The 144,179-nt window shown below is 45.0% G+C and overlaps 2 protein-coding genes across 7 annotated transcripts in view; one reads left to right on the top strand and one right to left on the bottom strand.

Moving 5' to 3' along the window:
* The window catches only part of SIDT1 (SID1 transmembrane family member 1), a 315,540-nt gene extending 314,322 nt beyond the window's left edge, over positions 1-1,218 (bottom strand). For both annotated transcript variants that reach the window (XM_084835330.1, XM_084835331.1), the window contains exon 1: positions 710-1,218. In XM_084835330.1, coding sequence (XP_084691456.1) covers positions 710-919 — 210 coding nt within the window. In that variant the 5' untranslated portion in view covers positions 920-1,218. The remainder of the gene's footprint in view (positions 1-709) is intronic.
* A 29,466-nt stretch (positions 1,219-30,684) lies between these two features.
* On the top strand, positions 30,685-129,420 carry SPICE1 (spindle and centriole associated protein 1). Of its 5 annotated transcripts, none has more exons than XM_084835312.1 (18): positions 30,685-30,894; positions 39,789-39,836; positions 40,560-40,706; positions 42,336-42,438; positions 43,910-44,031; positions 45,183-45,277; positions 65,184-65,326; positions 65,857-65,991; positions 75,359-75,612; positions 77,187-77,318; positions 77,644-77,794; positions 92,310-92,510; positions 93,406-93,803; positions 106,197-106,389; positions 106,609-106,711; positions 109,715-109,781; positions 120,323-120,410; positions 128,712-129,420. In XM_084835312.1, exons 1-17 carry the CDS (start codon positions 30,799-30,801, stop codon positions 120,392-120,394), a joined length of 2,460 nt encoding a protein of 819 aa, XP_084691438.1. In that variant the 5' UTR covers positions 30,685-30,798; the 3' UTR covers positions 120,395-120,410; positions 128,712-129,420. The 5 variants fall into 5 exon arrangements, with proteins under 5 accessions (XP_084691438.1, XP_084691436.1, XP_084691439.1 ...); XM_084835310.1 differs by having other exon boundaries at positions 109,715-109,795; XM_084835313.1 differs by having other exon boundaries at positions 40,560-40,748; positions 109,715-109,795.
* The last annotated feature ends 14,759 nt before the right edge of the window (positions 129,421-144,179 follow it).

The following is a 144,179-nucleotide window of genomic DNA, read 5'->3' as shown; positions in this document are numbered from 1 at the left end:
AAACTCCTAAATCATCAATAATCAGCCACAGAAAATGGTTTAGTAAGAATGAGGGCAAGTTAAGGAAAAATAATGGATGCATTTCCTGGGAAACTGGCAAAAAACAGTGGGCCCTGGATGGGAAAGCTAACTGCATCAGACAACTGGACTTTGTTTTAGTTTAGACTGCTGCAAAACTAATGCAAGGGAGGAAGAGTAGCTGCTTGCCAGCTCCAAGCCCAGTCCACTGGAAACCCCTCCAAGGAAAGGTACAGATATAAAAATTCCCCCACCAAATCACATCAAGGTTCATTCGGCTCATCATCACGTGTCCACCAGAAGCCAGCCAGATGCCGGCAGCGGGCCAGGACTCAAATTACGGGGGCGTGGGGGGGGGAGGGTTTCCTCACCTCGTGCACATTTCATTCGGAGGCCTCTTCCCCCTTCCCCCATAATTAGGAAACTGCAATAAACCTCTCTGTGTTGATCCTCAGTGTACTGCTTCTGAACATGAACGTTTTATCTACCTGTCGCGGTTACCACCCATAATACCTAGACCTCTATCCTCTGAGCGGTGGGCTAGGAATTCGTGTGGTCCCAGGTTCCCGGACCTTGTACATGGATCCAGTCCACTGGTCTAGCGGAGGGGCAAATCTAGCACACCTGAAGCCGCTGCCGGTGCTAGAGCACGGCTGGTCCATAAGCAAGAGGCGCCCTCCTCCAGCCTTACCTGGCCCGGCTTGCTGGTGTAGCTGAAAGAGTAGAGCTGCTCCGTGACTCGACTGACGGTGCCCGCGTAGATTCGACCGAACTCCGCTGTCTGCTTGGCGGCAGCGCTGGCCTGGCTCCTTTGCGCCCTCGGAGGCTGCAGCAGCGGCAACTGCTCCTGGGCCCCGGCAACAGCCAGGAGGAGCCCGGCAAGCCGAGCCCAGCCGCTCATGGTCCCCCAGGTGGAGGAGAGGCAGACACCACCAAAGCAGCCACTAGCCCGGGGCCTGGCGTCGCGTTCCAGCCGCGGCCAGCTGTTACCCACGCCGGGCTCTCCCGGCGCCTTCCCCTGCCACTCGGCTCATATCGAAGGCTAGGGGGGAATAACCGGGGCCTCCCTTTTCGTTTTCAGCGCTACGCGTCACGCCGATCTCCTTTGGCGGAGCTGAAGAAGAAAAACACCTGCTCCTAACCGCAGGTTCTCTGACCAAAATCCCAAGCGTCTGCAGCTGCGCACTCAATTCGCAGAGCGCGCCTCGGGCAAAATCTAGAGACCGTGCTCTCGAAACGGCCTGGATGATCCAGCCCGGGAACGAGGAGCTGCCTGGGCAGAGAACTGACTGCCTTCTCTTTGGCGGTCAGAATGTGTCTTGCACAAGGGCTCGCAAAGAGGCAACTCTCTTGTATTGTACTCAGTTGTTTTATTGTACGCAGGGCTCAGCAGCAGAACGCCTGCAAGGGGGGCGGGGGTCCAGTTGCAAGCATCGTCCACGAGCAACCTCTCCGCAAGCCCCCCCCCCCCCATTTGCCTTGCTTGGGAGAAATCGGCTCTATAAAAATGCCCGCACAATCCTCCATGCTTTTAAAGCAAAGTTCACGCTGAAGTGCCTGGGTTATTTGCCCCAGCCTGTGCCACGTGTCCATTTGCACACATAGTCATGTTCTCTCTCTCTCTCTCAGGAGCAGCACTTTGGAGATGGTTGATAGCATTTTATATTAGAAATGTAAAACTACATTTTATAGCAACCAGATTCATTTACAGTACACTCCAGTGTGTTTACTGTGTTCCATAAGTCTTGCTCACAAGTAAGTGTGCACAGGATTGCAACCTAAGCTAATATATAAAAGGTATAATAAGTAGGACTCTAATAAGGAGAAAGATCCAAAATATAATATGTTATTATGTTCTTAATCTATTTTTTCAGTTAATTGTATTTTGTTCCAAGCAGAAACGATTGAGAAGGAGTGCATCTCATTCAAGTCATGTTATAATATGAAAGAAAACTTTCACCCAGAAAACCATTGCTCAAGTATATGAACAACTCAGGACTTATTTCTGAGTAAACGTGCAGAACATCAGGGTGCAATCCTCCCTGTAAAAGTAACTTGTGCTGGAATCCTATGCACATTTTCCTGAGGGTAAGCCTCATTAAACACAATGGGAAGTCTCAGTAGGCATACATAGGCTTGTATAAATGAGCAGTCTTTATCTCCCCTCCACTTAAAAAAGAAACCAAAAACTACTATTTTTATTAAAGCTTTCTGTTCATAGGAAGCTGCCTTGTATGGAGTCAGACCCTGGGTCCATCTAGCGCAGAATTGTCGACACTGACTGGCAGCAGCGGCTCTCCAGAGTTTCAGGCAGGATTCTTTCCTAGGCCTCCCTGGAGATGCTGGGGACTGAACCTGGGACCTTCTGCAAGCCAAGCATGTGCTCTACCACTGAGCTACAGCCCTTCCTGTTGCTGGATAATGGCAACTGACAAACAAAACAGCCCCAGATTTGTTTCTCTGCGACCATGTGAACCCACTTTGAGGGAGGAGGAGGAGGAGGAGAAAAACCAACCCTCTTGTCTGTATAAAGTCAAACACAGTTCAGAACTTCTTTTGCTCACTGAAGAGAATTATCTTTAAGAATTCCTCAAGGCATGCTCTAGGTGGAATAAAGAAGAGAAAGAAAGAACAGGATAGAGGAGGAAAGAAGAAAAGAATGGTGATTGGAAATGTATGGGGGGGGAGGTGTAGAGAGAATTCCCCAAGCCAATTGGCTCCTTTCAGAGAGGTAGTACTTCAGAGGAATTTAGGAGGCTGTCGAGGGTTTGTAGGGATTGCACGTTAGCACGTACTTAAATTAACTTTATGAAGTGAGGTGGCTGAAGGCTTTTTCTAGCTTTTTTTAAACTGTAGAACATATTTAAAGGCCCCAGCCTTTAAATCTCAGTCATGAGGACACATAGTTCTAACCCTCCTTTTGGAATAATTTGAGTCCTACAGCTACTTAGGAGAAATTAAAGTGGAGGGGGAGAAAGAAGTTTCTGGAGGCTGATTGGATCCTTTGCTGTACTGAAGCTACTAAACTTCTGCAGAAGCCAAAGGTTCCAGTTTGGGGCAGTAAAATCAGATGCTGTGTGAAATACTAGTATTTCACATGGAGCTCTTTCTTCCCTCCCTTCTCCCTCTTCAAAATTCCATTGTAGGCAAGCTCTCAACAGCGGGCGTGTAAGAGCAGAAAAGTGGGGGGGGGGACGACAATGAGCAGACTGTGGAAGGAAAGGTGGCAGTCTCCCCTCTAGTTTAAAAGGCTGGTGCAGTCACACTGGAGTCCCTATTGGTCTGCAAAGGGAGTGAGTCCTAAGGCCTCCTAGTAACAACAAGGCTACTGAGATCATAGGGAAGAAGCAGGCTTGTATTAAGTAGGGCTGTGCACTGCTCCACAGCCAAATTCCAAACAGAAGCAGGGTGATTCGGACCAAATTGGTCCAGATCTGAAGCGGGTCTGGAGCCGTCCAAAGTGGGTCTGGATCATTCCAAACCGATTCAGATCACTTCAGACAATTCTGAAGCCCAGACAGTCTGTCTGGGAAATGAAACAATTTCCTTAAGATTAGTAGGGGGAGAAGAGGAGTTGGGAGGGGGGAACTGAGCCTTGGCAAGTGACATCTAACTGCCAGTAGGGCTGAACTTTTAACACAGCAGCCTCCAGTCACAGTGGGGTGATTGAAAGTGGCTGCAATCACTATTAGGAAAGGCTTCAGTGTTTGGGCTATTTAATTTAGAAGAAAGGCAAATAAGGGGGAGGTTTATGCAATTATATGGAGTAATGAAAGTGGAGCTGTGCAATAAATAAGCTGAGTTCAGTGTGACTTTTTCCCAGGTAATATGTATTGCAGCCAAATAGATGTTTAACTTTTTTCTTCCTTTAATGAGGAGCCTCAGATCATCCAGTGAAATTGAATAGTGGCAGATTCAGGACAGACAAAAGGAAAGTATTATTTGCACTTAAAAAAAAAACAACACCAGAGATTAGGGATAGTGCCCTCCTAATGGTCACCTTAAACACCTTCTGATTAGGATATCTAATCCCCTGCATGGCTTGACAGTTTTACTTTTTGTTTTAGTCTTTGAGAAAAGGAAACTTTATGCATGGCTAGCACAAAAGCCACTGGACCTAACAGTCTGAAATTTGGCAGGTTCAGTCAGCTTTATAGGGGCTGCCACGTCCCCAAATTCCATGCATTTATGTGAAGCACACAAAATTATAGCTCTTTACGTTGACAGATTTTCTTGAAAATTGCAAATTTTACCTGTGGCTAGCACAAAAGCCACTGGACCTAAATGTCTGAACTTTGGCAGGCTCAGTCAGCTCCATAGGGGCTTCCAGGTCCCAAATTCCATGCACTTATGTGGAAGAACAAAAAAAATATAGCTCTTTGTTTTGACAGATTTTCTTGAAAAAAGCAAATTGTAACTGTAACTAGCACAAAAGTCACTGGACCTAACTGCCTGAAATCTGGCAAGTTCAATCACCTCTGGGAGCTACCAGGCCTCCAGATTTCATGTATGTATCATACAAACTAAAAATGTTATGGCCATTTCTGTTTTCCAATGCAAGTTAATGGGAAAATGTAAAAAAAAAAATCAATTAGGACAGCACAAAAGATCCAGGGCACAGCTCAGAAGATCCAGGACCCATGCCCAGGCGTGCCGCTCCTAACAACACCCCTGATTAACATTATAAAATATATGTGATGTTATCCCCAGCCCATATCCTGTTCATAGCTCTAGCCAGCCTGGAACAGTCTTGAAGAGCTTGCAGAGGGAGGGGACATTTCAAAAGGCAGGGGGAGATGGGTCATAGAATCATAGAATAGTAGGGTTGGAAAGGGCCTATAAGACCATCAAGTCTAACCCTCTGCTCAGTGCAGGAATCCAAGTGAAAGCATCCCTGACAGATGGCTGTCCAGCTTCATCTTGAATGCCTCCAGTGTGGGAAAGCCCACCACCTCCCCAGGCAATTGGTTCCATTGTCATATTCCTCTAACAGTCAGGATGTTTTTCCTGATGTTCAGCCGGAATCTGGCTTCCTGTAACTTAAGCCCATTATTCCATGTCCTGTATTCTGGGATGATCGAGAAGAGGTCCTGGCCTTCCTCTCTGGGACACCTTTCAAGTACTTGAAGAGCACTATCCTATCTCCCCTCAGTCTTCTCTTCTCAAGGCTAAACATGCCCAGTTCTTTCCATCTCTCCTCATAGGGCTTTGTTTCCAGTCCCCTGATCATCTTTGTTGCCTCTCCAGTTTGTCTGCATCATTCTTAAAGTATGGTGGCCAGAACTGGACACAGTACTCCAGATGAGGCCTAACCAGTGCTGAGGAGAGGGGAACTAGTACTTCACATGATTTGGAAGCTATACTTCTATTAATGCAGCACAAAATAGCATTTGCCTTGTTTGCAGCCACATCACATTGTTGGCTCATATTCAGCTTCTGATCAACAACAATTCCAAGATCCTTCTCGCTTGTAGTATTGTTGAGCCAAGTATCGCCCATCTTATAACTGTGCATTTGGTTTCTTTTTCCTAGGTGCAGAACTTGGCATTTATCCCTATTAAATGTCATCCTGTTGTTTTCTACCCAGTGCTCCAACCTATCAAGATCGCTTTGAATTTTGTTTCTGTCTTCCAGGGTATTAGCTATCTCACCCAATTTTGTGTCATCTGCAGATCTGATAATCATTCCCTGCACCTCCTCCTCCAAGTCATTAATAAAAATGTTGAAGAGCACTGGGCCCAGGACTGAGTCTTGTGGTACCCTGCTCGTTACCTCTCCCCAGTTTGAAAAGATCCCATTGGTAAGCACTCTTTGAGTCTGGTTGTGTAGCCAACTGTGGATCCACCTGAGAGTTGTTTCATCTAGCCCACTTTTAGCTAGTTTGCTCATCAGGATACCATGGGGCACTTTGTCGAAAGCTTTGCTGGTGTCGAGATAAATTATGTCCACAGCATTCCCACAGTCCACAAGGGAGGTTACCTGATCAACAAATGAGATCAGATTCGTCTGGCACGATTTGTTCTTGACAAATCCATGTTGGCTTTGAGTAATCACTGCATTGTTTTCAAGGTGCTTCCAGATGGATTACTTTATAATCTGCTCCAGAATTTTCCCAGGGATTGATGTCAGACTGACTGGCCTGTAGTTCCCAGTTTCCTCCTTTTTGCCCTTTTTGAAGATAGGGACAACATTAGTCTTCCTCCAGCCACTCCCCTCTTTCCCATCCTCCTGAAAGTTGTCCTTGCTGCACCAGTCACCACCTGCAGGATACATACTATAAGCTGCTAGGGGCCTCAGACAAAAATATAGGTGCAATCCATTGGCTGCTTGGAGGTTTTCTTTATGGTCCTTCATAATAACAATTTATATTTGGAGTGCAGTCCTAAAGGATTGCCATTCTTTAGATGGAGGACTCTGAGATCAAAGCCCTGTGTGCATCTGATGCCCTAATAGTCCTGTCCCTGTAATGCAGTCCCATAAAAATTTCAGGTCTGATTTGTGTAACCCACAGAACCACCTAGTTCTGTGGGTTACACAGAGAACTAGAACCAGAAAAAATTGGGTAGACATCACCATAGTCTAGAACAGTTTTTCTAGATGCAATCTTTCTACTGCACTTATTTCGGCTCCTAGAACACTTACAGACGTCATTTTGGTGTCCAAATATATATTTTGGCGGTTAAGGAATTAATTTATAAGGTTCTTAAATTCATATGGATGGTAGATTTTACAGTAAATAAGTTCCATGTTATTTATTAAATAAAATTTGTCATAAATATTAAACATAATACTGCAAAATATTTATTATTACAATGAGATAGTAAAGTGCACAACATGAAGAATTTTGTCAGTATTATTCAAACAAAGGCATAGATTTGATATATGTAAACACTCATTGTAACATTTTTACACAAAAATTATCAAGATGGAGCGAATAGAAGTGTGATAATGGTTCCTGCTTTTTATCTCTTCAATGACAATCTTTTACATTGTTCTCCACATTTACAATACTTGTGCAAGCCACATATTTTAAAGGACATTTGCATCTACTAGTCACACAAGTTGTGCATGTGCACAGTACAAGTACTTCAGAAGGCATCATGTTAAGACAGAGTTCAGGCTTTAGAATACCACTTGATGTTTTGTACTATCCAAAGTCTGTTGGTTGTACAGCTTCATAAGTAAAGCATCCACCAGAGAGAGTTAAGTATGCCTGGTAAAAAAAGCATCTTCTCAAATGTCCATTTCTAACTGAGAAAGATGAAGGTGGAAGATCTGATATGTGTTGGTGCATCTGCAGTGAATATTGAGGGTCATCAAATGTCTTACACTTCATTGATGGATGTAAAACTTTAACATGATATTCCTCCACTTTGCTGAGTGTTTTCTGAGACAGAGTATTTTCTTTTGCAAAAAAAAAAAAAAGAAGAAGCCTTACAGAAGGCCTATCAAAAGTATAAATTTAGTTCTGATCTGAAGGTGGCTCAAGAACTTCTTGAACAGAAAAAATCCTACAAACAGCTACTGACACAAAAGAAAAAAAAAGGCTTGGAAGGAGAACTCTGTGAAACTGATTCAAGCAGACACATTTAAGGATCCGACCATGTTCTGGCGGTTGATAAAGATCTCGCCAATTTGTGGACCAACATTGCCAGACCATTATATTCATGCAAAGGCTTGGGAGAAGCATTTCCATCAATTATACAAGGATTCTGACGCTGCCCATGTGGCCTGGAATATTGCGCTTGAAGATGCTTCACCTTGGCCCCCGGTCTTGGCTTCAGAAATTTATGATCTAGCTGCCCAGATGAAAACGGGCAAAGCACTGGGCGAAGATCTGATCCCTTCAGTGGTGGCCAAAAATAACTTAGAATGGTGGGCCCCGGCTCTAGCGTCGCTATTCTCCTACATTGACATGACTGGGCAGATACCAGAAGGTTGGGGTTCTGCCATTATTGTTCCTATATTCAAGAAGGGAAAGAGAGACGACCCTGCAAATTACAGGCCCATCAGTTTATTAAGTACTATTGGTAAATTATACGCCAGGCACTTATATAGGAAGCTTAAAGACTGGCTGGAACAGGATATGATATTGGCGGAGGAGCAGGCAGGCTTCAGGGAGGGTCGCTCTACCATAGATTGATGCTTGGTGCTACAGCATCTCATCGAGAAATACATCTCAAACAAGGTCACCTCGCTCTATGTAGCCTTTATAGACCTTAAGGCAGCTTTCGACTCTATCTCAAGGGTCAAACTATGGAAGAAATTAGAGGCCTCTAACATTGATAGGCGCCTGCTCCTACTCATTCAGACTCTATATAGGGACACCACCCTTAAGGTCAGATGTAGTGCTCACGGCCACCTTACAAAGGCTGCTCCAACATAAAAAGGGGTCAAGCAAGGCTGCATTCTCACCCCACTTTTGTTCAACTTCTACATCAATTCAATGGTAGACCAGCTAAACCATACCGATTTTCATCCCCCCAAAATTGCAGGGAGGCATATAACTACTTTACTATATGCAGATGATGCAGCTATTATCTCAAGGACTCCAATTGGGCTTACAAGAGCATTGCGGAAGTTGACTGAATACTGCGAGGAAGAAGATCTGATGATCAATTATCAAAAACAAAAATCGTGACTTTTGCAAAGAGACCAAAAATCAGATCATGGATGATAAACCAGCATAAGATTGAGCAGGTCTCCCAATTCAAATATTTAGGGGTAGTCCTTCAAGCAAATGGTTCCAGGAAGGCTCACGGCGAATATGTGGCGTTAAACGCACAGAGAAGCTCGTCAGCAATAGCACAATTTATGAGAACGAAAGGCGACCACTATATCCTTTTAGCCCTCCAATTATACTGAGCAAAGGTACTAGGGCAATTATTGTACGGCTCTCAATTGGGGCCTTTCCCGAACACCCAAATATTAGAACGTGTACAGTCAAAATTTTTGAGGGCAATATTGGGTGTTCCTAGGGATGCCTCCAATGCAAAGATAAGATTAGAGACTGGCCAGATCAAAATTGAAGCTAGGGTTTGGGTGGCTATTCTTGTGTACCGGCTTAGACTGTCATATTTTCCTACTGGCCTTGCCCCACTAATTTTGCAAGACGATTTTAAATCCAGTTGGATTCAGTCAACTGAACAGAAAATAGCTTTCTTTTGTCTTCCCTTGCGGACTTTATTAAATATGGGTTTTGAACAGGCAATGGAGACTATCAAGCAGCGCATTGCAGATATTGAGAGACAAAGTGACATCAATAGTGCCCCAGAGTTCTATCTTAGGGAAGACTACAGATACATCGTAATAGCTGCACCCTATCTTGAACAGCTGGAACTGCATAAACATAGAAGGGCATTTACCTTGGCCCATCTAAATGGACTCCCCTCGGCAGTTTTGGAGGAATGGTACAAAAAGATCCCCTGGTCAGACCGCCTTTGCCTCTGTGGCATGGAACAGATAGAAACTACAGAGCACGTTTTGCTGTGGTGTATATTTTATAGAAATATTTGTGCCACACTCATCTCCCCACTGATGAATCGCTTTCCGGGACGTACAGGACAACAATATACCTACATATTGTTGTCTAACACTAATTCAACATTTACATATAGTGTCGCCAAATTTTTTGCAACTGCGATAGGTGTTCAAAGAAGGATGCTGAGGGAGCTCAGATTTACCTAGCTGGATGAAGTCTGGAGAGTAATGCCATTCACCCAATATGGGTGATATGCATTACATTAGTATTACACTGTGTTGAAGTGTCTATTAATTTGATTGGGGATATATGGCAGATAATTTTAATGTAGTTCCTTTTTTGAGCTGGTCTTTGACCGTAATAAAGTTTTATTCTATTATTTTGCAAAACCAAGTAGAAACTTTTCTGGTACTGCTTTCAAGGCCTATGACTTTGTTCCTACTTACTTGTGACATCACAGTCTGTAATGATATGTGCCTTAATTAGAATACTGCACAGCGTAGCTCCAAGATGCTTTGCAAGTTTGTGAAGAGGTATGTAGCGCACTTTGTCTCTCACTCCTACTTTTATTCACATTTCTTCCAAACTGTTTGTGAATAGTTCAAATATATAACCAAGGAGGAGTACAACTACATCAGTGCCATTTGATAATACTATGAGGCATTTCATTCTTGACTGAACGGAGTGAAACGGATGGATCATCATTCTAGCATCTGCTTCTTCAACAGAGATCTGAAGTTCAGAGCAGGTCTCAATCTCCTGCTTTCTAACTAGGGGCATTTCTACACCAGCCTAAAATCCTGCATTTAAAACAGAGCTTTCTGCTTCCATTTTAAATGCAGGATCACAACGGACTCCCTTTACACGCACTCCCTTTCCCCTCTCCCCTTCCCCCTCCTTCTCCCCATATCTGAGTCTTCCATTATCTTTCACTGATCTCGCTCCTCTTCTTCCCACTTTAATTCTTTTGACGGAGGAAGCTGAAGCAGAACACAACGGGGTAATTTGATTGCTCATTATCTGCGATCTATTTAAAAATGGGAAAAAAGGGCATTTAGTACAGGAGGGTCACAGCATCATGTAAACAGCCTGCAAACTTCTGTGAAGGAGCAATCTCAATTGTAGGATAAAAGCCTGGTGTGAAGGAGCCCTATAAGTGCATCTCTGTTATCATTGTCTCCTGTCATGGTTCCACTTAACACTGTAATCATGGTCATCACTTTTGCATTGTTGATGAAACAATTACTGGCAGCCAATTGGAGCATCTCTTTGTTTTTGTTGGAAGACCAGAACCTGTCCATCTGAATGGGAATAGGAGTATCACATTCTATCTTCATCAGTTCGATTGGATCAGCCATCTTTCGTCATTCTCTTTCTCCCTCTTTAAGGGACTGCTCAATGTAGCTATCAAACACAAAGTCTACTCTGTCTATTCTTTGGTACTGCATTGCATTTGCCCAAAGTTTGTCAAAATTATTTTTAAATACTTGTCAGGTTTCCTGATTCCCCCGACACACATGCCAACCCATCAGGCAATCAGGGGATAACTTCTTGAAAGGCCTAAACAAACCACACCCATAGAGAGACTAACTTTGAATCTTTTGTTGATAACTCCAGGCTACATGGTCAAGGCCCATCAAGATCAAGGGAAGGGCATACCCACACATGCAAGGAGTTTGTTTGTTTGTTTATTTCATTTCTATACCGCCCAATAGCCGAAGCTCTCTGGGCGGTTCACAAAAAGTTCCAGGCCACCACTTTCGCATTGGCAACTCCACACTGCATGAGTTCTGGCAGAGGGAAGTCGAAAAGTTGTAGATCAAACCCAGCCTGCCGTACACTGAGCTGACTACGAGCACAGACCCACAATCCACAGCAACGAGAGTTCAAGTCTGTGAAAGCCTCACAGTACTTTTCATGGCAAGTCCTTAACAATCCAAAGTTCCAGTCCATGTGAAGGATGCCTCCAAAAGGCCAGACGATGATGAATCCAAACAGAGTAGGCTTTGAGCAATGAAGATGAGATGTTTTTAGCAAAGGCTCTTTGCCTTTGCATCAGCTTAATAGGGAAGCCGTGACTATAGGACAGCCCCTCCAGATCCCTTGACAGACAAGGGCCTTTAGCCTTTTAGTAAGGACCCTGTCTAAATAGGGCAGCACTGCTCAGCTCTTCAGCAGTGTCACTCCAACGTGGGCAACCCTTCTGCAAACCCAACCACACCTCTGTCAGGTTCTCACGGACAGCTTCCAGCCTCCCTGCATGTCAAGGCCAGACTAGCAGGTGGACAGGGAGTTGGGTGACTCCCCTGGCTTTGCTCTGAGAACACTGCCAGAGATAAGCTCAGACAGACTCTGACATTCCAGAGGTTGAATAGGCCCAAGCCTTTCCATGCTACTTCTAATCAAATCCTGGACATAACCTACAAGGCCCACTGAAGTACTGAAGCTGGGCCCTGACAATACTGTTATATCTTTTGTTCTCATTTAGCAAACTTGTGACATAAAATCTACAATATCAGGAGTTTCCATGATATCACGTTGTTGAAAGCCGTAATGTAATGGCTCCAGTTGCTTCTCAAGCTCAGCCAATAGAAGATACTTTACTGGTTTAGTGGGAAAGCTATTGTCATCAAACAGCATATTTGATGGCAATACATCGTACTTTAAAATATCCTTGATACTTTCTCCCCTTTAGCTATATGTATACTTCTTTCTGCAGCAGCAATGTCTTGGAGGGGGGGGGGGTAACCTAGTGTAAACTTTGATTTTGGGATAGGCACTGTTCTTTCCCTCTCCATTGTTGGTAGTTTCACCTTTGTCTGAAAGTGTTTTAGTTTTCTTCACAAACCATTCATTTCTAAATGTGAAGTAACCTTCTTCACTATGTTCTTTTACTTTCATGAGACGGAGAGTGATCTCTCTAGGTACGCACTGTTGGGTGATGAAATTATGTAGTTGCGTCTGACTGGACATTTCATATGGATTGCCTCTGCTGTTCATGAATTCACAGAGCACGGTAACACACTGGAAAATAAATTCCCAGACAGTTCATGAACAGTTGCCTCCTTGTAGCTGGTACTATTACCACAAATTATTTATCTGAAATAACTGCTTATTGGTATGATAATCAACTCCCATTCAGTGATGTACATTTGTTGTCTTGCCTGTCCAATTACTCCTTTTGAGCTCTTTCGAGCTCTTTGTATAGTTTGTTCAAGTTTCATGTCAGGTGACACAGCCAGTTGCTTTCTCGTACTACAAAATGGGCAGTAGTAAACTTCTGGTACACTTCAGGATGATCTGTTGTGGTAACATTCTATTTTTTTCCAGATACCATGATGCATACCATAAGTAGTTAATACTGTCAAAATCAATAGAACATAGGTAGAATACTTTGAATAGCTTGAAGGTGACTGTCCCCATCTGGTCAGCTGCTATTAGAAACTTTGTCAGGCTTACTAGTTCAAGGAAAGTATCCCAGTATCCACACATCTCAGATTTCCTGGCACAATCTGACATCCCAGATAAAAGATCATTAAACTTGGCTGGGCATGTTGTTACATTCTTTGCTGAAAAATGCAATTTAATTTTCTCTGCTTGCTTGATAGTATCAGTGTATTTTTCTTTGGTCCTACATTTCCAAAATGCCGTCCATTTTATCTTATATATTACTTCAAGAATAAGGAATCTCTTATGGGATCTGTAATAATGGCTTCCATTCATTACTGATTCTGAAGTCTTTACACCAAAAACTTTGCACTCAATTAGTGCATCCTTTGCACTGCTACCATGCAGACACTTTCCAATAATATGCATGACCATTTTTGCATAATGGAAATTTCCAAGCATTGGAATGATGTCAGGAAACTCTGATGGATTACTCATTACGATATGCCATTGGCTGTCTTTCCTGAATGGTTAGTGCCCCACTTTTGTCAAACCCCTTGAATTGCAGCTGAAAGTCCTGACTTCACTCCCATCTGGGTGTGTTTCCTTTCAACTTCAATGTGGTGGTGTACAGAGGCCAACTGCCAAAACAGTTATCCTTGTTCCAATATTTCTAGCCCTGACTGTAACTTGTTCAAAAAGAACAGGAGGAACAGAAAGGGAGGTGGGGTTGCACTATATGTTAAAAAATACTTATCTCTGCAAAGAAATACAGGAGGATGAGCTTGGTAGCCCTATCGAGAGCATCTGGGTTAAAGTAAATGCAGCAAAGAATAAAAGGAACATGGTGGTCAGAGTCTACTCCGGCCACCCAATCAAGGAGAAGACGAGGATGAAACTTTTGAAAAGCAAATAGCCAGTGTTTCAAGGAATCATGATGCAGTAGTAATGGGGGACTTCAATTTCCCCGATATTTGTTGGAAGACAAATTCTGCAAATCAAGACTTGTGTGGTGGCTAACTTCCTCTTACAGAAAATAGAGGAAGGAACTAGAGGACTGGCTATCCTTGGCTTGATCCTAACCAACAGAGATGACTTAGTGGATAAAGTAGCAGTTAGAGGAACTCTGGGGGAAAGTGACCATGTTATGCTTGAGTTCTTGGTTCTGAGGGAAGCAAAAGCCGAGTGTAGTCAAACACGTACCCTGGATTAAAATACCCTGGATTTTAGGAAAGCTGATTTTAATAAACTCAGAACAATGATAAGTAAGGTCCCATGGCTTACAAGAAAAGGAGTCCAAGATGGGTGGGAGTTTTTAAAAAAGGAAATTCTCAAGGCACAGTTACAAACAATTCCAACAAGAAGAAAAGGTGGAAGACAACAGAAGAAGCCAATGTGGCTTCACAAAAAGCTTAGAGGTGACCTGAAAACAAAAAAGGACACATATAGGAAGTGGAAAGAAGGCCAAGTAACAAAGGAAAAGTACAGGCACTGTACTGAAAAAAAGTTTCTTCAGCTACGTGCATAGTAAAAGACAGAGGAAAGAAATGGTGGTTCAGCTATTAAATAAGGATGGCAAAATGATCACAGATGACAAAGAAAAGGCAGAAGTGCTCAATTCCTGCTTTGGCTCAGTCTTCTCCCAAAAGAGGGTCTATGAGCCCCATGGCAAAGGCGAAGTACAGGCTGAAGGGGCAGGATTGCAGTTTGAGATCGATAGGCCCTCATTACAAGGAACACCTCATTACTTTGAATGAGTTCAAATCCCCAGGGCCAGATGAACTGCACCATATAATAATAAAGGAACTGGCAGAAGAACTCTCAGAACTGCTGTCTGTTCTCTTTGAGCAATCATGGAGGATGGGTGAAGATGACTGGAGGAGGGCTAATGTTGTCCCTATTTTCAAAAAGGGTAAAAAGGAGGAACCTGGGAACTACAGGCCAGTCAGTCTGACATCAATCCCTGGGAAAATTCTGGAACAGATGATAAAGCAATCCATCTGGAAGCACCTTGAAAACAATGCAGTGATTACTCGAAGCCAACATGGATTTGTCAAAAACAAATCCTGCCAGACATATCCGATCTCATTTTTTGATCAGGCAACCTCCCTTGTGGACTATGGGAATGCTGTGGACATAATATACCTCGCTTCAGCAAAGCTTTTGACGAAGTGCCCCATGATATCCTGATGAGCAAACTTGCTCAAAGTGGGCTAGATGAAACAATGATCAGGTGGATCCACAGTTGGCTACAGAATCGGCCTCAATGGCTGTTTCATATTTCATTGAGTGTTTATCAATGGGATCTTCTCAAACTCGGGAGAGGCAACGAGCGGGGTACCGAAGGGCTCAGTCCTGGGCCCAGTGCTCTTCAACATTTTTATTAATTACTTGGAGGAGGAGGTGCAGGGAATGCTGATCATATTTGCAGAAGACACAAAATTGGTCAGGATAGCTAATACCCTGGAAGACAGAAACAAAATTCAAAATGATCTTGATAGACTGGAGTGCTGGGCAGAAAACAACAGAATGACATTTAATAGAGATAAATGCCAAGATATGACCCTAGGAAAAAGAAACCAAATGCACAGTTACAAGATGGGGGATACGTGACTCAACAGCACTAGCGAGAAGGATCTTGGAATTGTTGTCAATCACAAGCTGAATATGAGCGAACAATGTGATATGGCTGCAAAAAGGGCAAATGCTCTTTTGGGCTGCATTAATAGAAGCATAGCTTCCAAATCCCGGGAAGTACTAGTTCCCCTCTACTCAGCAGTGATTAGGCCTCATCTGGAGTATTGTGTCCAGTTCTGGGCACCGCACTTTAAGAAGGATGCAGACAAGCTGGAGAGGGTTCAGAGGAGGGCAACAAAGATGATCAAGGGACTGGAAACAAAGCCCTATGAAGAGAGACTGAAAGAAGTGGGCATGTTTCGCTTTGAAAAGAGAAGACTGAGGGAAGGTATGATAGTGCTCTTCAAGTACTTGAAAGGTTGTCCCAGAGAGGAAGGCCAGGATCTCTTCTCGATCATCCCAGAGTGCAGGACACGGAATAATGGGCTCAAGTTACAGGAAGCCAGATTCTGGTTGAACATCAGGAGAAACGTCCTGACTGTTAGAGCAATGCAACAATTGAACCAATTACCTAGGGAGGTGGTGGGCTCTCCCACACTGGAGGCCTTCAAGATGAGGCTGGACAGCCATCTGTCAGGGATGCTGTGACTTGGATTCCTGCACTGAGCAGGAGGTTGAACTCTATGGTCTTGTAGGCCCCTTCCAACCCTACTATTCCATGATTCTATGACACACATATCCCTTCTCTTCTCTGTCACCATCCTTCCTTGAATAGGGTACCTCAGTATTATGTCGGGAATTTTGTAATGCCCCCTCTGGGACAGGTTCCTCATTGAGCTGTCCTTGTACAAAAATTGATGTGGCTCCAGGGGGCTACCCACGCTTGGCAACATACCCCCCATCACCGCCTTAGAGGAAGCACTTCCATTCTTGAAAGTTAAACTAGAAGAGACATTTCTAAACAATGTTTGTTTCCTTCCTCTTTGAAAATAAAGGCAGACTGACCACCACTTCTTTGAATTATACCAAGCCAGGAAGGCAGTTCTCCTTTGGGTTCTACCATCTCCGTGCCAAGCAGTATTGTGAGGGGACTGAGCCACGCCTTTGTGAGGCACAGGGTGCAACTCTCGTGTTCATGACAAAGAATTAATACACTTCCATAAGAAGCAGCCAAGCCAGTTGGAGGTCTGGCCTGTGAGCCGCCACCCCCCCCCCTTGGCCCTTCCTACTTTAATGTTGGTGCAGTCATATTCCTCCAGTTCTGCCTGCCCCACAAGGGTTCCCCTCTCGTTGCACCATAGCACTCCCCAGGGTTTATTCTAATGTGCAGCTAGACCCATTTTGTGCAGTTGCAAAAAAATGTGCAGTGGAAACGACGTTTTTGTGCAGTTAGGAATATGGACTTTAATAAAGTACAAGGTTGTTTCTTAAAATAAATAAATAAGTAAAAAAGATAAAAAAATAGAACATTAAGATGATCACTGTTTCCTTTCAACCGTCATAACCTTATACTAATCATATATTATTGGGACTAACTGCTTGACTAGTCAAAAGCATTTATTAACTCACGTTAATAAATATATCAATAGCATATGTAGGTATACAACAGTGGCACATAGTAGTACAAAGGCAAAGAAGATGACTACATAATTGTGCCATGTGCCCTGCCTCCTCTCACACTATACCTCTCCCATGCAAATTTCCTCTTTTTTAAAGATGGTCAGATCATCACCATCTGGGACTGGATGGGATGAGCAGTGATGCTTGGAGGCCTCTGAGAAAATTCCTTTAAACCACGTCTGCTCTCTTGCTTTAGCTGGGTCTCTGGTTCTGTGCTCTGTTTAGTCATTCATAGCAGCACTGTTGTCCTAAGATCCCATTCAGTGAGAGGTGGCATACTGTGATAGATGTAGAGGTGTTAATTTTCTGACTCAGCTGAGAGTCTGTTTCTGGTTATGGACTTCAACGTGACACTTGTGCTGATGAGACACACAGCATCAGCGCTATGAGGCTTAGTGCTTGTCTTAAACTGTGTCCTGATCCACTCAGGACCCCCACCAACCAGATTCAAAGGTGCCAATATGACTGAAGTCTACTTATGTGAAAGAATGATACAGTTTATGGATGGAAAACGGATGCAGATAATAAAAGCAAAGAAAAGCTTACACATGCCCCTCAGCTCAAAGCAGTAGCTACTCTGGTTCTCTTGAAGTAGCAGGGGTTGTCCCAGGGCTGGTTTTCTGAGCAGGTGGTGCACCTTCCCTTTCTCAGACAAGAAATGGTAATAGGCCAATCTACCCAGGATTTTATAGGACTTGTCTCATTGAGCTGAAGACTGTCATAAGGCACATACACACCTCCCTCCCTTCACCAAGGAGAAAGGGGGGCCTTAATTTCTTGGCAGGAAAGAAAGTTTCTCACAGTAAAGAAAGGAGCATTCTTATCAGCAAGTAAAGTACAGACTGTGCAATACAGCTACTGTGCATTATCTAACTTTTGTTAGTAGCCAAAAAGTGCTGGCCTTCACTATACAGCTATGAGAACCATTATTCTGAATGAACTGAAACTGAAACAGCCTGATGGTTGTCATGGAGGACATGAAGTCCTGAGCTTGTCCTGTTAAGGCAGTCTCAGCATGGATGTTGAGATCTCTCAGGACCAGAGTCCTAGGGTTTTCCAACAACACATCTGAGACTGCTTCAGCCAGCTCAGTCAGGGAATCCATTGGGTAGCAGGGTGGGCAGTACACCAATAGTATTTCCAATCTATCTCTTTGGCTGAACACAAGGTACAGGCCCTCACAGTTTATCCCATGGTGAAGGGGTTTCCTGGTGAGTGAGATTGAATTTTTATGGATCATGGCGACCCCCCCCCCCACAACACTCCAGCCTGGGTTGGTGCTGCACTGAGTAACCAGGTGGGCAAAGCTGGGTCAAGGCTACACTGCCCAGCTCACCCACCTAGGTCTCCATGATGCAAGCCACGTTGGCTCCTACACCCACGATCATATAATGGATGAGTGAGGTGTAGGATGCTCTGACTTGAATTCCTGCATTGATCAGGGGTTGGACTCGATGGCCTTGTAGGCCCCTTCCAACCCTACTATTCTATGATTCTATGATTCTAGGTCTTGTTGCAAACCGACCAGGCATTCACCAGCACCACAACTAGGCCAGAGAGTGCAGCAGTCAGGCCACCAGGAACTTGTGGGATGTGGATGGGATCTGAGAGGGAAATGGCTTGTAGCCATCTGGGTCCCCCACAACTCCAATTACATTTCCTCCACATCATACCATACCTTCCCTTAGCCACAACAACTGTTATGGGGACATCCTCTACCTCCATGTCACCCTCCCTTCCATCCTGGCAGATCCTGGCTTGTAGCCACTCCTATCCCCAAAAATTAAGAGAGAAAAGGAGAAAAAAGGAGAAAAAAGAATGAAGGCGAAAGAAAGGGGGGAAAGTTTAAGGAGCAATTATGATGAGTTAGGGCAAGTAAGTAAGACCAGATGGGTGGTTACATCCCACCCCCAGTTGGATGGAGCTTTTGTTCTCTATTCTTTTCTTTCTCCTCCCCTGACCCTCACTCAAGGGGGGATCCTGCATACCACAACTTCCCTCACCCAGGCTCTCACCCTAGGTCAAGGTCACAGGCCTATCTCCCACACAAGAACCTGGCAACATTTGTACTCCCAAACCAACAGCGGGGATGACCCCACCCATATGGCTTCCCCAAGTGGCAACTCCCGTTTGGGGTCAGCCTCACTGTCCAAGGCAGGGCTGGTTCTTTATGAGCCTCTTCCCAGAGCTGGCCCAGTCACAGGTGAGGCTTGGGCCACTCCAGCAAAAATGCAGTCCCCAGCTGCAAACCCTTACTAGCAAGTTGCAAAATAAAACAGTCCAGCACTGGAACCCTCAGAGACCCGCTGCGATGAGTTTGCAAGACACTTCGAGGATGAAATCGTTCACCTTCATGATGCAGTATCTGTTGAGGTGTCTCTATTGATGCAGTATCTGTTGAGGTGTCCAGTGCATCGTCTTATCCTGTTTTGTGGGATCAGTTTCAGTTTTTGGAGCCTGAGGATGTGGACAAGATGCTTGCATCTGTTCAGTCCACCACATGCTCTCTCGACCCTTGTCCTTCATGACTTATTTGAGCTAGCCGTGGGGGGCTGACTGGATGGATCAGGGGAGTGGTGAACACATCATTGCATGCTGGGATGGTCCCTACTGCCTTGAAAGAGGTAGTGGTGCGATCACTCCTGAAAACACCCTCCCGTGATCCAGAGATCTATGCTAACTATTGTCCAGTCGCAAACACCCTGTTCTTGAGTAAGGTGCTCAAGAGAGCGATGGCATCTCAACTGCAGGCACTCTTGGATAAAACTGATTATCTGGATCCATTCCGGTCTGGATTCAGGATTGGTTCTGGAATGGAATCGGCTTTGGTTGCCGTGATGGATTATCTTTTTTGGAAGAGAGACAGGGGAAGTGTGACCCAGTTACTTCTTCTTGATCATTCAGAGGCTATTGATACCATTGACCATGGTATCCTCCTGGACCACCTCTGTGAGTTGGGAGTTGGAGGCACTGTTCTACAGTGGTTTGACTCATACTTGCAGGGTCAGTTCCAGAGAATAGCACTGGGTGACTGCATCTCAGCCCAACGTTAGATGAACTGTGGGGTACCACAGGGCATCATCCTGGCCCCAGTGTTATTTAATATCAATATGAAGCCATTGGGAGTGGTCTTTAGGAGATCTGGAGCAAGGTGTCATCAGTATGCTGATGACAACCAGCTCTATTTCTCTGTGACATCTGAATTGTGAAAGGCAGTGCACGTTCTAAATGGGTGCCTGGATGCAGTTACGGCTTGGATGAGGGCCAATGAACTGAAACTGAATCCTGATAAGACAGAGACTCTATGGGTTGATGGTTCCCAGGTCCAGGAATTGTGGTATTTGCCTGTTCTGCATGGGGTTGCACTCCCTCTGAAGGAGCAGGTCTATAGTTTGGGGGTGCTCCTGCATCCATCTTTGTCATTGGAGGCCTCTCATTACCAACTTTGGCTGGTACGCCAAGTACACCTGTTCCTGGATAGGGATAGCCTAGCCACAGTGATCCATCCACTGGTAACCTCACGATTAGACTACTGCAATGTACTCTTTGTGGGGCTACCCTTGTGAATGGTTCAGAAGCTGCAGCTAGTGCAGAATGCTGCAGCTAGGTTGTTCACTGGGACACCTAGCTATGCTCACATAACACCTGTGTTAAAAGAACTGCACTGGCTGCCTATTAGCTACCCAGCCACATACAATGTTATGTTATTGTCATATAAAGCCCTAAACAACTTGGGACCATGATACCTAGCAGACCGCCTTCCCTTATATATACCCAGATGACATTTAAGATCTTCAGAGGAGGCCTTGCTGGTCATTCCAATATGAATGGAATGTTGCCATGATGAACCCCTAAAGTGGGCCTTCTCTGTAGTGACACCCACCCTCTGGAAAACCCTCCCTCATACAGTTCGGGAGGCAGAAAATGTTGCATCTCTTATAACGCCACCTGAAATCACACCTTTTCACACAGGCTTTCCCTGGTCTGTAACTGCTGCTGGGTGTTACTTTGTTTTTATGTGGTACTTTTAAACTTTTAAAAGTTTTATATTATGTCTTGTTAAGTTTTTTGGAGGAAAAAAGGTGGGATAGAAATGTAATAAAATAAATAAATATGTTGTATTTTATGGTTTTGATTGTGAGCTACCCAGAGAGCCTTGCCTGTTGGGCAGTATAAAAATGTAAACAAACAAACAAATAAAGTTTAGGGAGGGAAGATAATTTCACTCATTATTTGCAAGGCATCTTCATTTTCCCTTCTCTTATTTTTCTTTCCGTCGTTCCTTCCTGTCTCTCTTTCTCTTAATTTCTTTAATAATTCTCATTTGCTCTTCCCTCTTTCATATCTTTATTTTTTCTATTAGAAACATTCTGGGAGTGCTCATGCATTGGGGACGGGAGGTGCACCGGCTTGTTGTGCAGTTGAAAAAAATGCTTAGAATAAATCCTGGTCCTCCCTCTGTCATCCCATAGATTCATTCAAGTCCGTGCTACTCAGGCGATTCTGAGGAACCCCCAAGGATCCCCTGCTGTCCTATCAGTAACCCTGGCTCCAGGGCCTCAGAAACTCAGAGGAAACTCTACCCAGGCTTTCCTGTACTATCTGCAAGCATGGAAACCTCTTTGGTATGTACAGAGGGGTTTCTACATGGCATGCATAGACACAATTACAGGCAATAGATCCTTGTGAGTTGCCACTCTGGCAGCTAATGGGAAGATCATGTCTCACAGTGGGAATAAGTGACATGACTGCTATGAGCTGTTGCTATCATGCTCAGTGGTGGACCTCCCTGGGAGTCCAGCTGCGATCTGAGGGAATGGTCTGGAGGCTGGGCTAGTTCCAGGGTCAGTGACCCATGTGGGCTATGGAGGGAGCTGAAGCAACTGGTCTTACCATGGAGTTCTCCTCTGCTATGTACACAGAGCCTAGCAAACCACAAGACAGGTGAGCACCACTGATGATTAGGGATGGACAGACTCATTTCCATCTGTACCACTGCCTGGCTGCCGCCCCCGCCCCCCCAGCCAGCCATCGCTGCTTGCTGCACAGTCTGCACGTGCCCAGTGGCTGCCCATCTCCTCAGCAAGCTGGCGGCTTGTGTCTTTCCATAAATGTAATGTTGTGTAAATGGCGACCATAAAGGGGCCACTTATGCAACTTTACAGGTGTAAATGGACCATTTATGCCTGTAATGTTGCATAAATGGCTCCTTTACAGACGCCATTTATGTAACATTACATTTACCGAGAAACCCGAGCTGCAATTTTTTTCACAAAATGGTGGCCTGTTGAGGGTATAGATGGCCAATGGGTGCTTGTGGACCACGCCGTGGCTCAGCCAGCAGGTCTGGTAAGCGTAACGGCTTGGCCAGCGGGTCCAGGAGGCTGAGCAGGGGGAGTCTACTGGACTCCCCTCCCCTCCCCTCTTGGACTCCTGCAACATCCATACTGATGATTACTCTGTCCCTGGTGTAGGGCTGTGGACAACCTTGAGGACTGCATGGAGCATCCTCTCCTTGTTGCTGCTGGAGATCTCTAGCCCTGAAGATGGGTCCATGGACAGCCTGTATTCCCCATTCATACTGGATGAGAAGCAGTCTGCACCTCAGAGGGTATTTATGCAGCACTGCACAAACCTCTGGGAGATTTTTCAGAGGATGACCTGGAGCCCCCATCCCCCCCTTGAGCTAAGCCATACAGCAGAGCTGCCTGTGTGTGAGGACCTTGAAACACATCAGGGGGATCTTGGCCCTCGAGGGATTCAGCTGTCGACCCTAACCCTCATGACATAGTTTTCCCCCTCTCAAGCTCAGAGGCAGATGCCAAGTGACCACCTAGTCCCATGGAGTGCAGATGTCTAAAGGTCAAGGCTCAGCTAGCTGCCAGACACAGAAATGCCAGCCTGAGGAATAAGGGTTTCTTATGAGTAAAGTGACCAAGGCCCTGCTCATGAGTAGACCTTTCCTCAGATGGCACTAATGGCCTGTAGCTGTGTTCTGGACGGGGTTCTGAAGGGTCAGGCTTAGGGCATAATGCTACTGATTGTGCCTTTGGTGATCAGAAGCCCCTGAACCCGGAGGCTTCTGATCATCCAATGCAGGGTGGGAGGAGTGGCAGAAGTGCACTTCACCTCCGCATCCTCCTGTCCTGCAGATTTTGCTAGATGAGCCTTTTAGCCCATCTACTGAGGGTACTTCGGAGGGGGAGGGAAGGAGGCTGGCAGAGGCTCAGGATAATTCGTATCCAGGCCTCTCTGATTTCCCTTCCCTGCCCAGTGGAATGTCCCCTTTTCTTTCTCTCTGTGGCTGAGTTCCTGACCTTGGAGAGTAAACCAGCATGGCTCTTTCTGCACCAGCTGCTTTTGGAATAGATTCTGACCAGATCCCTGGAGCTCTGCCCCAGCACCACCAGAAGCAGCACGTTTGAAGCTTTATCTGGGGCCATGTCAACTCTCTCCCTGCTTATTGTAGACAATGGAACCACATCTTCAAGATCCCAAAAGCCCATTTGATGACCTTGTGTGTTGCACCATGTCTTGCAAGCTGGCTCATCATGGGGGTATGATGTTATGAGGTAGGGCTTCAGGGAATATTCTCTGTCAAGGTCAGAGCTAATCAGGTCAGAGTAAAGGTCAGAGTTAATCAGTCACCTCTTGCCGGCCCACCACTGCCCACCCCTTGCCCTTAGTCTTGCCCTACCCAGTAGCCAGCCTTGGCATATCTAGGGGTCAGCCCTGGCTGTGAGGCCAGGTTTCCAGGAGGTCCTGCAGGAGGAAAATACCTGTGAGTCATGGATGGATCTGGGGAGCTTGGTACATGAAAGTGCACATGTGGTTAGCTACATTCAGCAATAGTACCTAGCTTCTGTTGATAGCACTGCAGATCCTAGGACCCCTGTAATTCTAAGGAACCCCTCACACATCCTCCTGAGTTCCCTCTCAGTGGTTGGAAATTCAATTAATTCAGTACTGTGGTGGATCATTCCATTGAGGAAAGCATCTAAGCAGCAGCTGGCTAACGACTGTAGGATGATGTACTGTATATACCACCAAGAACCCACTGAAAGTCACCCATGGCCAGGTAACTCAGGCCCAACAGAACTTTCTGGAGCAAAGGGACATTGTCCCTAGAGGGCACAGGTACCTGTAGCTGGGATATGAGTGCCAGGCATAGCTCCTCCATGGAGGTTCAGTTAAACCAGAAGACCTGGCCACATCTGTCATGGCTAGTGCCTTAACAAGTGGCACCCTGGCTTTGTGCTGCAGTTGCCTGTGTCTTTCTTCCAGGTGGAGGATGTATGCAGTGACAATGGGCAGGTATAGCTCATTGGCAGTGTTGTATCATACAGGTTATATCATACAGATACAACCCAGACCTGGGAACCTCATGGTGTCTTAGAGCACCTGTGGATAGGGAGACCAGTTAGAGTGAGCTGGCTGTGCTTTGCAACTCCACAATGGGCAGCTGCAACAAACTGGTGCCTCTGTGTGTAGTGCGGGTTGCCTTTCCTTTTCTGGGCCAGGGTGGTAGATTGCATGGCTGGCATGGGTGATGACTCCCCCCCTACTCCACATGCCTGAGAATGACATGAGTAACCATAAAGCACAGTGGGCACCTCAAGATCGTGTGGGAAATACTCCTGTAGTTGAGGAGGGCATATGAGGAGGCCAGCACACATAGATGAGCATGGCTGGCAGGCACGCATAACATGGAGCAGGCACCCACTGGGTGCACAAACTATTTGTAATGGCCTCCTCATATGCTCTCCCCAACTCCTGTATAGAATCATAGAATAGTAGGGTTGGAAGGGACCTACAAGGCCATCGAGTCCAACCCCCTGCTCAATGCAGGAATCCAAGTCAGAGCATCCCTGACAGATGGCTGTCCAGCCTCGTCTTGAACGCCTCCAGTGTGGGGGAGCCCAGTTTACATTCCAATTCCAAAGAAGGGCAGTGCCAAAGAGTGTTCAGACTACCATACAATTGCGCTCATTTCACATGCCAGCAAGGTGATGCTCAAAATCCTACAAGCTAGGCTTCAGCAGCATGTGAACCAAGAACTACCGGAAGTACAAGCTGGGTTTAAAAGAGGCAGAGGAACTAGAGATCAAATCGCCAACATTCGCTGGATCATGGAGAAAGCAAGAGAATTCCAGAAAAACGTCTATTTCTGCTTCATTGACTACGCTAAAGCCTTTGATTGTGTGGATCACAACAAACTGTGGCAAATTCTTAAAGAGATGGGAGTACCAGACCACCTTACCTGTCTCCTGAGAAACCTGTACGAGGGACAAGAAGCAACAGTAAGAACCGGACATGGAACAACCGAGTGGTTCCAAATTGGGAAAGGAGTATGACAAGGCCGCATATTGTCGCCCTGCTTATTTAACTTATATGCAGAGTACATCATGAGAAACGCCGGGTTGGATGAATCACAGGTCGGAATTAAGATTGCCGGGAGAATTATCAACAACCTCAGATACGCAGACGATACCACCCGAATGGCAGAAAGCGAAGAGGATCTAAAGAGCCTCTTGTTGAGGGTGAAAGAGGAGAGTGCAAAAGCTGGTTTGAAACTCAACATTAACAAAACGAAGATCATGGCATCTGGCCCCATCACTTCCTGGCATATAGAAGGGGAAGAAATGGAAGCAGTGACAGATTTTATTTTCTTGGGCTCCAAGATCACCGCAGACGGTGACTGTAGCCATGAAATTAAAAGACGCTTGCTCCTTGGGAGGAAAGCTATGGCAAACCTAGACAGCATAGTAAGAAGCAGAGACATCACCTTGCTGACAAAGGTCTGTATAATCAAAGCTATGGTTTTCCCAGTAGTAATGTATGGCCGTGAGAGCTGGACTATAAGGAAGGCTGAGCGCCGAAGAATCGATGCTTTCGAACTGTGGTGCTGGAGAAGACTCTTACGAGTCCCCTGGACTGCAAGGAGGTCAAATCAGTCAATCCTAAAGGAAATCAACCCTGACTGCTCATTGGAAGGACAGATACTGAAGCTGAAGCTCAAATATTTTGGCCACTTAATGCGAAGAGAAAACTCTCTGGAAAAGACCCTGATGCTGGGAAAGACTGAAGGCAAAAGGAGAAGGGGATGGCAGAGGATGAGATGGCTAGATAGCATCACTGATGCAATGAATATGGACTTGAGCACGCTCCAGGAGAGAGCGCAGGACAGGAAGGCCTGGCGTGCTATGGTCCATGGGGTCACGAAGAGTCGGACACGACTGAACGACTGAACAACAACAACAAATAGGGAATGCTGTCCTTCATGGATCACTGCCTTGTTGTGGCGAAGGGGCTTGCGTAACTCAGTGAAGCCATAAGCTATGCTGTGCAGGGCCACCCAAGACAGACAGGTCATGGCGGAGAGTTCTGACAAAATGTGGTCCACTGGAGAAGGAAATGGCAACCCACTCCAGTATTCCTGCCAAGAAAACCCCATGGAACGTATCACAAGGCTAAAAGATATGACGCCGGAAGATGAGCCCCTCAGGTCGGAAGGTGTCCAATATACTACTGGGGAAGAGCAGAGGCAATTTCCAAGTAGCACCAGAATGAGTGAAGTGGCTGGGCCAAAGCCGAAAGGACACTCAGCTGTGGATGTGTCTGGTGGTGAAAAGAAAGTCTGATGCTGTAAGGAACAACATTGTTTAGGAACCTGGAATGTAAGATCAATGAATCAAAGGTAAGCTGGAGGTGGTCAAACATGAAATGTCAAGACTGAACATCGACATCTTGGGAATCAGCGAACTAAAATGGACAGGCATGGGCGAATTTAATTCAGGTGACCATCGTCAACCCTGAAATCAACCCTGAATGCTCATTGGAAGGACAGATACTGAAGCTGAAGCTCAAATATTTTGGCCACCTAATGCGAAGAGAAAACTCACTGGAAAAGACCCTGATGCTGGTAATGATTGAAGGCAAAAGGAGAAGGGGATGGCAGAGGATGAGATGGCTAGATAGCATCACTGATGCAATGAATATGAACTTGAGCACACTCCAGGAGAGAGCGGAGGACAGGAAGGCCTGGCGTGCTATGGTCCATGGGGTCACGAAGAATCGGACACGACTTAACAACTGAACAACAACAACAACAACATAGGGAATGCTACCCAGTCCCCTATCTCCTCCTCAGACATTGGTGTGTGTGTGTATCTTTTGCACTATTGTGGGAGATGCAAATGGTGGCCAGGCTGCCAACACAATTGCTGCAGGTACCACCACTTGCACAGGCAGCAGCAACGGACCTTATGTGCTACTGGCACTGCTAATGGTGAGCTTCCCACCATTTGAGGTACAGCAGTAGTGAGGTGACCAAGTTTTCTGATAACAAACATTACGCAGAATGATAAAGATCTCTCCAAACTGTAAATTGGCATAAAATGCTAAATGTTCAGTATCAGCAAGTATAAAGTGATGCACACTGGGGCAAAATATCCTTACTTCACATATATGCTGATTGCCCAGGAAAGCGACCTTGTGTGTGGCAGCTAATTCCATGGTATGGATCATTATGAACGGGATCAAAAATAAAACTGCCAATATCATAATGCCTTCATATGATGCAACTACACTTGCCATACTCTGTACAGTTCTGGTCACTGCACTTTAAAAAGGATATTATAGAGCTGGAAAAGTTGCAGAAAAGGCAACCAAAATAATCAAGGGGCTGGAACAACTTCCCTATGAGGAAAGGTTACAATGTTTGGGGTTTTGTAGTTTAGAAAAACATAAGGGGTAACATGATAGAGGTGCATAATATTATGCATGGTGTGGAGAAAGTGGATAGAGAGATGTTTTTTTCTCTCATAATACTAGAACAAATATGCCCAAATAATCATTCTGGTGAGAGATTCAGGGCAGACAGAAGGAAGCTCAGTCCTGGGCTCAGTGCTCTTCAACATTTTTATTAATGACTTGGAGGAGGAGGTGCAGGGAATGCTGATCACATTTACAGATGACACAAAATTGGGAGGGATAGCTAATACCCTGGAAGACAGAAACAAAATTCAAAGTGATCTTGATAGGCTGGAGCGCTGGGCAGAAAACAACAGAATGCCATTTAAGAGGGATAAATGCCAAGTTCTGCACCTAGGAAAAAAAAACCAAATGCAAAGTTCCAAGATGGGCAATACTTGGCTCAACAACACTACAAGTGAGAAGGATCTTGGAATTGTTGTCAATCACAAGCTGAATATGAGCCAACAATGTGATGTGGCTGCAAAAAAGGCAAATGCTCTTTTGGGCTGCATTAATAGAAGCATAGCTTTCAAATCCCGGGAAGTACTAGTTCCCCTCTACTCAGCACTGGTTAGGCCTCATCTGGAGTACTGTCTCCAGTTTTGGGCAACGCACTTTAAGAAGGATGCAGACAAGCTGGAGAGGGTTCAGAGGAGGGCAACAAAGATGATCAGGGGACTGGAAACAAAGCCCTATGAAGAGGGACTGAAAGAACTGGTCATGTTTAGCCTTGAGAAGACTGAGGGGAGATGTGATAGCACTCTTCAAGTACTTGAAATGTTGTCCCAGAGAGGAAGGCCAGCATCTCTTCTTGATCATCCCAGAATGTAGGACATGGAATAATGGGCTCATGTTACAGGAAGCCAGACTCTAGCTGAACATCAGGAAAAACTTCCTGACTGTTAGAGCAATACGACAATGGAACCAATGACCTAGGGAGGTAGTGGGCTCTCCCACACTAGAGGCATTCAAGACGAGGCTGGACAGCCGTTTGTCAGGGATGCTTTGACTTGGATTCCTGCATTGAGCAGGGGTTGGACTCGATGTTCTTACAGGCCCCTTCCAACCCTACTATTCTATGAAGCACAGGGTTCCAGCCACCTACGATTTTTATTTTCTAAGAATACCCCTGGTGTCCCCATGGGATACCATTTTTATTTTCTAAGAATACTCCTGGTGTCCACGTCGGATGCAAAGGCATTCTTTGAAATATAGTACTAGAGGCCACCATGTTACTTTGCAACATACCAGCTTCCCAGTTTTTAAAAAATAAGAACTGTTTAAAAATCATGTGGGGCAGAGAGTCTGGAGGGCACCAGGCACATTACGTCCGCAGGTACATTGGTGCCCACTGGTACCACATTGCAGACCCCCATTTTAGTATCTAACTCCTTGCTGTGTTTGTTCACTAGGTGTGGGGAACTTTTTATATAGGGGGCACTCAAAAATATGACTCCACCCCCACCTGCAATCTTCTACCTTATTCGGCATAATGTGTAGAATTACTCTCAGGATATGAAAGAATGCAGAGCTTAATTTTGGAATGGGCAGGGAGCCATCCTGAAATAATAACAAAGAGCCTCTGAGCATGTATAGACTGTATTTCCCCCACTATTAAGTAACTACCACAGCCAGCCCACATTCTTTGGGGTGCTGGAACGGGCAGAATAGGGAAGAGGCTGTGGGTATCTCCAGAAATGTTTGCACCTCTTCCCTCCACTGTGGAATCATAGAATAGTAGGGTTCGAAGGGGCCTACAAGGCCATCCAGTCCAACCCGCTGCTCAATGCAGGAATCCAAGTCAGAGCATCCCTGACAGATGGCTGTCCAGCCTCGTCTTGAATGCCTCCAGTGTGGGGGAGCCCACCACCTCCCTAGGGAATTGGTTCCATTGTTGTATTGCTCTAACAGTCAGGAAGTTTTTCCTGATGTTCAGCCGGAATCTGGCTTCCTGTAACTTGAGCCCATTATTCCATGTCCTGCACTCTGGGATGATCGAGAAGAGATCCTGGCCTTCCTCTCTGGGACAACCTTTCAAGTACTTGAAGAGCATCAGTCTTCTCTTCTCAAGGCAAAACATGCCCAGTTCTTTCAGTCTCTCTTCATAGGGCTTCGTTTCCAGTCCCCTGATCATCTTTGTTGCCCTCCTCTGAACCCTCTCCAGTTTGTCTGCATCCTTCTTAAAGTGTGGTGCCCAGAACTGGATACAGTACTCCAGGTGTGGCCTAACCAGTGCTGAGTAGGGGGGGACTAGTACTCCCCGGGATTTGGAAGCGATGATTCTATTAATGTAGCCCAAAAGAGCATTGGCCTTTTTTTGCAGCCACATCACATTGTTGGCTCATATTCTGCTTGTGATCGACAACAATTCCAAGATCCTTCTCGCTTGTAGTGTTGTTGAGCCACGTAACCCCCATCTTGTAACTGTGCATTTGGTTTCTTTTTCCTAGGTGCAGAACTTGGCATTTATCCCAATTAAATGTCATTCTGTTGTTTTCTGCCCAGAGCTCCAGCCTATCAAGATCACTTTGAATTTTGTTTCTGTCCTCCAAAGTATTAGCTATCCAGCCCAATTTTGTGTCATCTGCAAATGTGATCAGCATTCCCTGCACCTGTAGAGCTGCAAACGTTGTCATACCATCCAACATTTCAACAAAAGCCGTAAACGTGACAACACCTTTATCCTCCCATCAAGCATCGCTGTTTTTCTCTCTCAATGTTCTGCGTGCCGAGTCAGGCTTAGCTGAGCAGGGCCTTCACAGGCGAGGCGGGGTTTCCATAGCAACGAGCGCGAGTGGGCGGGTCGTGTCGGCGGCAGTTTTGCGGCCTGTTTCCGTTGTCTGCCTGAGTTTGCGTTGTCTGCCTGCGCTCTACCTCTCCGTACCTGTGGCGGAACGGGCTGTCTAGACGTTCCTGATAGGGTGGATTGGTGCCGCTGTTATTATTTTGGTACCGTTATTATGTCCTTGCTGAGAGTAAGTCGCTTTCCAGCGGGAACCGTGAGGAAGCCGCCCAGAGCCAAAAGGAAGAAGCCCTTAACCAAGCTGGAGTGGGATGTAAGTACGAGCGAGTAAACGAGACTGCGGGCCCGTCTCGCTTTGAATTATAATAGGTCATAATTTAGCACTTCCCTAATTCTGAACCCGCAAAAGCATCAATGCGGATCATTGTAATTGGGGAGGGCGGTTTCCTTTTATGATTTGGTGTTTAAGCAAAAAACGAGAACGGGTTATTGGCGAATATTTCATGGTCTGAACACAATAAATTGTGTTACATCAAATCGCACAAAGTAGTGATGCTGAACGTTGAGAAAAAAATGGATAGGGGAAAGGAATAAGGGAACCCCTAATCTGCAGCTTGTAACGGCCATGCAGCCCAGTTCCATGCATGTTTACATAGAGGTAAGCAGGGGCATTGCTAGGTTCTTAAAAGATTCGGGCACAGGCCCATAACACAAATTTGCATCTCTCTATCTTTATAATATATCGGGGTCTAAGTGCACGTCTAATATATATGTGCGTGCATGTGGTGTGCTTGCGTGTGTGTATAGATTACATACCTACATACATAAGTGTGTACTGACCCCCCACCTCACTTCAACTCAGACCCTGATTCAGCATTTTGGAAAACATCCCACTGCTGCTCAGACCAATTTGTAGTCAGACCATTTTAGCTCAGCACCAAACCTGAGTCAAGGTTTGGAAAAATGAATCTTTATGCTTCCTGTTGACTACCATTGGAATTTTTTTTAAAAAAAACAAAAAACTTTTTTCTCTTGGTCAGAACTGGATGATAATTTCAGGCATAGTAGCTCCCTAGAAGGGGATTACACCTGCCCAATGTCAGAAAAATAGGTGCAGGGTTTATGTTTTGATTTTCTTTTAAAGGGAACTGCCAATAACATTTTAATTCCTTGGAAGAATTGGATACACATTTCAGGATTCATTGCCCCATCAGAGGAGATGGGACAAATTTCAGAATGGTAGCCACAAGGATTTTTGTGCAAGGGTGGCCTTGACATTTTGAGGGCTCCAAAAGAGGACATACTTCTGTCCTTATTTTCCTTGTGGACCATTGTTCTGAAAATTATAGACAGCCTAGAGTTGTCCCTAAGTAAGAAACTATTAAAGTTTCAGAAGGATAACTGCAGCAGTTCATGTGGAAGGGGAGTTCTCCAGTTTGGGGAGGGAGTGATTTGCTTTCCCTTCACCCCTTCCCCAATATTTTTTGGGTAAATTTGTATGAAAATGCATAGGTCATTAGAGGTGTCTCCCAGGCAAGAAACCTGCAAAGTTTCTGAGGGATATACATACATGCAAATTTAGAATGACTAGAATTTATTTACATTTCACCAGTGTTAGCAGCAGGGGAACATGGGTGGGAAGGTGCTATTGTGCTCATGTTCTACTTGTGGGTTTCCCATGGGCATCTGATTGGCCACTGTGTGAACAGAATGCTGGACTAGATGGACCTTGGTCTGATGCCGCATGGCTCTTCTTATGTTCTTACGTTAATGCCAATCTACCTTCTTTTGTCTTTCTCTTTATGTAAGCAATTAGGTTATGGTTTTCTTAGTGTAGTTAAGTAATAATGACAATCGCCTCCGTCACTCCTCCCACTCTGCACTGGATGCTTGTAAGTCTCTGAGTTCGGAGGCTCATGAGCATTGGAAGCAGAAGTAATGGGATTGCGCCCTTTGCCTGCTTCTCAGATATAGTTTTTCAGGGCTATATCAGTGAGGCTGCAATCCTAAACTCACTTATTAGGGAGTAAGTCCTGATCCACACAGTGGCACTTCCTTCAGAGTAAAGATGCCTAGGATTGCACTGTGACATTCTCTGCCCACAGGAAAACTTATACTCTGGGCTTTACTTTGCATGATTCATGTTGAAACAGATTTTTGGCATTTAAGATTTAGGGTTTTCAGAATGTCCCCAAAACTTTTTTCTTTTTTATTTAATTTTTCAAAGTAACAGTGAACAGTTAAAAATTTAAGTACACCACATGTGAGTCAATTTCTTTACAGTCTTTCTGATCACTTAGGATCTCTGTACAAGCAAGATTATCTGATAAAACTATCACTCATCAACCTTCTAAGACACACCATTGAGTTCCGTGTGTCTTAGAAGTTTACTGTGTATTCTCAGTAAACATGCATAGGACCAGGGCTGGGGATCCCTTTTTTGACTCAAGGGGTCCAAGTAATTCTCTTTGGAGGCCACATCCCAGCAATGGGTAGGGCCACAGACCAAAGTGGATGCCACCTCCCCACGCTTCAGGCCTGTTGTTGTTGTTGTTGTTGTTTATTCCTTCAGTCGCTTCCGTCTCTTCGTGACTTCATGGACCAGCCCACGCCAGAGCTTCCTGTCGGCCGTCGCCACCCCCAGCTCCCCCAAGGTCGAGTCCGTCACCTCCAGAATATCATCCATCCATCTTGCCCTTGGTCGGCCCCTCTTCCTTTTGCCTTCCACTTTCCCTAGCATCAGCATCTTCTCCAGGGTATCCTGTCTTCTTATTATGTGGCCAAAGTACTTCAGTTTTGCCTTTAATATAATTCTGTCAAGTGAGCAGCCTGGCTTTCTTTCCTGGAGTATGGACTGGTTTGATCTTCTTGCGGTCCAAGGCACTCTCAGAATTTTCCTCCAGCACCACAGTTCAAAAGCATCTATCTTCCTTCGCTCAGCCTTCCTTATGGTCCAGCGCTCGCAGCCATAGGTTACTACGGGGAATACCATTGCTTTCACTATACGACCTTTGTTGTCAGTGTGATGTCTCTGCTCTTAATTATTTTATCAAGATTTGTCATTGCTGTCCTCCCAAGAAGTAAACGTCTTCTGATTTCCTGGCTGCAGTCAGCGTCTGCAGTAATCTTTGCGCCTAGAAAGACAAAGTCTGTCACTGCTTCCACGTTTTCTCCCTCTATTTGCCAGTTATCAATCAAGCTGGTTGCCATAACCTAGATTTTTTAGAGGTTTAACTGCAACCCAGCTTTTGCACTTTCTTCTTTCACCTTCGTTATGAGGTTCCTCAGCTCCTCCTCGCTTTCAGCCATCAAAGTGGTATCATCTGCATATCGGAGATTGTTAATATTTCATCCAGCGATGTTAACTCCAGCCTTGGCTTCATCGAGCCCAGCACGTCGCATGATGTGTTCTGCGTACAGGTTGAATAGGTAGGGTGAGAGTATACAACCCTGCCGTACTCCTTTCCCAATCTTAAACCAGTCCGTTGATCCGTGGTCTGTTCTTACCTTTGCTACTTGGTTGTTATACAGATTCCTCAGGAGGCAGACAAGATGACTTGGTATGCCCAAGCACCAAGAACTTGCCACAATTTATTATGATCCACACAGTCAAAGGCTTCAGAATAGTCAATAAAACAGAAATAGATGTTTTTCTGAAACTCCCTGGCTTTCTCCATTATCCAGCGGATATCGGCAATTTGGTCTCTAGTTCCTCTGCCTTTTCTAAACCCAACTTGTACTTCTGGCAATTCTCGTTCCATGAATTGCAGGAGTCTACCTTGCAAGATCTTGAGCATTACCTTACTGGCATATGAAATAAGTGCCACTGTTCGATAGTTTGAACATTCTTTGGTGCTTCCCTTTTTTGGTATGGGGATATAAGTTGATTTTTTCCAATCTGTTGGCCATTCTTGTGTTTTCCAAATTTGCTGGCATATGGCATGCATCACCTTGACAGCATCATCTTGCAAGATTTTAAACAGTTCAGCTGGGATACCGTCATCTCCTGCTGCCTTGTTATTAGCAATGCTTCTTAAGGCCCATTCAACCTCACTCTTCAGGATGTCTGGCTCTAGCTCACTGACCTCACCGTCAAATCTATCCCCGATATTATTATCCTTCCCATACATATCTTCCGTATATTCTTGCCACCTTTTCTTGATCTCTTCTGCTTCTGTTAGGTCCTTGCCATCTTTGTTTTTGATCATACCCATTTTTGCCTGGAATTTAGCTCCGATGTTTCTAATTTTGTGGAAGAGGTCTCTTGTCCTTCCTATTCTATTATCTTCTTCCACTTCCGCACATTGCTTGTTTAAAAATAATTCCTTATCTCTTCTGGCTAACCTCTGGCATTTTGCATTTAATTGGGCATATCTCCCCCTATCACTGTTGCCTTTTGCTTTCCTTCTTTCTTGGGCTACTTCCAGCGTCTCAGCAGTCAGCCATCTTTCCTTCTTGGTTTTCTTTCTCTTTGGGACATTTTTTGTTGCCACTTCCTGAACAATGTTGCGAACTTCTGTCCATAGTTCTTCTGGGACCCTATCTACTAAATCTAGTCCCTTAAATCTATTCTTCACCTCCACTGCATATTCATTAGGAATATTAGTGAGCTCATATCTAACTGATCTGTGGGTCTCCCCTATTCTCTTTAGTCTGATTCTAAATTGTGGAATAATTCAGGCCTGTAGCCCTCCAAAATCCTTGCATGGACATCCCCCCCATTTTTATGTGTGCATGCACCATTTTTATATGTGCGTGTGTGCGCGCACACACTGTTCTTGAACGCTGTCAGAGTAGCTCCGTTTGCCACTGCTGCAGTGATGAACAGGATGCTTTTCCTTCAGTAATTGCTGTTCCAAGGCATTCAAGGCACCTTGAAGTGATGATTCCTTGCCCCTCAGCTTTTCTGATAGAAGAGTAACATGCGGATGGCTCCTGAAGGATGCTTCAGGAGCCATTCCATGTCTTCTGAAGGATCCAGCTCTGCATATCACATGCATGCAAAGGGTGTGCAGAGCTTCTTCAGGAAGGGTGCTTTGGAGCCTTGCAGGTTGGGGTTCCCCACCTGAGCCAGACAGTATTACAAAGAACCACTACCATTTCAAAATGCTTGCTTTGCTCTTCTAAAGTTTTAAACTAGTAATTTGAGCGAATTGCTCCATCAAAGAAAAAAGAGAAGCTTCCAGCCCTGCCCTACATTATGGTGTTCCACACTATTTTTTATTTTTTGTGTATATTTATGTCTGGAATGAGAAGCAAGCTTTTCCTCCTACGCAGCTGTGCCCCAGAGTGAAGCCTGTTTATTTTGTTCCATAGATAGACGTTATTTAGAAAGAAGCCAGCCACCTGCCCAGCACTGCTGTGAGGCAAGCTCAGGCAGATGCTAGAACCCAAGCACCCTGGAAGAGCCCCTTCATAGATTTTTTTAAACCCTTCCTCCCTTCTCTGGTGTTGATTGGCTTTCCACTACCATCTTGGATTTTCTCCCAGTGCCTCAGAAATTGAGTCAGCATTATAGGGCAGGGGCTGGAGGAGAAGGCCACCTCCAGAGAAATATGGTAGCCATCTTTCTCTCCCCTTACCCCCCATTCTGGGAGGACTCAACTTATGGGGCATTGGGGGCAAATTGAAGATAGTGGTCAGCAGCTGCTTGGAAATGGATGTTGCTCAGTGCTTTGTTGTTCAGTTGTTCAGTCGTGTCCGACTCTTCGTGACCCCATGGACCAGAGCACGCCAAGCCTTCCTGTCCTGCGCTCTCTCCCGGAGCGTGCTCAAGTTCATATTCATTGCATCGGTGATGCAATCTAGCCATCTCATCCTCTGCCGTCCCCTTCTCCTTTTGCCTTCAGTCTTTCCCAGCATCAGGGTCTTTTCCAGAGAGTTTTTTCTTCGCATTAAGTGGCCAAAATATTTGAGCTTCAGCTTCAGTATCTGTCCTTCCAATGAGCAGTCAGGGTTGATTTCCTTTAGGATTGACTGATTTGACCTCCTTGCAGTCCAGGGGACTCGTAAGAGTCTTCTCCAGCACCACAGTTCGAAAGCATCGATTCTTCGACGCTCAGCCTTCCTTATGGTCCAGCTCTCACAGCCATACATTACTACTGGGAAAACCATAGCTTTGATTAGACGGACCTTTGTCGGCAAGGTGATGTCTCTGCTTCTTACTATGCTGTCTAGGTTTGCCATAGCTTTCCTCCCAAGGAGCAAGCGTCTTTTAATTTCATGGCTACAGTCACCGTCTGCGGTGATCTTGGAGCCCAAGAAAGTAAAATCTGTCACTGCTTCCATTTCTTCCCCTTCTATATGCCAGGAAGTGATGGGGCCAGATGCCATGATCTTCGTTTTGTTAATGTTGAGTTTCAAACCAGCTTTTGCACTCTCCTGTTTCACCCTCAACAAGAGGCTCTTTAGATCCTCTTCGCTTTCTGCCATTAGGGTGGTATCGTCTGCATATCGGAGGTTGTTGATAATTCTCCCAGCAATCTTAATTCCGACCTGTGATTCATCCAACCCGGCATTTCTCATGATGTACTCTGCATATAAGTTAAATAAGCAGGGTGACAATATGCAGCCTTGTCGTACTCCTTTCCCAATTTTGAACCAGTCGGTTGTTCCATGTCTGGTTCTTACTGTTGCTTCTTGACCCTCGTACAGGTTTCTCAGGAGACAGGTAAGGTGGTCTGGTACTCCCATCACTTTAAGAATTTGCCACAGTTTGTTGTGATCCACACAATGAAAGGCTTTAGCGTAGTCAATGAAGCAGAAATAGACGTTTTTCTGGAATTCTCTTGCTTTCTCCATGATGCAGCGAATGTTGGCGATTTGATCTCTAGTTCCTCTGCCTCTTCGAAACCCAGCTTGTACTTCCGATAGTTCTTGGTTCGCATACTGCTGAAGCCTAGCTTGTAGGATTTTGAGCATCACCTTGCTGGCATGTGAAATGAGCGCAATTGTGCGGTAGTTTGAACACTCTTTGGCGTTGCCCTTCTTTGGAATTGGAATGTAAACTGACCTTTTCCAGTCTTGCAGCCATTGTTGAGTGTTCCAAATTTGTTGGCATATTGAGTGCAGCACTTTAACAGCGTAATCTTTTAGGATTTTAAATAGCTCAGCTGGAATACTGTCATCTCCACTAGCTTTGTTGTTATTAATGCTTCCTAAGGCTCACTTGACTTCACTCTCTAGGATGTCCGGCTCAAGTTCAGTGACTGCACTATCATGGCTATCAGGGACATTAAGATCTTTCCTGTATAGTTCTGTGTATTCTTTCCACCTCTTCTTAGTCTCATCTGCTTCTGTTAGGTCCCTGCCTTCTTTGTCCTTTATCATGCCCGTCTTTGCACAAAACGTTCCCTTGAGATCTCCAATTTTCTTGAAGAGATCTCTAGTCTTTCCCATTCTGTTGTTTTCCTCGATTTCTTTGCATTGTTCATTTAAGAAGGCCTTCTTGTCTCTCCTTGCTATTCTCTGGAACTCTGCATTCAGTTGGATATATCTTCCCCTTTCTCCCTTGCTTTTCGCTTCCCTTCTTTCCTCAGCTACTTGTAAAGCCTCCTCAGACAGCCACTTTGCTTTCTTGCATTTCTTTTTCTTTGGGATGGATTTCGTTGCTGCCTCCTGAACAATGTTACGGACCTCCGTCCATAGTTCCTCAGGCACTCTGTCTATTAGGTCTAATCCCTGAAATCTATTCCTCACCTCCACTGTATATTCATCAGGGATATGATTGAGGTCATACCTGAATGGTTTAGTGGTTTTCGCTACGTTCTTCAATTTAAGCTGAAATTGTGCAAGAAGCAGCTCATGATCTGAGCCACAGTCAGCTCCAGGTCTTGTTTTGACTGACTGTATAGAGCTTCTCCATCTTTGGCTGCAAAGGACATAATCAATCTGATTTCGATATTGACCATCTGGTGATGTCCATGTGTAGAGTCATCTCTTGTGCTGTTGGAAAAGAGTGTTTGCTATGATCAGCGTGTTCTCTTGGCAAAACTCTATTATCTTTTGTCCTGCTTCATTTTGTACACCAAGGCCATGCTTGCCTGTTATCCCGGTGATGTCTTGACTTCCTACTTTAGCATTCCAATCCCCTACGATGAAGAGGACATCATTTTTTGGTGTTAGTTCTAGAAGGTGTTGTAGGTCTTCATAGAACCGATCAACCTCAGCTTCTTTGGCCTCAGTGGTTGGGGCATAGACTTGAATTACTGTGATGTTGAATGGTTTGCCTTGGATTCGTACTGAGATCGTTCTATCGTTTTTAAGATTGTACCCCAGTACTGCTTTTCCCACCCTTTTGTTGACTATGAGTGCTACTCCATTTCTTCTAAGGGATTCTTGCCCACAATAGTAGATATGATGGTCACCTGAATTAAATTCACCCCTGCCTGTCCATTTTAGTTCACTGATTCCCAAGATGTTAATGTTCAGTCTTGCCATCTCATGTTTGACCACCTCCAGCTTACCTTGATTCATTGATCTGACATTCCAGGTTCCTAAACAATATTGTTCTTTACAGCATCGGATTTTCTTTTCACCACCAGACACATCCACAGCTGAGTGTCCTTTCGGCTTTGGCCCAGCCGCTTCACTCTTTCTGGCGCTACTTGGAGATACCCTCTGCTCTTCCCCAGTAGTATATTGGACACCTTCCGACCTGAGGGTCTCATCTTCCGGCGTCATATCTTTTAGCCTTGTGATACGTTCCATGGGGTTTTCTTGGCAAGAATACTGGAGTGGGTTGCCATTTCCTTCTCCAGTGGACCACATTTTGTCAGAACTCTCTGCCATGACCTGTCTGTCTTGGGTGGCCCTGCACGGCATAGCTTATGGCTTCACTGAGTTATGCAAGCCCCTTCGCCACAACAAGGCAGTGATCCATGAAGGGGTGCTCAGTGCTAGAGTGCTGGAAAAAGTATTAAAAGGCTAAAAAAATTAAATAATTTAAAGAGCAAGCATCAGAGGTGGTGCTACCAATGGAGGAGGAGTTCATTTGGGGGGATCACAGTACGACACTTTGCTGCAGGCCCCCCTCAACTCTGGGGCTAGCCCTGGTACGTTGTGTAGCCCTGGCCCTTAGGTTCTGGATTGTGCTTGGTTATTGGAAATTGCCTTTTCTGTAGACAGAACAATTTGGAGAATATACGTTGTTTGTTTGATCTGTGTTGTTTTACTTTCTATTCTTACGCTTGATATGTTTTGTTACAGAGCACTGTTCATGATCTCACAGTACATCGTGCGACACCTGAGGACCTTGTAAGCTAGAAACTTGTCTTTGTTGACATACTACTATACTGAGGCAGTTTGTGCTGGCCATATTAGACATGAAAGCAGATGAACTGTTCTTTTAAACCTGGATCTGGCCCAGTCATGTGTAATGTGGAGGGTGGGAGGCAATTTTTAGACCAAAGGAGCATGCAAATGAAGGGTCCTGTACCCTCTTCATGTCCAACACTTACCTCATTGTAATACTTATCTCCCTCATGTTTTGTTGAGGAGAAGCACGGCGGGGGGGGGGGGACAAATTGATGAGGTAAGCTGCAAATGTGTGTGGGATTAGCAGCCTCTGTCTTCGTATGTCCCTTTTGCTGTTAAAATCTGAACCCTTCCTTTCTGCTCAGCCCTACTTTGGTGACTGTACCCAAGGAGGTATGTGGTGGTGGTGGTGGTGGTGGTGGTGATGATGATGGTGGTGCAGTTCATGCTTGAACAGTGCATGCCTGTATTGGTGAGGCGCATTTTACTTTTGTTAACAACTACACTTGGTTTTCAATAACACAGGAAGAATGGGAGTTATTGTTTTGGCTGTACTTTGCATAGGTCAGTGTTGAGCTTTTGCCTCTGTGTAGGTCGGTAGATACCACTACTTGATATATGAAGGTATAAAAATAGGAAGCTGTCTAGCTGTTTTGAGCTGTCTTCATTACCTTCATTTATTGCATGGCTCAAGTCAGAGGAGAGTCTCCTCTCATTATCCAGGTACGAAGACATGAGATTCACAAGTCAAAGAACAAAACCCTTGTACACTTGGAACTGCAAGAAAAAGCATTAAAGAGCAAATGGAAGAAGCAGAGACAAGTAGCTCCGGAGTTGCTAGAAAAAAAGAAACTGGCCTTGATGAGAGAAGTAAGAAATAATTATGCAGATTCCTTGTGGCTATCATAGTTGGCAAGTATCCACAATTTCTCTCAGAATGCACAGCATTTTTCTATATTCCAGGAATGGGAACTTTTTTTGACCCAAGGGCTGCATTGTGTTAGTGAAAAGCTATTGAGGGCTGCATGCCAGTAGTAGGTGAGACCAGAGCCCAATGTGGGTGGGGCTACCTTTTTCACTTTAAGCCCCTCCTCCACAGTATCCTCACACATGTTAACACACTTAGTGGAAGCACATGTACACACATTTCTTTCTCTTTCCATTTTTCCTATTGCCCCAGTCTCTCCTCCACCGCATTTTCCCTGTCACCGCATTCTTTCTCTCTCCCTCACAGCCATGCTTTCTAACACTGCCCAGTTGTATCCTTCTGCTTTAACATTGCTAGTATTCTGGGCTCTCTCTCCACCTAGGTATTGAGCTGCATTTCATGAGCTCATAAACTCCCCTCCTGTCTCCTCCTCTTTCACACACCAGACAAGGAGGTCAAAAACATTCATTTCCAATTTTAAACTAACCTCAATTTCCCATGATGGTTAAACTCAGAGAACTGTGGTTTGTTTAAACCAGGCTTTCCTAATCTTGGGTCCCCAGATGTTGTTGAACTGCAGCTTCCATCTCCAGCCAGCGTGGCCAACTGTCAGGAATAATCAGAATTGTAGTCTAACAGCATCTGGGGACCCAAGGTTGGGAAAAGCTGGTTTAAGTATGGTTAGTGAAAACAAGCCAGGATCAAATTGTGGTTTCAGATCTTTGTTTTCACTAACCAAAGAAACCATAGTTCCCCAGGTTTGGACATCTTAGGGGACTGTGATTTGTTTAAAGTTGGAAGCAAAAGCTTCTGATTTCTTCCTCCTGGATTGTAAAAGAGGGAAGGGGGTGGAGGTTGTGAGCCCAAGATTAGCTGTGGGTTGTTCATGTAGCAAGAAAGCATACTTTCTCGTTGTGACTGAGCAAGAAATTGCCTTAATCTAGGACAGGGCTGGGAAACCTTTTGCTCTCTAGTTGTTGGACTACAACTCCCACCATCCCTGACCATTGGCCATGCTGCCTGGAGCTCATGGGAGTTGAAGTCCAACAACATTTGGAGGGTCACAGGTTCCCCACCCCTGATTTAAGAGGCTATAACATAACATCATTTTCTAAGAAGCAGGTAATATTTTAGTTAAAGTTTTATTTGTAAGCCAAATAGGGTTATTTTTTTTCCAGATGGTTGCTAAAGAGTGCTTGGCATAAATATGGTTTGGGAATTGTTTGGTCATGCATGGAATTGTTTGGTCATGCATGGACCATTTTGGCTTCATAAATTCATGCCTGAACACTGGAAATAGAGGGAATGATTACATGTAAGGTTTATTTTTGTATGTGTTAAGGTATTTATTGACATAATCGTGCTCTTGCTGCCCATATGCTGCATGTTGAACACCAATTGGTCTTAATGAAAGGTAGCATTTCATGGATGCTGTTGCTAAATGTTTATATCAATATTTCTATTCATATTTGTGACACGTTCTATTTTGGAGAGAAGGTATATACTGGGGAAGGAAAGAGAAATGTTTGACGTACAAATGGTATGTATTTTCTGTGATTTGCCCATTTTAGATTCTCTCTGAGCAGTACCAGCTACAGGATGTCCTGGAGAGATCTGATCAGGCCATGGCTGTAGTGAAAGACCTATTTGGAGATGGTCCTCAACGGCATTTAGGTAAAGTTTTACTAATTTAGAAGTGGCATAGCATTAATACAGTTGGTTTTGTTTAGCAGACCCTGGAAACTAAACATTAAGTTGTATGCTGGAAATCCTGGTTTCACGTTTCCTACTGTGATGATACAGATGAAAGCCGCCTTTAAAGTCAGCCACAACAGTGCCCCAAATTTGGCTTATAGGATAATAAGCAAGGAATCCACTTAAAGCCTAGTGGCTTTTCTTAGCAGAGAGTGGTGGTTCGTGACTTGGCTAGGGTCTCAGAGAGTTAAACACTGTTTCTTTCAGTGTAAATTGGCATTTGTGGAAGCCATACTTTCTCCATGTGTGGCTTCAGATGTTTTCCCTACAATAGCAAAACAATTGTTGGTTATGCTATTGTATTCATACTCATCCTAGCATTTGAGTATGGATACTAGAAACCTACAGCCAACATTTTGGCTGGTAGATTCTAATACACACAACCCTTTCCCCTTTCAATCAGCAAACCGTGAGCTGGAGCACCTTCCCTATGAGGGAAGGCTAGAATATTTGTGTGGTGATTAGTAACAGAAGAAAGGTGATTTTGTGGGGACATGATAGAGGTTATGGTGTGGGGAAAGTGAACAGATAATTTTTCCTTCCTCATTCTACAGTTTGGGATTATCCACTCAAACTGATTGACAGGAGGCTCAGGACAGACAGAAGGCAGTATTTCATCACACAGTGTATAATTGTGAAATTTGCTGCCACAAGATATGGTGATAACATCTAGTTTAGGTGGCTTTAAAGGGGAAATGAACAAATTCATAGAGGATAAATCTGTCAATTGCTACTAGTCATGATTGCTATAGGTAAGCTCCAGGATCAAAGGTTGTATGCTACTGAAGACCTGGTGTTGCCTTTGTATCCTGCTTGTAGGCTTCCCAGAAACAGGATGCTGGACAAGATGAATCACTGGTCTGTTGTAGCAGGACTCTTCTTATATTTTTAATCTTTATCTTCTGTTTCTCTCTCTCATCTGTGCATGCACCATCTCTCTCTCTCTCTCTCTCTCTCTCTCTCTCTCTCTCTGTGGTATGTCTCTCTCCCACCCACATCCCAGTTCCAACCTGATGCCAGTGTTGTTTGTGTAAGCTTCTCTGCCATAAGCGCAAGGTAGTATAACTCTGATTTCAGGGTATATTTAGCTAGCAACTTAGGTTACCACTTCATGCATCTGATGAAGTGGGTTTGGGCCTATAAAGTATCATGAGGTTCTTTATTGTTTTTCTGCAACAGATTACCCCTCTGGAATTTGTTAGAATACAAGATAGTTGTCCCCCATAGAGTCATTAAGGGTTGCTTGGGAATGGTGCATTCTTCCTACCATTCTGATACAATGGAATAGGATTAACTTCTAATGTTGGTCCTAGTAGCCTGGAAGACTTCAGTTATTAATTCTGTTGCTCATTGTTATGCAACCTTCCGGTCTTCCTTTACCACCTCTTAGGTTTCCCAAATGTGACGGTAGCTCCTGATTATGACATGCAATCCTCTCAAGGCCCCATCGTACAAAAGTGTGAGCCCCCCACCCAGCTCAACATTCTTAGCAAGTATATCATGGATCCACAGGTAATGTATTTTTCATGTGAACTATGTCACTAAATAAAGGAAATAAACTGAGGGATGAATCTCTCTGCAGATGAGACAAGGGAATTATGCTGTTGTTGGTTGATCTGTGGAACCATGGCTGTGAAATGGCAATGTACATACCAATTGAAAGAAGATGTGTGCAAATGAAATATCCAAGATATATATGTATTATTATTCTGCCGTGATCTTCTACAGATCTGTAGATGTTCCTGAAACATTTGAGTACAGTGATGTCTTTGAGATATAATATCAGAGGCACACTAAGTAACTCAATCTTCTGTTTTTCTTTTTTTACAGTGTAAAATTTAAGAACGTCTAAAATTAGGGATCTCAGAGTATATCACTTCTAGCTCTCATGTGCTTTGAAAGTGCATTTCACATTAGAAAGTTTAAATTCAGGTTTCAGCAGTGATCTTGATAGTGGCTTAAAATGGTTTCAAAAATATAAACTTATCTGTGCCTTGTTGACTTTAATGAATTAGTAATTAACTGCAATCCTATGCACACCTACCTGGGAGAAAGCCCCACTGAACACAGTCAGACTGAGATTAGGATTATGTTATAAATGTAAAATTGATTGTAGAAATATGTTCAGATATTCTTACAAGTTTCTATTTCAGTGTATATAATTCTGCCAGTAGTGGGTGCATATAATGTTTACTTAAGGCTGAACATCTCAGTTGCTTCAACTTTAATGAAACTAAGACTATATGGATTAAAAACAATATCATATTCAACCATGTTAGATGTTTTTAAAAGCTCTAGCATTATGTTGGGTTTTCCTTCCCCACTACTGGGCAATTAAGAATTGCCTTTCTGCCTCTGCTGTAGTGTAATTAAAACTCACAGAGACATAAAACTCTTCCCTTTAACTGTACTTGCAGCAGTCATTGGCCAAGGGCAGCCTTCTCCAACCTGGTGCCTTCCAGATATTTGGGACTACGACTCCCACCATACCTGACCATTATTGGCCGTGCCAGCTGGCGCTGATCAGAGTTGAAGTCCAAAACATCTGGAGGGCAGCAGGTTAGGGAAGGCTGGCCCTGGGCATTGCCAGTCTGTAAAACACTTCCGTACAAATACGTCAATTGAAATTGCTCCCATACAATGTTATGTCTGTTTCCTGGAAGGCTGTCAATGAAGTAGAAGAACACACTTCCGTGTCCAAGACAAATGGTGAGAATGATGTGTCCCTGAACGTCAGATCCAACATTGACAGAGACAGGTCAGTGTGTAATACGCGTACAAGTCAACACATACCCACAACCCCTTTTAAACATTCAATCCCAAGAGGGAGAAACGTTGGAGTAAAACAAAGATCGATACTTGTTCAAATGTTTGCCTCCACTGACTCATACACCTTACATAACTGCAAATGGTTTCTTAGTTTATACATCATCTACTAATCTAACTACTCTTTGCTACTGAATCTCACACATGGGAGTTGCTGCCTGTAAATCTCTATAATGCCACTACAGTGCTTAAATAAAATAACTCTTCTTGAATTGTGCACTGCACTCTCTCTCTCTATGAGAATACCTTATCTTGTATCACTCTTCCAGGATACAGAGTTCTGTAGGCTTTGCTCCCATGGAATATTAAATCCTCAAGTTTATGGAGCTGTGGCAACGCTGCAACTCTGGAATTTATCTCTGGGGGGCCTACTGGGGTTCCACATTTATACTTTAAGATTTCAGACTAAGAACTTATATTGTTGCACTTCTTCAGGACCTTGGTTATGGAGCCATTTGAACAATTAGCGATCTTTGTTTTATTCTGAGGTTTCTCCCGCTTGAGATTGAATATGTTTAAAAGGGGTTGTGTGTACGAGTATATTGCCTTGTGTTATTTGGCAAGGTGATCTAGAATTTTTTTAAAAATTGCATTAGATCTAGTCTTAGTCATACTTAGAGTAGACCCATTGATCAGTGGGACTTAAGTTAGTCATGACTAAGTATGAAAAGTTTGTTTCGTTTCAGTTCATATTTTTATTATTTATTTACCCAGTTGGCACCTTCTGCACTGGTCACGGATTCTGTACATTTCTGAGCTTGCAATTTGATTTGTGGTCCCCCCAAAATGTGTTAGACAGCATGTGTACATTTGAAAAATGCATATGAAAAAATGTTTACTTTTTAAAAAATGTGCACAGATACTCTTTAATCAATGGGAGAAGAATGTGTATATTTCAGAGGTGTGCAAAATCAATCTGTACGTTTGGGAAAATACACAGGAAAATATACACAAATTGTCATGCAAAAAGAAACAAAGCTCGCAATCTGATATGGAGCTTTGGGATGGAATTCAGAGAACTTCAGCGAGCTCGAATTTTACTGATTTGCACTCCACATTTGTACACAACCAACATAAGTCCTAGTAATTTCAGTGGGTATATTCTAAGCATGGCCGAGTCTGGATCCAAGCCCTTTTTTAAAAAATGAAGTGATATAAATTTAATTCCAGTATACAAACTTTGCAAATATGTCATATTGGATGTATTTTTATTTGTTAAAGTATTTTAACTCTTCGTTCATTTTAACTCTTGTCCATATATCAGGACAATATACAAGACTGTGAATAAATTTAGCCATGCAGAATGCAATAATACAATAAAATGTCAATAGAAACCATCACAATAAGATGGCTGCAAATACAACCAAATTGTATCAATTAACTTACATGCCTGGGAAACCAAAAAGGCTTTGAGCTGGTGTTGAAACTGCTGTTGGTGCCAGTCAGAGGGTATTCCATAATTGGGGCACCACCAGAGAGAACACATTTGTGTTTGAGCACGGCATCCTATGAACACCAGCAAATGAGCTACTTTAATCTGTCCATTATTGCTTAGTGGTAATACTTTAGTACGTATTACAAGATTACTTTGACAAAGGCGGAATTATGGCCATGTGCCAAATCTGGCTTATCTTTTGCTTTGTGCTTCCCTAGTAGATGTAGTTACTGAATGGTATGTGATTACCTGAATTGTCCACATCGAGTGGATCAGCACCATATATGTAGCATTATGTCAGACAAAATTAGTACAAGTAGCTTGTGAACATGGGTGAATTAGAGAGCAATCCTGTATCCCCTAGATAGTGTATTGGGGTCATAGGATGTTTTGGTTTCTGGGATCTGAGGTTGGAACTGGGCTCCCCTCCCCACCCCCTCATACCTGGCACAGTTCTTTCTGTGCCAGCAACATCTCCGCACTCGGAAACGGAGACAGGGAAAGGGGGGCGGTTCTGGGGATGGGGTGGAGGAGAAGACCTGTGTTAATGCAGCTTCCTATGCGTGACCCGGCTTCCTTCCCTCCCCCTCTCCAAAGCCTCCACTAGACAGGTGAAATCGCCTCCATGCTCCATCCACCCTACATTGGATACTCGTTAGCCTCCGACTTTGGAGGCTCCCGACTATCAAGATAGGATTGTGCCCTTAGCTACTTAGGGTTGAACAAGGAATCTAGCCAGAGCTGGACTGGGGGTGAAGTTAAGGTTTCTGAAAAGTGTACAGAGATGGATGCATTTCCACAGGTTGGTTATTTATACCATAATGCAATACTCCGGCATTTGTTGCCATAACAGAAGAGACCTACATAAGCCTTTGAACGATGTCCGGAAACTTCAGCAGGCTCAGAATTATGCAGCCAGACTGTTGACTGGGGCAAGCTACAGGAAGGATGCAAATCCCATGTTACAACAATTTAGAGTATTTTACTGCTCAGGTTTTAAGGTCTTTGGGAGAGGCCCTTGTTCCTGTTCCGTCAGCATCTGAAGTGTGTTTGCAGACTCAAGAGAAGGCCTTCTTAGTGGCTGCTTCCACGTTCTGGAACTCTTTGCCAAGGGAAGCTTATTTAGGCAATAAGAGATGCAAAAAAGCATTTTGAGGATCATATTGCTAACAATATCAAGGCAAGCAATAAATCCTTAAATATATCAGAAGCAGGAAATCAGCTTGCGAGGGAGTTGGACTGTTGGATAAAAATGGAGTCAAAGGAGTACTAAAGGGGGAGAAGGAGATTGTGGAGAAGCTGAATGAATTATTTCATCTGTCTTCACTGCAGAAGACATAGGGCAGATACCTGTGCCTGAACTGATGTTTTCAGGAAGGAAGTCTGAGGAACTGAGGCAAATACTGGTGACAAAAGGTGAAGTACTGAATCTTACTGACAAATTGAAAGTTAATAAATCACTGGGCCCAGATGGTATCCATTCTAGAGTTCTTAAAGAACTCAAATATGAAATTGCTGATCTTCAGCCAAAAATATGCAGCATGTCAGTAAGATGAACCTCTCCACCAGAGGACTGGAAAATGGCCACTGTAATGCCAATTTTTAAAAGGATCCAGGGGGGATCTGGGAAAATACAGGCCAGTTAGCTTAACGTCTGCTCCAGGTAAATTGGTTGAAAGCATTATTAAAGATGGAATTAGCGAGCATATGGAAAAGCAAGCCCTGCTGAAAAAGAATAATCACGGCTTCCGCAAAGCTTAGTCCCATCTCACTAACCTTTTAGAGTTCTTTGAGAGTGTCAATAAGCATCTGGACAGGGGTGATCCAGTAGACATTGTTTACTTAGACATTCAAAAGGCTTTTGACAAAGTTCCTCACCAAAGACTCCTGAGCAAACTTAGTAGTCATGGAATAAGAGGACAGGTCCTCTTATGGATCAGTAACTGGTTAAATAATAAATGTAGAAATAAATGGTAAATTCTCCCAATGGAGGGATGTGAATAGTGGGGTCCCACAGGGATCTGTATTGGGACCAGTGCATTTCAACTTATTCGCAAATGATCTGGAATTAAGAGGGAGCAGTGAAGTGGCCAAGTTTCCTGATGACACCAATTTATTTAGAGTGTTTAAAACAGAAAGTGATTCTGAGGAGCTCCAAAAGATTTCCCCAAACTAGGAGAATGGGCATCTAAATGGCAAATGAAGCAAGCATAAAGTGATGCACATTAGGGCAAAACATCCCAGCTTCAAGTATAACCTGATGGGATCTGAGCTGGTGGTGACTGACCAAGAAAGAGATCTTGTGGTTCATTCATTTATTATATTTCTATACCGCCCCATAGCTGAAGCTCTGGGCGGTTCACAAAAATTAAAAACCATTGAACCACATTATATAAAATATAAAAACCATTCCCATAATGACATAAAACAACACACACAATAACAACATATCTCTAAAACAATTTAAGAACCATCAGCCAAAGATAATCAAGAGACTCATACTCTGCGGAATGCCTGAGAGAAGAGGGCAGTTTTAACCTGCTGCCGAAAAGTTGACAATGTTGGTGCCAGGCGGGCCTCGTCATGGAGATTATTCCATAAAGGGGGAGCTGCCACCAAAAAGGCCATCTCCTGTGTTGCCACCCTCCGAGCCTCCCTCGGAGGAGGCTCCTGGAAGAGGGCCTTAAATGTAGAGCATAGTGTATATGGGGTGGTTCATGCCAGGAGAGGTGTTCTGTCAGGTACTGTGGTCCCAAGCCGGGTAGGGCTTTATAGGTCAAAACCAGCACTTTGAATTGGGCTGGGAAGCATATAGACAGCCAGTGCAAGTGGGCCAGAACCGGTCTTATATGTTCAGACCTTTTGGTCCCCGTTATCAGTCTGGCTGCTGCATTTTGCAAAAGCTGCAGCTTCCAAACTGTCTTCAACAGCAGTCCCATGTAGAGTGCATTGCAGTAATCTAACTTGGAGGTTACCAGAGCATAGACAACTGAAGCCAGATTATCCCTGTCCCAATAGTGCCATAGCTGGGCCACCAACCAAAGTTGGTAGAAGGCACTCCATGCCACTGAGGCAACTTGAGCCTCTAGTGATGAAGATGACTCCAGGAGGACCCCCAAACTACAAACTTGCTTCTTTAGGGGAAGTGCAACCCCATCCAGAACAGGTTGGGTACCCTCCCTCTGGTCAGGAGAACCACCCACTAACAGCATCTCAGTCTTGTCTGGATTAAGTTTCAGTTTATTAGCCCTCATCCAGTCCATTGTCACAGCCAGTCACTGATTTAGCACATCCACAACCTCACCTGAAGGAAGTAAAAAGGAGAAACAGAGCTGCATGTCATCAGCATACTGATGACAGTGCACTCCAAAACTCCGGATGACCGTGCTTAACGGTTTCATGTAGATGTTGAACAGCATGGGGGACAAAATGGACCCCTGCAGAACCCGATACTGGAGAGTCCACCGGCTGAGCAATATCCACCAAGTACCACCTTCTGGAGCCGACCATCCTAGTAGGAGTGAAACCACTGCAATGCAGTGCCTCCCACTCCCAACTCAGACAGTCGCCCCAGAAGGATACCATGGTTGATGGTATCGAAAGCCACCGAGAGATCAAGGTGAATCAGCAGGGTCACACTCCCCCTGTCTCTCTGCCAACATAGGTCATCATACAGGGTGACCAAAGCTGTTTCCATGCCAAAACCTGGCCTGAACCCTGACTGAGATGGATCTAGGTAATCAGTCTCATCCAAGAATGTTTGGAGCTGGTTGGCTACCACCCACTCAAGAACCTTGCCCAGGAAAGGAACATTTGCCCCTGGCCTAAAATTATAACGATTTTCTGGGTCCAGGGTGGGTTTCTTTGGGAATGGTCTCGCCACCGCCTCAGGCAGCCTGGGGCCACTCCCTCTCACTAGGAGGCATTTATCACTTCCCTGGCCCAGCCAGCTGTTCCTTCCCTGCCAGCTTTTATAAGCCAAGAGGGGCAAGGATCCAATATGGAAGTGGTTGCATGAACCAGTCCAAGCACCTTGTCAACATCCTCAAGCTGTACCAACTGAAACTTGTTCAAGAAAACTGGACAAGGCTGTGCTCTGGACACCTCACCAGATTCAACTGCTTGTAAGACTGGAATCTACGTCCCAGCAGCTGCAAGAGATTTTATCCTGGAAGTGCCTAGCAAAGGAATTACAGTGGGCCTCAGATGGGTCTACAGTCTCCTTAGGGCCAGCATGTAATAGGCCACGGATGACCCTGAAAAGCTCCTCTGGGTGGCATATGGAGGATTGAATGGAGGCAGTGAAATGTTTATTTGCTGCCCTCAGTCTCCTGAGTATACCTTACTATATGCACATACCAGTGTTCAATTGCACCCACTAGAAGTTCTTCTCCATCTGTACTCAAGCTGTCTCCCTTTTTTTTTTTCATTGCTCCCAGCTCTGGGGTATACCATGGAGCAGTACAAGCTCTACTCAGACGAGGGCGCTCAGGAGCAATCATGTCAACTGCCCGGGGCATTTCTGCATTCCGCAGGTCAACCAGGGGGTTGATATGAGAGCCAGCCGTATCAGCCAGAACGCTCCCCAGAGCCCTCTAGAAACCATCCAGATCCATTAGCCTCTGGGGGTGAACCATCTTAATAGGTCCTCCACCCTTGCAGAGGGGAAAAGTTGCTATAAGTCTAAGCTTCGGTAAGCAATGCTGACCATGACAGAGGGACAGAAACAAAGTCCCCCACCTTCAGATCACCATCACCCTGTCCAGTTGAAAAAACCAAGTCTAGAATATGCCCCGCTACATGCATTGGGCTGATGACATATTGGGACAATCCCATGGTTGTCATGGAGACCATGAAATCCTGAGATGCCCCCGACAAGGGGCCCTCAGCATGAATGTTGAGATCCCCCAGAACCAACAGTCTGGGGGATCTCAACAGTACACCCAAGACCACCTCTGTCAGCTCAGCTAGGGAGTCTGTTGAGCAGTGGGGTGGGTGGTATACCAACAGAATCTCCAGTCTGTCCCGCTGGCCCAACATAAGGTGCAAACACTCCAGACCAGCAGTCACATGGACAGGGAGTCTGCAGAGGGAGATGGAACTCCTATGGACCACAGCAACCCCCCCTCCACAGTACTCAGGTCTTCCCTGATGCTGAACCAAGTACCTTGGTGGGCAAAGCTGAGAGAGACCAACTTCTCCCTGCTCACCCACCCAGGTCTCGGTTATGCATGCCAGATTGGCCGCCTCATCCACTATTACATCATGGATAAGGGAGGTCTTATTCTGAACTGATCTGTCATTTAACAGCAGCATCTGGAGGCCCGAGGGGAGGCTGATAGGGCAACCACCAGGCCTGCAGGTGGGGGGAGGGCTGGAACACGGCACAGCCGTTAACTCTCTGGGCTGAGTTCCCCTAAACTGGCCAGCCCTCCTCCCAACGCTGTATATCCCTTGATCTTTAGCCACACTAATTGGGGCCCCCTCAGGTCCCCCAACTTGGCCCCATACCCTCCCAGGCACATAACAAAAATTTTTGTTGGAGGGCAGCTAACCCCACATATAAAGCTGCAAAGTAAATCAGCTAGATGTTAGGAGAGTGGCCCTTACCCCCCCCCACCAAAGTGGCTCCCCCCAAAGGGGCAGCCCCACCTTTGTTGACTATGATGCCTTCAGCAACAATGACACCCCACGTCAGGGTGGGTAGATAACAAGACCTGTCCCAGGAAACTTGAGCCCAGCTGGCCCAAATTGGCAATAATCTGCCTGGGGGAGTATTTTTTCTCTCCAGCTCTGGAGGTAGCATCTCTCTCAGGAAGCAACACAGTGCCAGCCAGGGTCAGAAAGATGGTAAGTTGGCCCCAGCTGAGGCTGTAGGATGTCCCGGCTGCCTGCCTCTTCTCAGTCCATAGCTCTCGGTTGTAAAAATGTCAACCCAAGTGTGTGGCTGCTGTGAAAAATGCAAATTCCATGTTAGGCATAATTAGGAAAGGAACTGAGAACAAAACTGCCAATATCATACTGCCCTTATACAAATCTATGGTGTGACTGCACTTAGAATACCGTGCACAGTTCTGGTCACCATACCTAAAAAAAGGTATTGTAGAGGTGGAAGAAGTGCAGAAAAGGGCAACTAAAATGATCAAGGGGTTGGAGCATCTCCCCTATGTGAGAAGGTTACAATAGCTGGGATTGTTTAGCTTGGAGAAAAGGTGAGTATGGGGAGACATGATAAGAGGTATACAAAATTGTGCATGGTGTGGAGAGAGTGGATAGGGAGACATTTTTCTCCCTCTTTTATAATGCGAGAACCTGAGGTCATCCCTTAAAGCTGACTGGTGGAAGATTCAGGACAGATAAAAGGAAGTAATTCTTCACACAGCACATAGTTAAACTTTGGCATTCACTTCCACAAGACATAGTGATGACTACCAGTTTGGATGGCTTTAAAAGGGGGCTAGAGAACTTCATGGAGGAGAAGGCTGTCATTGGCTACTAGTCCCGATGGCTATATGCTACCTGCAGTATCAGAGGCTCCCAGAGATGAAGTGCATCCCAGAACAGCCCATATCAGGAGGAGCCTGGTCCCTTGGGGGAGAAGGCTGTAAGTCCATCCTTGCAAGTGGCAGGGGACTCCACCTCTTGAGGCAGAGGTTGAATGACCCCCTGGCCTCCAAGAACATAGTCACCTCAAGAGGCAGGCCAGTAGCGCTCCTTTAAGGAGTGCTCAATTACAAAGGAGGACTTCTCATGAACAAGGCCCTCCTCATGAGTAGGACTTCTGCCAGAGGGCTAACACTACAGCTGAGCCCTGCTTGGGGCTCAGGAAGCTCTGGCTGTATAAGCCTTCAGTTTCAGCCTAGCCAGTGCTAGAACAACAACATTCTACCAGCTCCAGTGCCTTGTATCCTGTTTCCCTGATCTTGCCTTGTGATTGAACACCCGTGCTGCTGACCTTAGACTCCTGCTTGACTCTGCTTCTTGGGCTGCATGTTGTATCTGACTGCTTATCTGTGTTTTAATCTTGGTCGCTCCACAGACCTCTCTTTTAGAAATCACCTGCTTGCCTGGTAATACTGTGCTTGACAATTTGCCGTCTTAACTGACTAGCCTGTTGGATTTGTCCGTGTATTTGCCTGGCTTAGAGACTTACCCAGCCAGAGCAGGATAGCAGCAGGGGTTGTGCAAGGGTTAAACAGCCCTCATATAACCCTAGAACAGGGCTTGCATATTCAAAATGGTGGCTGGCATGCACGCAGTGGCCCCGAGGGTTAATTACCCCACGGTGGACATGCGAAACCAGTCATTATCTGCAAAAATTCCATCACCTGTACCAGCTATCCAAAGGTAGGTCTGAAAGGTTGAATGTTTTTGTGATAGGGAGTCAGAAAAAACTCGGTATTCTGCTCATGTACTGTCCACCCTGCTACCCTAGAGACTCCTTGACTGAAGTCTCAGAGGCTGTTTCAGGCTTGGTGTTTTTTTTCCACAGGTTGCCTGTTGCCAAGGCCGCCTTGTCTGGCATGGTTCAGGATTTTATGGCTGCCATGACAACCATGTTCTCCCCCCACCCCCACCCCCACCCCCACCCCAGCATGTGTTATAGCTCCTCACATACAGCTATGAGACACAAGTGTTTTGTTCTGGTCAGTTGTTTCTGTTTTATCTTTCTTATGGGCAGACCATTCTTTGGTCAGGGTGCAGATTAAGATTACCCTGGAAGGTAATGGATAGATTTGGTTTCCAAAATGCCTTGGGAGATTTGACTCTGTGTGCAAGCCTTCCTGTTGACAGTAGCTGACACTGGACAGCTGTCCTGCTCTCTTGACATAATTTCTCCTCAGTGTCCGCTTTTGCCAGCTAATAGCAGAGATTTATGGCTGACCTTATCAGTTGTGGATGCTGGGGCAGAGAAACTGCAGCTGGGATTCCTCAATTCGGCTGAGATGTTGGCAGAGTTGATTAACACAGTCCTGGAGTCACAGTGTAGGACTGCTAGAGACAGGCAGAATTGAGGTCGCAATCCAAGGGTTGATTGATTACATATATATCCCACTTTTTTTCCTCAGTAAGGAACCCAAGGCAGCATACATAATCCTCCCTCTCTCTATTTTATCCTCACAACAACCACCCTGTGAGGTAGGTTGGGCTGAGAGTCTGTGACTGGCCCAAAGTCACCCAGTGAGCTTCCATGGCCTAGAACCCAGATCTCCTGACTCCCAGTCCAACACTCTAGCCACTACAGGGAGTCCAAATACTTTGAGAGCTGGATGGGCCAAACACTGGGAGGTGAACGTTGTTTCTGGCATAATTCCTGGGCTGTTCTGAGCCTTTTATTCCCTAGCAGCCTGACACCAGGTGCTGGCAGTTAGCCCTGTAGCTTCTGGGTTCTAGCAGACTGCCAGTGTTGATCATAGAATCATACAATAGTAGGGTTGGAAGGGGCCTATAAGACCATCTTTCACTCTCATGAGCCTGCACTCAGCTGGGGTTGGATGGGCCATGTGATCCCTTCATCACTGTTGGACTCTGTTTGCAAGGCTTCAGCTGAGTCTTGCCTGCCGCCTGAAGGCAAGGTGTCTTGTTCTACATTGCTGCTAGTCCCTTCTGGATCTGCTGGAGCCTGCCCTTCCCCTTCATCCTCTGATGACGAGGAGTCTGGGGGAGGCATGACACTAGGCATCTCAACCCAACCAGTGCCCCCATTGGTTTAATTGAAAGCCCCAGAAAATGAGGCAACAAGGAAGAGGATTAAAGTGCCAATGGAGATAAACTCTGACTACCGTACTCAGAGCTATCACGGTGTGTGTGTGTGTGTGTGAGTGAGTGAGAGAGAGAGAGTGAGAGTTGCTGCCAGAATGTGTGGTTCAAGCATTGTACAGTTAATCTTGCAACAGCCCTCTTCTAGGGGCAAGTTATTTGGAGACTTCAGGAGTGAAAAAAAAGGCTGTATGCACTATACCAAAGGAGGAGGACCATGCATTTGCCAAAGGCAACCACCTGATCTTGCTCCAAAATTTAATCAGTTGAATTTCAGCTAATTACCTGCATTTATCAACCATCATTACCTTGATGCTGACATCAGGGGGTGTAGCTGTGCCACTTGGACATCAGTCAGCCCATGGAGGGCTTGTCATTTGGCCCACCCACCCAATTTGGTTGCCTTCCCTTTCCATTCTCTCTCTATATATAGCATGTCTGCATGTGCATATGTGAGCTCTGTGTGTGTGTACTTTCTTTCACTTCTGCTTTGGCTGCTTCTCACTCACTCTCTGCTAACCTCACAAAGACAGAAGATAGAAAGCAACTTAGGAAGCGCTCATATTCTTTTCTGCTGACTACAGGAGTTGCAGACCCTTGGTCAAGATCTCAGTCTGCTGCTGTGCCTGAGTGGCTAGAGAATTGTTCTGTCGTGCTTAGAGGGAAGGTTCAAGCCCCTTGAGTTACCTCCTTCCCCACTAGAAGTGCTCCTCTCTCACAGAGTTCCAGCCATTCCAATTATCCTAGGGGAGGGGGACTACCATTTTAAATTATCTGGTGTAGACTCAATATTCTGTGGTCCCCAAGGGTGGGGGCAAGTGGAGAGTCATCCTCAGCTTAAAATATTTTAACAAGTTCATGACATATCACTAGTTCTGCATGGAGGAAGCATATCTGCATCTTCCCATACCTCTAACCAGTACACATTCAACAAGTTCTCCTACCAACAGAAACATTTCCATTACAGAGCCCTCCCCTTCAGGCAGTCTTCAGCACACAGAATCCTTACAAAATTAACTATTTGCTGTAGCTGCACAAGTTTGCCATAAAGGGCTCCATGTATACCTATATCTGGATGCAGGGGTATTGCTAGGCATTTAAAAGATTTGGGGCCCAGGCCCATAGGACATAAATCTGTATAAAGTTTACACATGCTAATTTATATCTATAGATGCAGATTTAGAATGGCTAGGATTTATTTAAATTTTAAAGAAGGCAAAGCCAGCCAATTTCCCATCCAAATCACACCAAATAAAATAAGTTCTTTAATTGTAATTGAAGAGGATTTAGAATGATCTAAAGCTGGGGTACAAATTAATGAACATGTATGAAACAATGTACAAAAAAGAGTGGCTGATAGGTTTTTACATGAGCCGTTTCACACATGCACTTAAAACTGGCAACTTTTGCACCAAAATGGAGTTTCAGAAATTTAACAGCACTGATTCAAAAGCAAGAAAAGGCTCAGAGGCTTATCCCCAAATGATTTCCCAGATCCTGCTCTAAAATTTAATCAGTTGACTTTCCATTAATTACCTGCATTTATCAATCATCATTACCTTGATCAATTAATTTCAAAATAAATTAGTGCACAATTCCCTTGGTGGGACAAGGGGGAGGTGATTTTGGAATGCTGGAGCATTGAGGGCTGGAGAGTGGGCCAGAGTGCTTGCTCTGCAGTTTTTGGGGTTGTCTCTCTGTGTGGTGGGGACTTGTGACAAGGAGCAGCCTAGGAAGCCGCACACTGTACCACATCTATGTGCCACAATACAGGGCAGGGAGAACACAGGCCCTGTTCAGATGCACATTGGGGAAGTGTAGTTAGGCTAACCATGGTGCAGGGTGGTTAGTGCTAACCACTGCGAGAGCCCCTGCCACACGTGCAGGTAACCACAGCCTGCAGTGTAGTTAAGTCTAACCATTCACTAACCACCATGGTTACTGCTGAACTTTGCAGTCCTCCAGATGGGCTGCCATGCATCCCAGCGGAGGAAGCTGCTGTGGGTGGCCATTTTGGAGCCTCAGCAGAGGAAGCTGCTGCAGCAGCCATGGGGGCTAGGGATAATTTTGGACGCTCTTGCTGGGGAGCTCTATGGTAGCACTCAGTTAACCACGGGGGCCTGTTTAGATTTCATGCTAAGCTATGGTTAGGGCCGCTAACCATGTCACAGCAAGTGGTTGGTTAGTCCATGGTTAACAAACCACCATGGCTGGGGAAAATGCCATTCAGACATCAAGCTAAACCATCATGGTTAGCTTAAAAATGCTAACCATCATGGCTTAGCGTATTGTCGGAACAGGGCCACACAGAGATGAAGAGAAGCCATGCTGCACACAGCAGCCCGCAGTGTAGTTAGCCTAACCGCTCACTAAATACCATGATTACTCCTAAACTCTGCAGTCCTCCAGATGGGCTGCCATGCATCTCAGTGGAGGAAGCTGTTGTGGGCAGCCAGTTTGGGGCTTCAGCAGAGGAAGCTGCTGCAGGCAGCCATTTTGGTGATCGTTGCTGCAGCAGTGGCCATGATGGGGCTTGGTGCTGCAGCAGTTACAGGCAGCCATTGCATGGGGGGTGCAGGTTTGGGTGCAGGGGTGTCATTTGAGGCAGGGATGCTGCTGCTTGGCCAGCTGCCAGGCAGGCAGGGATGCTTCCCCTTATCATGGCAGACACAGGTGCTTATGCTTGGGAGTGCTAAGTGCTCAAGATCACTGTGCCAATAACAGCAGTATGGGATTGAAAGCATATTTTCTTCCTGTATGCTTCTCCGTTTTTGTACTATAGGCGGGGACAGAGAGCAAGGAGGCTGGCTCTTGGCTGCCATGTCATGTTTTGCTAGGCAGGTTTTGACCATGAAGATCTGGAGTGCTGGCAGGAGCGGGTGGGCCAACTTCAGCTGCTCTTGCCACAGAACTCTGTGGTAGCACTCAGTTAACCACGGGGGCCTGTTGAGACATCATGCTAAGCCATGGTTAGGGCCCGCTGGTTAGGGTTGCAGCAAGTGGTTAATGAGTGTGGTTAGTCCATGGTTAACAAACCACCATGGTTGGGAAAAACGCCATTTAGACACCATGCTAGGCCATCATGGTTAACTCAAAAATGTATCATGGCTTAACGTGATGTCTGAACGTCCAGGATCTAACACACACCTGATGTATCTGGAGAAGAACTTCTTACCCAAATTGTTTAATATTTTAGGAGGGCAGTAGACACCTTTTTTCCTTTCTTCCTGACTTGTCTCTCCTTCTCTTCCCCCAGTTCTCTCTCTTTCCCTTCTGGAGGAAAATTGCCCCATCCTACACAATTAAGCTGGGGTGGGAGGACTTCCATTGACACAAATTCAAGGTATTCTTCTAAGTTTAATTGCCATAAAGGGGGGATTGGAGGGGCACAGGACATAGGGAGAGGGTTAACCCTTCCCCGCTGTGACCCCCCCCCCCCAATCCCTTCCTGTATGGCAATTAAGTTTAGAGAAAGACCTTCCATTTACACCACTGGACACTTGGTTTCTGTGAAATAGATTTGGGGCCCCATGGGCCTGTCTGGATGCCTTGCTGATCCCATCACTTTCTTTGCACAGCCAAATAGAATCTCCACCTTCCTCTCATATGCTTAGAGAGCCATCGTTTCCTGATGAATTGGCAAAACAGTAATCAGCACCCTTGCTACAGATACAGCATCCAGGAACCATCATAGATACCAGTTCAGGGCTCATCTCCTTAGCCAGAGCAAGAATACAGGAGATCCCTGAAGACAATGGACCTCTTACAGCCTGCAAAACAGCAGACCTGAAGCCCTAGTTCACATTCTAGGTGTAAGAATTTAGCATATTGAGATTTGGTCTTGCTCACTTTCCACTCCTGGCCACTTTAATGGTTCGTGTTGCCATTGACTTAATCAACAAACACAACTGCAAGTCCCCCCTAACATCCAAAATAAAGCAGTCACTCAAATGGCAGTCCAGCCCTCCAGTTGCCAGGACCAAGTAGTTCAAGTAACCTGGGCAGGCCAGGTAGCTACACACAGCCTAAACTGGCTGGAGCCCCTTACCATCAAACTGGCTTTCTTGTCCTTACACCTCCTTTGGGAGTTGCACACTCATCAGATCAGAAAATACCACAGCCAGCATAGGCATCCAAGACTGAACCAGATCCTGTTCTCTTCAGTGGCAAGCAAAGGCTGTCTTAGCATGTTCAAGAGTTCAACCTCTTTACTTATCACAGCCTTCCAAAGGGAAAGAGATATTCAATGGCATGAGGGCTCAAGGTTTGCATTGTCCCAGCATACAAAACATCATATTTTATCCTCTTCTAATAGCACAACTTTCTCTTCCAGAGCAGGAGCCACCTCAAGAAGTGCACCAATTACAGAGCCACCACTTGTTTCTTGGCTAATACATTCAATAGCCATAACAGGTGTGGGGAACCTGTGGCCCTTCAGATGTTGTTGGACTCCTGCTCCCATCATCCTTGATCAGTGACCATGTTGGCTGGGCCTGATGGCTATTGGAGTCCAAAAACATCTGGAGGACCACAGGTTCCCCATCTGTGCACTACAAGCTTGACATTGATGCCTCTGCAAAGGCACACTGGTGAGGAGAGTACTACAGCATGTATTTCTTCCTTCATAGTACAGCCACTTAGCTGTACCATTTTAAGCTGTGGGTCCTGTTGATACCCCTGCGCCTGGGTTTTCAGGCATACAGTCAACAAACAAGGGTTCGACTCCAATAAGCATGGTCAGGCACAGCAAGGGTCATGTTCCAGGAAGGTCAACACTGGGGACAGTCCAGAAGCAAGGTCAGAGAGAAATCAACTGGCAAATTCAGACTGAGCTTTAACTGCTTTAACTTAGCAGCCAAGTCTGAACTCAGATGTTGCTGCTAGCTCCTACTCAGTGTGTGAAGCCTCCCTAAAAGGGCCTATGCTTGTTTTTGATGCCTTTTGCCACAACAGCATATTACAGGCTCTCACCAGGTGGTGGCTTCAGAACCAGAGTCCTTGGAATTTGAGGATCCAGCTTGGATCCCTCCTATATCAGTCAGAGAAAGGAACCTTGATATTTACCATGAAGGTTCCTTCTGTTTATTTTTTAAATGAGATATCCAAGACTACACACTTTAATAAACAGTAGCTGTCCTCAATTCATGGATTGCCCCTTGAGGTTTCCATTCAACATCATACCATATAAGAAGCATTAACCAATTCAGTGCCTAGATCACAGCTCTGTTTTTTGTATTTTGCTCTTCTAAGACAGAATGTCTTAGGAGAGCATATAATTCAAAAAGCTAAGTCACATGACTCCTGAGCAAGCAGGAGGAATTAACCTGCCTTGTATACCCCCACACACCACCAGAAGGGACATTCACAGTAAGTAAGTAGGCTGATCCATCCTACAGGCAGTCATCAGGGCAGCTAGTTTTCATTCGTAACTCTGATAGAAGTATATCTCCATATGATACCAATTATGCCCAAACATTGCAGATTTCTTAAGTTTCCCTGTGGAAAACATACCTTCTAATATGTAACTCTACTCTTCAGTATGGCTTACAGCTTCACGTATTCACCAACATCCAAGTAGCATTGATAGTTCACTTCTGAGCCCAGGGAGTAAACATGTATCCCTACCTGGATGATCTGTTACCTTGCTGTGTGTTCACAGAGGCCATCATGGACTTCCAGATGAAAATGTAGTGAGTAGACACTTGCACTTTTTTCCACAGCAGCCAAGACTCACCAGGGCAGGCTCTTTCTCCAAAGAGAGAACACAAGATCAGAAAGATGGCTTTGGAGGAGCTGCTGATATCACCTACAAGATTTAGTGTTTTCCTGTCTTTTGGGCCTGCCTCCATTTCAGACCATTAAAATGGCTCATTTTCCCCACCAGGATTAAATTCCTCACAAACTGAACTACTGAGTGACCCACTCTTTGGAGGTGTAGCAGTCCCTGTCTTGGGTGGCCGCACTGTCACAATCTCATAAGGGGTTCACAGTTACATGACGGACACAAACCTCACTGGATAGTGGGGGGTAGCCACTGCTATGAGCTTATGGCACAAGACCTATGGGCTTTCAGACTGTTCAACCCATCAACTGGTGAGATTTGAGAGTAGTTCAACAGGCCCTTCAAGCATTCCCCCATAGGCTTAAGAATGAACATGTTCTCATCCAAATGGATGATATTATGACCAAAGTGCACACATAAGAGGGCCACCAAATGCAGAGATGTTTCTCTTTTGGACAGAAACCAACCTGGTCTCCATGTCCGCTAGTCATCTTTAGAGAGACATGAATATTCAGGCAGAGTGAGGGCAGTATTTGGACTAGGGTTGAGTGGACCTTGAAATCATTTTTTCTCCTGGTTCATAGACTTGAAAGCAGAAGTAAAAGATGCCCCTTGTAGTTCTGTATGTGTTCCTGCTGACCCTGATACTCTCCAGGCAATGGAAAAGATTCAGATTCACCTGTATGGAAGTGATGCTGGCTGCGCTACACTGTCTGTAAATACCCTAATTCCCTGATCATACAGCTCGTTAGGCACAGGAATTGTGGCATCTAGTGTCTTGCAGGGACCTGTTGGCCTAAGATCCCATTTTGCATCCAGACTCAATTGAGTATTAGGAGTTCAACAAAGTAAACTACAATCCAAGGGCTACACTCCAGAGATGATCTCTACCATTCGTTCCATTGCTCTTCCATGAACAAGATGAATGAGGCCACTTGTAAGGCATACTGCAGGTGACGCAAGTGAAAATGTAAGTGGCAGATAGCCTCGGCCTCTTGCAAGCAGAATTAGGCCAGGTTCTTCACCCCAATACCTTGAGGGCACAGGCTACAGACTATGAGAGTGTTGTGGGTAGGGTCAAGTAAATTCTAATTGTCTGAATTCCTGTTCGTCTCTTAAGAGCAGGGGGCTCAATGTCACAGTATCTAAGACTATCATTATTAGGTGGGCAGAAGAGTGTATTGGACTAGCCTACAGGGGTAGAGGTGCCATGGCTCCAGGAAACATACTCTTTCAGGATCACAATGAACTCTGTAGTGCTACAGACTCCTATTTTAAAACAGCTGCAAGTAGCAGCTCGTATTTACTATCCATCTTTTTAAAAAACCCTTCTAGTTACAAAATCTTAAAGGAACTTTTTTTTCAAATACAAAATATCCTCCATTCCATACCATCTCCCCCATTTCCAGACCTGGAACCCAGGGTAAATAAAAACTAGTGATTAAAACACACAAGATTTAAAAAAAAAATTAAGTCAGATTTTTAAAATTTAAATTGGATTTGTGGATTTAAAAACCACACATACTAATTTTTCTCATTTTAAAAAGAACATAGCTACAGACTTAGAATCTCATAAAAATGAATTAATGGCTCTGTCACACTCACAAACCAATAAAACATGGGCATTTCATCTCATGAAAATGACTGTCCAGCTGAACTGCTTCTTGAAGATTTTAGGCTTTCAGTTTCTGTTTTTCTGACTAACTGAAGTCACATGTGCAAAGACATAGATACTACGGACTGGTCTGCATGACATGTCAAGTTTACCGTAGTTTATTTAACTCATGATGAGCTGCGATGCATGCTGGATGTGTGCAGCTGCCATTATGAATATGCAACTCCCAATGGGGTTGCAGTGTGTTGTTCGAACCTAGATACTGTGGGTTATTCATGGTTAAACAACCCTCACATAACTCTACTACAAACCCTTGAATAACCCACAGTTTAACCTTTGGAATAACCCAGGGTGGTTGGGTTCAAACGACATGCCACCGACATATTGTGGGTTGCATATTCATAAAGGCAGCTGCACACACAACTCATGGGTTAAACAACCCACAGTGAGCCGGGAGTGCCATGCGAACCAGGTTATTGAATTAAAGGAGGATTTTCTGTAGAAATGTAGAACCATCTTGATAATTTCTCAAATAATATTTACGCTCTTCCTACCAAACATAGAAATTTCCTTTTCACCTGATGAAAATAAACTGTTCAGTCTTCCCAGTATCAATCATAACTTCTTTTGACTCGGTCATGGGATGTTCATTTTTGTTTTCTACTTTGTTTTTGTGAGGGTGAGCCAAGACAGAGTGAAACAGAAATGAGCAACCCTGGAAAGAAGAAAAGACAGTGTGCATCTTTCCTGTATTGCCATATTTAGGTTGCAATCAACCTAAATCCTACTTGCCTGGGAGTAAGTCTCACCAAACTCAATGAAAGGTATTTCTGAGCAGATATGTAGAGGACTCTGCTGTTAAGAACAAACGGTCATGGGTGCTGGTCATAAGAAAGACCAAATATGGGAATATGTTAAAGACCTCTATAGGTCTTTAAAATGTTTTTTTTTACCTCTATAGGTAAAAGGAAAAAAAACATGCAAAATATAGTGAAGGAAAGAGATGCAAAGCCTGCTTGTAAGAATGAAAATTTATAAATAATACTCCATTTAGTTGTAAACATGGTTTAGTGGTCAGGTTTGTACCATTGTTCAACAATAAATGAAGAAGTTTCAGCAGGAAACTTGATTTAAATTGACCTTTTTTTCAAGCTGATTTAAATCAGTTATTTAAATTGTGGTGATTTAAATCGATTCATCCTGCCTGAAACATTTGCTGGGACTAGAAAGACATATAAATGCAAACATAGTTGTACTTCTATTCCCTGAGGCATAGCAAAAATCCACCCCACTGCCACCTGGCCACTTAATCCAGATATTTACTGTCCACCTTTGAGGCTGTATAAGACTGACACCTTTATCTTCGCAGATGTCAGTTTTGAAAAGCAGATTCTGCAGCAGGTGATGTAATGATGACAAAAGGAAGTTGGACTTACACATGAAATTTCCTTCTGTTTAGTAGTAGGGTACAAAACAAACTTGCCCAAGCGTTGATCAGGCAAGCACAGTGACTGGGGGACAATGCTTGTATTTGCACAGTATCCTCAACCTTCCTTCTTTCCCGTATATTCCTGAAGATCTGTGGAACAAGATACTCTTCTGAAAGGCAAGTGAAGAACAATTCCTCACTTCCAGAGGGAAGTTGTTCTACAGCTTTGGGGACTACTTTGGCAAAGTGCCTTTATGTACAGCTATTGTATTTCACCTCAGCTGGTGCCATGCAACAAGTTGCCTCTTTGGGCAGAAAGGCAACTTAGTAATGCTATAAATAATACAAATAAATATTATAAAAATAAATCTGCCTAAGTACCTATACACAAGAATATGTGGTAAAAATAGTGTGATTTAGAGTTAAAGCAGGTCTGTGGAAATAGTGTGTGTATTGGTGATCCTTAGAAAATATCTTCCTCCATTGGGTGATATCATTTGAAACATCTTTACCCTACTCTTCAGCCAAAAAAGCTATCGGAGCACCTTACAAAGACTCTTAGTTACAAAATTCTTATAACAACCAGCTGGAATAATAACAGTTCTGCAAGAGGAGGAGCCAAATGTTGCCGGGGCCTCAGCAAAGCCAATAGAATGGCCCTGCTTCATTTCTCTCCCTTGCTGTACCCAGTGGGATGTTAAGATTGTTTATTTTATTTATTTACAGTATTTTTACCCTGCTCTTCAGGCAAAAAGGGCTCCCAGTGTACCTAAATCAATGTACCTAAATTTGCTGTGCATCTTTGCTCTTTACCTAGGATGCTTCACCTTCTGAAAGAAGAAAACTCTGTGGCCATTGACCAAAAAGAGGCTTCTAAGCCACAAGCATCTACCACCTCATCAGAGGGAGTAAATGTACTTTCAACTCCAACAACAGTTTTTCAGTCACTGGGACATACAGGTTCGCTTTACTCTCCTTTAAAAACACACACACACACCAGAAACAAGAAGTATCTTGCGGGGCTTGCTGTAGGTCAAGGGTGGGCAGACGTCAGGCTTGTGGGATCTATTTTGTTGCTTTTAGTAGAACCCTGCGATGGTACCTGATGCAAAAGGCATGCACTTAAAGAATTCTGAGCTTAAGGAGCTCTTCTGAGTGGAGCTCACAATCCTTGTACACACAAATCCACTTCTGGTTACCCGGAATGTTCTTCATTTCAGCAGTATAATTTAGGGTGTGTGTTGGGAGTCATTTTATTCCTGCTATTATTAAATAATTGGAAGTAGGAAATCCTTGCTGATCTACTGCAAATCTCTCAGAGATCTGCCAGTCAATCCAGATGTATCTTCTGCCTGCACCTCCTGTAGGGGAAAGGATGCTTTGGAGCATAGCTGACTGCTAAGTTGAGCAAAGCACTCAGCTTTTTAAAATGATATATTGGAGAATACTAATTAAAATATATTGCACCCATGTTTTTTACATTCATTTAGCCCTTAATGCTACTAACATAGTCAAGAAAGTCCACTCAAGACTTCAGAATGAAGAACAGACTCCAGATGCCACATTTGTTGTGCAGCAAGTATTGAATGCTAATGTAAGGAAGCAAAAACAAACATTAACAAAAGGTATGATTTTAAAATGGCCCTCTTCCATTCAGCTGTCAGAAAGATAGGTCTGCTTTCTCTCAGATCTTTGCTAAAGCTTTGGCTGAGTTGTAGTTCTCACTGAGTGACAAACCTGTACTGCTGCAGATAGGGGCTAAGGTAACTGAGCACACAAAAATTCCCTGCAATTAGAAAATGAGTGTGTCAGGAAGAGAAGTTGTAGCCTGGGCTTGTCTCTAACATGCTAGATTTCTATGTGGAGGGATTTTTTCTTTCAAGAGCATCCAGCCCTCACCTGCAGTCTGAAATAGTACAGACCAGACATGGGTTTATTAACACAGTGAGAATGAGTTCTCATTAAGTACAAATGAGCAGTAGGAGTTAGTGCTAAAAGCATTCTTTAAAGTTGGATTTATGATTTGGTTCCTATTGAATTGTTATGAAAGATTTGCTTTGGAAGTGATGCTGTCTCTAGGGCAAAAACATTGCCTCTTCTCAGATAGCAAGCACTCTTGAACAGTGGTTATGCCTTTTTGTGTTTGGGATTACTTATGTCTTTTGCGCAGAGCCACCAGATCCATCACTGTAGTGGTTCTTTTGGGATAAATCAAGGGTGGAGAACTTTTTCTCTGTCAAGGGCCACATGTCCTCTACTGGATGGAGCCAGAGCCAGCAGTGGGTGGGGGCCACTACAAGGCCAGTAATACTGAAGTTAAAAGCAAGACTTTGTTTCCAGCAACTCATAACCTCTGACTGAAGGCTTATATAGCCAGCGCTTCCAGAGCCCCACCCAGGGCTCAGCTAGAGTTCATTACAGGTCTTCCTACTCATGAAGAGGACCTTGCTCACAAGAAAGTATTTACTCCTGAGGAGTGTTTTTCTGCAAGCTTACTCCTGAGGAGTCCTTTTCTGCAAGCGAGCACTTCCTCAACTGGCCCCAGTCTAAGCCTGTACCTTCAGGCTCTGGCATTCTCAGGGGCTGGGTGGTGGCTCAGCATCTCCCCTAACTCGGAAGCAGAGTTTTCCACCTTTTGAGGGGGAAGATCTGAAGCCCTCTCTCCTGAGGGCCCAGGACCTTCTCCGTCAGCCCCAGGATCCTTTGAAGCAATTTGTTCCCCGAGAACATCCAGAACATCCTCTAAAGAGGATTCCTCTGGGATGGCACGACAGAGGTGCATGTTAATTTTATGTGCTGTATAATTATCTAAAAGGTTTTTCCAATAGCCAATTCAACTTATCGGGGGGAAATTCAATAAAGTACACTTAGGCTGCAATCCTATAAAAATGTAATTGGGATTAGGTCTCATTGGACTCATGGAACTTGATTATGAGTAGAGATGCATAGGGTTGTGCTGTTAGGTGGTTTAAATGTAATGGGCAAACAAATTCAAAGATCTACTTTGAAATTCTTATTATTGGAATACTTGTAGATTTTTGAGATATAACCAATAGAATAGACTTCCCTTACACTATTTAGACTTTAATGAAAAAAATGAAGGCATAGCAATTAACATACTAATTTTAGCATGCCTGAAGAAATGTGCACATAAATATAATTGCGTTTTAGGGATAGTCATCTAAAATAAGTTAATTACAAACTGACTGGTATAGTATATATTATAGTTGTTTAATTTGACTTGGATTGTGTTCATTCATCATCTTACTAATTAATTTTACAAAATGATGCATTTCATGCATCATTGGGCATAAAAGTGGATAATGTTCCATCCCTCCTCACTGGTGGAATCTGAAGGGAAAATATGCATTTCTCTTTCTTCTTTGAGGTGGACAATCACATTGGCCTGGTTTGGACATAACACTAAAGCATGATTTAACTTTAGCATTATAGAAACAAGAAACAAAGATACTTGAGCCAAGTATCCTCTATCTTGTAACTGTGGATTTGGTTTCTTTTTCCTAGGTGCAGAACTTGGCATTTATCCCTATTAAATTTCATTCTGTTGTTTTCTGCCCAGCGCTCCAGTCTATCAAGATCACTTTGAATTTTGTTTCTGTCTTCCAGGGTGTTAGCTAGCCTGCCCAATTTTTTGTCATCTGCAAATTTGATCAGCATTCCCTGCACCTCCTGCTCCAAGTCATTAATAAAAATGTTGAAGAGCACTGGGCCCAGGACTGAGCCCTGTGGTACCCCGCTTGTTACTTCTCCCCAGTTTGAGAAGACCCCATTGATAAGCACTCTTTGAGTCTGATTTTGTAGTCAACTGTGGATTCACCTGATAGTTGTTTCATCTAGCCCACTTTGAGCAAGTTTGCTCATCAGGATACCATGAGGCACTTTGTTGAAAGCTTTGCTGAAGTTGAGGTATATTATGTCCACAGCATTCCCACAGTCCACAAGGGAGGTTACCTGATCAACAAATGAGATCAGATTCATCTAGCAGGATTTGTTCTTGACAAATCCATGTTGGCTTTGAGTAATCACTGCATTGTTTTCAAGGTGCTTCCAGATGGATTGCTTTATCATCTGCTCCAGAATTTTCCCAGGGATTGATGTCAGACTGACTGGCCTGTAGTTCCCAGTTTCCTCCTTTTTGCCCTTTTTGAAGATAGGGACAACATTAGTCTTCCTCCAGCCACTCCCCGCTTTCCCATCCTCCTGAAAGTTGTCCTTGCTGTGCCAGTCACCACCTGCAGGATACATACTATAAGCTGCTAGGGGCCTCAGACAAAAATATAGGTGCAATCCATTGGCTGCTTGGAGGTTTTCTTTATGGTCCTTCATAATAACAATTTATATTTGGAGTGCAGTCCTAAAGGATTGCCATTCTTTAGAATCATAGAATCATAGAATAGTAGGGTTGGAAGCAGCCTACAAGGCCATCGAGTCCAACCCCCTGCTCAATGCAGGAATCTAAATCAGGGCATCCCTGACAGATGGCTGTCCAACCTCGTCTTGAACGCCTCCAGTGTGGGACAGCCCACTTTAGATGGAGGATTCTGAGATCAAAGCCCTATGTGCATCTGATGGGGATTTATTTTAGTTTATTTTTTATTGATGGTATGGGTATTAGTTTTACAGAAGGAAGAAAATGTATTCTTAAAAAAAAGAAAACTCACTAGTTCTTTTGCTGAGAGACTTTAAACAAAGACAATTTTTTTCCCACTGCTTGCAGTTGTGAGACTCTTTTGAAGCAAGTTTAGCACGAATGTCCAAAAATTCAAAATTGAAAACCTTGTGATTTCTATATTATAAAGAAAAAACATAGATTAAAAATATACCCAAAGGCTTTGTTTTGAAATATACTTCTGTAATTTGCAAAAATGGTCAGTAGGAGTCGCTATACTTTGTAACTGACAAATGCCCAGTCCCTGGAACTGTGGCATATTAACAGTGCAATTTTACACATCCCACCCGGAGGCAAGCACCAGTGAATTTAATGAGACTTACTGTTAGGTAAGTGAGCAAAGCATTGCAAGCCCAAAGATTACCAATCTCCCCCCAATTCATTTCTTTGAAAAACAAAAAAAAATCTGATCCTGTTGTAGTGTCATAGAATCATAGTATAGTAGGGTTGGAAGGGTCCTAGAAGACCATGGAGTCCAACCCCCTGCTCAGTGCAGGAATCCAAGTCAGAGCATCCCTGACAGATGGCTGTCCAGCCTCCTCTTGAATTCCTCCAGTGTGGGAGAGCCCACTACCTCCCTAGGTCATTGGTTCCATTGTTGTATTGCTCTTACAGGACCTTTTTCCTGATGTTCAGCCGGAATCTGGCTTCCTGTAACTGGAGCCCATTATTCTGTGTCCTGCACTCTGGGATGATCGAGAATAGATGCTCGACAAGACCGAGGTACTTTTGGTGGGAGGCTGGGGGATGTTGACCTGGTGTTGAATGGGGTACGGCTACCCTTGAAAGACCAGGTCTGCAGCCTGGGGGTCATTTTGGACTCCCAGCTGTCCATGGAGGCTCAGGTGTCAGCTGTGAGCCGGACAGCGCTGTATCAACTCCATCTGATACGGCGGCTGCGCCCCTTCCTTCCCGACCATCTGCTCCCATCGGTAGTACATGCCCTGGTCTCCTCTCGTTTAGACTACTGTAATGCGCTCTACGTGGGGTTACCCTTGAAGACGGTTCGGAAACTGCAGCTGGTACAGAACGCGGCGGCTCGCCTGATTAAAGGCAGCCGCCGGCGAGATCACATCACTCCAGTGCTGAAGGAGTTGCACTGGTTACCAGTTGTTTTCCGGGCCAAATTCAAGGTGTTGGTTTTGACCTTTAAAACCCTATATGGTTCCGGCCCAGCCTATCTTAAGGAGCGCCTCCAGCCGCACCAGACAGGCCGCTTAACAAGATCAGCCTCGGATGGCCTTCTCTCTGTCCCATCAGCCAGGACAGCTAGACTGGTGGGGACGAGGGAGAGGGCCTTTTCTGTGGTGGCCCCCACTCTGTGGAACTCCCTCCCTAGGGAACTCCGTCATGCCCCCTCTTTAATGAGCTTCCGTCATGCATTAAAAACGTGGTTGTTCAGGCAGGCATTTGGGGTGGGTTAGGGTATTTTAGAAAATGTTTTTATTGTAGAATTTTATTGTTTTAAACTGTTTTTATTGTATGTTGTACATCACCCAGAGTGGCTGGGTGACCAGCCAGATGGGCGATTAATAAATTTAATAATAAATAAAAAATAAAATGCTGGCCTTCCTCTCTGTGACAACCTTTCAGGTGCTTGAAGAGCACTATCATATCTGACAGAAGACAGAATGGATTGTATTTTGATCACTCCTTGGTGGCTGAAGCAGCTGTAGTTCACAACCCTACTGCATCTGTCCAACAAGGAATCCCTATGTCTTCCACAGACTCTAGGTCTTGTCTCTTGGGATTAAAGCATGATTCGGCATCCAGATCTCGACACTTTGACGCTCACAGCTTGGAGAATTCGGCAATGAGTACTAAGGTCCCTGCGGAAGTCCAGGCTGTTTTGGTTGCAGCTAGGAAACCAGCTATGTGCTGATCCTATGCTGCTAAGTGGTCTTCATTTTCAAAGATTGCAAGTCTCCATGGTTTCGATCCCCTCAAAGGATCGATTGACAATGTTCTTTTGTTTGTTCATAACTTGTTTGTGATAGGTTTAAAGCTTTCATCCATAAGGGTTTATTTGGTAGCTCTCTCCTCCTACAGAAGGCAACTTCAAAGTTTTCGCCTTTTCACTACCCCACTACTCATCAGTTCCTGTGGGGCTTAAAGAATTTGGCACTTCCAGTGAGAATTCTAATGCCTCAGTGGAGTCTCTCTGTTGTCTTGCATGCCCTCCTTTCAAAGCTCTTTGAACCTCTGGCCATGACAGACCTTCAGTTGCTAATGTGGAAAGTGGCCTTTTTGATTGCTATCACATCCTCCAGACGTGTTAGTGAGATTTGTGCTTTACAGGTTGATCATCCCTACCTGATCTTTCATAAGGAGAAGGTTGACCTGAGACCAGACATTGACTTTTTATCAAAGGTGGTCTCTGATTTCCATGTCAACCAATCTATCTCATTGCCATCCTTTTTCCCAGAGCCATCCTCCAACCTTGAAAGGAAATTGCATGTTCTGGATGTGAAGAGGGCATTATCTTTTTATAAGTCCAGTACAGCCTCTTTCCGTAAGACCCAATGACTTTTCGTTTGCTACGGTGGTCCCAAAAAGGGCCTTCCTGTCTTGTGTCAAAGGCTGGCTTCATGGATTGTGCAAACAATTTGTTTAGCCTATGAGCTGTCAGGCTTGGAGCATCTGTCTCACGTCCAGGCGCATTCAACGCGAGGGTTTGCCACATCTACAGTCTTTGGCAAAGGTGTTCCATTGTTAGACTTATCTAAAGTAGCAACAGCATCGAAACTCTTGACATTTGTAAAGCATTACAAACTGGATGTCAAAGCACGTTCCTATTGTGCTTTTGGGCAAGCTGTGCTGTCATCAGTCTTGTCATGAGACACCTACCCACCGCCGGTAAGCGAGCTTGTTAATCGCCCATATGTGTGATGCACAGAGACCAGGAAAAAGAAACGCAGGTTGCTTACCTGTAACTGTAGTCCTTTGAGTGGTCATCTGTGCATTCACACAAGCCACCCACTGTCCCCACTTTGGTGTCAATGGCAATTTTGACATTGGTACCAAGATGTGATTTTTTTCCCTTGGATTTGAGGCCTAAAGGAACTGAGGGCATGGGTAGGAACCCACTGGGACACTTGCAGTGGGGGAAGGATCCCACCAAAAACATTCCTCAGCTTTAGAAGTTTCCTGAAAGTGGCTCAGCGCAGGCACAGTGCCCATGTGTGAATTCACAGATGACCACTCGAAGAAGTACAGTTAAGGGTAAGCAACTTGCATTTACCATTACATGCAAAGCCAGCCATTGTGTCCCTTTACAACTTAGTCTCCACATTTTCCCTTGATCTTTCAGGACCAGTCATCTTCCTCTGACGTTTGGGGCTACACTAAAACTCAGTATACTAATGGCCACTTAGTTGCATGCTGACCCTCTACTTTTCCTATAAGTTTTCATTTTGGTTAGGGAGAATGGCATACAGTAGTAGTGATGGGCTGTATATCAGGATTGGGTGGGACATGGCTGTGACAGGTGTAGATACAAAGACTGAGAAAGACTAGAAGCTCGGAGTCACTAGGGCTAGTGTCTGTATCATCATGAGGCAACACATCATGGCAAGGTGAAAAGCTGCCTGGACCCATCCACTAGCCAGAGAAGAAGAAGCTGCAGGATGCTCTGGCATTTGCCTTGCTTCAGGGGTGCTTTCAAAATATATTGTCAGTACATTGGCAGCCAACGAGATTGTATGTATGTATGTATGTATATGAGCAAGCTTAATAGTTTACTCTTGATACGGGTGATACAGAATTCTTATTTCTAAGAAACACTATCTTAAACAAGATTTGTCTTTTTGTCCTTTTACTACAAAAGTATCAGCATGACAGCACTAAATGCGAAACCTTGTGCATGCATAAATTCAAACATTCTAAACAAGGCTTCTAAGCAAAGTCAAGTACAATTGTTAATTCTCAGTGATAATATCAAGCTTACCAGGTTGATTTTACAGGTAACAGGTTAGGAAAGCTGATCCAATAGCTCCCACTGTTGTGTGTTCAGATTCTCCTTTATATACTTTTGGATGCTATAGAATATATTCAGACTATTTTTACTACTTATTTATGTTTCTTATCTAAAAATTCTAAGAATGTACATCTATCCTAAATCTTCATATGTCGAAATAAGATTATTGAATTTCGAAGCTTCTTATCAAGATAAATGACCATAACAACATACTTATACAAACATTTTAGCCTTCCTTAACATGTTAAAGGTGTGTTTGTGACACAAAAATATTTCCTTGATTGCATCCTGACTTGTGAGCTTGTTTTCTTATTACACATCTGTTACATTTACGAGCTGAGATGAACTTTCTGGTTGCTTTATCTGATGGCATTCCTGGCTTTGTTATGAAGCAAACTGTTTATAGTACGTGTTCTGCAATGCTAAGAGGAAGACGTAATTATACATTTAACATGGGCACCTCTTTGTCTGGATTCCTTTCTTAGTGAAGGGTGCCAATGATCAATCACCGCTGGCCAGACATTGCTGTTTCTCATCTGGCAAACCTCAGAGATGAGACACCTTTATTACTCATGGGTCAGGATGCTAAGCTGTGTTGTATTAGCCATTGGAATCCTATTTTTAATTCCAGAATTCTTGTGGAGGCATTTGATTATACAATTTCCTAATTGGACAGCAGGGGTTAGATGATGCAAATATGAAGTAGTTGCCTCATCTGCCACAGAGCTTGCTTCCCTCCTTGCCAGAATGTACTCTCAGCTTCCAGCTATCAGTTGCCCTCTGACTGCAGAAGTGAGAGGAAACATACTCTGTTTTCTGCCACCAGTCAGGGAACTAAAGACTTCTGGGTCAGTTGCAGCACCTCTATCCATGCATGACCATCAGCAAACGAAGATCAGCCGCGCCTCAGCAGGATGTAAATGTCTGTTCACAATTCACCACTTTGTTTCTGGCATCGTCAAACTGATCTCCTTCCTCTACCTTTTCCCTTCACTCCCCTTCACGAGTTTTTTTTTTTTAAGTTTGTAAGCCTGAGGGCAGGGCCTGTATCTCTTTTATTTTATTTACTGGTGTGAGCTGCTTTGGGAGACAATATTTGTTTGAAAAGCAGGCTAAAAATATAAATAAATAAACCCACATTGGCAAGAGAAAGGAGGAGGTGAGTTCTGCATTGATGAATAAATTGATGCATAGGATTGGCCTTTGCAGCAGGTTGGCTCTATTGTAAAATGGATTGAATTTGTCTTTTAGGATTTTGCAAGCAGAGCAGAGCAAATCTGCAAATCTGATTTTCTGATAAGGTTGAGTAGTTACTTTGCTGTTTTATTTTTGGTTAAACAAGCACAAGATTGTTCACTTCATTTTAAGATAAGCTTTGCAAGAAGTTGTCAGAATGAATTATTTAGAATTTACACCCACAGGAGACCATATTGTTAAATATGCATAGAATCACTATCTGAAGTGTAAGATGTTATGCTAACTGTTGTAAGTAAAGAGTTACAAATTTTAAAACACATATTAAAGTTTAGCATAACACGGATTGCAGCTGCAGTGTTGCTTCCAAGGCTGAGGCTGAAAGACAAAGAGAAAATGTGGATGCATGGAAGATTAAGTTGTAAGCGAGCACAATATGTGAGACAGTACAATGTGTTTACTGTGTACATGGTGTAGAAGCTAAGGGTAGCATTTAATGCTGGTATTCCACTAGCACTAATGATGTTCTGCTAGCACTAATGATGTTGCACTAGTGGAAAACAACGTTGGCACAATGGAAAGAATTAAGGCTTGTGGGTGGAACTCTCAGAGTGCAGCACTGGCCCACCTAGTGCCCCAGAGTGCTGTGCAACCTGCTCTTCCTTTCTGGTCCAGATGCCTCTCTCTGAGGCATTCTTTTGTCACAGTGAGGGATTCTGGGTGAGGTGGCCTTGGAGATCGCCTGTGCTGCCATGGCATGGGTATTCTCCAAGACTGCCTCCCCCCAGTGCCTTCCTCTGAGAAAGATCCCTCAGAGTAAGGCAGTGAGAGAGAGGCACCCAAGTAGTTCCCAAGAAGTAGTTCCCATGAAAGGAAGTGGGAAGTGTTGCACCATCGTTTGTGCTAGCAGTATGCTAGCATTGGATACTACCATAAGCCAGGTGCCTTAACCTATGATTTCTCTACTTTGGGGTGTATGAGTTAACTTTTAAGCACCTTTAACCCTCTCTTAAACTGAAAGTTTTTTTAATTTAATCCTGTAACTTAGCATTTGGTTTGACACAAATGAATATTAGTACTGACTTCTATATTGCTAATGGGAATTAAAATGCTTTCCTGTCCCCCTTCTCAGTAAAGAGAAAACAAAATGCACAGATCCCTGCTGGACAAAAGAGGAATAACTTGAGCGCTGCTGCAATTTCCTTTGACTTTCGAAATGGCAAAAAATCCAGCCTAGAGGTCTTGAATCAAATGATGCATGAGATGGAGGAATATGAGAAGTGGATGGGGCATGAAATTGAACAAGTACAGAATAGTCAAGGGGTCTCTGGATTTACTCACTCACTGGTGAATGTCTTGTGTCGGATGCTCCGCTTTTTGAAGGAGGTGGGAAACATTGTGAACTGAGTCCAGCTACAATAAGAAGACATTTAAGTTGCTTTTGACTTTGTTTTTGCAGCCTTAGTAGTTCAGTGCTTGCTTCCTATTGATTTCAGAGGGAGAAGCATTTAGTTTGGATTACTTTATTTTAGGAATTTAAATCCCTCCTACTGCACTAGCCTGAAGGCAGCTATTTTAAGAATCGGTTCAGAAAATTAATAATCAAATATAAGCTTGTTTCTAGATACTGTGAACTTTTCAAGTTCATGTCATTCCATCTAATAGTGAGGTCAGGTGGTAAATGTCAATAGAATTGGAGCCAAAATGTGAACACTGAGAAAACAGAGGGAGGCATTACCATGCTTTGCAGAATCCTGAAGTACAAAAATCTTTAAAAGTGTAAACCTAACAACCCAGTGAAGATTCTGCACAAAACAGCCCAGTGAGGATTGAGCATGCTTGGTAGCCAAGCATTAGTTGGAAAATAAAAATGGGTGGGGGTGAAATACCCTGCTTGAGCTCCTTACAGCTTATAGTATACTGGAGGAGGGCATAGCTGGCTGGAACTCTGAACGGGAGCATTTTTGTTAATGGGTGAGGATATTTTGTTGCAGGTCTCGCTTGTATACATATAGTAGCATTTTCAACATTCCAGTTTAAGGTGCCTGTTATTACTTCGTCAACCCTGGATAGGCTGGGCCCAGCTGCATGCCATCTTTGGTCTCTCAGATATGAGAATGATACCTTGCCCTGTGTGCCATCATTCAGAAACATGCAATCATTTAACTCATAATGTGGCTACCACATTATGGAATATCTTTTCTGTTTCAACCAGCATTTGGGGACAATGACTGGATTTCTTTTAACTGTTCTGTTTTTATTCTAAAATTGTGAAGATGTTTTAGGGAGCAATCCTATGGCCCTAGACAGTGTCTGAGAGGCCATAGGATATTTCGGATTCCTGGATTTGAGGTCGGAGACAACGCTCCAACCTCGGACCCAGGAATCTGCACTCCCTTCCCCCTCGCAGCCGATGTGGGGACAACCACTCCAGCTGCCTCTCCAAGGTCACAAAAGCGACCTGGGAAAGGAGGTAAAGGGGGCATTTCCATGGACAGGGAGGGGAGGGGACGAGAGGCTGGCTTATCCACAGGCCTCTCCAGCCTCCTTTCCTCCCCCTCTGCCACACCCCAGTTTAGACAGGCGAAAAAGCCCATCTAGCTAAAATGCAGAACAAGAGGTGTGGTGGAGGCAACAATTGTCTCTCCTGTACCTCCCACTATGTGCTTGCTTAATACACAAAGGCAAAAAAGCAGAATTATTTAAATCTGGTAACAACATCAATTTCTAATCTATTTGATACAGCGAGAATCTGTGATGAATGTATAACCAATGTGGAATATTTCCTTTTCTGCTGTTCTGCTTACTCGTTATGCTCTGATATTTTGGCCTAGTCTCCAGAGATGTAGGCGAGGAATAGGCTTGATTTTGATTCAAGTGCTTATCCATGCTGCTGTAACCTTGATAACTCACATGTTCATGATGTTGTCCATTCTTCCCTCTTCCCCCGTCCCCAAAAGAGTGAGACAAGGATGCGCCAAGAAATGTTGGATAGGCAGCGGCTTGAAAGAGAGCTAAGTGAACACAGGGCCCTCATTGATGCTTTAACTGCTGAAGTCTTCCTGGTGAGAGAAGAAAACCATGCTATGCAGGTAGTGCCCAGAATTACAGTTATGCTGTGTAACCTACACTTGATCCACACTTGTAATTTAATGCCAGCATATATTAAGTTCTGTTTGTTTAGAAATGCATTGTATTTCCAGACAGTGTAGTTTAAATGCATTATGAAAGAGTTCACTTCATGTATGTCTGTCACAATCATATGACAGAGAGTGAATATGTGTTTACTGGACTACCCACTGGATCCAGAGAATGCAGAAACAAATGCTTGGAAATACCCTTCAGGTTGCTTGTTTCCAGTTGTAAGCAAATTAGAATGCAGATCTCAGTGTATTTCTTACTCCCTTTCCCTTCTAGAGTGAGCTCCAGCAGTACCTGGTTGCAAGAGATGAACAACTGATTCCACTTGCTCATGCACTTGAAGGCCTTTCTGTCACAGATTCTAACAGAAGGACAAGTCCTGGAGAGATTGGTGAACTCTTAGTCAGGAGTCCAGAGACCACCGAAGGTATGGGCCTTTCACTGAATGACCTGGTTTACTTATTTCTGGTAATAAATGGGTCTTGAAGGTGTAGGTGCTTCAAAGGACCAAGCTACATTTTGCATTTTTAAAAAGTATGTCTAACACTGCCATACTTATTTTGAAGGAAAAGCAGCCATTGGGGCTGATCCACCACTCGCCTCCCAATCCAGGCCCTATGCTGGTTTTACATGGAAAATCCTGCCTCAGCAATTGCTTGCCTTTAAAGGTGGTGTTTACATCCAGCAGCATCCTTGGAGCAAAGAGCAGCTGTCAGGTGGGGTGGGAGGTTGCCAGGAAACCAGTGTGGGCTGGATCAGGCTTCTTCTTCTTTTTTGCTTTTCCTGCAAAATAAATGTGGCAGTGTTAAACATGGTTCGGAAAACCTGTAGTTCAGCCCTAAGAGCAGGGGTAGATTAACTGTTGCATTTAAGTGTTTCCAGCATTCCTCTATATAATGAGAATCTTGTATAATTCCCCAAAGCTTAGAATGTGGTCAGGCTGTTTCCTTGTAAATTATCAGAGGAGCAATAGCTATGTTTGCAGCTGTGGGACACTTTAAGCTAGTGATGGTTTGCCCAAAGATGGCTGTAGAATGGCCCCGACAGCCTCATGGGCCCCACATCTGCACAACTACATTGTATTTATTGCAAATTATACACTGGGCGGGTTCACACATCGCACTAAGCCACCCCACGAATAACCCTCAGTGCATTGGTTGTTTGCACGCTTACCCACGATGGTGCCAATAGACAATCTCTGTGGCTTGTTTCAAACTTAGTACTCCCATCATCCCAGAGACCATTGTAGCAAAATTGGCATTGCTCCCTCACTGGGTCAGCAGCGTTTTTACTGTTGGTCCACTGTGTGTTTTTGGTGTGTTTTGCCTTTGCCAGCTCCCGATGAAAAGTTTCCCAATTCCTGCCCTGCCCTGCCCTGCCCTACCCTGTGCCAGCCAGCACCAGCCTATGCTTGTTTTTCTAATAAAAACTTTCAACCTTAACATGCCCTCTTATGTGTTTTATTAGCTGGTTTCTTTGCATGCCCGAGCTGTGTGTTTCGGTCATCCACCCCACCTCCCTTGTCACCCATAGAAGTGACTCTTGCTGACCATCCTCCACCTCTTCCCCTCTCCAACTCCCTGGGTAGTGGGTTCTTTTTAGCTGTCTCCCCCCACCCCACAACCTATGATTCTCTTTAGACTGCTTGATAAGGTTTTCTACTGCACCCTCCCTCCTCTCCTGCTATGCTACCCCTTTCTACATCTCTTGATTCCCATGAAGCAGGTAGCTGACAAAGGAGATCTTTATTGTGAAACAACATTTTTGGGCAGCGTTTCTGGGCACCATAAGAGCAGCCCTAGGTACATAGCTTTGTTGTTCAGTCCTTCAGTCGTGCCCGACTCTTCGTGACCCCATGGACCATAGCACACCAGGCCTTCCTGTCCTGCGCTCTCTCCCGGAGTGTGCTCAAGTTCATATTCATTGCATTGGTGATGCTATCTAGCCATCTCATCCTCTGTCGTCCCCTTCTCCTTTTGCCCTCAGTCTTTCCCAGCATCAGGGTCTTTTCCAGAGAGTTTTCTCTTCGCATTAGGTGGCCAAAATATTTGAGCTTCAGCTTCAGTATCTGTCCTTCCAATGAGCACTCAGGGTTGATTTCCTTTAGGATGGACTGATTAGACCTCCTTGCAGTCCAGGGGACTCGTAAGAGTCTTCTCCAGCACCACAGTTCAAAAGCATCAATTCTTCGGTGCTCAGCCTTCCTTATAGTCCAGCTCTCACAGCCATACATTACTACTGGGAAAACCATAGCTTTGATTAGACAGACCTTTGTCGGCAAGGTGATGTCTCTGCTTCTTACTATGCTGTCTAGGTTTGCCATAGCTTTCCTCCCAAGGAGCAAGCATCTTTTAATTTCATGGCTACAGTCACCATCTTGGAGCCCAAGAAAGTAAAATCTGTCACTGCTTCCATTTCTTCCCCTTCTATATGCCAGGAAGTGATGGGGCCAGATGCCATGATCTTCGTTTTTTTAATGTTGAGTTTCAAACCAGCTTTTGCACTCTCCTCTTTCACCCTCAACAAGAGGCTCTTGAGATCCTCTTCGCTTTCTGCCATTAGGGTGGTATCGTCTGCATATCTGAGGTTGTTGATAATTCTCCTGGCAATCTTAATTCCGACCTGTGATTCATCCAACCCGGCGTTTCTCATGATGTACTCTGCATATAAGTTAAATAAGCAGGGTGACAATATGCAGCCTTGTCGTACTCCTTTCCCAATTTTGAACCACTCGGTTGTTCTGTGTCTGGTTCTTACTGTTTCTTCTTGACCCTCGTACAGGTTTCTCAGGAGACAGGTAAGGTGGTCTGGTACTCCCATCACTTTAAGAATTTGCCACAGTTTGTTGTGATCCACACAATCAAAGGCTTTAGCGTAGTCAATGAAGCAGAAATAGATGTTTTTCTGGAATTCTCTTGCTTTCTCCATGATCCAGCAAACGTTGGCGATTTGATCTCTAGTTCCTCTGCCTCTTCGAAACCCCGCTTGTACTTCCGGTAGTTCTCGGTTCGCATACTGCTGAAGCCTAGCTTGTAGGATTTTGAGCATCACCTTGCTGGCATGTGAAATGAGCGCAATTGTGCGGTAGTTTGAACACTCTTTGGCATTGCCCTTCTTTGGAATTGGAATGTAAACTGACCTTTTCCAGTCTTGTGGCCACTGTTGAGTGTTCCAGATTTGTTGGCATATTGAATGCAGCACTTTAACAGCATCATCTTTTAGGATTTTAAATAGCTCAGCTGGGATACTGTCATCTCCGCTAGCTTTGTTGTTACTAATGCTTCCTAAGGCCCACTTGACTTCACTGTCTAGGATGTCGGGCTCAAGTTCAGTGACCGCACTATCATGGCTATCAGGGACATTCAGATCTTTCCTGTATAGTTCTTCTGTGTATTCTTTCCACCTCTTCTTAATCTCATCTGCTTCTGTTAGGTCCCTGCCTTCTTTGTCCTTTATCATGCCCGTCTTTGCACAAAACGTTCCCTTGAGATCTCCAATTTTCTTGAAGAGATCTCTTGTCTTTCCCATTCTGTTGTTTTCCTCGATTTCTTTGCATTGTTCATTTAAGAAGGCCTTCTTGTCTCTCCTTGCTATTCTCTGGAACTCTGCATTCAGTTGGATATATCTTCCCCTTTCTCCCTTGCTTTTCGCTTCCCTTCTTTCCTCAGCTACTTGTAAAGCCTCCTCAGACAGCCACTTTGCTTTCTTGCATTTCTTTTTCTTTGGGATGGATTGAGTTGCTGCCTCCTGAACAATGTTACGGACCTCTGTCCATAGTTCCTCAGGCACTCTGTCTATCAGGTCTAATCCCTGAAATCTATTCCTCACCTCCACTGTATATTCATCAGGGATATGATTGAGGTCATACCTGAATGGTTTAGTGGTTTTCCCTACATTCTTCAATTTAAGCTGAAATTTTGCAACAAGAAGCTCATGATCTGAGCCACAGTCAGCTCCTGGTCTTGTTTTGACTGACTGTATAGAGCTTCTCCATCTTTGGCTGCAAAGGACATAATCAATCTGATTTCGATATTGACCATCTGGTGATGTCCATGTGTAGAGTCATCTCTTGTGCTGTTGGAAAAGAGTGTTTGCTATGATCAGCGTGTTCTCTTGGCAAAACTCTATTAGCTTTTGTCCTGCTTCATTTTGTACACCAAGGCCATGCTTGCCTGTTATCCTGGTGATTTCTTGAGTTCCTACTTTAGCATTCCAATCCCCTACGATGAAGAGGACATCATTTTTTGGTGTTAGTTCTAGAAGGTGTTATAGGTCTTCATAGGACCGATCAACCTCAGCTTCTTCGGCATCAGTGGTTGGGGCATAGACCTGAATTACTGTGATGTTGAATGGTTTGCCTTGGATTCGTACTGAGATCATTCTATCGTTTTTAAGATTGTACCCCAGTACTGCTTTTCCCACCCTTTTGTTGACTATGAGTGCTACTCCATTTCTTCTAAGGGATTCTTGCCCACAATAGTAGATATGATGGTCACCTGAATTAAATTCGCCCGTGCCTGTCCATTTTAGTTCGCTGATTCCCAAGATGTCGATGTTCAATCTTGCCATCTCATGTTTGACCACCTCCAGCTTACCTTGATTCATTGATCTGACATTCCAGGTTCCTAAACAATATTGTTCTTTACAGCATTGGATTTTCTTTTCACCACCAGACACATCCACAGCTGAGTGTCCTTTCGGCTTTGGCCCAGCCGCTTCTCTCTTTCTGGCGCTACTTGGAAATACCCTCTCCTCTTCCCCAGTAGTATATTGGACACCTTCCGACCTGAGGGTCTCATCTTCCGGTGTCATCTCTTTTAGCCTTGTGATACGTTCCATGGGGTTTTCTTGGCAAGAATACTGGAGTGGGTTGCCATTTCCTTCTCCAGTGGACCACATTTTGTCAGAACTCTCTGCCATGACCTGTCCGTCTTGGGTGGCCCTGCACGGCATAGCTTATGGCTTCACTGAGTTACGCAAGCCCCTTCGCCACAACAAGGTAGTGATCCATGAAGGGGACATAGCTTTGAGGGTAGATCAAAATGCAATATTCAGTGAAGTGGGATAGTTGCTACTGGGGTGAGATTAGAGGTTCTAACAGACTACTGGGGGTGGGGGAGATAGATGGGAAATACTATATTATGGGATAGTGATGGGGGGAATGATTATAGACGCCCATCTTCCCACAGGTATGCTTATAGGGGGCTAATAGGGAAAGGACGCTTATATAGGGTATGGCTACGTTAGTCTAGCAAGTATAACAGTGGCAGGGAGGAAAGGAACATCTGCATTGGTAAGTCCTTTTGAGCTGCGTAGCACACATGTGGGTAATGGGACCAGATCCAGTCAGCAATAGCCGCACGGATATCTCTAGCTTACCACCGTGCTGCTGTTTCGGAGGCTGGATTCAGTGGAAGCAGTGGGGGATCATTCATCCACCCATCGATGAATCTCAGTCACTGGTCCTGGAAGGTCGGAGTTGTCCTGAAGGTGCATGTCTCCCCCTTGATTCACAGATGTGCAGGATGCAGCAAGCAATGATCATCTGGTAGGAGGTCTTTCTCCACATCCAGAAGTGTGTACAGTGAATGCCAGCACACCTTTAAGTGGCCAGATTTGCACTCTTTGGGGAGTCTAGCGTGGCTGTGGTAGTAGTTAAACTTTTTCTGCTTGGCTGTCCTTAGAACCTGGTACGGTGACATGAGCCACGGTTGAAGTGCAAACTCAGTCTGGTTACCAAGAATGAGAGGGTGCTCGGGGTGCCCTTTTGCCATGGCAGGGGAACTGGTGAAAAACTGCCCGTCGCTGGCTTATCTGCTAGTGGTGAATTTCAGAAGATAGCCATATCATGGCTCCTCCCCAAACCCCCAAGTTAAACAGCCATAAGTCTCCCCTTAGTGTCCACAAGTGCCTGGAGCACCATGCTGTAAAAACATTTACAGTTGTAGAACTCTTCACCCTTTCCTGGCAGAGCCAAAATGCAGACATTCGTGGAACTGCCCCTGCTGCAGTTCATGGAACCCCCACATGTTCTTTCTCTTGTCCTCCACCTTTATGATGTCAGACAGGTACAGCTCATTCAGCACCCATGCTATCTCTCTGAGTATTTCACGTACAGTAGATTTCCCTACTGTGAAGGTAGTGCTGAGAGGGAGGTACCCAGTGTTGAAAGCAAGTTTGTACAGGGTCAGCCCCACCTTTTAAATGCTTTTTTTTTTTTCCTGAAATGGATTTCCACATTCCTGTGTCTGAATGCTGGATTACGTGACCGATTTCTGATGCTATGATTTCAAAAGTTGCGTGGGACACACAGAAAGTGCTGTGAAATCTGGCATCATCCCAAGCATCTACATCCAGCATCGATGTCAAAACCACTTCAGATGGCAGTGTCCATCTCTCTGCGGTAAGCTGCTCCTCCAGAGCAGCAGCGATCATGGCTTCATGGTGTGTTTCTACAGAGGCAGACTATTGAAGCCACTGCAGACTGCGGAACCTTCCCAGACCAGGTTGCCACAGGTTTCTTCTGTAGCCTTGCATCTCCGCCTTGCCTCCAGCCACAGTGTACAGGTGCAGCAGAGCCAATAGAGAATCAAGTCTAGCTGTCATGTGATGGTGCTGCAAGAGCTTGTGCTGGTCATCACGATGATCAGTAAGGGCTTTTAGAGCAGTTTCCATTGCAGCAGCAATTACTGCTGCTTCCACCATAACTTACTTCAAAGGTCCCAAAGTACAGGGGAGGGGTGCTATCAGCCAGGGATTGTGATGATTTTGCTGTGGAGAAAGGAGGAGTTGAAGAGGAGTGAGGCAGAGGCAGAAGCGTGGAAAGCCAGGAGCTGGGATTGAGTTAGTGCGGTCAATTGGTGGGGGGAGGGGTACCTGTCACTCCTGCTGGAGATGTGGCTGAATGGGTCACGGTGGCATTGTAGGCGGAGCAGAAGGGATGGTCACAGCAGCACCGTTAGTACTGAAAGTTAGATGGAGGGGAAGGGTGGGGGCTACTGGGGCCTGAAAACCATGGTCTCCACCCTTTGCAGCCTACGGGCAGTAGCGAGCAGGTCTTGGTTCATAGACCAAGTTCTTTGTTAGTTTTGCAGCAGATACCTGCAGAGCAGTAGGTACTGCTTCTCAAAAAGGCAAACTGAGGGGTGGGTTAATAAACCAGATTAGGGAGTGGGAAACAGCTAGTGAAGAGGGAGATAAAGACAGAGACTGAAGAAACAGAAATAAATGGTTTAGAACGCGTGCTTGGTGATCGCGGTTCAAACCCCCCACCCCACACAACATCCCACTGATAACACAGCAGGTAGTAACGCACCTTTGCACCTGAGGTGAAAGATTCATCGGTGCTAGCAGGTGTTCCTAAGCTTTAACCGAGCTACTACACTTTCCCAGGTATTACAAGCATCCATGGTTCCAGAAATGAAAGTGAACCATCCCAAACACCCCTTTTGGTCCCCCTTGCACCAACAAAACACCCAGCCACATAACAATTTTGCTTCTTGCTGTCTGTAACTGTCCGTGAAAGAACACATGACCAAGAATCTCTGTATTACTTTTTATTCAGTAACAAACAAAATGGGAATTGGAAATAAAAAGTGACATGTACAGCAACAAGGAGAAATATATGCCGGGGGGCGGGGTTAGTGTGGAGGGAAAAGGGAGCTACTGATCACCTGCACCTTTCCCATGTTGATGCTCCTCTTCCATGCCTTCCTGCATGGAAGTATGTGGCTGGTGGCTTGTGCTTCATGGACGTCTTAAGAGCTGTGGATTCTGCTTCCTCCAGCTCTACCTGTGGCACTGGGGGCTGCTCAGTCACCTCTAGACCATGGTGTGGTGCCACCAAGGGATTTGCTATAGGGAACACTGGAAAGAGTGGCTGGCGAGGCGCATATTCAGGCTGATGCTGGCCTAGAGGTTGAAGCAGTGGTGGCACAAAAGGATGTTACGAAGTATGCTTTAATTTACATGGACGTGCATATCACGTACGTGTAAACCAAACACATACTTGAGGGATCTTTTGCATGGAACCCTGGGTGCTTAGGAAAACCTGACACCCCCCAAAGTTGAGAAAGTCAGAGACCACAACAAGGTCTTTGAAAGCAATTCTTTGATTTATTATAGAAGAATTTAAAATGAATTGAAATCACTCATCAGGGAATTAGTACTATACATACATTTGGGGAATTAGAATCATACATTAACACTCAGAAGGTTAAAGATAAGCATATAAAATCAATGGTGAAGTACACTGGGGTGCATAGAAAATTGTGTGTGTTTGTATGTGTAGCTGATCATGGAGGAAGAGAGAAATCAGGGGAGGGGGAGAAGGAACTTTCATCTTGAGATTTTTGAATGGGGGAGTAACAGTGTTTTGAGGGATTGTGAGAGAGTTTTAAAGCAAATGCAGGGTTTTGCAAGAAGATGGATGGAGCAGAATAAAGAGCAACAGGGAGCTTTAAAGCCAAGGGGTTTTGGAATTTGGTACAGGGTGGAATATGAGAAAAAGAGAGAAGGAAATAGAAGGTGATGCAAAGATTTACCTCCTCTTATCTGCTGACTTGTGAAGCGATGGGAAGCTTTGTTGAGTTCCTTCTCTGAGAAAGAAGGGGAGAAAGAAGGGAGAAAAAGGGGGATTGCCCTTCTGAGCAGAAAGGATGGAAGGAGTCCTCTTTCCTTCTCTCCCTCTCTATGTGTTCTATAAATTTGGGTTACTGTTGTTATCCTTCTCCTCTCAAGATTTAGTAATCAGAATAAAACAAAACAAGGCTTTCTTCCAACATTACACATGGATGTTGGAAAATGGATTTTTAGGTGTCAGACATTAAGGGAAGAAAGAAGATGATGGGATTCTCTTTCTTTCCTGATGTGAGGAAAATATGGGAGTTGGTGGATGCATATTTCTGGCTTTCACTAGTGAGCAAGATAGCCAGGGGGATTTTGGTGAAGGTCTTAAACAAAGGTGACAAAAGAGTCATATAGGCATGCTTGCTTACACAATATTGGGTTTTCAGGGCCTTACAGCTTTAAAAGACACTGAATTCTTTATTTTTCTTTCTATTTGGCTTAAACAATAAGGTTAGAATCAGCATAAAAATTTTTCATGGTGGGGGCTTCTGTGGTTGTTGTCTTGAGGCAAGATCTGAAATTTGCAAGTGTTAACACAGAGGAATTAAGGCAATCAGAGTACAGTGGCTTGCCAGAAAGTTTATGCAAGAGGTCTGCAGCTCCTCTTGGGTTGCGCAAGGCCTCAATATCCTATGGGACCTGCTTTTCTGCCCTTCTCCAAGACCAAAAAACCCTAGTCCCCAACTAGATGCAGGCCACATCTTTCCAGATCAGCAGAATTTGGGGGTACTTCGTAACAATGGTGTTGAGGAGGAGGGAGGGGTTGGTAGGGGAAGAAACGGCTGCAGTGGCATGTAAGGCTGGTACAGGTTGTTGGCCTTGCACAACTGCTTGCAAGGCTGCTGTCAAGCCCCAAAGCACTTCTATCTGCCTATCAGTGGTGGCAGTTTGATCCCTCATCCCACAATGCAATGCGAGATCTGAGGCAGCCATGTCTTCACACACAGATTCATCTGATGCCCAGATACTGTGTAGCTATTGTCTGAGTGGACCAGGTAGACACTAGATGCTCACTGGCCCTTCTTTTATGTTCCTGCTTGTTCGATTCCCTGCAAAGGTTATATGTGTGCTCCCCTGGCACTGACCAAGACCCTTGCAAGCTGAAGCTGGTTGGTTTTATGCTCATTTATATTGGCCCCAGGAGTGTAGCCAAGTCATTTGTAGTGTTAGAGGGGCCTAGAGATTCATAATGCTTGCTTAAGTTCATTATTGGTGTAATTCCCATGCTATTAAGCCTCTGAGCATGTGCAGATGAGTCAAAAGGCCGATAACAGCCTTCTCAGAATATTCCTTGCTAATGAGGAGAATGTCTTATCACTGATGAGCCTGAGAAGCCGAGTTTGTTTGCAGGTGGCTGTGCTTGAGAACCAAACACTTCTAGCCTATGCTGAGAATGAATCCTAGGGGTGCTTGCTGCTGTTATGCTGCCTTGTTGCTACCCTCTAGAGTATAAGACCCATTTGACCCAATGGCTCGTGGTTCAGAGAAGCTGTCTGATCCAACCATTGGGTACGCCTGTTTGCTGTAAGTTACTCAATAAAGTACTCCTTGTGATTTATCACTATCTTGGCACCTCTAACCTAAGAGATCAGAGCCTACGGCCAGGGTGATACATCGTTACAAACACATGCTGTCCTTTGTGGTTTGGTTGGGGGTGGTTTTTCCACAGTGGGTCTTCCCTCGCTCCAGTTGGATTGGCAGCGGCTGGTCTCAGCGATTCTTCTTCATGGTCTCTGTGTGTCAGAACTGGATCATCCTTCCTCTTCGCAATCAACACCACAATAGACAAAGCTTCAGGCTAATACGACTTTATTTTGCTAGAGACTAACCTCTCTACAAATACAGATTCAAGGGAACTCTCAGACTACCCCAGGCCCTAAACAACTAATCAACATTCTCTATGCAGAGGAGACAAACCAGAAGGTAGAGAAGTTGCTGGCAGTTTGAGTATGAACCTCACGGCCAAGCTTGCTTTGCGGTGATGCCCCTCCCATAGGGTGGCTCCCTCCTATGCTGGCTTCCAAGAGTGGCTATCCTGGCTGAGTGTCTGAGCCCTGCCCCTAACTTTTCCCGCTTTGCTTTGTGACACGCCCTAGTGTCTCTCAAGTCACACCCCTCTTCCTCCTCCTCCTCCTCCCTCTCAGAAACTTGACTTCCTATGGTGGTGGGTGGGGGCAGGGACTCAGCCTGGGCCATCTGTTTGTCAAGACCTTTGGAGGAAACACTCCCAGCATCTAGGTGTTCTAGGCAGGGTCCCTCCCCCAGGCTTTGATCTAGCAGTTCTGACTCTGACTCAGAATCAGAGCTGTCAGACAACTGAATGGGCTGGGACTCATCTCTGGCACTGTGCATCACACATATGGGCTCTGTGCCTGCACTAAGCCTCTTTTGGGAACTCACAAAACTGAGGAACGTTTTAGCAGGAACCTTCCCCCACCATCCACTGTGCATGTCCCAACGGGTTCATGCCCATTCCCTCAGTTCTCTTTCTGTTGCCTAGCAGTTGCCTCTATGGGAGCTTTCTCCATATTTTTAGAGAATAGTTAGTGCCTTGCACTATTGCTGAGATCGTCTCTTCGTCTTTTCAGTTTTTGTTTGTTCAGTGTTTATCTACTTCAGTTGTATTCTTAAATATATATATAATGTATGTGTGTGTGTGTATATATATATATAGAGAGAGAGAGAGAGCGAGAGAGAGAGAGAGAGAGCATCGTTTGTCTTCAGCCGTGGCTGTGACCTTTGTGGCTTATGGCCACAAAGGCTCCTTTCTGCAAGTGTGTGAGGTGTGGAATTGCCTCCTACTGATCTTCATTCCCTCTGTCTTTTTTGTTTGGGTGAGGCTCATTTGCCCGATGCTTGTTCTTTCTGCCAATCCTTCACCAAGCAGGCAAGAAAAAATCGGTCGGACAGACTGAAAGCAGAGTTGTGGAGGAGAGCCTTGTTGGCAGTACATTCTAAAAAAACCATCAGGTTCTGGTGTAAAAGAAGAGATAGCCATGGCTATGTCTTCAAAGCCTTCATCTCGATGCCTCTCAGCCTCTGCCACTGAATGGGCAGACCCACTGACTCCTGGGCATTTGTTAACGCTGTCAATAGCAACAAAGCTGTCCAGAAAGGCTAATATTCCTATGTTGGGATTGACTAGTTTAAAAAAACCAAAGAAAAAGAAGATAAGCTTTCAAAACCCAGGGCTCCAACACCCCCTCCATTACTGGACTTGCTAATTCGGGCATCTCCACTGGTACCAAGCGCTCCTGTGGTTGACCCGATTTCTGTGGCCTCAGAGGGTGGGATCTTGGGGTTGTCTCCACCATCACTGGCTTCTCAGGATTGAGTGGCTTCTCCATATTGAGAGCATCAGGAGCCTTCTCATGTACAGGATGGTGTGCCTCCCTGTAGGGAAATTTCTCCAGCTCATGACCAACAGCATTGGTTCCCTTCATCTGAGTCTCTCAGGTCCTAAAATGTTGAACGACACTACAGTCATCACTGCGGAGGAAGATCCAGATCCCTGCATAGGGATTACGATAGATCATAGAATCATAGAATAGTAGGGTTGGATGGGGCCTACAAGGCCATCGAGTCCAACCCCCTGCTCAATGCAGGAATCCAAGTCAGAGCATCCCTGACAGATAGCTGTCCAGCCTTATCTTGAACGCCTGCAGTGTGGGAGAGCCCACCAACGCCCTAGGAACTTGGTTCCATTGTCATATTGCTCTAACAGTCAGGAAGTTTTTCCTGATGTTCAGCTGGAATCTGGCTTCCTGTAACTTGAGCCCATTATTCCGTGTCCTGCACTCTGAGATGATCAAGAAGAGATGCTGGCCTTCTTCTCTGTGACAACCCTTCAAGTACTTGAGGAGCGCCATCATATCTCCCCTCAGTCTTCTCTTCTCAAGGCGAAACATGCCCAGTTCTTTCAGTCTCTCTTCATAGGGCTCTGTTTGCAGTCCCCTGATCATCTTTGTTTCCCTCCTCTGAACCCTCTCCAGTTTGTCTGCATCCTACTTAAAGTGTGGTGCCCAGAACTGGACACAGTACTCCAGATGAGGCCAGATGTTCTGAAGGGTCATATCTTCCCCTGAGATGTTACATGTACAAACACTGGCATCACCCTTGGGACCGAGAACACTATTATAATCGCACCAGATACCTTGAAGCAACTTCCCCGTGGTATTTTTCGTGGCCATCGGCAACTGTGTCTCATCTGCCAGGGAGGATGACTTCGTTCTACATCTGCCTGTGCCACCTTGATTGTCCTCCTTAATCCGGAGTCAGCTGGTACCGACCAAACCACCACAGTTGCCACCTTCTCCTGGGGTGTCGGCAAATCCTCCAATGGTTCGTATACAGAGGCCAGTTTCACCTCATGATTCAGGTGATGATTATCAGTCCAATTCGTCTTCCTACTCATTGGTTCTGCCTTTATTCCTTCCCCAGATGATATTGCTGGGATACATGAGGGAGCATCACCATCTGAGTATATGTTCTATTTTTCTGAATGGGTCACCAGTCTCTGGGCATTGGTAGTCAACAATCAGAACAGCACATCGAGGACCTGGTTTTTGATGCCATCCATACTGAATCATCGATGGCAGTCCCTTTCCTTCCAACGCTCCTCCAAACAGTGCAGCAGATGTGGAAGGCAGCATCCTCGATGGCCCCTATGTCCAAGAGGCTTGAGTCTCTGTACGAAGTCTAGGAGAAAGAAGCGGCTTTCCTCTATTCCCATCCCCGTCCAAACTCCATTATAGTTGAGTTGGCCCAAGGGCGATCCCAAAAGATCCATGCATCGCCTGTGGACAAAGAGGGTAGAAGATTAGATCTACTGGGTTGACATTTGTACTCATCGGGTGCCCTCGGTCTCCACATAGCAAATTATCAGGCCATGATGGCTAGATACCAGCTGTATCACTGGGAGAAAATGGACTCTCTCTGTGCATATCTTCCAGACGGGACCTGGTCAGGGTGTTCCACACAGAAGTTGTCAAACTCTCCAGGCAGCAAATTAACAGCTCACGTCATGAGGCCAATTGCAGTGCAAAGTCTATGGTGGGCACGATCTCACTCAGGAGGCATGCCTGGTTAAGATCTGCGGGCTTGACTCCTGAGGCCCGATCCAGGATTGAGGACCTGCTGTTTGATGGGGAGGTGCTGTTCAACACCAGAATTGATGGACTCTGTCCAGAAGGCACAGAGGACTGCAAAAAAGATGGGTGTGGGTCCCCAACCACAACATCAACCCTACAAACACAGACAATGGTTCCGCAAAGAGCCATACTCCACAAAACAGTCCGATCACTACTCTTGGTACCAGCTGTTTCAACAATAGAAGAACAGACCCCTCCTTCCAAATACTGTCAGGGACGTGGATGGAATGACCCTTCATCCAAGCATCGGCTTTGACTTGCCATTCCATACTGTGCCCAGCCTCTTCGAGCACCCTTTCTTTGGTTCCATCCTGGCTCAATTCCTTCCAACATGGGAAGCCATAACAACAGATAAGTGGGTTTTGAATATCATCACTCAGGGCTAGCAAATAGAGTTCCATACCCCTCCCCCATTGGGTACTGTCTGGGTGACGCCTCCATTGGAAGTTTTACGCCTGGGGACAACCACCCTGCTCCAGAAAGGCACAATTCAAAAAGTTCTCCCATACCAACCAGAGAACTTTTTTGTTCTCCCAGTATTTTACTGTACTGAAACAGGACAGAGGACTCCGCCTGATCCTGGATTTATGGAACCTAAACAAGTTCATTATCCCCAGAAAGTTCAGAATGACCATGCTAGCATCGATTCTCCCTTTCCTCCGGAAGGGAGTTTAGTTTGTGGCCATAGACTCCCTAACCTGCCCCAGCATCAGGGAAGTCTGGATTTGGGGGCAGAGAAGGGTGTGTGCAGAGAATAAAACACAAACAGATGGGTGGGGTGGGTGGATTGATGGATCGGTGGTGAGAGAGAGTGTAGGGTACTGAGCCACTGGGGAGGGATAGAAGGGAGGATGGATGGATGGATGGATGGATGGGGATAGATGGATGGAGGTGGGGTTGGGTATGTGTATGAGAGAGAGAGAGAGAGAGAGACTGAAAGAGAGAATGGGTTATCCAACATGATATTGGATATGAGACTTCACCCCTCCCCCTATTGGGGAGGGGCAAGTCTTGGCTACAGCAAATGTTTGGGTGCCAAGAGTATCCAGAATTTATGTGACCCTCTATAGAACCCATTGTGAGGCAGTCTCTTTTGGTGGAGCATATAATTCACTGCTTCCTTATTTCTAACACAGCACATTATCTCATTTATTCTCTCGTCAGACAAACCTGTCTCAGATTATGATGGGCCAAAGACAGATGTGCTTGAAGTCTTGCAAGAAGATCTTTCCAGTAAAACTCCCATGTTGCTACATCCTTCAGATAAAATCCATCCAGTTCCTACATCTTGTACATTCCAACCAGCTGTCTTGTTATCTCCACCACAGCAGAAGAGCAGCCAGGCCTTGCCTCTTCTTCAGGATGGTAAGAGGGCCACTTTGACTGCACAGTACATTTTGGCTCTGTTTTTCAGTAATTAACCCTCCATCAGTCATGTTGTGGACAAGTCCTTCTATGCCTGCTTGTAGTATAGACACTGTCATGTAGTATCTAGTTTAAACACATTAGTGACTGTGGCTATTGTCCAGTTCTAGAAGCTCAGTTCTTTGGTCTTATAGCCTATCCAACTCAATCTGAGCTTACAGCAGGATACCTCCTGCTTTAAACTCGCAACCAATTGTGACACTGGGCATTTTCTGCTAGCATCACAGTTTCTCCCAACTCTCCCAGCTGCTTGGAGGCACTATGTCGCATTAAGCCAGCTTGAAAACAGGATAGTGCTTAACCTGGGTCTCCTGGGACTCAAGACAGGTCATCCCTTGTAATTTAAAATGTTTTCCATGGAAAACTGAAGCTCATCAAAATTGCAGAAGAAATTATTAATGCTGTCTGAACATATGATTTTTGTAAGCACAGAACAAATGAGGCAATATTTTGGCAAAGTTGCATTTAAAATGCAGACTGACTTTGTGGGTTAACATTTCCAGAAAATAATCTGTGATCTTGAGTATAAAATTAAATGTGTGTCTCAGACTTAAAAGGCCTACACAGATAGAGTTTGCATGAGTTTGCTTCTGAGTACTGTAAAGTGCATCATTTGTATGTGATGACAGGCATATTACTTTTGTATTAGCACTCCCATACTCTGCCTGAGCATGCAATAAAAACTGAGAACTTGCATTCAAATTTGCATTGTAACAGGCCTTCACCACTTCTTGAACACACTCCACTCACTTGGTTTGCCTGGTTAAGCAGCCTTCCTTTAGGCAAAAACATAGTCATGCAGATGTATTTGGTCTTCCATGTTATCTTCCCACAGACTCCACTAGGAGAGAGCCAGATGGAGAACAGACATCCTCTCCCTCATACAAACCACTGATGGTGCAGGAGGATGATAGTCTCTTCACTCAGAAAGGCAGTGTTCCTGTTGCAACCCAAACTTTGCAAAGGTCTCTATGGTCACTTCACCAATTATTAGCAAGCACCGTCTCTGCAGTGCCAAGACCAGGCTTTGGTGACGTTACAGAGAGACTCGATCCTGGTGTGAACATAACGTGTACACAGAATGATGATCTGCAGGGGCAAATAACTGAGCTTACTCTCCAGAACTCTGTTATTAAAGCTCAGCTGAGCTCATTTGGGCACTGCCATGAGGAGGCTTGGGATAGTTTGCAGCAGCCAGTCACAATGCAGGACGGATCAGTTGTAGAAGGAGAGGTAAGAACGCAAGATCCACATTCCAGCACCCCCTCAATAAGAGTTTAACTTTGGGGTTGCTTTCTATGCTTTTGCTACTTGTTGAAAGTCAAGTACATACTTATGTACGTGCATGTGTACACACACACACACACACACACACACACCTGTACACTTTGTAAGAAAAATGGTCTTCAGTCATCCAAGCAGGGACATTCTTTCTATCTTGTCCTTTCACTTTTCTTCCTCTGTGAACTGTGGTTTAGCTGACTGGTTGATGAATCCAGGATGTAATGTGAGAATCCTCATCACAATACGATTATCCATGAAGCCCAAGTGAGATACCACTTCCTTCATGTGGTGGCGGGCACAGATATACACAGTAGAAGTGTGGTGTAACAAAAGAATTGCATGATAGCTTTTGGGAATTCATGTAACTTCTCTTGAACCTGATGGGTTCTTTGCTTCCAAAACTGTTCTAGAGACTGTTCTGATTTTTAAAAACTGATTTTAACCTAGATTGCTAATTGCTGATTTCTTACACCAACAGTTTATATAACTCAGTCCATCTTCTTCCCTGCCTTTTCTGGGGAATTGGTAAAGTGATATCCTGTTCTCAAGAACTCCATGAAGGGCATTCCTTGACTTCAGGATGAGGCCTCCCTCTCTGTAGGCAGAGCAGCTTGTTGCTTTTTCCAGCAGAAGGAGCCTCCCTGTCCTCTCAGACGGGCTCTGTCAAAGATGCTGTATGGTCGAGTTGAGCTGTAGCTCTTAAGTGTTCAGCTCTTGTTGCCTGGATAGTGATTTTTTCTTTTATTATTTTTCATTGTTTTTATCTCCCCCCCCCCCCCGCCCCTTCCCAACACACCCTAGAAGGGATCGCAGGAGTCACTAGGCTCCTTAGGGGATGGGGGTGTGAGTTATTATCCTTGATGGAGGGGGTGAGGGGAGGCAGAAAAACCAGCATACGTCTTCTAGCTGATCTCAATGTACCAGCATAGATGGGGGAGCAGCAGGGCAGCACTTACACTGATATGCTTTGTTCACCCTGCCCCCAGCTGGTGGAAACCATTTTTCCTCTCCCCTCAGGGCCCAACATACCAGCCAGAGCCCGGGAGGGATAGTGATCAGGGTAGACTCAAATCCAGGTGGAACAATTCCACCAAACTGGTGGGGTGGAGAGTAACTCCTCAGATTTCCCTTTCAGCAGCTCTAGTAAAGATACTAAGAGGTGCCACTCGAACTGACTCCATCTCTGCCCGGGATCAGATTCTGATTGGGGCGGGGGGGACGGACTTATTTTTATAATTTTATGCATTTTTATCAGACATGGAGCCACACCATGTCTTACCTCTGGGTGCAGGAGAACATCTCCATGGGGTATACCCTGGAGTTCACCTCAAAGTCAAGAGAGAAGTTCATTGCTTCTCCTTGGGCCTTGAACCCAACAAAGCATCAGAATTTTCCCAGTGCCATAAATCAACAGAAAAATTGAAGTTCTGTTGCCTTGATTGTTAGCAATCGAGGTAATAGAGCCTGTCCCAACAGCAGGCATCAACTCTGGGATTTATGGCATTGGGAATGGCTCTGATGTCCATCAGAGCCATTCTGGACCTCAAGGGCTAAACAAACACTTGGCCAGAAAGCACTTCAAGATGGAGACACTGAAGGCAATCATGGAAGCCATTTGAGAGGCAGAAATCCTCACATCTGTTGACCTGTTGGAAGCCTGTCTTCATGTTCCAATTTGGAAGAGTCATCAAAGGTTTCTAATGTTCTGTTACAACTTCAGCCATTATTGTCAGGCTTCCCGATCCCCCCAGGGCACACGCTCAGGCAATCTGACACCGGACACCCAAATCAGTGAGATTTGTTTACCACAGGGAATCCCACAGCAAAAGCTTAATGGTTACACTCTTCAGATTGATGGTCAGTAGCTATAGGCTCTATGTAATCCCAGAACAGTCCAAAGCTAAACATTACTACCATGACTGAGATCTTCAACGTGGTTTCTCCGTTGCCATCTCCACGGTTCTGAACACAAGGGAAGGGACTCTGAATTCCTGGGTACCTAACCCAGACAATCCTTTCACAGGGTTCCAACCCCGGACATGGAAAGGGAATGATTCCTGGAATGAACCCAATCAGGCAATCAGGGGATAACTTCTTGAAAGGCCTAAACAAACCACACCCATAGAGAGACTAACTTTGAATCTTTTGTTGATAACTCCAGGCTACATGGTCAAGGCCCATGAAGTTCAAGGAAAGGGCATACCCACACACACAAGGAGTTCCAGGCCACCACTTTCGCATTGGCAACTCCACGCTGCATGAGTTCTGGCAGAGGGAAGTCGAAAAGTCGTAGGTCAAACCCAGCCTGCCGTACACTGAGATGACTACAAACACAGACATACAACCCACAACAATGAGAGTTCAAGTCTATGAAAAGCCTCACAGTACTTTTCTTGGCAAGTCCTTAACAATCCAAAGTTCCAGTCCATATGAAGAGTGCCTCCAAAAGCCCAGACGATGATGGATCCAAACAGAGTAGGCTTCGAGCAATGAAGACGTTCTTTGCAAAGGCTCTTTGCCTTTGCATCAGCTTAATAGGGAAGCCGTGACTGTAGGACAGCCCCTCCAGATCCCTTGACAGACAAGAGCCTTTAGCCTTTTAGTAAGGCCCCTGTCGAAACAGGGTGGCACTGCTCAGCCCTCCAGCAATGACGCTTCAACCTGGGCAACCCTTCTGCAAACCCAACCCCACCTCTGTCAGGTTCTCACGGACAGCTTCCAGCCTCCCTGCCTGCCAAGGCCAGACCAGCAGGTGGACAGGGAGCTGGGTGACTCCCTGTGGCTCAGCTCTGAGAACACTGACAGAGATAAGCTTAGACATTCCAGAGGCTGAATAGGCCCAAGCCCTTCCAGGCTACTTCCAGTCAAATCCTGGCTATAACCTACAAGGCTGACTGCAGTACTGATGCTGGACCCTGACAATTATCAGTATTCTGCTCTCCCCTTTGGATTGCCCTCAGTGTTGAACAAAGTGCTGGTGGCACATAATTTGGGGGATTTGCCTACATCCCTACTTAGATGGCATATTGATACAGTAACCTTATGGGGAGAAGTGCACACAAGATATAAATGCAGTACTACTTTGTCTTCAGAACCATGGGTTTGTGGCGAACTTGGAAAAGCCATCTGGTCCAATTTCAGTGTTTTCCTCACCTCGGTGTGAACACAGAAAACTTCAAAATTTACATCTCAGAGAAGAGGCATGTGAAGATCCACAGTCTCATGGCCACAATATCATCTTCAAGTAGTGCAGATGACATGCTCCTAGCTCATTTCCCAGGGACGATGATTTCATGCCAGGATTTAATACTGTGAGCTAATTTCCACACTTGACCCCTCCAGCACCTCCTGCTCCCATTTCAAGATCAAATTGCCAAACAGAAACACCCGACAGTCCACTTGCCAAAGGTTTTCAGAAGGTTTTCAGAAAAGAACTAAGGTGGTGGTTAGAACCACCGAGGTTGGACAGGAGTCTTTTCCTCTCATTGCCAGCCAGGCTGACTATAACAATGGATGCCAGTCTCTTTGGCTGGGGAGTACACCTGGGTGACCAAATCACTCAGGTGACATGAAAGAGCAGAGAAAAATCCAAGAGTATCAGTTGGCTGGAACTGAGAGCAATCTACCTAGCTCTCAGGGTCAGGATAATGAAATCTCACATGTTAAGAAGAATGGACAACACGACTGCTAAAGCCTATGTGAACAAACAGAACAGAACCCGCTCTCCATCCCTGAATCACCTGACAATAGAACTTATGACTTGGTTGGAAGCTCGTGTTCTGTCCCTTTGGGTGGAACATCTTGTGGTGTTACGGTTTGGACTTTGAGCTGTCTATAGTTCAGTATTTTGGGAACATTTAGCTGCCCGTTTACCCCCAATAGCAGAAGAGAATACTTCTAAAGAAAATGTACACCTAAGATTGTTTTGTGGGTTGCAATCCAGGTTTTGTACTAACAACAATTAGTAAAGGAAAATCTTTTTTGATCCATTTACCATTTTTATTAGAAATATGCCTATATCATCAGATCCAAATATATTGTTTATATAATGACACAAAACATTTCTGTTGTTAAACAAAGCATTACTAAAGCTTTACTACATTTAGATTTTAATAGCTTAACAAGGAATATAATTTTTAACCATATCTTGTTCTTAGACTTCTAGTCTTAACACCTTAAAAAAGAAAGAACTCATTCTAAGTACCAAGTTCCCTATTCAGTACTGAATAAGCTACACAGGCCTGGTGAGCTCCTAATAAGAAGCTCCCGCATTCTAAAACCAGTACATATTTATACTGTTTAACATCTAAATATCAAGGTTTTTGATGTGTATACCTTACACAATGTTTTTTGCTCGTTAATTGATAAGCGAAAACTTTAAGTACACTTCTGACCTGGAATAATACGGTCCCACACCTGTTCATTACTCAAATAACTTTTTGGCCCAAGTGATAGAGCTTTAAATCAGCATTTTCTATTTGGATACCATCCAGGTCATCTTGATCATTATTTTTATGTCAGTTGCCCAGAATTTATTGTGAACCTGCTTGTGAACCTGTATCTTCATTTTAATACACGTTACTTTATTATTTATTTATGTTTTCAATTTTTTAATTATTCATCATTAATATTAAATTTGCATTTCATGATAAGACATTTTATATTGTTTTAAGAGAGGTTGGTTAGCATTTTTTCAATAGTCCAATAAAGCAGAATCAGCTATTTCCTAAAATCCAGGACAGTGGAAGCGAACAATCAGACAGCAGACTGGTTGAGCCACACTTCGATAAGCAAGTTGGAGTGAGCACTCAATACACAGCTCTTCTGGCAGGTGTTGGAGCAGTTTGGTCTCCCAGTTCACTGCATCAGAGAATGTACAGCTGCCAAGGCTCCTCACAAGATAAGCCAAAGGCACAAATGCTCTGGAAGTGAGGTGGCCCATAGGGCTTCTTTATGCATTCCCCCCGATCCCATTGTTACCCAAAGTCATCCAGAGAATCAAGGAAGCTTCAACAGAAGTGATTCTGATAGCCCCCCACTGGCCAAGACAACCCTGGTTTCTAGATTTCCTAAACATAGCCCATCAGGAGCCATGGCAACTTCCCACCACAAGAGATCTGCTGCTTCAGGGACCAGTTCTATATCCATGTCTGTGTCCGTTCTAGTTGACAGCTTGGAAGCTGAAAGGGTGTGGCTGAGGAAAACTGGGTTATCCTCCAGAAATCCTTAATACCCTTCTGTCCTCCAGGTGAGATTAAGCCTGTCAAATTTCAGTTACGTAGGCTCAGGGGTTTTTGTGCAAGAGCAGTCTGTACATTTTGAGGATATCCAAAATAGGACTCATTTATCCCTCTGTGTTCCTTGTGGACCATTATTCTCAAAAGGACAGACAGCCTAGAGGTTGCCCTAAGTAAGAAACTTTCAAAGTTTTTGAAACGTAGGTACAGCTGTTCATTGGAATGGGTCAGATTTTAGGGGGGAAATGAGTAATTTCCCCTTCTCTCCCCCTGTGTATTTCTGGGCACTTTATATATAAATGGCATATATTATAGAGGTGTCTTAAGGCAAGAAACCTGCAAAGGGGCTAGGGAGTTGCTTAAGGCTTTTTTTATAGTGAAGTGAGGTGATGTCTTTGGAAGGATGGGCCATCTCATGGTCTCATCCTTGGCCCACTCCATCTCATCTATACTGGCTGCCCTGCCTAACTGTCCCATTCTGTCTATAGTCCACATAGCAATGCCAGTCCTCTGAGGGGAGAATGAACAAGGACAGGTTGCTTTCCTGTGGTTCTTCGAGTTCATCTGTGAACTGATGCACATGGATTTTGTGCCTGCACAAAGCATCATTTAGAACATTCTAGAGCTGAGCAAAGCTTTGGCAGGAGCCTGCCCACCCTCTGCTCACACTGCAGGGCCTTTCTACTCAGTTCCTGGTCTGCCGCAGTGGAGGAACAGAATTAAGAGCAAGACATTAAACCAGGGAGGAGGGTGGGTTCATAGAATCATAGAATAGTAGGGTTGGAAGGGGCCTAGAAGACCATCGAGTCCAACCCCCTGCTCAATGCAGGAATCTGAGCATCCCTGACAGATGGCTGTCCAGCCTCGTCTTGAATGCCTCCAGTGTGGGAGAACTCACTATCTCCCTAGGTAATTGGTTCCATTGTCGTATTGCTCTAACAGCCAGGAAATTTTTCCTGATGTCAGCCGGAATCTGGCTTCCTGCAACTTGAGCCCATTATTCCGTGTCCTGCACTCTGGGATGATCAAGAAGAGATCCTGGCCTTCCTCTCTGTGACAACCTTTCAAGTAGTTGAAATGTTGTGTGAGTTCAGAGATGACCACTCTAAAACCACAGTTACAGGTAAGCAACCTCTCCTTCTTTGTGGTCTCTGTGACACACACAGGTGAGTGATGAGGACAACTCACCAGAAGGAGGGAGATGTCATGCCAAAACTGTAGAAAAGACCATCCAGCAAAAGGCTGCATCTGCACATGACCTGGCATCTAGGCGGTAGTGTTTGATGAAAGTAAAGGGCTATGGCTAGGTCATGGCGCTGCACACACTAAGCCATGGCTCTGGTTGAGTGGCTGTGGACATTCACAGGAGCCGACAGGTGAGCAAGTTGATAGGTTAGAAGTATAGTCAAGATGACCCACTTCACAAACCACTGTGGCAGCACTAGGTGCCCTTTTCTTGGGCCAGAATGACACACAAACAACTGAGGGGTGACTCAGAATGAAGCTGTGCATTGCAAGTAGAATGAAAGAGCTAGGGGGTAGATGACATATTGTTAGGGGGTAGAAGTGGTCCCCAAGATAGTGGTAAGCTTGTCATGTTTGGTAGGGGGCCCATTGGGACCAGAACATCTGTTGGCCGACCTTAGTGAGGGGCCATATCGGTTAGTCTTGACACCGTATAACCTCCTAACTACGTGCCAAACACCTGGGTAGGGGTGATCTCCAATCGGTCACTACAGTGAGGAGTGAGTATCTTTGTTGCAGGGGTAGGGGTGGCGGGGCGGGGAGATAAATGAACACTGAAGTTTAAATGGGTGATGAAATGATAAAAATAGAAAGAAAAAGAACACTGCCCAGCAGTCCCATAAAGGGCAAACTGAAGTAAACATAGAGAGGAAAAAGCGGTGAAATACAGACACCGGGTTCGCACAATCAGTGGGGGAAACTATGCAGTATGGGTTGTTTCCCCTGCCGGTGCTGCTCGTGTGCCCAGCATTTCCTTAATTACCCACACTGCGTCGCGGGTTTCCATGTCATCCAAACCCAGCATACAGCGCGACAGGGATGGCTTCTAACCCACCCCACAATCCCTACTACAAGCCATGGGTTGTGGGGTGGGTTAGAAGCCACCCCTGCTGTGCCATGCGTTGGGTTCGGATGACACGGCAACCGTGGCGCAGGTAATTAAAGCAAATGGTGGGCATGCATGGGGGGCAGGGGAAACAACCCATAATGAGTGGTTTCCCCCACTAATTGTGCAAACCTGGCCAGAGAATGTTCCAGATGCTACTACTGCTGTGGTGGAAGAAAAGGAGCTGAGCAAGAAGGCAGGAGCTGTGCCCTGGAGGATGCACAAAGATGAGTGGGGGGGAGGACTCCCAGCAAAGCTCTGCTCAGCTCTAGAATGTTCTGAATGATGCTCTGCACGGGTGCAGAACATATGTGTGAGTCACAGAGACCATGAAGGAGTTACACTTCTTGGTTATGTGAGCCAGGATCCATGCAAAGGCAATGTATTTTAATGGTTTACTAATAATACTTTATTTGAATCAGGACCCATGCAAAGGGCAACATAGTTTGAAGGTTTAGTACTTTACTTGAACCAGGAGCCAAGCAAAGGCAGTGCGGAAAGCAGTGGTAATAGAGAACAGCGATGGGAACAGTGAAATGTGTAGTGCTACCTAGGTGGTGGCCAGCAGGCCCAGACAGAGGCAGGCAGCTATGCAGAGCTAAGCACCACCCTCCCCAAGCAGGTACAGTTCCCTTGATGGTGAGCAGGAGCCCCATGCTTGGATGGCATAAGGTGAGCTATCTGCTAGGCTAGAAGGGTGCACCAAGAGAGCAGCTAGGTAGGTAGACAGGTAGTGTAGTGAGGCAGGCAGTGGTTGTGGTGGCATAGAGGCAGGCAGGTAACTATAAGAAAGCAGCAACACCTTTGCCAGGCAGGTGCACCCCCCCCCCCCCGGCATGCAGGACCACCATGCTAAGCAGCAGATAGTGAGCTAGGTGTTCTGGATAGTGTTCTGGATAGTGGCTGAATGGGGAGAGTAGCTAGGTGGGCAGCAGGAGGTAGAACTGGCAGGCAAGCAGAGGCAGCTGGTGATGGAGGATTGCAGGCTGGCAGAATGAAGAGGCGGGTAGTAGGGCCAAGTGAATATAAGCCTTAAGCCTGTGAGTTGACACCATCAGGGTGCCATTCACCAGGCCCTGATACTTTGTCCTGGCATTAGTGGGTGCTGGTAGGCAAAGAGGCAGTCAGGCTCCTAATTAAAAACAGCATCCTAGTCAGTTGGCTATAGCTGCTGTATTGGCACCTTGGCACCATGCATGAATAGCAACGGGTGTCTCGAGATCTAGCATTGAGTGCTGCAGTGAAGGAGAAGCAACAGGAAAACAAGTTCAGTCCAAAGAAATGCAAATTCAAAGTAAAGTAAAATTTTTACAATGAACAGGATAGTTGTGGGAGATATAAGAGCAGCATGCAGCAGCAGCAGAGTGAGGATGGTGTTTGGTTACTCAGAAATGGGCAAGGTAGGAAAGCCCAGGAAGGGCAGGTTTACTCTGGGGAACACCAACTGCTCTAACTCAGCATTCAGGCAGCTGCAGTGGGGTACTGCATTTTTGCTCACCACAGAAAACATCTTGCTTGGAATGCTGATTGGTGGGCGTGACAGCAGCTCTTGGGCAACTGTAATAAGGTTCTCCCACACCTGGCTGTGTGCTGCTGTCCAGTACTTCAAGGGGTTGCAGCTGTAGTCCTTCACTGATTCCGCCAGGTAACGAGCATCATCAGTTTGAGCCTCTCAGCCACACCATGGACCCCAGAGCCCTGGCCCAAAAGCTACTGGTCCTCACTGTGTAGCTCTTAGGGAGGGACTTGGATTGCTGCTGCTGGGTGCTCCTATGGGAAGGAGTCAGCCCCTCTTGCTGTTTCCCTGTTGCCATCTGCCTCTTTTCCCAGGCCTCCCTCACCTTCACCAACAGAGCCTGCCACCTCATACTGCTGTTGGGGCTGAAGAAGGTGCCCTTTACCCTAGGGTTGCTCCTTGTGACCAATTTGTACACCCTCTCCTGGTACAATGGCTCCAAATGGTCCATTGTGCCACTCCCAAGTTGCTGGATTGCTCCACCATTTCTGCTTTGAAGCACTAGGTACCTGCCCTGAGATCCCCAGCCCATCTGTTGACCAAGATCCTTGCCCATGGGGATCGCCTGACTAAAGACAGTGTTGAAGCTGAATGTTTTGGTGGCATCCAACAAGGGCTTCAAGACCACCACGAGCTGTGAGATGACAATCCACTGATGCCTCAGTAGTAGCTCTTGCACCCCTATATCCTTCCAGTCTTGCCACTTAATGCACCGCTTTCTCCTGCTCTGCCATGTGCTCCAGTATCAGGAATGTTGAGTTCCATCTTGTCCTCACATCCTGAATCATATGGTGCTGAAGGAGGCCCAACACAGCCTGTTTCTCCCACAGTGTCCGACCTTTGACACTGTGGTGGAAATAGTGTTTTTCTGACACATGTCAATAAAGGTATGGATGGCGGTGCATTGGGGTGCCATGTTCTTCCCCCTCAAACCCAGAGCATCCCTCATGACTGCAGTTTGTGAGTGATGCAGTCGATGCTCACAAACTCGGCCTCCTGTACTGAAGATAAATGTTAATCAGGAAAGGTTTAAAATCTGAATTGATACATACAGAAAACACACACACAAAAATATATGAGCAACAGGTTAATAAAACAACCAGGAATAAACTCATCCAGCTAACATAACTAGTCAGTGTCCCTATTTTATCTGTTATTACTATTTTAAAAAAATAAAAATTGGCCACCTTTCAGGGCAGAAACCCTCCCTCCCAAGGCAGCTTACAGCAATAAAATACATAAAAAACAAAATATTGAAAGTGATAAAACATAAACACAATAAAATAGCAATAAAAAGAACAATAAAAGCTGACAATAAAAACAGCAGCAACAACAATGAAAATAACAGCTACAACATCTAGGACCTTTATCCAAGTAAAATCTTATTGTCATAGGTTCAGCACACTCTCAACTAGTCCTCCAGATCCAGAAGCTCTGACTCTTTCTTTCCTAGGACTCTGAGCTTCTTTCCTTCTCTCTAGCTGGGTTTGCATGTTCAGCAGGGGAAACTACACAGTATGGGTTGTTTCGCCTGTTCCCATGTGTGCTGCTTGTGTGCCCAGCATTTGCTTAATTACCCACACTGTGGGTTGCCATGTCATCCAAACCCAGTGTGCCACAGGGTTTGCTTCTAACCCACCCCACAACCCCTACTACAAGCCATAGGTTGTAATTATGCAAATGGTGGGCATGTGCGGGGGTGGGGAAAACAACTCACACTGCGTAGTTTCCCTAACTGATTGTGCAAACCGAGCTTCTCTTTCTCTCCTGCCCCCCATTTGTCTCTACTTTTCTCTGTCTCTAAGCTTTTATATTTTAAAATTAGATTTTTTTTTCCATTCCCAACTCCAACCATTCAGGAAAGCTGGGGGTTTTTTTGTTCATTTTGCAACCTAAATTTCTTATTTTCTAAGTTATTCACCTGACCTTCTGTTGAACCTCCTGCCAACTTTTCATTTTTCTTCCTTTGACCTTCAGTTTAACCTTCTGCAAATCTTGGTTTCCTGAGTAAACATCCTGATTCCTATAACTAAACTTTTGACCTCTAAACTATTCACCTTGTGGTTAAAACTGACCAACACAGACACAGACACACACAAGATTTAAACCTATAATATCCAAAAACCCCAAACCAAATACAAAAGTGGTGGACAGTTTTGTTCCTTCACAGAGAGACATAGCACAGACCCAGGAAAGATTAGAAATAAATAGCAGCAAGGGCCAGGCAGGAAAACAGAGACTGTAGTGCAGGAGAAGGACTGGGTAGAAACTGGGAAGGAAAAGGGACAAAGGAGGAAGCAGAATCAAGAACGAGAATAAAAAACCACTAGAAGAATAATTACTGCCTACACCACATCCAAGCTCTTCACAAACTGAAACCAACTATCAGAGAGCAGAGGAAACTGGGAGGCACATCCTTTTTATGAAACTCAGAAATTGTCTCTCTCTCTCCCCCAAAGCACAATGATTGGAGAGCCCCTAGTATAATATGCCCTATAATATGGTGGTCACTCAAATCCATGCCCCTGATCTTCATCATCATTTAGAGCAGGGGTGGGCAACTTGTAGCCCTCCAGATGTTTTTTGGCCTACAGCTCCCATCAGCCCTAGTCAGCGTAGCCAATGGTGAAGGATCATAGGAGTTGTGGGCCAAAACATCTGGAGGGCTACAAGTTGCCTATCTCTGGTTTAGAGAAACAAAACCAAAAGATGGTATTCAGAGAGGAGATATGTCTGCCTTTCTGAAGTCCAAATTATGGCATGAAGCTTTGTATGGGTCCAGATTTGGTTCTGGTCTTTTTAGAGGAAAGCCCACTTCGCCTCAGGAAGCACCAGAAAGTCCAAAGGAGCCCAATTGGCTCAGGCTTCAGCCAAATCCAATACACATCCCTAGTTGAAAACTACTGGGAACTAGTTTTCTAAGAGCTTATCACCATCTAAAGTATACAATAAATTGTTTTAGCTAATCCACAATTGGCTTTACTTAACATTTTTGAGGACCACCTAGATTGTATTCTCTACAGCAGGAGTGGGCAACTTGTGGCCCTCCAGATGTTTGACCTACAGCTTCCATGATCCTTCTCCATTGGCTATGCTGACTAGGACTGATGGGAGTTGTGGCTGATTTGGAAGGCCACAAGGTGTCACCCCTGCTCTACAACAACCTTGTAAGCTAGCTTTGCCATGCTGGCTGTAAAGCTAGAAGCACCTTCAAACTGGAAGAGGCACCTTATGCTATTCAAGCTCTAAGCAAAAGTAGCTGTGTTAAAAAACCATGCTAGATGTTAACCAATGGTATCAAAGTCTCTGAAAACTGGACAAATGCACGGAAGAAGTGTACCACAACAAACTGTATGCATGTATTTCTTGTTTATTTGAAATCGCTATATTTTTGGTTTACCTTTTTGTTTTATTTTCTTAAAAGATGCCTTTAACCACACTCTTGAATACTCGTTTAGGGAAATGGTCAAGCTATAAGCAGCTTCAAAGAATTACCAAGGAGCTTGGATGAACAAATAGCTGAGCTGAGCCGCCAGAGTGCAGAAGCACGTGGCAAACTGCTGCTGTTGACCAATCAGCAGAAATTATCCACATTCATCTCTGTGTCTCCAACAGTTTCACCAATTCCATCACTACCTGTAAACTTGACTGGTACGTACCCAGTATTGAAAGAAGCTATCCTAATATCAGCTGTTGGCAATATAATGGTTTATTTTGTTGATGGAAGCTGTCTTCACTTAAGCAAACTTTTTCTAATTTTTGGAAAAAACATCCATTTAGTATGTAGTCAAAATACCTTCTCATCACTATGACACCTCAACATGTTCCATTAATTCAGTAATCAAAGACTGGCATTCATGTCTTTTCTAGAAAATGGAAGAAGGACAATTGAGGTGTCTGTTCCAGTGGCAGAAACTCTGGATAGTTCTAAAGAAGATACTTTCCCTGCTGCCAGTGGGACCAGTGCAAAGAGGTAAAGGTTGTTCTGTCTTTATAGGGTTTATCCTGTCTTTATAGTGATAAGTGTTTAAAATGAAACTAAGAAATATAAAACTGCTAACTTGTTGTCTGAAGACTTGAGTGTGACCTCACAGATTTAAGCTGTAGAAACAAGGTGGGTGCTCAAGATTGCAGACAGGTTTATTTGCTTGAGATGCCTTGATAAGCAAATACAGGTCTGATTTTTCTCTCACACTCTTGTAATGGAAGCTCTGTCCTAATTATAATGGAAACTTGGGGCGCCTGGCTCTCCACAGGGTGTTGACACTGTTACAGGCTCTCCAGGAGGCCCTTTCATCTTGCTGCCTCCCTCTGTCTGTGCTATCCCGGTTGCTGGGCCTAAGCCCAGTATTGTGTTGCCAATAGCAAGTGTTTACAGAATCACAAATGTGTGTTCCCTTTTAGCTCTTAGCTACCTTGGCTTTAGCTAGCTAGCTGCGTTAATGTGCATGCCACCTCACAGAGTGAGAAACAAACATGTGACACAGGTAACAAACAAACTGGCAGGTTCCTGCCCAGAGGAGCTTACTTTTTAAAAAACACACACACCAGACCTCTTTGATGAGGAGTTCCATGCTTGGATTATGTGCCGAGGGTGAGGTGGGGTGAGGGGGTAATGATACCCACAAACCCCATCCTCCTGATTCCCCCCAATTTTAACCAATTCGTGAGCCCCACTAAAGCTTTCTAAGAACAGTACCTGAGGGCCAATCACAAAAATTAGTCACAAGAATAAGCAGTAACGGTGGGCTTCAACTACCCTCATATCTGCTGGGAGACAAACTCTGCTAAACATGGAATCTCCAATGAATTTCTGACATGCTTTTGTCTTTCAAAAAGTGAGGGAAGGCACGAGGGTATTGACTATCCTTGGCTTGATTTTCACCATTAGGGAAGAATTAGTCAATGGGATTAAAGTTGGGGGAACTTTGGGGGATAGTTACCATGTTCTTATGTAAAGCCAAAAGTGAGCATAGTCAAATGTGTACCTTGGATTTCAGGAAAACTGATTTTAATAATCCCAGAGAAATGCTAATGGGGAAAGGACCACAAAATGGGTGGGAGTTCCTAAAAATGGAGTTGCCTGAGGGTCAGGGGTGGAGGTTGGATGAGGCTTGTGTTTGAGGCTTGCATTTCAGACTTTTGCCTTGGCTGCTGAGCCACCTGGATCAGCCTGCTATAAAAAGCCTGAGGCTTGGGGTTGAAGCCACAGCTGGATAATCAGAGCAGGTCAATTCTGTAAGAAGCTTCTCTGTTTCTTGAGAGTGAGAGAACAGGGTTATCCAACAAGGAGTTTTATGTGGACGTTCGAGGGGGGAGTCGAGGGGGACAGCAGATTAATCTGGAAATCTGGCACCATGGACACTAAAGGAGCCCTGCAGGCTATGTGCTTTGTTTCTCTCCCTGCCTGAAGATAAGATGAAGTAGATCTGCAGCAAGTGCACACTTGTATTCTGGCTGGAAGAGAAGGCGAAAGGACTTGAGGCACACCTCTCTACACTCCTGCTTTTCAGGGGGGATGAAAGCACTGTGAGGCTCTGGGTAAGAAAGTGAAGTACTTGAGGGCACAGGTGATGGCTTCATTGCCCTTCCCTGTTGAGGGTCAGGATATTGGGAGAGAAAGCAGGATACTGAATGTTGTCAGGAAAGTTTTGGTTTCTTGGACCATGGCTGGAGCCCCCAAAATGAAGGACTCCTGGCAGGAGATGAGGTGCATCTCATGAGGACTGGGAAGGGTCTGCTTAGCAGTGGCCTCACTAGCCTGATCAAGAGGGCTCTCAACTAAATCCTATGGGGGAAGGAGGCCAAACGCCAGAGTAAAATACCAAACCAAGTGTTAGGGACAAGAATGTTTGGGACAAAGAAAGAGGTAAGGAAGACAGCAAATGTGTCTGACACTTGTCACCACTAATTCCAGTAACCAATAATCTGCCGTTTTACTGCAAGAGGAAACAAACTCAGTTCAAGGAATGGGAGAAAAAAGACTTCTTTGTAAAAATTAAAATAAAATAAAAAGATCACTCGAGAGAAACTCTCAAATTTCAATTCATTGGCTCCACGTATGGTACTTTATCAGCAACAAAGCTGTACAAAATCAAGTTGTTAGATCCCTTACACACTTTAATCTGATAGCATGTGAAACAAATTGTGACCCAACGGGGCTGATATCCCAACTCTACCAACTGCTTCTAGAGGAGCCCACAAACTCCTTAGTTGGTTTCTGATCAGTGTGGGAAAATATATGTTTGACTGCTCTCCTGGACATAATCCTGACCAACAGAGAAGAATAGGTTGATGAAGTGATGTGGCAGGAATGTTGGGAGAAAATGACTGTGCCTTGGAAAAGGATGTGAACTTCAGCATATTTGGGCATGTGCCCTGGACTTTAGGAAATACGATTTCAAAGAGCTCAGAAAAAAGTTGAGTGGGATCCCATGGCTAGAAATTCTAAAGAAGAAAAGAGTTCAAGAGGATGGAAGATTCTGAAAATATTGAAGGCACATTCTCAAGCTATTCCAGTAAGAAGGAAAATAAGAGACGTCTTAAAATGTTGCTGCACTGGAAGCTCTCTTTGTTGAGACTTAAATGGGATATATGAGGAGGGATATATAACCAAGGAGAAGTACAACAGAGTAGCCTTAACCTGTAAGGATGGTGTCAGAAAGCCCAGAATGAGCTGAGGGTTGTGAGGTAACCAAGTAGAAATAGCCCAGATGGTGTTAATCTGGTACTAAAAGAGTTAAATAATTTTGCTCTGAAGAACCTACTTCAAACTGAAGATGGCTAATTTGATCTGGAATGGTGATATGATCTGAATGAGGGTTTTAGGGAGACCTACAAGGAGACCCCCTAAAAGACCCCATATTCATATTTAAGATTTAGACTTCTATTCCAGACTCTTGACCCCTGGGCAAGAGGACCTTGATGTTTTGATTCTATAGTAATTTATGTTATCTCACTAATTAAAACTTTGCAGACCTGGCTTTGAAGAAAGGGGGAAAAAACGCAGCTGTCTTTGCCGAAGCAAGTGCAAGGTCACAAAGGTAGACAAAGCAATGTGAGTGTATGAGTGAAATGAACAGAAGAACTGAGCATGCTGAGACGCGTGCTAGGAGGAGGAAAATTATTGTTTGACATCTCGTGGTGTACACCTGCAGATAAGAGAATGTCCTTACTTGACGCTAGCTGGGTTGGGGAGCACAAGCAACAATTGGTGTTCGGGTGGATATGACCGAAGATGACCATGAGTTCAAAGAAGACATTCCAGGGAGAGATATGCCAGTCAAGATAACATGTCCAGATGGCAGACTTTTAGCCCCATTTTAGGAAACTTCAAATTAACCCATTAGTAGTAGTGCGAGAGATGTTCCCAAAACACATGGGCATAAAATGTGAGGTGGTTGGAGATAGATAAGACACCTTACTTCTGATTGGTGAGCACCTCATTGTGATTGGAAGATGGTTGTCTCATTACTCATTGGGGCCCCCACCTTTGGCCAGAGCAAGTGTATAGAAAGCACAGGTAGCGATGGCTACAGCTCACTTCGCTGTTTTGCTGCTTTGCCTCGGATCTTCTCTGGACCACCGGACCCAAGGATTTGAGTAACTATGGACCTCTCTAGGCTCTTAGACTTTGGAAATTAGAATTATTTCTGAAGTTAGGATGTGGAATATTTTCTGAGATTGGGTCTTAGAGTATTTTCTGAGCTTGAGACTTAAGAGTTCTTTCTGAAGACGGAACTTTTAATTATTTCCAAATTTCCTTTTACTTTAGCTTCTGCCTTTAACTGAATGTAATTCTTTACATGCTTAACAATGCTTTAGCCTGTCTTTTATATTCAAGTAATGTGCAGGAGGAGGTAAAAGGGAGAGTTAACAATATTGTTTAGTGTGTTTTAGCTTAGCTTTAAACCAGAAGTAGTAAGCAGGAGAAGATAGAAAGGAGGAGTCATAACAATATTAGAAGCTGAAGTCATTATCTCATTAGCTAAATTTGTAGAACCAGGTTTGGCAATTGCAATTCTTTTAGTTAATTTCATATTTTTGTTACATTCTCTTTCCCTGTATCTACAAAGAAAGTTGCTAATGCTCATATAACCACCATGCTACTTTCTTTTAATTTTGTAATTTTCTAAATGAAAGCATTAAATAGTTCTTTGTTGTCTCCATGCATCACACATATGGGCACATATGGACTCTGCGCCTGCACAGAGCCTCAATTCAATTCTGCACAGAGCCTTCTATAGCTGAGGAAGTTTTGGCTGGAACCCCTCCCCTGCTGTACAGTGTGCAAGTACAGCACACCTAGCGGGTTCCTGTTTATTCCCTCAGTTCTCTTTCAACTGCCATTGCATGTGCCTCATAGGGAAAGCTCTCTTGTCGTTTCCCTGTTAAAATAGTGTTTTTAACAAAGGCTGAGTTTTTCTTTCTTCTTGTATCAAAGTATTTCTATCTATCTCCTTACTGTTGTTAATTTGTACTATTTTTCATGACTTTCGCAATCACCCTCACGGGTGTATGGCCCTCAGTGCCCCCTTTTGAAAGTGCACTCACTGCAGGGCAAAACTGCTACCCTCATATGGGCACTCTCTCTGCCTGTTCTGCCCTGGTGAAGGAAGGGCACGTTGTTGTGGCTTGTCCTCATTGTAAAGCCTTCTCAAAGCAAGTGAGAAGAAACAGGGCAGATTGGCTAAAAGCTGCACCCTGGAAAATGGTGCTGGAATTGGTAGAGAAGCCAAAAGTTATAGCAAACCCGCCAGTTTTGCCCTCACATAACCCACCTGTTGCACAAGAGCTTGCTCCATTGTTGGGGTCATCATCCCCTCAGTGTCATACTCCACCAAGTACCCAAGATCCACCTCCCACTCCGAGTAGATCTTTAGCACTTACAGAGACAAAAAGACTAACAAAAAGGTGAAAGTCTCTAAGCAGGCTAGTCTGTCTTCTTCCCACTCTAAGAAGAAGAAAAAAGACTTGTAAAAAGTAGTGTGATTCTTATTGGGATCGAGTGCCTGGATCCTCGGGTCTTTCTGACCCTGCGCAAGCACTTTGTGACTGGGATTGGTCTGTACAGGCGGCAACCAGTACTCCAGCTTGAGTTGAAGAACTGACCATACCGTTCTTTTCGATACAGATGTCAAGGGATTGACAGCGACCACCAATACTGTCCGCATCTCCCGCTGTTCCACTGACCCCTACTGTCCAAATGCAACTGCCTGTCAAGGGCTCCTTGGAGGCCTCTCTCAGTCTAATCCAGTAGCCAAGTCCAGACACAGACAAAGGGATTCCTTTCAAAGCTTTATTCTTCTTTTACAACTTAACAACTATACCGTTTGCAACTAGATCTGAGCAGCACAGTACCTATGCCCTAAGTTGGAACAGTTGGTCCCCGTTTGAAAGGGAATTACTGGCAGACCCCTGAACTTAAGGACTAAGGAGAGTCCCTCCCCTTTTCCCTTGGATCCTCTGGGCGCAGCCGTTGTTTGCACGCCAACCGGGCACTACGCCTCCTCTCCGTACCCTCCATCTGGCGCCGCTCTCTGCGTCTGCATCACGCGTCCACCAAGTCTGCTATCCGCTCTCCGTTACTCCCTGGACTGCTATCTAAGCTAGGAATGTTGGTGGGAGGAATCTCTCGTCAGCTGTGGGCCCTGGGAAAGAGGAGCGCGCTCCCCTCCCAGGAGCAACTGCTCTTCCTCAGAATCAGAACTACTCTGGGATTCTATGGGTTCAGTGTCCACCCTGACACTGCCTGTACCTGATGCTCTGCCTATGTTATTTTCACCTATTCTGAAAGTGAACCCTAGACAAGAGGGGGAACCTATCCTGATAACATGTGCATTGGAAGGTGAGATCCAGGACCCGTCTCTGACAGAACCGATCCTTCGACCACCTCATCATTATGGCCTGGAAGACCATGACTGGCGCCAACGTTTGCTGGAGTCGGTGTGGTTGTACGCCTCCACTACAAGAAGTCATGCCCCTAGTTTTTATGAATGATGCTGATATCAGGAGCAGTCCAGATCACCATTCTCTGAATGGGACAGGTGTTCAGTGTGGGATGTGCAATACAGGAGATCCCAAGACTGGGTTGATTACCACAATGAGCCATATGGCCCGTATCGCCCTCACCATCCTGATGCTCCCTATTGGGAAGAAAGTCAGTATCGCAGACACCCATTGGCTACAGTTTCAAGACCTTCAGACCAATCCAGTGACCCTTGCCCTTCGGGAGGATACTATCCATTCAACCACCAGCTCAGCAGCAGCAGGATCAATCAGGTTTACCACCTGTTCAGCATCCACGGGTGGTTCAACAACAGACTGTTGTGCCGACATTGATGCAGCCACAAACTGTACAATTACAAGCTGTTTTGCTGGCTACCCAGCTTCCATGAGCACTCTCATTTGGTGCGCAGCTTGGCACCAAGGTTGCGCAGTCACTCCCTAGTGAGCCATGGGAGAAGCACTTCCCACGTACAGTTCCTTCAGGAGAATCTCCCATGGTGGAGGTTTACCAGTCAGACACTACATCCCAATCATCTTGTCCTCTCTCGATTTCCTCTCCAGACGTGATTATTGGCTTCAATGAAGCCACATCGCCATCAGAGAATTTAGGTCAATTTAACCAAATCCTCAGAATGGCACTGGCCCTGGGTCTAGAGACTCAGCAGGTGGCTTCTACAGTGCTAGGCCCTGTGTTTGATGTGGTAAATGCAGAGTCATTCAGACCAATAGCTATTCCTGTATTACCTGCACTAGAGGAAACTATTTAGCAGTCTTGGAAAGCCCCCTCCAATTTGCCATCAACATCCAAGCACTTGGAGGGTATGTGCTGCCTGCAACAGGCTAATAATGACTACCTTTTCAAACACCCGGCCCCAAATTTGATGGTCATCGAGACTGCACAGGGCAAGGCCCACAGGGCACACTCCTCTCCAACTGACAAGGAGGACAGATGCCTTGATTTGCTTGGAAGGAGATTGTACTCCTCTGCAATGATGGGTCTTAAAATCTCTAATTACCAGGTGGGGATGTCTGGATACCAGGTCCTGTTATGGGACAAAGTTGGTCATCTTCTTGAGCCTCCAGGTGAGGAGGAGGAGCTGGGTCGCCTCTTTCAATTGGAGGTTCTGAAGCTGTCTGGGCAGCAAATAAATACATTGCGCCACCAAGTTGATTGCGACTCAAAGGTACTGGCTGGACTCCGAAGCTTGATCGTCCAGTCTCCCTCAGGAAACCAGGAACCACATTGATGACTTGCCTTTTGATAGGCAGGGATTGTTTCATACTAAGACTGAGGATGCGCTTCATTCAGTATAGAAGGCCCGTACCATGGCATGTCATATGGGATTCATGTCCCAACAGCTTCCAAGGCACCAACACTGGTTCCCATCATCGACCACTCAGTACCAACCCAGTCAGCCACTACTACAACAGCAGCAGCAACTGTCACAGACAGGGCAGTTGGGAAAATCATTCTTATCCTCTGCATTCCACAGTTATTGCAGGAAACCTGACAGCAGGAGTAAGCAGCACCTTTGACTTGCTCCCCTGCCATCTTTCCTCACCTACTGACCCAAACACCCATTTTTGGAATGCACCTGTCCACTTACCATCTGGTTTGATGCAACATCACATCGGATTCCTAGGTCGTGACTATAGTCCAGGGGGGCTACTGGGTTGAGTTCGATATCCTCCGTCCTCTTGGTACTGTTTTGGTGACCGCTCCATCCCTGGTCCTCCATACTGAAGTTCAGACCTTCCTCAAGAAGGGAGCAATCGAACCTGTCCCACAAACTCAACTTTGGGACATTTTTATTCAAGGTACTTCATGGTACCAAAGAAGGATGGAAGACTTTGGCCGATCATGGATCTTTGACAGCTGAACCAGTTCATATCGCCCAAAACGTTCTGCGTGGTACTGCATGGTTCATGTTGCCCAAAAAGTTCTGCCTGGCATCTATCCTCCCTCTCCTTTCTCAAGGAGATTGGTTTGCCTCTGTTGACCTCAAGGACGCCTACTTCCACATCACCATAGAGCAATTGCACCAGCACTACCTCCATTTTACCATCGGTACTGAAGCCTACCAGTTCCAGGTGCTACCCTTTGGTCTCACCACCACCCCAAGGGTATTCACCAAGTGCATGGCAGTGGTCTGCTCCCTTCTGTGGCTGCAGGGCATAGAGGTCTATCCATACATAGACAATTAGCTGTTGGTGGCATCAGCGAAGGTTCAGCTTCTTTGGTCGATAGGGGTGACCTGCAATCTCCTTCAGGAGCTTGGACTCTACATGAATGTAGAGAAGTCCTGCCTTGTACTGACGCAGCAGATCCAATTCCTCGGGTAGTTGTTGGAGTCCCACCTGGGCTGTACCTTTCTACCTGACACCAGGGTAAAGTCACTGACTGCTGTGGCCTCAGAGTTGCAAATGAGCAGGTCTGCCACTGCTCTCAAGGCCCAAGTTCTCCTGGGGTTCATGGCTGCGATGATGGCTGTCATTCGCTGTACTCGACTGCATATGAGGTGATTCCAAATTTGGCTCATACGCAACTTTGATACTGATTGGGACATCCGTCGAATCAGACTCTGACTGCTGGAGAAGATCAGAGACTCTCCCCGATGTTGGTCAGTACCAAGCAATAAAACCCAGGGCATGCCGTTCATTCAGCCCTCTCCATCCAGGGTTCTGGCTGCAGATGTGTCACTCTTGGGATGGGGAGCTCAGTGCTGGGATGCTGGGATTTCACAGTCCATAGGCATTGGGCGGTCAACCAAGCCACACAGCATATCAATCTGCTGGAGTTGTAGGTAGTGGACATGGTGCTTCGTGTGTTCGATTGGACCTACAGTACAGACTGGTCAAGATCACTTCAGACAACACAACTGTTGTTGGGTATTTGAACAAGAGGGGAGGAACCATGTTGCTCCCATTGCTCACTCTCATGCTCCAGCTCTTCAACTGATGCATAGCCTGCCAAATCAAACTTGTGGCAATACATGTGGCTGGTGTTGACTACGTCTTAGCTGACCAGCTCAGCCACACCATGTTGTCCACCCACAAGTGGGAGATGGACAAGAGTATTTTAATCTGCCTCTTCCATTGATGGGGAACACCAGGAGTTGACCTGTTTGCCACACCGAGAATGCAGTCTGTCCAACATTCTGCAGCAGGATGGGCCAAGGTCAAGGATCGACAGGCGATGCATTTGTATTTCAGTGGACAGGGCAGCTGTTCTACCCATTCCCCCCACTTTCCACTGATAATCAAAGTTCTGGCAAAAATTGTGAGGGAGGGCACAAAGTGCATCCCCATAACACTGCAGTGGTCTCGCCAGGTTTGGTTCGCTCCCCTGCTCAAGGTGGCAAGGGGTCGGTACTGACAGCTCTCATCACATCCATCTGTCCTCATGAGAGAGAAGGGCCAAATTTGACACCCAAACCTGACAACTGTCTGTATCACAGCATGGAAGATTGGGTGACAGAACCTACTTTAACCCCAGCAGCAATTCAGAGAATCCTTGATGTCACTTGTGAGCCATCTACGTAGTGTTGCTATTTGAGGAAATGGACTGCTTTTTCTGCTTTTGTCCATGAGCAGGTTTTTCACCCACATCAGTGCACTTTGCACCAGATCCTTCAGTTTCTCCTGTCCCTCTTCGAGAAAGGGCTCAAGCTGTCATCTCTCATAGTTTACCTCTCTGCTGTTCCTGCATTTCACCCTCTTGTTAAGGGATTTTCCATATTTTCGAACTTGACAGCAAAAAGATATCTGAAGGGGATCAGAAATGTAGTGCCACCAGTTCACTCTACCAAGCTGGAGTTTTTCTGTGGTACTCAAGGCACTCTCATCAAAGCCTTTCGAGCTGCTGGCATCTACAGACTTACGCCTCCTCTCATGGAAGTGGCATTTCTAGTGGCCATTACATCTGCATGCCATGCCAAGCAGGCAATAAGAGATGCAAAAAAGCATTTTGAAGAACATATCACTAACAACATCAAGACCAACAATAAAGAATTCTTTAAATATATAAGAAGCAGAAAACCAGCTAGGGAGGCAGTTGGACCGTTGGATGACAATGGAGGTAAAGGCGTACTTAAGGAAGACAAAGAGATTGAAGAAGCTGAATTAATTCTTTTCATCCGTCTTCACTGCACAAGTTATAGGACCTGTGCCTGAACGGATGTTTCCAGGAAGGGAGTCTGAGGAGCTGAAGCAAACAGTGGCGACAAAAGATGATGTTCTTAACCATATTGATAAATTGAAAGCAAATAAATCACCAGGCCCACATGGTCTATCACAGAGTTCTTAAAGAACTGAAATATGAAATGGCTTATCTTCTAACCAAAATATGCAACATGTCCCTAAGATCAGCCTCTATACCAGAGGACTGGAAGATGGCCAATGTAACACCAATTTTCAAATCTAGGGGGATCTGGGAAATTACAGGCCAGGTAGCTTAACGTCTGATCCAGGTAAATTGGTTGAAGGCGTTATTAAAGATAAAATTAGTAAGCATATAAAAGGACAAGTGAAAGATTCAGCACGGCTTCCACAAAGCTAAGTCCTGTCTCACTAACCTTTTAGAGTTCTTTGAGAATGTCAATAAAGATATAGACAGGCGTGATGCAGTAGACATTGTTTACTTGGACTTCCAGAAGGCTTTTGACAAAGTCCCTCACCAAAGACTCCTGAGCAAACTTAGCAGTCATGGAATAAGAGGAGAGGTCCAGTAACTGGTTAAAGAACAGAAAGCAAAGAGCAGGAATAAATGGTAAATTCTCGCAGTGGAGGGAAGTAAATAGTAGGGTCCCACAGGGATTTGTATTAGGACCAATGCTTTTCAACCTGCTCATAAATGATCTGGAATTAGGAGGGAGCAGTGAAGTGGCCAAGTTTGCTGATGACACCAAATTATTTAGGGTAGTTAAAACAAAAAGGGATTGTGAAGAACTCCAGTAGGATCTCTCCAAACTGGGAGAATGGGCATCTAAATGACAAATGTAGTTCAGTGTAGTCAAGGGTAAAGTGATACACATTGGGGCAAAAAATCCCATCTTCAAGTATAGCCTGATGGGATCTGAGCAAGAAAGAGATCTTGGGGTTGTGGTAGACAGCTCAATGAAGATGTCAACTCAGTGTGCAGCCACTGTTAAAAAGAAGAAGAAGGCAAACTCCATGTTAGACATAATTAGAAAAGGAATTGAGAATAAAACTGCCAATATCATACTGCTCCTATACAAGTCTATGGTGCGGCCACACTTGGAATACTGTGTCTAGTTCTGGTCACCATACCTAAAAAAAGATATTGCAGTGCTGTAAAAAGTGCAGAAAAGGGGACTAAAAGGGGGCTGGAGCATCTCCCCTATGAGAGGAGGTTACAACAGCTGGGATTCTTTAGTTTGGAAAAAAAGGAAGGTAAGGAGAGACATGATAGAGCTGTACAAAATTATGCTTGGTGTGGAGAATGTGGATGGGGTGACATTTTCCTCACTCTCTCATAATATTAGAACCTGGGGTCATCTCCTGAAGCTGATTGGTGGGAGATTCAGGACAGATAAAAAGAATTACTTCTTCACACAGCGCATAGTTAAACTATGGAACTCGCTACCACAGGATGTAGTGATGACCACCAATTTGGATGGCTTTAAAAGGGGGTTGGCCATAGTGTGAACATAGTGCTGGACTAGATGGACCCTAATCTTACGTTCTGAAGCACACAAAACATTTAGGAAAAGGGGAGACACACCCCCTCCTATGGTTCTATACCCTGTTATAGCTCTCTGAACAGCTAACAAAAAATATTAACAATTTTACATTGTTCTTCCTGTCTTTTTGGACAAAGAGGTACAGTTTCGTCCTTAGTAATCCTTTAGCAGTAGCTCTTCTGAGGGGGTGGGACCAAGAGAAAATCTCAGTCCAAACTGAACATGAGCACAATTTCCTTGTCTATGAATATTGTTTTCAGTTGTGAATGGTAGGAACATAAAATTGTATTACTGTATATATTGGCCCAGTTTGCACAGAAAAACACATGGGTTATTTAAACCATCGTAGGGGCTGAGTGCAAGCAAGCATGCTGCCTCCCACATGCTCACCACTTTGCTAAACAACTCAGGTTCCTCAGTTGTTAATCTTGATGCCTGGGTTGTTAAGGGTTAAACAACGCAGAGGTTGAACCCATGTTTGTTTTGTTGGGTTAAAAGTCTGGATTGTTTAACCCTCAGCAACCCAGAGTGCTGGGTTTGGGCATCATGGAGCATTCCTGGGTTGTTTAGAAAAGCAGAAGCGATGAGTGGGCAGGAGGCAGTACACTCACTTGCTCCTACATGGCCCTGCCAATTTATGGGTTGTTTTACCCATGAATTGACAGGTCGTAGTCATCCTTATCTTTATTTCTTTTTTTTAATCTTCCCTCATGTATTCATTTATTTATTTATTAACATTTATTTACTTCTATGTTAAAAAGCCATCAACACAGTATACATTGATTTAAAGCAATAAAACCTTAGAACAATAAAAACAAGAACATTAAAAATAGTTAAAACATTCAAACTACACATTTTAAAATGCTAAATAGAAAAGATGTGTCTTTACACCCTTACTAAAGTCCAAGAGGGTTCCTGAGGAAGCACATTCCATAGCTTAGGGGCAACACCTTTTCCGCTGGTACCCTCCCAAATATGACTCTGCCATAAATTGAGTTTTTTTCCCTAAAATACTCAGTTTTCAGATGAAAGCGAGTGTAAGTATTCCTTTGGGAACTTGTTTGATGATGTCCTTACATTTCATCACATTTTCTTTCCTAATCTGTCTGTCCATGGTACTACTGGACTGGGAGTTTTCCTGCCCAGGAGATACCGCTGTTTTCACTATCCTTTTCAAGAATCTTTTCTGTCACTGAATGAGAAAAAAAATGTTTCTTCCCTTCATATGCTTCCATTGCGTTTGGTAAGAGGACATGTGAAGCTGTGGGAGAACATAATTGATATAATCCTTAGTAGATGAAGAGCCACTCATTCTTTTATCCTTGTTGGGCTATGTACTCTTTTTCCCTCTGCCACCTTGATGCTGCCTTATACACAGTCAGTTAACTGGTCCATTGAGCCCACGTACCATTTATTCCAGTTAGTGGAGTCTTTGCAAGGCTTTGGACAGAGATTTTTCTCAGTGTTGCTACCGGAGATACCAGGGATTGAACCTGGGACTTTCTGCATGCAAAATATTTTCTGTCTAAAGCATTTTTATCCTGCCTTTTGAGAACTAAGTCTCCAAGGCAGCTTGCAAGATGAGATATTAAACAGTTGAATGAACCCACTAACCACATCAGCAACAATGCATCAAAATAAAAATTAGTTATATGCTCTGTCACTGAAATGTGGTATTTCCCCAGTCTTTCTGTTCTCTCATTAAGTAAAAGGTTTCTGTTGGTTTGTTCTCACAGAGAGGAGCTATGGCTAACCCATTAGATAAGGTCATGATCAGCCTGGCCTTGACTCCTATCCTCTACTTTCTGGACAGGATGCAAATTTAGAACAGAAGAGCAAATTCCTCTTTCCTCTTCTATCATTTATTCCTACAGATCTGCAGGTGTATCAAGTCAGGTGTGTTTACCATTAAATACCTCTGTGAGAAATGCACAGCTGACATATGACTGTCACAGCATAACGGTAAGTGTTCATTGGACAAAACTATGTGCATCCATCATTTCCTCTATTCGTGAAGTTCAGGAGTGAGTGCTGATTCTTATGAAGTCAAAATGGCACCATCTGCACACAAAAGGGGAGGCTTGGGGGAATCTTAAAGTTTGCAGAAGTACAAAAAATCTTTAGGAAAATAACAGATTGGGGGCTGTACTGAGATACATGGCAGCTCTGCAATATAGTCCATTGTTAATGATGCAGGTTAGAGGTGAACTGAGGCTGCTTTGGATTCCCAGTCAAAAATTCCCCATATCTTTCAGGTTGCAGCAAATATCAAACTGCCCCCCACAGGCCTCTGTAATGGCCCCAGGCCTGTAACCAAGTGACCAGTAGTTTTAGAGGGGCCTAGAGTTCCATAAAGCTCTCAGCTTTGGTTCATAGCTGCAGTTCTCTTGCTAGTGGGCCTCTTGGCTGGTAAGATGAGTCAAAGATCGATATCACCGCCTTTGCACATTCCATACTAAAGAGCTCTGAATCTTATCAGGGCCTGGGAAGCAAAGTGAGGCTATGTTTACAGGTGTCTGTGCTGGGAAAGTTCTGATTGTTTCCCTTCTGACGGGGGCTTTTAGTCTATGCTGGGAAAGTTGCAGATGAACGCTAATTAACGCTTCTGTCATGCTGCCTCACTGCTAACATGTATGGTATAAAACCCATTGTACCCCTTGGCTCTGGGTTCAGCAAAGCTGCCTGATCCAACCATTGGGTACGCCTGTACGCTGTAAGTACTCAATAAGTCTCCTTGTAAGCAAACCTGGATCTGGCTTATCACTATCTCGGTACCTCCAAACCTTAGCAGCCCACGGCCGGGGAATACAGCCCGCTAGGCCAAATAAGCACTCAACTGCATACAGAAGCCTCATGCTCCTATTGTTAGTTTTTATTTTTAACGTTTTGAAGTTATTTTGAGATTTAATTTAAGTTGCCTTGGTGGCCTTATTCATAACTTTATAAATAAATAAAAATGCTCAATTGACTTGCTAGATACACTTTTAAATGTACAACATTTTAAATAAGTTAGTCAAAAATTTTTTTTATAAATAAGACATAAGTTAGAGCAGGTAAATCTTTGATGTTTCACATCTTCAATGTTAACTTTTGTTTTTTCAGCCCGTTCACCCGTGGGCTCAGTAATAGTCACACCAGGGATTCACTGCAACTGTTTCTTTCAGGGGCCCACTTGTTTCTTTTGGCTATGGATTTATTCTCCTTGTATTGTAATGAGAAATATAAAAGTAAAACTTGTGCAACTAAGGCCTCCTACTGCTCTCATGTGCACATTCAAACTACCAGAACTTCATACTAATGGCAGCCTTTCTCTTTTAAGTGGCACAATCCATTGTCCAAAAACATAAAGAGCTGCATGGAAATTTGGCAGAAATTGGTTTCTCAGTGTATTCACACCATATGTACATGCAATGAATGAATATATAAGGTGATGACTTCCTTGCAGATTTCATATTAATTCCTATATGTACATGCTTTGTGTGTCCAGAGCCACTCAATGAACTAAATTCTCTACGTTCTACTCTCTTGTCTACTGGTCCACACTGGCATGCCATATGGTAAATAATTAGTACTTCTTCGTGGTCTTTGTGCATCACACATATGGGCTCTGCACCTGCGCGGAGCCTCGATTCGGGAAACTTCTATAGCTGAGGAGTTTTGGCGGGAACCCTCCCCTACCATCTCAGTGTGCGTGTCCCCAGAGGGTTCCTGTTTACTCCCTCGATTCTCTTTTGACCATGGTTGTGGTGTCCTCATTTGGGAACTTCTCCAATCAGACTGTGTTCTGATAGTGTTTTTCTTGTTAAAAAGCTGAGGTTTTTATTCTCTCTTCTCTCTCTATCATTATTCTGTATTTATATCTGCATTTATTATTATTTTATTTTATTTTTGCAATCCTGCGATGGCCCTCACGGGCATATTGCCCTTTAGGCCCCATTCAGAAAGTGCTCCTGCGCTGGGGGCAATGCTGCCTTCCGACGGGCATTCTCTCTGCCTATTTTGCCTTGGTGAAGGCCACGTTGTCAAAGCCCGTCTAAATTGTCAGGCTTTCTCCAAGCAAGCCTGTAAAAATCAGGCAGACTGTCTCAGAGCTGTACTTTTGGAAGCAGTTGACGAGCCAAAGGAAATGGCTTCTAAAACTGCAGCTGCCATGCCTTCGCTTGGGTCACAATCCCCTCAACGCAAGTACATAAGATCCCCCACACACTGGACAAATCTTTGCACTGGTTAAGAAGCTTTAAAAAAAAGCCAAAGCTTCAAAGAGTGGTTCATCCTTCCTCTGAACCAAAGAGGAAGAAGAAAAAGACTGGTGAAAAATCTAACACTGTATCTTGGGATCAAGCACACCCATCAGGCTCCCCAACTCTCCTGAAAACAACCTATGCTTCTCAGGATCGACAGCAGCCCTCAGGTTTGGCAACATCTCCTGCAACTTTGGCTTGAGATGGGCTGTGCCCCTTTAATCCAACAACTCAACTCACATCGGTGTCTCGGGATCAACAGCGTCCCTCGATACTGTCTTCAGCCACTGCTCCACCGATGTCTTCTGGTTGCATGCTATCATTGGTATCGATGACCTCTTCCACCAGTGATGTTTTCACCAACTTGTATGGTGAATCTGCCTCAAGCAGTAGAGACAGTGCCAAATGCCTCTACGTGGGAAGGCAAAATTAGGGACCACCACCCGTTCAGTCACCGCGCCCTTATCAGAAGGATGATTACGGTACAAGATATGATCGATGTCAACGATCAGCGGAGTCGGTCTATTCCATTGCCTCGTCTTATAGGGGTCATGTCCCTAGTTTTTACAAGCACACCCAATACCATGACAGGTCCAGATCTCCACATTATAGGTGGGATGACCATCCATCAAGAGACTTGCGATATAGGAGATCATGAGACTGGATGGAGGAATGTGAGGAATGCTATGAACATTACTACTTGCCTCACCATCCTGACTCAACTTAGAGTGGAGTCAGCCGATACAAATCACAACCATCTGCTACAGTATCAAGACCCCCGCCCCCCCCCCCCCGCCCATCTGACACTGCAAGAACAACCACCACAACCTCAACCATTACCGGCACAATTGACACAGATTTTTCCCTCTCTGCTTGCCACACAGGCTCATACATAATCTCACAATTGGGCATTGATGATATGTCGACTCACTGTAAAAAGGGAAAAGCAGAATCAACTGCAGGTTTTACCTCAAGAATCTCCTCTCTCTGCTGCAGAGGACTACCAGTCTGACACGACATCGCAGTCCTCCTGCCCCCTTTCAATTTCCCCCCCGGATGCATTGGTCAGGTTGAATGAGTCCATCTCCCCATCCAAGGACTTGGGCCAGTTTTCAAGCCAGGTGCTCAGAATGGCTCATGCATTAGGGTTGGAGACCCAGCAGATGACCTCAACTGTACAAGACCCAGTCTTTAACTCGGTAAATACCAACTATTTCCATCCTGAGGCCATTCCTCTCCTTGCACTGGAAGAGACAATAAAACAATCCTGGAAGTGTCCATCTGCAGTATCTCTGATATCCAAATGCTTGGAAGGGATGTTATCACTTAAAAGAATCATCCACTGAATATCTCTTTAAACATCCAGCATCAAATTCATTGGTCGTAGAGGCAGCGCAAGGCAAGGCCCACAGGTCCCATTCATCACCTACTGATAAAGAGGGTAGATTTCTAGATCTACTAGGAAGAAGGATCTACTCATCTGTGTCAATGGACCTCAGAATATCCAATTACCAGGCACTTATGTCTGGTTATCAATTGCTGCTCTGGGACAAGGTTGGCTGTCTCCTGGAACATCTTCCCAAGGAGAAGAAAGAATTGGTATGGCTGTTCCAAGCAGAGGCTTTGAAATTGTTGAGGCAATAAATTAATATGTTGCGTCACTAGGTCGACTGTAATGCGAAACCACTAGTTGGATCCATTGCCCTCCATCATCATGCCTGGCTCTGATCTGCCTGGACTTCAACAAGAAACAAGGACCCATATTGAGGACTTGCCCTTTGATAGACTGGGCTTATTTAATTCTAAAACTGATGACGGGTTGGATTCAGTATGGAAGGCCCAGACCATGGCGCATCGTACAGGTTTCTTGCCTCAACAGCCTCCAAAACAGAGACGTTGGCGCAATGTATGGGTTTCTTGCCTTACACCAGCCTCATTGTGACAGCACCGATCACAATCAGGTTCCATAAGACCATCCCAACCATCAAAGTTGCGCAGCTGTTGTCACAGACCGGACTCTAAAAGCAAGCGGCTTTTTGACTTAAATGCCCTTCTTGTTCAGCCCTCCAGTCGTATCCCCATTTTGGAATTCACTTGACCTCGTTCTTTCCAACTTGCCATCAGATCACAAAGGACCCCTGGGTTCTCTCCACCATTCAGGAGGGCTACAGGATCACGTTCTATGCCCTCCCTCTTCTCGGTACCATGAAAGTTACAACCCCGTCTCCTGTTTTCCACCAAGAGGTCGAAACACTGCTTGGAAAGGGAGCCATCATACCCGTACCGAGGTTGTGCCTTTGGGATGATTTTTATTCCAGGTACTTCATGATACCGAAAAGGGATGGAGGGCTCTGACTGATCTTGAACCTTTGAGAACTCAGTCCGTACATCTTGCCTAGGAAGTTCCGCATGGTTTCTCTGGCTTCAATCCTACCCCTCCTTGTCCAAAGAGATTGGTTTGCTTTTATCAACCTCAAGGATGTGTACTTCCACATCGCCATAGCAGAACTGCACCAGAGTTATCTGCATTTCACCATCAGTCCAGATGTTTACCAATTTTGGTTACTCCCCTTCAGCCTCTCAACAGCACCAAAAGTATTCAAATGCATGGCGATGGTCTGCTCTCATCTCAGACTGCAAGGGGTCAAGATACACCCATACCTCGATGATTGGTTGCTAGTGGTGTCAATGTGAAACCATCTTCTATGGTCAATAGAGGTAACCTGCAATCTTCTTCCAAAATTGGGGACTTTCAATCAACATTGAAAAGTCTCATCTACAGTCAACCCAGTGTCTGCAGTTTATTGGGGTGCACCTAGACTCATGGTCAGGCAGAGCATTCCTCCCTCAGGACCAACTGGAGGTACTGATTTCAATGGTGGCAGAGCTAAGTTGTCATGTGACTGTCTCAGCATTAAAAGTGCAACATCTGCTAGGCCTAATGGCTGCTGCAACATCAGTGGTCCAATATGCTCGGTTGCATATTAAGACCTCTCCAAAACTGGTTCATACTCAACTTCAGTACTGAGCAAGACGCTCACCGGACCAAGCTCTGTCTCCCAAGTGATGTAAAGGACTCTCTACAGAGATGGAGACTTCGAGGTATCCTGTGAGAGGGGATGCCATTCCTGCAGGCCTCACCATCCCAAGTAGTGACGATGCCTTGCTGTCAGGATGGGAAGCTCACTGCTTGGATCTTACGGTCCATGGACAGTGGTCGACCACAGAGGCAAAACACCACATCAGTCTGTTAGAGCTCAGAGTGGTATGGAAAGCCATTCAGACATTTGAGCTGGATCTAGTGAGCAGACTAGTCCAGGTCGCATCGGACAACACAGCTGTCATTGCATACTTGAACAAGGAAGGGGGCATGAGATCACTTCCTCTTGTGGCTCTAACATTGGAGATTTTTCATTGGTGGCTACTTCATCCAGTTGTACTAGCGGTGATGCACTTAGCAGGTGTGGACAATGTCTTTGCAGACCAACTCAGGTGGACTGCATCAACCTCCCATGAGTGGCAGTTGGACAGGTCAGTCCTGAGAAGTGAGTCCATGATTGGGGCAAACCACAAGTGGAGCTGTTTGCCACCCCAGACAATGCAATCTGTGGTGAGTTTTGCAGCAGAGCAGGCAGGGGTCGAGACTCGCTCGGAGACACCTTTCTCCTTGACTGGTCAGGAACGATATTTTAAATTTTTCCCACTGTTCTGCCTTATCACCAGGATCCTGGCAAAGATCAGAAGAGACGGCACCAAATACATCTTAATAACACCCTGGTGGCCTTGCCAGCCGTGGTTTGATGGCGTGCTACTGGTACCATCATCTTCCTTCTCACCCATCTTTTCTCACCAGGAAGAAGGGTCAGATCTGTCACCCCAATCTGTCAGTCCTCTGATTGACAGCATGGAGGATCAGGTGACAGGAGTTGAGACTGTTCCGACATTGGTACAGAGGATCCTTGATGCTGCTCGTAAGCCATCAACACAGCACTCGTATACAAGGAAATGGACAGCTTTTGCACCTTTGGTTGTGCATAGGATTTTCATCCTCACTGATGCTTTTTGCCAAAAATACTGCAGTTTCTTCTGTCATTACTCGACAAAGGGATGAAATTGGCATGATTACGAATTTATTTGTCTGCTATTTCTGCCTACCACCCTCCTGTTGAAGGTTTATCTGTTTTCTCGTACCTGACGGCAAAGAGGTTCCTTAAAGGGATTAGGAATCTGGCAGCACCAATTTGCCCTACCAATTTGGGTTAGAGTCTATTGGTCATGCTTAAAGCACTTTCATCTAAGCCCTTTGAGCCACTCGCAACTACAGACTTACACCTTCTCTCGTGGAAGGTGGCATTTCTAGTGGCCATTATATCTGCACACTGGGCTAGTGAACTCTATGCACTCAGGGTAGACCAGCCTTATTTAACTTTACACAGAGAGAAAGTAGTGCTTCGACCTGATCCTGCCCTTTTACCAAAAGTTGTGTCAGATTTCCATTTGATCCAGGACATTATATTGCCTGCTTTCTTGATGTCCTCATCTTCACTGTTGGAATTGACTCTTCACACATTGGACATCTGTCAGGCCCTGGCATTTTACAAGTCCAGGACTGAGCAATTTAGACTCTCTCCCTGACGCTTTGTCTGCTATGGCAGGAAACACAAAAGTCAGCCTCTCTTGACTCAGTGCTTTGCATCCTGGGTTGTAAAGACAACCGAACTGTCGTATGAGCTGGCTGGACTCAAACTGTCTGTCCCAGTCTGAGCTCATTCCACTCATGAGGTAGCGACATTGTCACATTCAATAGAGGGGGGTGGCCAACCCTGAACTGTGCCATGCCGTGTCCTGGTCCATACCGTCTACCTTTGTGAAGCACTATCGGGCTAGATCTCAGGGCTAGAGCTGACTGTGCCTTTGGTTGTGCTGTCTTCTCTTCTGTGTTGCAGCTGGATACCGACCCACTTCCATGTAAACTAGCCTGCTACTCACCCATATGTGTGATGCATAAAGACCTTGAAGAAGAAAGACAGGTTGCTACCTGTAACTGTAGTTCTTTGGTCATCTATGCATTCACACAACCCACTCACCATTCCCTCTTCAGTGTCATACTGGAGCTCAAGGTTGGGTACCAAAGGTATGTTTTCTCCCTCAGTTCTGAGGCCACAACATCGGTCTCAAGGAACTGAGGGAATAAGCGGGAACCTGCTGAAGACATGTGCACTGAAACAGTGGAGGGAGGGTTCTGTCAGGAGCGCCCTAGCTGCCTCTTGCAGTCCCCACCAATAGCCAACTCAGGACACAGACGACGAGGAATTCTTTCCGAGACTTTATTCCTTTATTAATTTATGACTCTTTCAGAATACTAGTCGCTAGCGCCAAAGCAAGGAACAGCACTGGGGAAAGATAGCAGAGTAGCCTAAGTTCCAGGTAAATTGGTCCCCGTTTGAAGGAGAATCTCAGGAAGACCCTGAACTTATGGGCTAGGGAGAGATCCTCCCTCTTTCCCTTGGGTCCTTGGGACACGACCGTTGTTTGCACGCCAAATGAGCGCTACACCTCCTTTCTGCGTCCTCCATCTGTCGTCGCTCCCTGCGTCTGCGCCGAGTGTCCAGCAAGCCCCCCTCCAGCGCTCTCTCACTGCCAGGGTCACTATCTATCCTAGGAATGCTGGCAGGAGGAATCTCTGCCAGCTCTTGTGCTTGTGAGAGATGAGCGATCTCCTCTCCCACGGATTGCTGTTCCTCTTCAGAATCAGAACTGCTCTGGGGCTCTATTGGCTCAGTTTCCACCCTGACAGGTTCCCGCCCAAACTCCTCAGCTATAGAAGTTTCCTGTATCGAGGCTCCATGCAGGCGCAGAGACCATTTGTGTGAATGCACTTGAAGAACTGCAGTTACAGGTAGCAACCTGTCCTTGTCATTTGTTGATCCAGTTCTATATGAATGCAAAAAAAAAAAAAGGATAAAGAAGTGGTAGTCCATGGCATGCAACTCACCTAACTCTTTTCTCTCTATTCCTGCAGTCTGAAAAACAGAGAGAAGAAGGCTGGTTTGCCTTGTCAACACACATTGGGTAGCACCGAACCCAGTGATTATGTCTACAATCTTGTTTTAAAATTGTTTTTATGTCATTCTTGTAAAGTCCTTTCTGCCAATATTTGGAAACATCAGTGTTGCTAATTATGCTATAGTCTCCAGATCTGTGGGTATGTACTTCTCAGCAGGAGTTCATGTCCATATTGCAGTTGAACAGCGGTTGAACACTTGTATGTCTTAGCCCCATTTTCATATGTGCAGTCTGCAGCGTGGTAGCCACTCAAAAGCACAGCAGTGTGAAGGCAGCTGTCTGCAGCAAGTTTGTGAACAGCTCTTCATGGTATTCCTTTGACTTTAACCACACTCTCATTGTTGGAACAGGATGGAATTCATACAAACAGCTTGCTATGTGCAGCTGCCTCCACACGCTTAAGCAGCTTTCACGCTGTAAGCTATACATTTGAATCAGGCTTTGGTATCCATTGGACATCCCTTGCAAATCCAGATGGTTCCTCAAGGTGTCTCTAGTTCTGCTTTTATTCTCATTTCTGGAATGTTCAGCATTGCATAATAGAGGAAAATCTAACTGATAAATGCTGTATGCAGTTAACAATATCTTAACAATGTTTTAACTTTGTTAATGCCACTGGAAAAGTACTTGTTGGAAATAAAGCAGATTCTTTGCTGTGGCAACAATTACTGGCTTATGGAAGGGACATTCTATCGCATAAGGCAAATTCCTGGACTGGAGTTGGTAACTTTTTGCGTCTAGTTAAATGGTCATTCATGACATCCTTGCCTGTCTCTGTTTGCCTGGCAAATTTATCCTGGCATAAGGCCTGTACTCCCATCTGTTGCTCTCAGAAATTGACCTGCGTGAAAGCATAGCAAATTTCCTGTTCAGACATTGTGTTTTTTTATGTGTAGGGAAGGGGGGATACTGAACCGCCTGCATTGCCACCCACGTTATTTGCAAACAGAATAATTTATTTCTCTGTTCATGTAGCATACTGTCATTATTCTGGCTGCTACTGCCGACTGCTGCACTCCTTCTCTCTAGGTTCCTTGAACAACGTGGCACCTTTAGTTGATGAAATATGCATGCGGACACCATTCAGCTCAGCAAGCAGAAGAATTCCTGCAGGGCTCCAGGGCAAACAATATTTCTAAATCTTGAAATATTTTTTAAAAATAGAAAAATGGTTCCTGTAGCTTTCTGTGCCTTTGTGGAGGGGAGGGGCCCATCCCATCCTCTGGCTTAATGAGTGTTGGTGTGGGTGTACTGGCCGATCAGTTTCCGTGATTAAAAAAAGCATACACGATGTGGCTGCCCAGCAACCAGTAGTGTAGCACTGAAGGTCACCTCTAACGGTACCCTGAACTGCAGAATGTGGCTTTTGGAGAGGGGTGAGATAAGCAGCATGGTGATGGTCTGTCTCTTTGAATTTATGGAACATAAAGGAAAAACTCAAGGAGGATGAGAAGAGTGAGAGAGTTTATATGTATGCTATATGATTTCTTAATGTTATCTACCTTGAGGAGCTAGCCAGGCCAGTACAATCCTAGGGCCAAACCATATTCTAACTAATGGCATAGGTGTAGCTGAGGTTGCTGTTTTTCTGTACTTTTGTGTAAGTGCACATGGTCCTGATCCAAATTGGGACCATGGCAATCTGGGAGGGAAGAGCTAAACCTTTCCCCCCCGCCACCTGTTTTCCTCCTGAAATTCCAACCTCCACTCTACCTACGGGGAAGTTAAAAAATATAGTCTCCATTGAAATCAGTGGAGGCTTTTTCTTTTTTTAACCTTTCCTGTGTGGGGCGAGTGGAGAAATGTGGGGGAGAGGTTTCATTCTTTCCTCCCAGAGTGCTGTGGTAATGCTCTGGATTGGGACCATAGCTGCTTACTCAAGAGTAAGAAAAAATAACTTCAGCTGCAGCTATGCTGATTACATTTGCAGATGACACAAAATTGGGCGGGATAGTTAATACTTTGGAAGACAGAAACAAAATTCAAAGTGATCTTGATAGACTGGAGCCCTGGGCAGAAAAAAACAGAATGAAATTTAATAGGGATAAATGCCAAGTTCTGCACCTAGGAATAAGAAGCCAAATGCAGAGTTACAAGATGGGGTATATGTGGCTCAACAACACTACAGGCGAGAAGGATCTTGGAATTGTTGTACATCACAAGCTGAATATGAGCCAACAATGTGATGTAGCTGCAAAAAAGGCAAATGCTCTTTTGGGCTGCATTAATAGAAGCATCGCTTCCAAATCCTGGGAAGTACTAGTTCCCCTCTACCCAGCACTGGTTAGGCCTCATCTGGAGTACTGTGTCCAGTTCTAGGCACCACACTTTAAGAAGGATGCAGACAAACTGGAGAGGGTTCAGAGGAGGGCAACAAAGATGATCAGGGGATTGGAAACAGAGCCCTATGAGGAGACACTGAAAGAACTGGGCATGTTTAGCCTTGAGAAGAGAAGACTGAGGGGAGATATGATAGCGCTCTTCAAGTACTTGAAAGGTTGTCCCAGAGAGGAAGGCTAGCATCTCTTCTCGATCATCCCAGAGTGCAGGACACGGAATAATGGGCTCAAGTTGCAGGAAGCCAGATTCAGGCTGAACATCAGGGAAAACTTCCCGAACGTTAGAGCAATACGGCAATGGAACCAATTACCTAGGGAGGTGGTAAGCTCTCTCACACTGGAGGCATTCAAGATGAGGCTGGACAGCCATCTGTCGGGGATGCTCCGACTTGGATTCCTGTACTGAGCAGGGGGTTAGACTCGATGGTCTTGTAGGCTCCTTCCAGCCCTACTATTCTATGATTCTATGCTATTAGTAAAAAGTGTAAAAGTGTACAGTACAGATGCCTTAATTGGGGGTGTGTGTGTCATTGCTTCTGCTATATATTTTTCATTTAAATGATTTCCAGACTGCTTTTAAGGATAAAATCCTTTCCTTTTATTTGAAGATGGCTTTTAAACGCTTCCTTCTTTTTTTCCTTAAATTTCTAAGGAATTTCCATGGGGGTGGGGGTTCCTTGCTTGCTTTGTATCTTAGTTTATTTTAAATATGGTTTCAAATGATACTTGTTGCTGGGTGCTTCTTTCCTTGATTTTTAAAAAGCTGGGCTGTGCTTCCACCAGCGATTTACTCTGGCCTGGCTGTGTGGTGAGGTCTCTATGTTTCCATGACATCGTGGCCATTCAGCACCAGCCCCACATTTTATTGCAGAAAAACTGCTTCTTCTGAGACTGGTTATAGTCCGACGTTTTCAACTTACTTCGGCTCCATTACTGACCTGTTACCACAGTTGCACTGGGTTTGGTATCATAGTCCTGCCCATGGGGCGTGTAGCCCAGCCCTTGTGGGTGTGTTGCTCACCTGCCCGTGACCTCAGTGCCCCAACCCTTTCCCTCTGCCTGTTTTCCGGAAGTTTCATCGCCATTTTGGAGCAAGATGCTGAGAGACCAACTTTTGAAACGTCATTGAAAATAAGCACTAGAATGCTAGTGTATAAGCCTGCTATCGCGGGCAAGCAAATACTCCCACTACAGCCTGAAAATCAGGTTTATCTCACATCATCTTCCATCAATATGCATACTCTCTATGTTAGCATCTGCCAATGACTCTATCACTCAATTGCGAAATAGCACTAACAAGCATTTGCGCTGTTGCGCAATAGCACATTCTCCGGAACAAGCCTCCTTGACCTCAGCAGGAGTCAGCAGGCACCCCTGCGCTAATGCGCTATTGTCCAATGGTGCTATCGCGCAACAGCGCAAATGCATGTTAGTGCTATTTCGTGATTGAGTGATAGATTCATAGCAAGATACTGATGTGGAGGGTATGTGTATTAGAGGGAATGGGGGGAAAATTGGTGGAATCAGGCATACGTCCATGAAGTCTACTCAGAAGTAACTCCTGTTGTGGTTAATGAGGCTTGTTCCCGAGATTGCCATTAAGGGGAGTAGAGCCTGGAAGGCGGAGCCTCCTTGATTGGTTGAGCAGTCCCTGCCAGTCTGATAATGTTAATTTCCAATCCCCCCACCCCACCTGGAAGTATGTTTCTGTCAGCGACTTATAATCATGCGGAGAAGTCATAACTGGAGCGGCACACTATGGGAACAATGGGAAGGGTTGCAGTGCCTGTTAACGTGAAACTGCACCTTTGCTCTTTCACTCCTCTTCATTAAAGTGCAATTGCGCTTTAAAACTCACTATAACGGGGAAAAAAGTGCTTGGAAGGCAGGGAGGAGACTGGCCAGAGTGGGAAACTGGAGCGGAGCAGAAGGGGGAGAGGGACGGGGGGACTCAGCAAGAGGAGGAGGCGGTAACACACATGAGGTAATCAGACCCAACCCAGACTCCACACAGCCATAAGGAAAATAATTTGATTAGAGTTCAGTGGAAACAGCACGGAGCCCCAGGCTACAGTGACGATAAGCCAGGTCTTCAAGCACTGTGGAAACTGGAAAAGGAGCAGACGCGACTGGGGAAACATTGCAACAAAGCTGCAAGCCAGGTGATGCCAATGGCATGGAAACACACCCCTATTTTCACTGCGGTGGTCATGGATTGCAGCCACTATCCATAGCCTTTTTAAAATTCAGGCCTCCCCCGAACCCAGAATTAGTAGTAGTAGTAAGCAGGAAATATAAAATTATACATGAGTGCAAAATGAAGTATCAAGTCATAGAATCATAGTAGGGTTGCAAGGGGTCCAACCCCCTGCTCAATGCAGGAATCTTAAGTCAAAGCATCCCTGACAGATGACTGTCCAGCTTCACACTGAATGCCTCCAGTGTTGGAGAGCCCTAGGGAATTGGTTCCTTTCTCGTATTTATTTATTTATTTATTTATTTATTTATTGCATTTATACCCCGCCTTTCTCCCTCTCGCAAGGAACTCAAGGCGGCTTACATTATCCTCCTCCTCACCATTGTATCCTCACAACAACAACCCTGTGAGGTAGGTTGGGCTGAGAGTCTGTGACTGGCCCAAAGTCACCCAGTGAGCTTCCATGGCCAAGTGGGGACTAGAACCCGGATCTCCCGGCTCCCAGTCCGTCACTCTCACCACTACACTACACTGGCTCTCATTGCTCTTAACAGTGAGGATGTGTCTCCCGATTTTCAGCCGGAATCTGGCTTCCTGTAACTTGAACCCATTATTCCATGTCCTGTACTCTGGGATGATCGAGAAGAGATCCTGGCTTTCCTCTCTGTGACAACCTTCCAATTACTTGAAGGGCACTATCACATCTCCCCTCAGTCTTCTCAAGGCTAAAAATGCTCAGTTCTTTCAATCTCTCCTCATAGAGCTTTGTTTCCAGTCCCCTGATCATCTTTGTTGCCCTCCTCTGAACTCTCTCCAGCTTGTCTGCATCCTTCTTAAAGTGCGGTGCCCAGAACTGGACACAGTACTCCAGATGAGGCCTAACCAGTGCTGAGTAGAGGGGAACTAGTACTTCCCGGGATTTGGAAGCGATGATTCTATTAATGCAGCCCAAAAGAGCATTTGCCTTTTTTGCAGCCAGATCACATTGTTATGTATCCCCCATCTTGTAACTGTGCATTTGGTTTCTTTTTCCTAGGTGTAGAACTTTGTATTTATCCCTATTAAATTTCATTCTGTTATTTTCTATTTTAATGGCTTTCTTACAAGAAACTAATTTGATGGCTGCAGATCGGCGGATGTTGCAAAAAGATTGGGTTGGGGAGGCCCATGTCACAGATGCTTCAACGCATTCTAAAGGGGTTGTGATTTTAATTCATAAAATTCTATGTTCAACAGGTGATTTTTGATTTTGAGGGGCGTTTTTTGATCTTGGTAGGAAGGTATATGGGCAAATTAATTGTTATGATCAATGTATATGGGCCAAATATTGATTCTCCAGCTATGTTTCATGATTGTTTTGCTAAACTGGTTGATATCACCTATGATTATTTGCTTGCTTATTTATTTATTATTTCATTTCATTTCTATACCGCCCAATACCCGAAGCTCTCTGGGCAGTTCACAAAAATTAAAACCAAACAACACACAATAAAACAATTTAAAATATATAGAACATTAAAACCACAATATACCAATACAACCACAATAAAACCTAGCAGCAGTGCAGGAGTTTAAAATACAGATTTAAAACAGCAAAGCTAAAAATTTAGAAAGCTACAATGCTAAAATGCCTGGGAAAATAAAAAGGTCTTCACCTGGCGCCGAAAGGAATACAATATAAATGCCAGGCGAACCTCCCTAGGGAGCTCATTCCAGAGCCGGGGTGCCACAGCAGAAAAAGCCCTCCTCCTAGTAGCCACCCGCCTCACTTTCTTTGGCAGGGGCTCATGGAGAAGGGCCGCTGATGATGATCTTAAGGTCTGGGCAGGCACATATGGGAGGAGGCGATCCTTCAGGTAACCTGGCCCCAAGCCGTTAAGGGCTTTGAATGTTAACACCAGCACTTTGAATCGGGCCCGGAAATGGACTGGCAGCCATGGCGTGCAGCTGGAAAAGTACTGGCGTAATATGAGCTCGCAGGCCAGTCCCTGTTAACAATCTTGCTTCCCTATTTTGGACCAGCTGAAGTTTCCGGACCGTTTTCAAAGGCAGCCCCACGTATAACGCATTGCAGTAATCCAGACGAGAAGTTATCAGAGCATGGATAACTGTAGCTAGGCTATCTCTGTCCAGATAAGGGCGTAGTTGGTATACCAACCTAAGCTGATAAAAAGTGCTCCGTGCCACTGAGTTCACCTGTGCCTCAAGTGACAGTTCTGGATCCAAGAGCACCCCCAAACTACAAACCTGATCCTTTAGGGCGAGTGCAGCCCCCTCCAGAACAGGTTGAATATCACCTAGCCGGGCAGACGAACCACCCACTAACAGTACCTCTGTCTTGTCTGGACTGAGTTTCAGTTTATTGGCCCTCATCCAGTCCATTACCGTGCCCAGGCCCTGATTCAGAACAGCCACTGCCTCACCTGGTTTTGATGAGAAAGAGAGGTAGAGCTGGGTGTCATCTGCATATTGATGGCACCTCAGCCCACACCTCCGGATAACCTCCCCCAGCGGTTTCATGTAGATGTTAAACAGCATGGGGGATAAAATAGAGCCCTGTGGAACCCCATGGCACAATTGCCATGGCACAGAGCAATAATCCCCCAGCACCACCTTCTGGAATCGGCCATCCAAGTAGGAGCGGAACCACTGTAGTGCAGTGCCTCCAACTCCCAACCCAGACAACCTATCCAGAAGGATACCATGGTCGATGGTATCGAAAGCCGCTGAGAGGTCCAGGAGAATCAACAGGGTCGCACTCCCCCTGTCCCTCTCCCGGCAGAGGTCATCCCACAGGGCGACCAAGGCAGTGTCCGTTCCAAAACCAGGCCTGAAGCCCGATTGAAATGGATCTAGATAATCCGTTTCATTCAACAGTGCCTGGAGCTGTCCTACAACCACCCGCTCAAGCACCTTGCCCAGGAAGGGGATGTTGGCCACTGGCCTATAATTGTTAACATCCTCTGGGTCCAGGTTAGGCTTTTTCAGGAGTGGTCTAATTACCGCCTCTTTTAAAGCGGCAGGCACCACTCCCTCTCTCAAGGAGGAATTTACAATCTCCTGGACCCAGCCAGACATCCCCTCCTTGTTTGATTTAATAAGCCATGAAGGGCAAGGGTCAAGCTCACAAGTGGTCGATCGGACTTGGCCAAGCACCTTGTCCGCATCCTCAGGCCTCAGTAACTGAAACTCATCCAGTAAAACTGGACCAGACGGTGCTCTGAACGCCTCTACCAATGGAACTGCATTAATGGTGGTGTCCAATTCATGACGAATCTGAGCGACTTTATCCTCAAAGTGCTGTGCAAACCCGTCACAGCGTGCTACCGAGGGTTCCACCGTCTCTCTCCCTGGCCCAGAATGTAACAGGCCGCGAACCACTCGGAAAAGCTCTGCTGGACGACACTGAGAAGATGCAATGCTGGTGGAAAAGAACTGTCTCTTTGCCACCCTCACCACCACAGAGTAGGCTTGATAGTGGGCTCTTACCTGTGTTCGGTCAGATGCAGCACGAGTTTTCCTCCACCTGCGTTCTAGCCGTCTCCCCTCTTGCTTCATTGCCCTCAGCTCAGGTGTATACCAAGGAGCTGGCCGGGCTCTGCTCAGAGGGAGAGGGCGCTTGGGCGCGATCGTGTCAACCGCCCGAGTCATCTCTGCATTCCACAGAGCGACCTGGGCTTCGACAGGAACACCAGCCATACCAGCAGGAAAATCCCCCAGAGCCCTCTGGAATCCATCGGAATCCATTAATCTCCGGGGGCGGACCATTTTAATAGGTCCCCCACCCTTGCAGAGGGGGAAGGCTGCCAGGAGTCTAAACTTCAGCAGGAAGTGATCTGACCATGACAAAGGGACAGATGTTAATTCCTCCACTTTCAGATCACCATCCTCCTGCCCAGTCGAGAAAACCAGATCAAGCGTGTGTCCTTTTATATTTCTTGGACCGATGACATGTTGGGACAGCCCCATGGTTGTCATGGCAGCCATGAAGTCCTGAGCTGCCCTGGATACAGCGGCCTCAGCATGGAAGTTGAGATCCCCCAGGACCATCATCCTAGAGGTCCTCAACACCAAGTCCGAGACCACCTCCGTCAGCTCAGGCAGGGAGTCTGATGGGCAGCGGGGTGGGCGGTACACCAACAGAATCCCTAATCTGTCCCGGGTACCCAACACAAGGTAGAAACTCTTAAGATCTGCACTCGAATGAGCAGGAAGCCTGGAGAGGGAGATTGAATTCCTATAGACCACGGCAACCCCCCCTCCCCGACCCTCAAGTGGGTGTTGGTGCTGCACCGAGTACCCAGGAGGGCACAGCTGGGAGAGAGTGACCCCTCCTAGTTCCCCCACCCAGGTCTCAGTAATACATGCCAGGTCAACCCCCTCATCCACAATCAAATCATGGATGAGGGAGATTTTATTTTGGGCCGACCTGGCATTCAGCAGCAGCACCACCAGACTGGTAAGGCTGCCAGGAACCATCAGGTTGGGGGAAGAACCAGAAGAGGTTCTTTGCTTGTGGGTGGGGACTTTAATGAGGTCTTAGATCCTCTGTTAGATAGGAGTACACCTTCTCCCAAGACTCAATCTGTGGCAAGACTGGCACTTCAGGCTTATATGATGGAACATAGTTTAATTGATGCTTGGAGAATTTTACATCCTGCTGACAGAGAGTATACTTTTATTTCACTAGTTTACCATAATTGCTTTAGATTTGACTATTTTTTGATTTCTACAACTTTAGTATGTCAAAGATTGCAAGGCTGACACATTGGTAGTGTCCAATCATACCCCAGTATGTTTGGAACTGCAATTTTCTGATACTCCTAGGGCCCCTGGTCTTTGTCATTTCAATGTTTCACTTCTTAATAATGAGAAGTTTAAAACCCAGATGTTAACAGAGTATTTCAATACTAATGAGGGTACAGCAGGTTTGTGTGCTACTGAATGGAAGCTTTATAAGGGGCTGAATTATCTCTTATGCTTCCTATCAAAAAAAGCTTTAAAAAACTCAAGAGACGTACTTAAATAAGAAGCTGAAATCTCTCATAACTCAGTTTGCCACTTCCCCCACAGCACAACTTTATCAAGAACTACAGAATACTAAGTATGAGTTGAATAATATTCTTTCAGAACAGGCAGAATTGGCTCTGACTTGTCTACGACAGAAATATTGGGAAAATGGTGAACATCCTAGTAAGATTCTTGCACATTGTCTTAAACAGCACCAACATCAAAATGTTATTTTAACTATTAAAGATGAGAGTGGCAAAGTATATACTTCTACAGACATAAACTCACAATTTTTAAAGTTTTACTCTGATCTGTATAGTACCAGTAATAAGATATCAGTGCAAGATATGAACACTTCTTTTTCTCAGATTCATCTTCCACATTTAGATTTTTCACAACAACAGCTCTGTTTAGCTCCTTTGTATTTAGAGGAAATTATGAATGCAATAATGGAAATGAATACTGGGAAATTTTCCGGACCGGATGGATTCCTTATTGAATGGTATAAACATTTTCTAGTTTTTTAGCCCCAAAGATGTATCGCCTCAATAACCATAATTTTGAAATGGGCTCCCTTCATCATTAAATGATGCTTACATTACTGTGACTCCTAAGACAGGCAAGGACCATACCTATTGCGCAAACTATCATTAATTAATGTAGATGTCCAAACATTAACAGCAATTCTTGGCCGATAGATTACAACAGGTCATGGCTGTATTGGTTAGACCAGACCAGGTGGGCTTTATTAAAAATAGACAGGGGGCTGATAATCTTAGATTAGTTGTTGATCTGGTTGCTTTAAACTCTGAAAGAACTGATCAGGTGGCCATCATTTCCTTGGATGCAGAAAAGGCCTTTGACAAAATTCATTGGAAATTTATTTTTACTACATTGACTAATTTTGGTTTTCCTATTGAATTTTTAAAATGGGTTAAAATTTTATACTCCGCTCCTAGAGCGAGAGTAATGACCAACGGTTTATTCTCAGCTTTTTTTTTTGCTAGGGCAGGGCATCAGACAAGGTTGCCCATTTTCCCCATTGATATTCAATTTATGTTTGGAACCCCTGGCGTGTGCTATTAGACAAAATAATAGTATTCATGGATTTGTCCATCTTGGATTAGAATTTAAAATTAGTCTTTATGCTGATGATCTTTTGTTGTTTATCTCAAGACTCCCATCGTTGGTTCCAGCTTTGATGAAATTGATTAATACCTTTGGTGAATTGTCCAGTTATTAAATTAATTGGTCAAAGTCAGAAATAATGCCGACTGGACATAGGGTATACTCTAGTGTATTAGCCAATTGGCAATTTTGATGGTGCCCAGAGTTTATTACTTATTTGGGAATAACTATTCCTAGAGTTATATCTCAAATGATTAGTTTAAATTTAAACAAGTTGATTAATGATATTTCATGAGATATAGATAGATGGGCATCTTTAAAGTTGAGTTGATGGGGTAAGGTAAGGTGAATACACTTAAGATGAATACCATACCCCGAATTATTTATGTTATACATAATAACATATGGGATCCCTATACTTACACCTGGCAAATATTTCCAAAAACTCAGTGCTTTGTTTCGTAAATTCTTTTGGGGTTCTCTCCACCAAAAGGGGTTATTTTAAAGTACTTACCTGCTTCTTGGAATGTAACACATGGTCAGCGTAAATTGATTTTTTGCACCCTTTTGGTTGCTAAAAGACTGATACGATATTGGAAGGATAAAACCCAATGCAATGGACTGAAGACTTAACAACACTAGCAACATTTGTTATATAGGTGTAACTTGCAAATAGACTTGTATGTGGATATTTGGTCTGCTTTTACTGATGTTTATGTGCAACCTATGCAATGAATATGAACTTGAGCACACTCCGGGAGAGAGCGCAGGACAGGAAGGCCTGGCATGCTATGGTCCATGGGGTCACGAAGAGTCGGACACGACTGAACGACTGAACAACAACAACATGTGCAACCTCCCCCCCCCTTTTTCTTGAATATTGTAATGTTAGAAAGTGAGGATTTTTTAACATATTGTATTTTTATTTCATTCTTTTTTTTAGGTTTTATAATGTTTTCAGTTTATAAAAAAAGGAAAAGAAAAGCTTTTTGTGAAGCCACATTGGCTTCTTCTGTTGTCTTCTGCCTTTTTTCCTTGTTGGAATTGTTTGTAATTGTGCCTTGAGAATTTCCTTTAAAAAAAAACTCCTACCCATCTTGGACTCCTTTTCTCATTAGGGCCGTTTGCCATGGGACCTTACTTGTCATAGTTCTGAGGTTATTAAAATTGGCTTTCCTAAAATGCAGGGCATGTGTTTGGCTACACTCAGCTTTTGCTTCCTTTAGAACCAAGAACTCAAGTATAGCATAGTCACTTTCCTCCAGAGTTCCTGTAACTGCTACTTTATCCACTAAGTCATCTCTGTTGGTTAGGATCAAGTCAAGGATATCCGAAGCTCTAGTTCCTTCCTCCACATTCTGTAGGAGGAAGTTATCAGCAACACAGGTCAGGAATTTCTTGGAGGGGCCATGTTTAGGATAATTTGTCTCCCAACAAATATCGGGGACATTGAAGCCCCCCATTACTACTATGCTTCCTTGAAACATTTTTGTTGTTCAGTCGTTCAGTCGTGTCCGACTCTTTGTGACCCCATGGACCATAGCACGCCAGGCCTTCCTGTCCTCCACTCTCTCCCGGAGTGTGCTCAAGTTCATCCTTGAAACATTAGCAATTTGCTTTTCAAAAGTTTCATCCTTGTCTTCTCTTTGATTGGGTGGCCAGTAGCAGACTCCAACCACCATGTTCCTTTTATTCTTTGCTCCATTAATTTTAACCCAGATGCTGTTGATGGGGCTACCAAGCTCATCCCCATGTATTTCTGTGCAGAAATATGTATTTTTAACATATAGTGCACCTCCACCTCCCTTTCTGTTCCTCCTGTTCTATTTGAACAAGTTATATCCTTCAGTTGCTGTATTCCAGTCATGGGAATCATCCCATCAAGTTTCAGTAACACCTATGAAGTCATAATTTCCCTCCCATATTAAGGATTTAAGTTTGTTCTGTTTGTTTCCCATACTCTGGGCATTAGTATATAGACATTGCTGACCATATGCTTTATAGTCTGGCTTTCTTCCGACATCTTTTTGATTACTATTATTGGGTGCTATAAGAGCTGTTCTCTCCATTGTGGTACATGAGCCTTGCCAACAGTCCCATCTTCCAGGAAGTATAGCCCATGGTTCCAGAATCCAAATCTCTCATAACGGCACCACCTTCATAGCCAGTCATTCACCTGGAGTATTTTTCTTTCCTTTTCTATCCCTTTTCCAACTACTGGAAGGATGGATGAGAAAACTATCTGGACCCCGAAGTTCTTGAGTTTCCTGCCCAAAGCTTCAAAGTCTGATGTGATTTCTTCATAGCTCTGCTTGGTGGTATCATTTGTTCCCACATGGATGAGAAGAAAGGGATAAAGTCAGTGGGCTTTATGAGCATAGGCAACCCTTCAGTCACATCTCTAATCTGTCCTCCTGGGAGACAGCATACCTGGCGAGGCCATGGGTCTTTGCGACATACTTGGGTCTCGATCCCACGCAGCAAGGAGTCTCCCACAACTACTACTCTTCTCTTCTTGTTGTTGTAAGCCTTGATTTCATTGCCTCTGCTTGACTGACCTTTAGCCTGTAAGGATCCCCTGTAATACTTCCTCTGCAGGCTGTCCTCCAGTCTTGTCCCTAAGTACCTGAAAACGGTTCCCTAGTTCCAGTGTTTCCACTGGTGCAGAGTGGCTTCTAGTTCTTCTGCTCCTAAGTGTCACCCTTTTCCAAGGAGTATCCTCTACTTCATTTTTCCTCACCTCAGTATTTTCCTTTACTGCCTCAGCTTGCTGTTGCTGTTCTAGCTCCTGTACTTCGCTTTGCTGCTGTAGTTCCACCATTCTGTCTCAGAACTCTTCGTCTTCTCTTATTCCCTGGAGGGTCGACACTCACCGCTCCAGTCCTCTTACCTTTTCTTCCAGCAGTGTAATCAACTTTCACTTTTGCACGTGTAGTAGGGATGTACGAAACTCCCCTTACCTGGCTCCGCCGGGTTCCACTGGGGCGGGGAGGCGCTCCGCCCCTCCCCCCAGAATCCTGGCCGGCCGGCTCTGCTCTGCGGGGATTCCGTGGAGCCGCCGGCCGGCTCCGCCAATAGCCAGACATCTAGCCGCTGGCTAGCAGGGACGCAAATGGCGGTGGCCATAGCCACCGCCATTTGCGTCCCTGTAGTCAGCCATGATAGGCTACGTAAAGACTTACGTAGCCTATCACGTCTGACTTAAAAAACGCATGTACGCAAATGGCGGCGGCTATGGCCGCCATTTGCGTTCCTTATTTTTGGCCGTCTTAGTCTACGTAAATATTTACGTAGACTAAGACAGCTAAAAATAAGGAACGCAAATGGCGGCGGCCGTAGCTGCCGCCATTTGGGTACGCATTTTTTTTTTTAAAGCCAGACGTGATAGGCTACATAAGTCTTTACGTAGCCTATCACGTCTTGTAAAAAAAAAAAACCCCGACAAGACTAAATGGCGGCGGCGGCAGCCGGTTGGAAGACCAGCCGCCGCTGAAGCCGCCGCCCAGAAGATCCGCCCCGGGTCTCATCCCGGGGGGGATCCACAGGGGGCGGGGGGTGGCAGGCCGTTCCGCCACAGATTTCGGGGGGCCGAATGCACTGGCATTCAGCCTCACCAAGATTCGTGGCGGAATTCTCTGCCATCCTTAACACGTAGGCCATGTTGATCTCAGGCAAGAAAACAAACATTGTACAGACCTTGCAGGTCACCACCACTGGAGAGTCTTTTTCTTCCATAGTCTCTATTCTTTTTTTGTTTCTATGGGCTCCTTCACATGGAGCTTTTATCCTGCGATTGAGATTGCTCCTTCACGGAAGTTTGTGGACTCTTTATATGGCGCCATGACCCTGCCGTGACCCTCCAGGTCCTCGCCTGCACTTAAATGCCCTTTGTTCCTTTTTTAAATAGATTGCAGATGAGCTATGAAATTACCCTGTTCTGTTCTGCTTCAGTTTCCTCTGTGAAAAGAGTTAAAGCAGCAAGAAGAGGAGCGAGATCAATGATAGATAGAGGGGGGGAGGAAGCACATGTAAAGGGAGTCAGTTGTGATCCTGCATTTAAAACGTGAGCAGAAATCCCCATTTTAAATGCAGGATTTTAGGTTGGTGTAGAGATTCCCTAGCTTTCTAATTGTACTGGGATAGCGTGTGCTTTGTCCTCTATTCGCTGGAGGTTAACAACAGAGTCGCACTGGTATATGTTAAAAGAAAAACAAATGTAAAAAAGTCCAAGAAAGAAACGTTTTCCTTCTCACAGAGGCCTATAAAACCATTTTATGGGCTCAATCCTATGAAGATAGGCAGCTGCCTCCGAACTCGGAGGTGACCGCCTATCCAAAGCAAGGCAGGAGAGGCACGGGGGGCGGAGGATTGTTCCCTCCGCACCTCTCCTGCCCTGCTATTTTCCTCTAGACAGCCGTGTTCATCTGTTTAGCTGTGGGAGGGCTGACCGGGAGAGGAGGCTGCTGTATGACATGTTGGATGTGTTGTACATGCAGCTCTGCTCTCCCCGGGACACCCTCAGCCCCGCCCCTTTTCAGTCACTCCACACTCCTCTTCCAAGTGCAGAGGATTGGGCTTCTCTGTGCTGCCTCTTAGGCAGCGTGGACTTGGAAGGCCAGTTTTCCAGGAGGAAAACTGACTCCAAGGTCGGTTCCCGGAAAACAGCATATCCCGTGACCTTCTAGATAGTGTCTAGTGGCCATAGTGGCTCCCTAAAGGTATTCCTTTTTCATTGGAGACCAAATTAATT

The sequence above is a fragment of the Heloderma suspectum genome, chromosome 2 (assembly GCF_057233095.1).
Source record: "Heloderma suspectum isolate Gila_16-S chromosome 2, 16-S_ref, whole genome shotgun sequence".
Classification (NCBI taxonomy): Eukaryota; Metazoa; Chordata; class Lepidosauria; order Squamata; family Helodermatidae; genus Heloderma; species Heloderma suspectum.
The sequence above is the reverse complement of the archived record's forward strand: the minus strand, read 5'-3'. Positions and strand labels throughout refer to the sequence as shown.

Excerpts from the sequence above, each read along its gene's own strand:
- SPICE1 (XM_084835310.1), top strand. The coding sequence starts at position 30,799 with ATGTCCTTGCTGAGAGTAAGTCGCTTTCCAGCGGGAACCGTGAGGAAG. Across the intron at positions 30,895-39,788 it reads TAACCAAGCTGGAGTGGGAT|AGCACTGTTCATGATCTCAC; the intron begins GTAAGTACGAGC and ends GTTTTGTTACAG. Across the intron at positions 77,319-77,643 it reads AAGAAAACCATGCTATGCAG|AGTGAGCTCCAGCAGTACCT; the intron begins GTAGTGCCCAGA and ends TTTCCCTTCTAG.